Source organism: Anser cygnoides, chromosome 7 (assembly GCF_040182565.1).
Source record: "Anser cygnoides isolate HZ-2024a breed goose chromosome 7, Taihu_goose_T2T_genome, whole genome shotgun sequence".
Taxonomy (NCBI): Eukaryota; Metazoa; Chordata; class Aves; order Anseriformes; family Anatidae; genus Anser; species Anser cygnoides.
The window spans coordinates 20,095,830-20,236,648 of NC_089879.1; the positions used below are offsets into that span (position 1 = coordinate 20,095,830).

The window sequence follows — 140,819 nt, forward strand, 5'->3', positions numbered from 1 at the left end:
GGAAGGAAGCACGCGCGGTCCAGGAGGTGAAAATGCAGCCTGGTGTGCACACGGGGCCATACTTCAGCGTGTATACGTAAATACGGACTCCCAAGGATCGGTCACAAAGCACGACATCTTAGATTTGGGAGAGAGGCTTAAAATCTCGATTTTATACACATAAACGCCACTCGTGTTCTGAATCTGGTCCTTTTGTTACTGCATATTTAAAGTTATCTTTGCATAAAAACAAACCCTTGCTTGGAATTCTTAACCAACCAACCAAACAAAAAAAAAACCAACACCTACCTGTAAAACTTTTATTTCTTTTTAAACTATATGCAAAAACACAGCACTTTTCAGAATAAGTAGTATTTCATAACGGAGAGCAGCGTGACGACAGCTGTTACATGCCCATTTGGCTCCGTAACAAACACATCTGCTTGTTTCACATTTTTTCAGCCCGCCTAAAATAGCTTTTTACAAAACCCTGGTCTTTAGCCCTCAAACAGAAAAAATGCCGATCCCTTTTCAAAATGCCTGTGACCTTCAGTCACTTTATAAGCTGACTAAGCCAAATTGTCGTTTTGACTGAACAATTGTAAATACTTCTCCCTTCATATACAGAGAGCTTTGACATTCTGGCTGTAGCATTTACATGGATATCTGAAATACATGGCTTACAAGCCACCAACACAATTCTGGTGACACCTGCCATGTGATTTTTAACACTCAGAAATGAGGAAACTTGCACAGTCATAATATTGCACTTCATCATTGTCTTTTTGAGGTGCCAAGTTAAAAGGTGATGATCCAAATATCAAGTATTTAACTGCCATTTTATCACCTAAAATGGGCTTAACCTGACCCTGAATCCCAAAGCAACTACGCTTAGATGCATTGTTCTCGGGTGACCACCAGGAACTGCATCATTCCAAAAACCAAAATAATTAATTTAAAAATCCTGATGCGTTACAGCTGCGAGAGGTTAGGATGTTTTCCCACCCTGAGCAGGTGCTGGAGCGTCAGGCTGCCCTGCGCTCACCCGCCCAGTGTTCCCCTTCGGCCAAAATTCTTCCAAGGTGACTGGAGTTTAGGTATCTCTTTTCACAGGGCAAAGATGGCGGGGGCAGGTTTCAACAAACTTCAGCAATTTTAACCTTATGTATGAGAGCCACGCTGGTTAAATAAGCATCTTCTATAGTCAAGAGAGACAGAGAGGCGGTTCCCAGGGTGACTCACACCAGCAATCTGAGATACCTGTGTTAGGAAAGGGTGAATCATCCTCTAGTGGTGCATCTCTAACTTCTGTATCCAGATACCCAGATCAGTTGCTGGATGCCTGTCTTTTACATGAGTTTGGCACAATGAGTTCCACTCCTGGATTTTAGCTGTGGAGAGACCTCAGCTCTCCAGCAGCGATCCCCCAAAACATGGGCTCTGTGCTCAGCGTGAGCAACGTCATCTGAGGCATCCCTTGAAAGCGGTGGCTTTTGTCTGTGACTCACCTTCCTTGTTTGGGAGCTGAGGAAGTCCAAAATGCCCCAAGAATTATGGGAAACTTGGAAATTTTAGATGTGCTTGGCAGATAAGGGTACATTTTTTCACACAGGAGATGATAAACTTCTGGAAAATGTTGCCAGTTGCCTGCCAATAGGCAGACAGCACCAGCACGTTCGCAAGGAGTTTAGAGAGACTCACGGGCACCAAGGTCCGTAACCAGATGCTAAGGGCAGAGATGTGCCCTCTGACACACACATGGGTTGTGGACACGGGGCTGATGGTGCAGACCTCAGGCAGGAGCCAGGTTTGCGCACACTCCCTGCACAGTCTCTCTCGTTGCCACCAATGACATGGGGTGAGGTGGACCATCGCTGTGACACGGTACAGGGATTTTTGGAAAGCTTCGCACCACTGCCAGGTGCTGTAACCTCTCCTCTCATCGCAGCCTCAGTCACAGCATGGGGATACAGAGAGCTGGAATCCCCGCCTCAGGATCCCACCTGGCTCCGAAGACAGCACTCCTATCCTTCCTTGTCGTTCCTTCCAGCTCTTCCAGTTCAGTTCCCCCAGGCTTTGTCCTTAATACTCTAAACTTCTGAGAAGTCCAGCCATCAAATTACCAACATGGCACACAATAAACATTGGATTTTTGGCAATGGAGCTCATAATTCAAACTCATAAATGGATGAGTATGTTCTTTGGACTAATGACCATGTAACATGCTAGGATTGATGTTGTGGAAGATATTGCAGACACATGGGAGTTTTCAGGAAATATCAAGGCTCTTTAAAAGCACTGCTAATGATGCACTAGCTTTGTTTTAATATCCATATGGGATTTATTTTCTGTGTTTGTGAGAATTTTCTTTGTCCCTAATCTCTCCAATTCCCATTCAGCTGAGTCATGTGCAGGCAAAGCATAAGGGAATGTGTGAAAAGTGCATAAAATTGGACATTTCTGTTTTGCAGAAATTACATATACCAGTAAGAGCTTTCGTTTGGATGCAGGATGAACCTGACAGTGGAAAATCAAAGGAAAATCTCCTCGGTCTTTTCAGATTGATTTACAGACGAAGAGCTGGGATTTCCCAGATGTTGTCTGGTTGGTTGTTTTTGAGGGAGTTCTGTCTTTTAGTTTTGAGTGTTTCCCCTCCTTTATTTTAGATTTTGAATCCTTCCATTATAATATATACAATCAGTTCTCTTGCACAGAAATACAGCTGGAAAGTCTTTTCCAAGCAGAAGCTAGAAACATTTCATTTTGAAAATACCCAAACCGCAGCATTTCAATATGGACAGAACAATTTTCTCCCTTTTTCTTTCTTCTTCAAGATGATATTTCTGGTTTCTGGCAGCATTTCAGCTCTGATGGGACCACATTATCCGCTGGCAAGAGGTCCCCTCGGTGGAATTTAGCTGGTCAGGAGGATGACGCAGGTTCACACCCCTTGGGCTGGGCCAGCCTGGAGTCTGAGTCACTAACTAATGCATTTACTTGCTTCCCACTCTGCCATTGGCTTCCTCCATGACACTGGGTATGTCTCCTCATCCTCCAGGAACTGGCACAGATGCTGCTTTCCTGCTCCTTAGATTTTCTGCTGTGGTCTCTGGAGAAGAGACTTCACATCTAGCACAGGGGAGCCAGAGTTTGGTTAGGGATGTTTATGGCTGTGGTATGAAACTTGTCTTATCCGCTGCATTTGGAGTTCAGCTGCTTCTGTTTCTGTGATGCTGACAAGGCAGGTCTCCAGGGACTTTGGCTATCCCTCAGCCTCTGAGGAAAACTGGACCCAAACAATATCCCATCCTTTGCTGCTTTAAACTAAACCCTTACCAGAACCCAGTTCCTGTGCAATGAGAGGGCACTGCAGTAAGCACTGAAACAAAAGCACCCCCTCCCAGGAGGTTTTCTGTCAAGAGACTGAAATCATTTGACTGCACATCTAAATATTTAATGCTTTTGAATGGTAGGTGGGTCAAGGTACAGCTCTCCTAATATTTGTTCTGTGCCTGCATCCTCATCTGGATGTCCAGAGCTAACGGGACAGCACAGCACAGCAGCAAACGCCTCTGCCATGGGAACTGGAGGCCTTTCATTCCTCAGCAGCACATTTACTGCCAGCCCCTTCCTCTACCTGAGCAGGTACAGCACATACTGCAAGCATCGCTACACGCCTCGCAGGTCGTTGTCAGTAACCACCTCAGCTGAATTTACCTGCCCTGCTGAGTTAGGTTCATTCAGCCCCAGTATTGTGTTGTGCTGTAACAGGTTGCTCCGTGGCTGGAGAAACCCTCCTGCCTCCTGACTGCCATGCTGCCTGGCAGCACATCACTGAGCTGTGCCACAGGCGAATGCTAAGCTCAGCAAATGCTGAGGACAGTCTCTTTGCCCTTTAGTTGCACAATAACGATACATCTCCATTCTGCATGGCCAGCACATACAGACGTTTCTAACCCAAATGTTTGCCTGGGCGTAGCACATGGTGTCAGTGCCAATGGCCTCTGACCTCTGGTCTCCAAGAGGCAGGGCAGATATAGCTTTTCTGGCCTTTTGGCACGAGCTTGAGCACAAAGGGCAGTAACACCCACATACTTATAAATGTTCTTGCTGTCCATTGCCATGCTCACATGTATAGGACTGCTCAGGGCATATCAAATAGTAAATATTTACAAGGTCAGGCTGGGATCAGGCACTGTATCTTTCATGCAAACCCCACTTCAGAGCACATTAGCCTGGTATATGTCCTCAGATCCCCTCTGTAAAAGGGCTGCTGTGGAGAAAGTGCTACTTCCCTCAACACGAAGAGCTGGTTCGTGGTCAGGAAGGACCCCAGTGCAGCAGTAAAGGAGAGCAGTGCTCATTTAGACAGTGTGTTAGTTTAAATACAATCCCTTCACCCCTTTAGTTTAAAGATAATTCCCCCATCCCCAGTGAAAAGTCCTGAGATGCTCCAGGCCAGCTGGTGTTGTTAAGGCACCTCTCAGCAGAAGCTCAGATTTACAACTACTGCAAATCTGCCTCCTTTCTCCTGCATTTGGAAATAGCTTTTCCATGGCTGAGAGGACAGGGCTAGGCACCTCTTTGTGTTGAGGGAGACGGGGATGCTGGTGCAAAACTGTTCTTACTGCAAGATAGTGATTACAAGAGTACCGTCTATGAGGAACTGGCAGCAGAGGACAAGAAATAACCAAGTTGCTGGAGAGCTTTTGATTGAGCCATCAGGGTAACGTGGGTGGGAGCTTGACAGATAGCAAATGGCACAATAGACACAGCCAGCGATGGCAATCAGTGACATAGGCAAACAATAAAAAAGAGTACCTGGCATTGCAAACCGTAACATAGCACATGCAAAGCAAGATCTGTCAATAAGGGCTGCACATGGCTCCCATTTCCCAAATGGAAGCTCTGCAATAACTGGTAAGGAACCTGACTTTGTGAAACAACCAGCACCACTTATCTTAGCACTTAAATCGACAGCTAGTGGCTCTGCTTTACTGACATGTCAGCTTAGCCTTTTCACACTTTCCTCCTGGTTTATGCATTTTATCATATGAACTGCAAACCACCACCTGTTTTTAATTTCTAGTTGTGTGGAACTTCTGAACACTTTTGATATCTGCCACAAAATACCAGCAATGTAAAGATGTGCAATGTGTGTTAGCCTGCACATTGCTGACCTCCCCTCCACCATCACAGGTAACAGCTACCTACACAGCTAGCTGCCAAGCACATCAGCACAACCCTCTCATTTTTCTCCACAAGAAAAAAAAAGTGTCTAAAGTCATTCCTTCCCCACCACAACATGCCTGAGAGAGGCACAAATTGTTTCTCCATATCAGTTCCTTCTAAAAACCCAACTCCCTCCATTTTCTTGGTTACACCAGCCAGGTCCCCCTGTGGTTCCTGCACAGCTGACCATGACACAGGTCAGAGCACCAAGCTGCTGAGTGATCGGGCAGGCTGGTTTCTCCTCTCCTTGCTGGCTGCTCGAGTCGCACTGAGAGCCAGCCTGCAGTAGGGAAAGGCATGGCCCATGCGATGGTGCTCAGGAGCCTCTTCGGTAGCTCACAGATTTCTTTATTCCAGCGTCCGATAGCCCAACACTTATTCCCAGCCACTTTGGCTGCTCAGGCCAGGAACCTCTTGGAGGTTCAGGCTCCATGGAGGGGAAAAAGTAGGGCTTGAATAAGGAAGAGTTGCAGAGCACTCACCCCTTTCCTCCACTGTGGAGACACCCAAGATGATAATTCCTCTCTCCTGGTTCACTGGCTGGCATTATATTCAGTCTTGCCAACTACGCACAAACTACAGCCCAGGTTTCTTTGGAGACCCTCGCTGTGCAGCCAGGAAAGGTGTTTCCTCCTTCAGCAGCAGACTCCTCTGGGCGAAAGCAAGAGGAGCGAACTGAGACCATCGGCGAAGCTGCCAGACTGAGCCAGTGCCTCTCACAGAGCAGCCAGACTAATTGAGACCTGCTGAAGGAGTAGACGATTTCATTAACCACACATATAGGAAAGCCCCAAGCGAACCTATTCACAAGGAACCAGTGCAGCATGCCATATGGCTAAGATCCCAGAAAGCTCTCCTGGTTTGAAGGCCTGAGCCATCCCGCTCTGCCAGGTTCCCACATAGGGCAGGTGTGTAATTTGCTGGCTGCTTTGTGCCACGTAGTCACTGTGCTCCTCTTAACCCTTCCAGAGCCTGCAAGGAGCTCCCTTCTCCAACCTGCAGCCAGGCTGGACACCCATACGTTACAGCACAGAACACAGCTGGTGGAGAAGGTCATTGCTCCATATATGAGACAGCCAGACCACCTGTAAAAGCCTCTGCGTATCCACATTCGGCTCCAGAGCATCAGAAGGAGTGCCCTGAAATGCTGACATGAGACAAAAATCCATGGATACTATTAAAAGTCAGAAACTAGCATTAGTCTACCTGAACGTGTGTTTAGACCTCTTTAAAGTGTGTAACCAAACCATTTTTTGTCAGAAGGGGAAACAGGAAGGTTAGTAGGATTGGTCACAAGCCCAAGTAAAGGCTTTAAAATAGGAAGGGACATTACATTACATCCCCATGGATGGAGAGATCCAGGGCAAAAAAGTTGTTGCAAAGGGCAGCAAAGGTGGTGGGCAGAACCCAAACAGTCCTCAAAACACCAAGGAGAGCTGTGGCATGGAGGCTTTTCTGAGTCAGGAGGTATGGCATAGAGGCTCTGAGGCCAGCTGGAGATAAACATGGACTTCACCCACAGAAAGACGGAGACGGTAGCATTGGCATGCCCAAGTACTGATCCATCTACCTACCATCCACTTTATTCCCAATGAACTCAAGCTCACCTCATGCCACAATATCATGGACTCTGTCAAAGACATACTTTGGCAACAAGTCTGTGCTGCAGGGGCCGAGTGCTATGCATATTGGTATCTGTCAGAGGCAATGATGCTCCTGATTTCAGCTCAAAGGCATGGGACTTTTACAGGGACAGACAGCACAGATTTCACTTCAAGTGGGCTGCATGTTCCCCTAGTCCTATCTCCTGGCCAGGTAAGTTTGCCTTCCACCATGCCAGTAAAGCAATGACCTCTGGTGTCATAAAAGCCCTTTTTGTGCAATTTTGTGTGTAAGTTCTATATGTTTCTATAAATTTGAATGGAGAAATAGTGACAAAGAAACATCACAGGCCAAAGAGAAGAAAGAATTGTGCTAAGAAGATACTATGTGGAAGGATCCCAAGGACTGATTAATTCCGGAGGCTAGTAATCCTGATGAATTCGCAAGAACTGATAAATTTAGACCACCAGAGCCTGATACTGCACACAGCTGCCAGCAGACATTATCATCTACAACAGGTTGTATAACTTCGTTCACACACCCTTGAGGGCGTTGGCTGCTATACGCAGGTGAAGACTACATAGTTATGTGTGCGCCTGATGAAACAAAGTGCCCTCCGAAGGAATTTCTAAACACCTACCTAGAAACCACTGGTGCATCAGGATGACCTTCTGCTTCCAAGTGTGCTTGTTGGGGTTGGCCTCCCAACAGTTGCTCCAGCTGGGTAACAGTGAGCATGAATGAATATGTAAGTGAACATGTTATTAGTAATAGCAGGTAACTCTTCACATAACAGCTTGATTCTATTAATAACAACAGCTAATAAAAGATATTTTAAGAAATAAAAGTTGTGATCTATGTCTTCTGCTAACAAGGAAAAAGGAATTTATAACACTTGTTTGGAAGAAACATATTAAAGACAGCGTGGCACTCAGATGTTGGTGCTGGGTCCTGCAGACACCACTAGGACTGATGGTGTTAGCATAGGACAGCTTCTTTGACTAAACAAGCCACTGGCCATGAAATGATCTGTTGAAATCCACACAAAATCCTTGCTACTGCTTGCCAGAGGGAACTGGTGGGTGTGGGGAATATATTCCTCCCCCTGAAACGTGCTGTAAAAAATGCAGTCAAAGCCAGCCCTGCAGAAGGATTTGACAGGAACCACGTGCATATTTGTAAGGGCAAAGAGAGAAGGTCCCACGTGAGAGCAAGCCAGCTGCCATCTGCTCCATCACCTACGTGTCTTCTCTGCATGCTTCATTGTGGCAGGGGACCCCAGACTGTCAGACACAACCTCACCATTAGACTTTCTACAGAAGCAGCCTGTCACTTCAGCCTTCAATTCTTCTACAGAATGTGCTTATTTCAGGTGTCTCCACAGGTGATGTCTCGGGGCTGCCACTGATGTCCAGGGAAACTATGCAGATTCAGCACTTCTAATGCGGAAAAACAACAAGTGTTGCAAGGCACAACAACATTTTACCTTGTAAGCCTCCCCCTGAATCTGCCTCCAGGTAATCTGTGTTCCCATCTCTCCAGGGCTGTCATGTCTGTGCCTCCACTTAAGGAGCAGATTTCTCCAGATTAGACATAAAGAACGTGAGCTTGTTTGAATCATTATTGCAACAAAATGAGCTTGAGTAACACCAAAAGCATCCTCTGACTAACCACAGCCAGCAGCAGATGCTTAGAGGCCTAAGGAAGAACAGTCATATTACATCCAGACCCTTCTTTTTAATAACTACCAGTAGCCTCATCGTCTGTGATGATCACTCCTCCCATTTAAGTTCTGAAAGGCTTGAACTAGGTTACACAGTCTCGCACATAAAAGCGGCTCCAGCCCTACAGAGAGCCTGTAGCCCAAGAGGCAAAACCCCAAATCCCGATGCAGGCACAGAAGTGCCTCGTATGAGGCAGCCCAAGGCATTCATGGCAAAACTGAGAACCCAACACGGTCTTTTGAACCCTGCTCCTGGGTTATAGTCTCAAAACCTTCTGTCCAAACAATGATGGGAGTGATTGAACCAAAGAGACAAAGGCTGTGACAGGTGAAATATGCTTCCAGATTTCCTGGTGGTGTTCCAGCCTCGATCACTGAAGTTTCACATGCACACCTGACCCCTGTGAGCACGGTGCTAACACATGCCTAGCTGAAACAGCACTCAAGCAAAACTTTCTGCTTCAGCAAGCGTGCTTCCTGTCATCTCTGATAGCTCCTTCAACCCCACCAAGCTGATATGAGCAACAGCATGATTTATTAAGGCAAGAAGCAGTGTTTTTCTGCTGTTTCCCCACCACCACCGTCATCCCAGGTTAGGTCCTGGCTGTGAGCGCTTTCTCAGTTTGGGCAGCCAGTTCTGGCAGCCCAAGTGAGCTGCAATCAGCAAACATTTGCAATTATCAGCTGGCTTCAGGCAGACCACGAAGCACTTCACTTTTTTGCCCGGCACCCGATGTGGAGAGCAAAAGAAGATCCCCAGCCTGTGGTACTTCCTGAGCCCCCACAATGCCTGTAGCCGTTGAATTCATTTAATGCCCAAGCAAAAGGAATCAAGCCAGGTGTGATCAGAGATAAATGGAAAAGTGAGCTAGCTCAGCTCTGCTTTAAGGGTATTAGTCATGAATTTTTACTCACTTGAAGTTCTCAAATCTCACTTTCCTTTTTTCCTCCTATCTCTTTTGTCTGTGTGAAACAGGTGATGTCAATTGTGCTGAGACAGTCCTGAACATTTTGCTTAGCTTTGACACTTCGACCTCTACCTCAGACTTCACAGAAAGCTTTACGCTTGGTGACATCCCACATGCTAAGGGGACCCCTTTCCAAATGCTCCCTATCAGTGCCAAAATGTTATCAAGTCCCTGTTTCAAACAGAAGCCTTCCTACTTCAGAAGGTAACACCTGTCTCTGCCTCCCCCCGTGCTCTCCCTCTGCCGTGCCTCTAATGCTGCCAAACCGCTGCCGCCAGCAGCTGGGCACCCAAGCAGATGGCACTTTGTCTGGCAGGGAGGCATTGAAAAAGCCCCAAGTATCACGTGGGAGTTCTCCAAGGCTGCACCACCAGAGTTACTAGAGAGAAGCCATCAAGAGCCTCACGATTAAATGCCAGCAGTTTAGGAGCTAAATTAGTTACAGCGCAGATAGAGTGGATGAGGGAACCTGTACCGAACAATACACCCACTCACATTAAACTCCAGGGACATCCACTCCCTCGCCCCAGAGAAGTGTCTCTGGTCTGGCCCTACATGCAACGAGGTGAACATACCAGCTCCCCCACCAGCAGTGCACAAGTTCCCGCTTCCCCCTTGCCTCCTTCATTCTCATGAAGATCAAAGTTTTTTTTTTTTTTTTTTCTCCCCCCACCTGATGCATGAAATGTGAACTAGTCTAGGGCTCAGGAAGTTCGGATGCTCCTTCGCACTCTGCCAGTGACCTGCAGAGGAACCTTAGCCGTGTCCTCTTACTCCTTCGTCACAGGAGGGATTAGTCCCCACCTCACAGGGCCTTGTGCAACACAACCCCTGCTGCAGCTTAGGCGATGTTGCTGCACATGTTAAAGGAATAACTGGAACTGCCCTCCATCACCAGAGGCTTAGGGGATCAGTTATTTTGAAGCATCACAAGGCCTATTTGGTTATGCACTTTTGCCTAAGAACATTTTGCAGATGGAGATGGGAAGTCAACTCAAGATAAAAATGCTTTAAAAAATATAGATAATTAAGCAATACAAAGGTTTGCTGTTGCTTTATTTGCTTAGTGATGAAACAGCAAGGAAAATATAGTTATTGGAAACCTTTCAGCTAGGATATCTACTCTTCAGATATCAAAGGAGACAGTAGCTGTTCAGAGCTAGTAAGATTCCCTATGGACACTGTTTGAAGATCAAACATCTGCAATTTTACCTCAGACAGCCTGTCAACTACCACAGGGACATGGTCACACTAACAAAAGTGCCAGATTTTCTGTTTGTCTGCAAACAGCAGGGCCAGAGAGTTGCTGAATCTTTGGCTGATCACAGAAACCAAAGAACAGTAAACTTCACGGGCGATAAGACTGATACCAGGCAACAAGGAAACCAGCTGATGGATGCACATCACACGCTCTGACACGGGAGGAGCGCAGGGGTTACCTAAGTGAAATGAACTGGCCTGGCACCGCCAGCACACAAACACTCCTAAGTCTGAAATCACCCAACCAAGATAGCAGCTCAGGGACAGATCTCATCACAGGGTGGCCCTAGCCTCCAGCTCCTCAGATGACACTGCCTAAGCTCTGCCCTCCAGCACAGTGCCTGCAAGGTCACCAGCTGAGAAATGTCCCGGCTTGGGCAACAGGACCTTGCAGCTGAGCTGCTCTGGTGTAGGAAGAGCCTACAGATCCACCATTAGAGTGCAGAGACCTAAGAAACAAAGCTCCCCCAGACCCTTGGGAGGGGGGCACAGAAGCACTTCAGACAGAGGCTATGTCCACAGAACCAATTCACAAGCTTCGAGACCCTGATGGTATCCCAGCAATAAGCAGAGACATGACATGTAGGAGATCAGATTACCACATCATCAGGACAGAAGACTTCTGAAGCCCTCATTGCATATATGGCCGTAGAAACCAAGTCGCTCCTTTCCCTGAGGACAGGCTATTCCAGACTTTCAGAAATACTTACAAGCTGTAGACCCTCAGGATTGCTTCTGGTTCCTAATCCCATACCCTAAGACCTTTTCCTCTCTCACCAGAGCATACCTAATCCCAGAAAAAAGCTAGAAGCTAGGGAGAATTGCAAAAGTTAATCCCCTCCTCAGCAAAATTATATTTTCTTCCCTGAGAGCAGACCGTGCTTTGTTATGCTCCCCTTCCCCTAGATGGTACCAGTCATAATAGGTAGTTTCCAAATACATCCACTTCCCCTTTTATCTAGCAGCTGTTTTACAAGACTTAAACAGCTGCCTAACCCACAGACACAACTTCTGAGATTCAGTCCCTAGTTGTACTCTAAGAGTTTTGCTGCAGCCTATCATCCCCCAGCACATCACATCAGCAACAGCCTACACATTCTCATTCTCATTCTCAATCTTCTTCCTCCAGCCTTTTGAAGGCTCCTGTCCCAGCAGGCTCCTTTTATAGCAGAGCCCCACTGTTCAGCTGCCCTTCATCCTCCAGCACCTCAATCCCCACACCTGGAAGAGGGAAGGAGGCACAGCTGAGGTTCTGCCTGCCTCTCCATTAGGGGTCAGTTCACCTTTCCTCAGCAGAGAAGTTACAAGCTGGTGCTGATTTCAGTATGAGCTATCCAAAGAGCATAGATGAGCCCTAACAATGCTTGAAAAAAACTTATTAATGTATTTGGGTGAACATAAGAGAATGAACCATAATTTTAGCCCTGAATAGAAGACATCCAGCCCTAGTTTTACATACGTTGAAGGTGATTTTAGAAATCCTGCCAAAAATACTGTGAAGGGATCAGTTTTCATAGAGCAGGGACACCATTATTATTATTATTATTATTATTTTTTCCTGGAAATCAGGATTAGAGAGGTTTTTTGATTTTTTTCCTTAGGAGTTCTGCTCTTAGAAACTCACTTGTGGTCACTAGTACCTTGGAAATTTTGGCTTTTTTCCACTCAAGATAACCCAGCAGAGGCAAAGGGAGAACAGCTCCAAGCTTCACTTCACTTCAAACAGCTCACTATTTAGCTGTTATTACAAATGGCATGCCTGAGGCCACCTTTTCCCCATTATTACAGGGCTTATCACGTTTTGAATGTGTGCTTTGGCTCAGCTCAGATGAAGCCTCAGCAACGTCTGGTGGTGGTCCAGACCAGAAGTAGCACACGGAGGACACACTGGGGCTGATGTCACGAGAGGACATGGCAGTGGGGACAGTTCCTCTTCTGTTGGGACATCGAGGAAGGTCCTTTCTTGTGACATGTAGGGTGCGTACTCCTTCAGTGCATGGGGAAGACAGCAGGCATGGTAGGACTCCTCAGCGCTCTGCCCTTCTATATCATCAATGCAACTGCTCAGGGTCAGTACGGCCAGAAATGATTGCAAACTGCTCTTCTTTGGCCAGACACTTGATAGAGTGCCACAATATATATTTATTAAGGGAGTGGAGAAATCCTAACTGGATAAAAATAGCAAAGCCTGGATTAGAAACTAACTGGCAGATGAGGAACAGAGCTTCACTGTTGCTTCAGGATGCCTGCTGTCGCCAGAGAGATTCCGTGCAGTGTCGATGTGGGTTTGCTGAACTGGGGCAGAGAGACACAGAAGACACAAAAGTGGCCTGAAGAAGCACAGTGAGAAACACCAGGTCTTCTGGATGACTGGCTGATGTCTTCATCAAGAAAAGGAATACACAAATGAAACTGTCTTTCTCTGGTAGAGACTGTACGCTCCAGGCAGCCCAGCAAAGCTGGACAACATCCCATTGGAGTTGAGGTGCACAGTGGGGTTCACTCTTTTGCTGTGCTAGGAGAGAAGTTTGCTCTCTTAATAACAGGGGAAGCAGTATTAGTGCTCCTGTTGTGGTTTAACCCGGCTGGCAGCTAAACACCACACAGCCGTTCGCTCACCCTCCCCCCTCCCTCTCTGGGATGGGGGAGAGAAACGGGAAAGTGAAGCCGGTGAGTTGAGATAAAGACAGTTTATTAAGACAGGAATATAATAATAACAATAATAATAATAGTGATAATGATAATAGTATTAATAATAATAATGTGTAAGAAAACAAGTGATGCACAATGGAATTGCTCACCACCCGCTGACCGATGCCCAGCCCATCCCCGAGCAGCCGGCCCCCCACCCCGGCCAGCCACCCCTATATATTGTTTAGCATGACGCCAGATGGTATGGAATACCCCTTTGGCCAGTTTGGGTCAGCTGTCCTGGGTCTGTCCCCTCCCAGCTCCTGCTGCACCCCCAGCCTGCTCGCTGGCAGGACAGAGCGAGAAGCCGAAAAGTCCTTGGCCTGGTGTAAGCACTGCTCTGCAACAATTAAAACATCAGCATGTTATCAGCGCTCTTCTCATCCTAATCCAAAACATAGCACCCTACCAGCTACTAGGAGGAAAATTAACTCTGTCCTAACTGGAACCAGGACAGCTCCTCACATTACTCATGGAAAAATGACAAACGTCCCTGTTTAAAAAGTCCTTTGCCAGGATTCTTTTAGTCAAAAGGGAGTTTCTCTTATGAACTGACACCTCCTACTTCCAGTGATGTTTCTAATGAACAATGAAAAACAGGGAAGGGACTGGAGTTCCCTATCTGCACAATTTTTTTTTTTTTTTTATCAGATGGATCAACCAGTATCCCTTGTAGCCACGTGTAATGGAGGTACTGGTCACCCTCCAGTGCCGGTGTGTCCCCCTCTCTAAGGAGGTGCTCTCTGCAGAGAACCACCACAACTGCTACAAAATCATCCTTTGGGTTCCAAGCCCGGGAGCTGACTCCTTCTTCCCACACGGAAGAAACCTTGTGGCAGGCAGCGGAGATGGCACACACATCACGCCTGAGGTGCGGTGCTGCCACTTGGAGGGCAGTCACCCCTGCCTACAGCCCAGGTGTCACACCTCCAGTCACACCAAACTCAGAAAGGGGTTTTACACACACAGACATGCACACGTGCACACACGCACAGTTTCCTCCATCATTTCTTATCACACATGATCTAGAGGCAATAATGCCAAGGGAGTGTTCAGGTAAATTAATTTATATGATGACTTTGATGCTTATTATTAAAATAATGAGTGAAAGCTGCAATCAAGATCAAGGTCCCTATTTTGCCAGGTGCTCTACAAACCCAAACTGGAAGATACTCACTGTCTCCAAAAGCTTACAGTTTAAGTAGACACTTAGGCTGTGGAGGAAGACTGGGGCATGTGAAAGGGGAATAATTTATCCACGCTCAAAGTCTGAGCTGGAATTAGGAGACCCTGTTTCCTGAGCAGGATGTGCTCTCTCCCGTGAGCATCACCACCTAACAATCACTGATACAGTCTGTAAATAGGCATAAAAAAAAGCCTCCCAGAAACCAGCCACACTTAATTCCTGAAGACATTTTGTTCTTTCTCTTCTTACAGAACCCAGGCGGGTAGGGCTGTTCCGGCAGCTGCATGCAAGGCTTCGGACGTAGCAAGAGCAGACAGACTCTAGCTGTAAGAATGACTCCTGTCATGTGCAATCATCTATCAGCACGCCCTGTGGTGCTAAAAAAAGCCCTTCACAGAGCGCACAGTGTGCATTGTCGGCTGAAAGAAGAGCTGAGACAGCATCGCCATCCCCGTGTAGGAGAGGGAACTGCAGGGACCGCACGCCCCAAGTTCGTGCCTTCACTGCCACCAAGGGTTATGTATTTATTACTCTTCACTCACCCTGGTGACGTGAGGTCTGAATCATTTTGCCATATTTCTGAAAGCTGAGCAGAGGAAGGGTGGGATTCTTCTTCCAAATGTGTACTGCTATGAAGGCTGGCAGCAGAAACTCTGGGAGTTAGCATGACTTTTGTGGTGGTAACAGGTAACAACAAAGTTACCTGAAGTACCTAATTCCAGAAAATTTCACCTGGTGATGGATTAATATCAACATTAGTCTTCTTATGTGGTAGCAGTTGCTTTTTTTTTTTTTTTTGGCCTGCTCTCTATTGGTGTGACATGGATGGTGTAATGAATGCTCTGTGTCCTCTAAACACAGGGCTCATTCCTACTTTGCATGTATTACTGTAAAACTGGTGCAACATCACTGTTGATATGCACTCTGAGACCAGATGCAGGTCACCAAATAAACTCTGGTGCTTGGGAAGAGCTCACTTCATACAGGATCCTCTTTTGCACCTGGTAGGGTGCCATCTCAGTTCACTGAGCTCCCAGCCCCAAGCAGCCCCTGGCCAGAAGTCTCCCATTTCACAGGATGACCTTGCACCCACCTCAGTAGGGTACCCCCTGTCTCAGCACTGACATGCTGTAGGGAGCAACCTCCCTCCCCTTCCTCTCCCAGGTAGCAGGCTCCGCTCTGCTCTGTTTTCAGCTCAGATGTATCATACGATACATCACCTCATTGCCCGACTCTGGGCAAGTCGTTACCTGTGCCATGCTGCACTTGCCAGCCTCTACTCAACAGCTGATGTTTCATAAGTGTACTGGGAGGCTGCAGTGGACCATGTCTTTGGATGCTGCCATGATGGAGGTCAGACATGAATGACTTTGTAAAACAGTGGTACAAGCAAGCTTGAGTGCTATCAGTTGTGACAAATGAACGTAGCATGGCCAGAACAGTTTGCTGACACCCCTCAGCAGCACCTGACCAGAGTGAACCCCCCTTTCCTAAGTGGGCTTCAACATTCACACTCAGCAAAGGGTTATTGTTTCTTGCCACATTTCTCTTTCCTTCAGTCTCTGGATGTCTACTTTTTAGGGCTTCAAGGAAAATCTGTTCAGCTTCAAAAGGCCTTAGCCCATGCTCTTAGCCTCATCCCTTTAGACAGGAGAAGCAATACCTCCTTCAGAAAGCATTATGCTTCAACAACACTCCTCTTTCTGGCAGCCCTCATCAGTGGGGAAAACAGGTTGACAGTATGAAAGCCAAGGGTCTTATTCCCAACAGGCAAAAAAAAGTGCTACTTTGCTATTTATGTAGCAGCCTTTTTCTTGGGACATTTAGAACAGAGGTCAAGGTTGTCCAACAACAGTGTCCACAACATTTTTCTAACAGCCATCAAAAAAAAAAAAGTGCCTCATACTTAAGATTTTGACAGGATCTGGATTCTGTCTTCGTCAGCAATGGTATTTGCAAAAGATTTGTAATACATGGTGCCAGTTTACCCTGAATGTCTTGAAGCTGTTTCTTCATCCCAGCTGTCTGATTCAACCTCCAAACTCCTGATCATCACCTTTTATTGGGGCTGACTGACTATTTTGGCAGAAGAGATGATCCTGGTCAGTACAAATGGACACTGACGCTAGAGCCAGAACCTGAGCCCTGCGTTTTATGAGGAAAGGATTCAGCTTTCCTTACAGCTCACTGAGAGCCACAGCACCCCATAGGCTGGTCTGATGCTCATTGCTGCAGTGCAGCCACTCCCAAGGTGGAAATGAGCAACACAATGAAAGCCAAGGGAAGATTTTGGCCAAGGACAGAGCAAGAAAGATCCAGTATTTTAATGCATGAACATTGAATGCATGAGATCTCTCATGCGAACAGCCAGGACCCCCACTCAGCAAGTTTGGGGCAACTCAGAGAGGTCTGTATGCCTTCTCAGCCTTCCCGCCTCCTATAATCTATCGCGAGCTTTTTGACATTTGATGCTCATCAGAAAGCCTCATCGCCTGCAGCTCGGGACTCTCAGCTTGCCTTTCATTTGCAAGAACAGCATGTTCCCAGCCCTGCCGATTCCAGAGGAAACAAGCCCCAAGAGTACCTTAAAGGCTTGGACACAAATAGCTCTCACTGTGTATTATTCTCAAGCCAGTCTCATGATTTTGCAGGCCTGACTCATCGCGGGTAAATGCCGAGGGTTAGTCATGTTAGTCATCCGTAGGCAAAGAGAAAAGGACCTCGCTGGGCTTGTGCCAGCACAGTATTTACTACTGTTTTAGGGCAAACAGCTGAGCCAGGACTGCGGGCCCCTGACCTAGGGGGTCGTCCTAGGATCTGTCAGGAGGCACGAGTGTGACAATGTGGTTCAAGATCTCCTTTGCAGAGCATCCATCTCCCTCTCGAGGGTCAGTGAGCACTGGCCTTTCCCAAAGTGTCAGTAGAGGACTCAGCAGCAGCCACCGCGCTGCCCAGGGATGAGTGTGCCACGAGACACGTGTGGTGGCCGCAGAGAGCACGTGTCAGGCCGCTGCCAGCCCTCCGCACGTGTCTCTGCTCCTCTGCTGTGACGTCTCTCAGCTTTTCATGGGTTTTACCCGTGCTGGGGACTCCGGGTGCTTTGGCCTGGAGGAGAGGGGAGGTTTTTTATGCCAGGATCCCCTGCAAAGCCTGGACACGGCGCGGAGCGGTGAGGTGGGAGCACCATCTGCCGGCTGCCGAGCGGAGGCCTGCAGCCATCCCGGGCGACGCATGCCTCTGCACACTCATTAGGCCGTATGGCAAATTAGCGAAGGAAAAGATCACAGGATCATGTAAAACCCGCAGATAAAGCTCCTCCTGCCCGTGTTACAAAAGGGACTCCAAGCCAATCAGTCTCGGCACCAGAGACAAGCAAAATTGCTTCAGTGCAGGCTGGCCAGCTGTAAACCAGCCGGGGCTATTTGCAGCTCCTGCCGAGCTTGCTGATGGGTTCAGCTAAAAAAGATCAAAGCATGCCACCGGGCAGATTTCTTAATGAAAGGGCTTGATTTTGCTCAGTTTGAAATGGGGTTTTGTTTCCAAATATTCCTGATAGTAATAATATTGAGGGGAGCACAGGGAGCCTGAAGAGGAAACAAAATGCATGCCTGTGGTGCAACAGGAACCTATTTCAGCAGCTCCCATGTAGAGTTTTCTCGGATTCCTCAGGCCTGCCAAAGACACCCATGAGCCATCATTTACACTGCTCTGCTGGGCCGCCTTCCTGTTTTTCCTGCCTCTTGTCCACTGAGCTTCAGACCTCTCGAATCCAAAGACCTTTCCCCTCCAGCTACTAGCCCTAAGGCCACTACAGCAGGGTATCTTTGACTCTCTGTGACTCAGTCTGTGGTGGCCTACACAAGCCTCTCTGAAGGACAGTGGCTGTGTCCAGGCCAAGCAGCAGCACATGGCCTGGGCTCTTGGTCCCCAGGGGAAAGCATGGGAGCCCAAATTTCCTTCGAGGTGCATGGGGACAGGAGCGAGGTGCGGCTGGCAGGCAGATGGGGCATGGTGCTCGTGCTGGGAGCTGGCATGGTCCCTCTCACGTACAGGGTGATCTTGTCTCCTGCCAGCTGGTGAGGAATGTGCTTTGACTTGCTCAGTCCTGCTCTTCCTTGTTACACCTTCCTGGAGTGCTGCACATAATTCCCCTCCCACCCTGACTGTTCTGCTTCTCCAAGCTCATCCTGCTGGTCCTTCGATGGCACAGCATCCTCTCTTCCCCCCTCAAACACACACACTTTCCTGTGATTCTCAAGAGGTGGGTCATCCACAGGTACCCACCCCTCAGCACTTCCGTCCCTTTTGGTGCCCTGTCAGAGCGTGCTGGCAACAACTGCTCTGCACCTGCACTCACTTTCTGGACTCTCAAAAGAGTTCGGTAACAGCGTGAGCCTGTGCAAGTTACTGCCACAGTGAGTCAAGACCATTCAGAGGAAATATTCTCTACTATTATAATATGGGATAATGGAATCACGGTAGCACAGGCTGAGGATGAACTGGAGCTTTTGAAGGCCTCTAAGCTCCCTTGCTCCTAGGCATACCACCTTCTAAGTGTGATGGCTAAGGAGGACTTCTCCCTAGAAACCTTTGCAGTTCCCCTGAGCCAGGCTGACTTGAGAACCAGACCAGGTAGATGGAGACTGGGGCCAGCCTGGGGCCCAGGAGACTAGATCTGTTCCCAAAGTGCTTCCTGGCCACAGCATCAGCTTTGCATTCTGCACAAAGGCAAAAGCATGCTAGTTGTCTTGCTGAGGCTCTTTGAGAGCTGCAGATGGAAAATGCTTTGTGATGCCAGAAGGAAAAGGTTTTTCTGAAACAAAAATGAGGGGGGAAAAGCTGTTAGCCTAGAAATTGCCCCTTTTCTCTGGGACACTGCTGAGTCTTACGGAAGGCTTCAGATGTGGCTTTGGGTCTCACCTGTGCTATCCTCCCAGTCCCCAGCCTTGTCACTGCAGTAGTGTCCCTTGAACTGTCCCTGCATGAACCGAAGGGAGAATCTGCAAATATGAGGCCAGATTTAATATTGGTAAAGCACAAGCAGACCTCATGGGAGCCTCCACAGTGTGCGTCAGCCATGCAGCAATAGAGAGCATGAAGTTTACAAAGTCAAGCTTACAGTGAAGAGGTCATGCAGCCATTTGCGTGTTCAGGTGTGTCAATACCATCAATAGTGGCACAATCTTAGGTTGATATGGCAAAAAAAATAAATAAAAACAACAGGCTTCTGGGCACACCAGCAACTTTTCTGCCTTTCAAAGCCAAAATGGTAAAACAAAAATAAAAACAAACAAACAAACAAAACCCCACATGTATTAGCTTCTTGCATTGTGTATCCAACCCTTCTAATAAAAGGTATTAAATTTCCCCAGCTTTGTTTCTGGAGTCACTTGACCACAGTAGCAGAATAACACAGGACAAGTTCAGCAGTGGATTGCAAGTAATATGTACACTTTTGGGGGCCCTTTGGGGATGCTTTGACAAGCACCAGATACTGTTGAAGCCAGATTTTAGCTGGTGCAAAAGGCAAAGTTGCAGTCAGGTCAGTCGAAGTCTGCTTACTGCTCTGGGAAAGCAGACCTTCCTGAGACTTCTTGCTTTTTCAGGAGTGAATTCTCTTCACTCCCTAGGCATGATCAATTTATTTATTTTCATCTCATATATTTGATGTATTTTTTAAAATAGTTATTTTTTTTTATTCCTGACCTTTTAAATTTTTTGTTTGTTTTAAATCTGTCCTTCAGGAACTTTGTATTGATGCCAATAAAATTTTGAGATATCTGTGGGCCAGACTTGGAATTTTTATCCCCACTTCTTAACCTCATTTTCAGTTCCATCAGTTGCATTGTTATAAGGGTGAAAGGCAGTAAGAGTGTTAGAGACTGTATTTTTTAATCTTTCTGTGATTACTTTTACAAGCTCTTTAAAGACAGTTAAGATTTCCTCTGTACTCTGGAAATTAAACATCTTATTTTTGTGTTTTGTATTATATATATATTTTTTTTGTTTTTAAACAAAACTGTAAGCAAACCACAGGTGGTAGTAGCTCCTCTATCTCCTGTTGTCCTCAAGCCCTGACTGCCTTTCTGAAAGATGAGCAAATAGTCAAACACACATTACAGAACTCCATGCAAAGGTCAGATGGGATTTGAATTAGACAATGGGTCAGATGGGATGATATACCAGTCTCTCTGGCTATAAAACGTATCTTAATGCTTTGTGGACCCATTTTAGAAAATTTACAGAGCTTTGGTTAGTAACAATAACAAAATTTGGTGAACATTATAAAACAATTTTGCATCCCATTTCTTTAGAGACTACCTCAAAGATTCTATTATACAGCCTTTGAGAACTGTAATTAAGTGCTTAAAAAAATGTTTGGGACTGTTTGTTTTTTTTTCTCAGGCATTGCCTCCAGCCTCTTTGGCTTGAAGAACATGCTTGTTTACGGGAAAGTTACTATTGCATTTGATGGAAAATAGAAATTGACTGGGAAGGCTGCTGGCTCCGAAGCACCCTGGTGCTCTCAGTGTTTGTGTGAGCTTGGGGGAAAGCCTGCCTGCCTCTTGTGAAATCCAGATATTAAAAACATAAATTCCCCATTTTTATTTTGTATCTGCCTACAATTATTTTTTCCTCCTTTCTGCAATCCCCTTACTTAATTTGTCATGGAGTAAATAAAAATAGCTCACCCCAGCAGAGCTGGTGTACGTCCTTCCTTTCCAGTTGGTCAAGATGTGTCTGAAGTTTTGCCCAGTTTCAAAATGCTGTTGCTGCTGGACCCATGGAATGAGAAAACCCTGGTTCAAGTGTACAGAAATGAGCCTTTGGACACTTGCAAGAAGCAGCTGAAAATTCTTCTTCCTGCTATTGCAAACACTTGTCAAACACGGAGCACATTTTGAAAGCTCCTGGTGACTGTGGTATTTCCTTCTCCTCCGGCTTGCCCTGAAGGAGCAGACCCATTCAGGGTCATGATTTAGGTCACCAAAACCATTAAATTGTGCTCAACATGGAAAAAATAATTGGGCTTATTCCCCTTACCTTTCAGTTTCTGGAGCTTTAGCCTCCACCATGTGCATTTTCAAGCTCTTAGCATACATAACATCTTATTTTTTAAAATATTTGTGGCTCCAGGAGTTGGGCTTTAATTTTTGAAAATACCACCAGCCTGGCTGTACTAGGATGCACCTGGGAGGCACAGCTGGCCCTGGGATAAGCTGAGGGTGGCTGCATTTTCATTTCACCTGGGTGCTTGCAAACAGCCAGCCCCCTCCACAAGAGCACTGAGGGCAAAGGTAGTGTTTTGCCTGTGCATGGTGCCCTGTGCCCAGCTGGAGTTGCCAGAGGCCATCTGAGAGCAAGTCTCTGCTGGCTGTGTGGATGGAGCCACCAGCCAGGGGTATTCCTCCATTGTGCCCTCCATGTGCCCGGCCACATCCTTGCCCTGGCCTGGCCTGGTCCTTGGGTGAAATGAGTTTGATGGGTCTCGGCACATGGTTTGGCTGATCACATCCACAGCACAAAAATCAGCTGTGCAGTGTGGAGAAGATGCAGCTCACACCGGGGAGAAAGCATATAGCTCAATGCCTGAAAGAGATCTGGGGTGGCTGCATGGCAGCTTTGCTAGTTTTATCACAGACACAGAGAAGGGAAGGCAGTGAGATGTGGGGCTGGCTGGTGGTGTCCTGGGTAGAAGATGACCTTCCCTACGGACCCCATAGGGCATGGAGATTTGACCATGAGCTGGTGCAGAGGATGCTCCTAGGGCTCCAGGACAGGCTGGCGAGGCCAGTCCCGTTGGCTTGGGGCTGGTTGGAGTGGCTGTGGTGTGACACCGACATGTCCCCTGTGGCCAGGAGGGATGGGCTGGGTGCCCTTGACTTGGGATAACACCTCACTGAGCAACCACTGACTTTCCCAAACCCAAGGTACTCTTGCATGGACTTCACAGAACACCCTTAAAGCAAAAATTAAGGGTGAGAGGGAAGGTTTAGCCAGAGACCTTTCTTCCAGGGCAGAGATGGCATATTGCAAACAGGAGGTGGGAAGAAAGGGCAGGTCTCCATGATGAGGGAGGAGCAGGTGGAGTCCTAAACTGGCCCTGATCCCCTTAAGTTTCTGGGGGAGACCGAGGCAGAGACAATACTTAGATAAATGTCCCCAGCCTTCTCCCTGACACCTCCAAAGATGGGGCCCAGGCAGGCCATCCCCAAGCCCCCACGCCAGAGCACCCAGCTGCTGGTGGTGCCTCTGCAGCAGGAGGAGGTGAGGGCACGGCGAGCAGCCCTTCCTGCTGCCTTAGCGGGGGATGGAGAGGCAGGGCAGCGGCTGTGGAGATTGAGTCTAGTGATTGCTTTAAGGGATTTGCTGTCTCTTTCTTTCTCCCTCTCTCTCTCTCTTTTTCTTTCTCCCTCTCTCCTTTTCCCCCCCTTTTCCCTCCCTCTTATCCCTTTCGTGGTGCATTTGTCTTCGAGGAACCTGGGGTGTTCTTTTCATCAGTTCAATCTCTCTCTGGCACTTGAGTCCTGATTGGCTGAAGGACTTAGGGAAAAAAAAATCTTTAATTAAGTAGATAATCTCTTCTTAGGAAGTTCTGCGGCTCCATTTCACCAACCCCCTTTAGCTCTTACTTTAGGATTGGTTACCCTTCACAGAAGTTGGGATTCAGGGGGCATGCGCCTCTTCATCACACCAGGAGCGCCGGGTGGAAAATAACTTCATCCCTTCCCTAATTTTTGTTGCATTTCTTTTTTCTTTTTTTTTTCCTTTTTCTTTTTGTTTTCCCTGGTGGTGGTACCCATTTTTTTTATTTTTATTTTTTAGGATGTCCTTTCTCCCTCTTTATTTGGATTTTATGTTTCACATGGACCCTTATCTGGGCATCTTCCTCCTCACTCCCTTCTTCCAACCCTGCTGTGCCTGGTGAGTATTGAGAGCACCTCAGCCTGTATCGCAGGCAGGTGCTCTTCCCAGAGACCCTAAGGATATTCCTCTTCACCTTCCTAATGTCCCCTCTTTTCCATGTAGCTCTGTTCTGTTCTTTAGTGGGACCAGATATTTAACTAAGTCCCCAGACAACCATTGGCAGAGACATTCGATCTAAGCAGAGAATTCCCCTTCTTCCCCCCTCACCTCCCAGCAGTAACTCTATGGGACAGATCCTGAGCTGGAGTAAATTGGAGCAGATGTCCCAAGAGCAGATGTGGAAGATCTAGCCCCTCACTTCCAATTGGGAAGATATCCCATTGGGACAGTCAGGGATTTCTGGTTTTCCAAAGGCTCACTGTTTGCTTGCCTCTGCTCTTAACCAAATCAAATGGGGCTTCTCTTATTCTCCCCGGAGAAGACAGTCCCTGATTAAGAGCTCAGAGACAGCAGAGATAAGCTCGACGCACAGGAGCATCACTCTGTGATGCCTGCACAGGGTCAGGATTACATGTCTGAAAATTGTGTATTAGGGTTTCCTGGGGAGAAGCTTTCGGTGTAGAAATTGCTACGGTTTGGTTCCCAACGAACTGGGACCCATGAGAAGTATCCCCCGGGTACAAACCTGTGGGCATCTCCTGGCGACCTATTGCCCATCCTCAGAGTTGTTTTATTTTATTTCCAGAAATGTTTTATAAGGGTGAACAGAAAGAGATTACATTTGCATCACTTCTAGTATCATCCCTTGTGGAGTATATCTATCCCATGCTCAAGCGGAGATGGGCTCAAATGACCTAGCTCTGTAGGTATTTGTTTCATAAGTGATTTCCACTGAGTACCCAAATTTTATTCTCCCTTTCTGTGATGCCCCTGGGAATCTGCTCAGTGGATCACAGACTTATCTCTAACAGCAAGGAAAGTCTTTTCCCATTCAATTACTAAAATCCCCTGCCTCCCCCATAGCAGATCTCTGGAGTTGTTACTGTGGATGGAAAAATCAAAATTACAGAAAGGGAAACTCAAGACTAAATGGGAACTCATTCTTGCTAGGGTGGGGGTGAAATCTGTGTTCTCTCAGAGGTTTCCTCCTCCCTTGTACACCTCTAAATATGATACAGTGGCAAACTCAGGACAAATTTTACTTCCTGAGCAAGGGGAATATGCATGTTATGCAGAAAGGTTAGGCAAGGCAAAAACTCATACTGATTTTATTTTGTTCTTTTCCTTCTCCCTTTATATGTCTCTTACTTTCCCCAGTATAGAGTAGGTTTAAAATACATTAAAAGGAAAAATAAATCAACATCTGTTAGAAAAAGTTCAAAGGGCGGAATTTTCAGTGCATGAAGTGGAGTGAAATACAGAAATCCCAGACATTTTCAATGGAAGTGGGATGTCTAAATGTCCTGCTTGACTTTCAGAAGGTTTTATCTAAAAGAAAAGTTTATAGCTCAAGATAGCTCTTCTTCTCTGAGCATCTTGCTCATAGGTCATAGTTTCCTGAGAGAAAGGAAAATTGTAAACTTTATTTGAAATGATCGTATTACAGATCCTGTCCTTTAACTCTCACAGAGTTTAAAAAAAAAAAAAAAAAAGGTTAATGGGGATCGTAATAATCCTGCTTGCAATTTCTGCTGTTTATCTGATCTAAGTGCTTAAAATGCAACAAGATCTTTTTTTTTTTTTTTTTCCTTCTGTGATTTGATCACTATAATTGGGAGCGGGGCAGGGGGAGGTATTAGATCAACAATAAATGCTTTTTGTATATGTGGCCACTTCCCTTCTCTGATATTGAATTAGATTCTGCCATATAAGCTAGGTGGAATGGTCAGTGTGTTTCTAGACCAGCAAAGTGTCAGGGTTGTATTTAGGAACTAAAAACTTAATAAATATAAGAAAATCGAGAGAAATGAAATAACAAATGTAAACCCTCAAATGTTAATGAGTTACCTCCTAGTTTCTTATCCTGTAGGAATAACGCAACAACCTCTAATGCCGCAACTTGCTTCCAAATGCTTTTTACACTTCAGATATGGGGTTGCCTCTAGTTTCTGGTGTTGCTGGTTTTCTAATAGCTTGACGATGAAATTCAGGTCGAAAGTGAAATTGTATCCATTTTCTGTGTTTAAAACAATGACAGTAAAGATCTAAATACAGCTATATCATTTTCTAAAGAGAGAAATCTGAATCATCAGCAGAGTAGCGTGAGTGGGTGATCAGGTATCAAACAAGTTCTTTAATGGGAGATTTGATAAGGCTCTCAGGGCATATTAAACTGAGGAGCAGGGTGCGTGTTATTGGGTAACATTGTAACTGAGTAGAAATTATCAGAGGCTTATTAGTATTTGATACGTGTAAAATATAATGGGACAGATACTTGGCGGCATCATTTCCTATTGAACCCAACAGAATGTGACATACAACCTCTGCTATAGGTTAGCTTTGAGATAATTTTCTAGTATCAGATGCAATGAAACACCACTTGCCCTAGGTCTGCTTTATCCTGCGATGAACAGAGTTAGCGTAACACCCTGTCCAGTGCCCTGCGTGGGCTGGGAAGGTGGTTGCAGCACTCGGAGGGTCCCTACTCCCTGCCTGCTGAGGTCTGTCTCTGCTCTGCTCCCATCCGTGTAATGCTATCCTGGAGTTTGAAGGCAGAGGGAAAGAGTATTAGATAGCTTGAAAATATAAAAAATAATAAAAAAATCATGCTACACAGACAAAAACGAAGAGAGATTCATTTCCATAGTGATTGCTACTTGCCTTTCAGAGATGACTCCGGTGGCACTGCCGACATTCCACTACTTCTGTGGTACAAGTGGCTTAATTGCTTTCTGTCCTTGCTAGAGACTATATCCAGAAAAAAGATGAAATTTTCTTAGCTAGACCATATGGTCAAGGACAAAGTGAACAGTTTGTCTCCATTATTACCTTTCGTTCCCTCTCAGCATAAGTAAGAAAACTTCCAGCCATACGATGGCCCAATTTGCAGCAGATAGCACCCCGATATTCAAACTGTCCCATCTCCCCTTCTCCTGAATGCACTTGGAGCTGCAAGAGTTAAATGTGGGGGGTAAGCGTACTGATCTAAAAGAACCCTTCACTCATCTAAGTGCTACAAACCCACCCAGCAGCGTGCCTGCCCGTTGATCGGAGAGTGCAGGGAAAATGCTTTCTGTCTCTCCGACTTAATAAAAACGTTCAGAATATCCTGCTGGGAAATTGCTACTGTACCATTTGCTCAGCTGCAGATGGTGAATTGGCATATCCTGAACTTGGCCTTTTTGTGAACCTTGAGGTTTATCCTGGGAAGAACAGACCCACTGCTTCAATGCAGTTATGTCAACTGACGCCTGCTAGCAGACGCCTGCTAGCAGACTGGTTTTCCGTAAACCCTGAACCCGTGGATTACTGTCCTCCTCCTAAAGCCACCCTCACAACTTTTCGGATGTTCCTAGTCCAAGATAAGGCCCGCAAAGGTTTGAAACAAATGCTTCTTGAGCACTGGGAATTTGCTTTTTCCTACCAAAGAAGTGGGAAGCAGTGCAGATGGGATGTATCTCGTTTCACAAAGGCCAGATAGGAGAGGAATTGTAATTCCCTAGATCTTGCCTACACGAGGGCATTTTAGCAGAATTTTCTCACAGCTGCTACCAGGGGCTCAGATTCATACCAACACCGTCATAAGCAAGCTAGTGTGGTCCCCATGGCAAAGCTCTTAAGGAAAAGGCAAAGGACAGGAGGGAAAACAGATGGAAAATAACTTGTTCATGCTGCTACCCAGTTGCGCGAGGATGGGGACCCACAGAGCTTACACAGTCTGAAAAGCCCCAGGTTCATGCCCCTGTGTGATTCAGGTCACCCGATGCTCTAATCACCCGGCTACAGATGCCGTCTCTCCAAGTCCCAGGAAATATTTAATTAGCTGTACAATGCAGAAGCGGCTCCCAGAGGAAAATTCCTCTGCAAAATAGCCATCAGCTTCATGCCGAAGCACCCACCGGGCCTGAAGAACAGCTGGGGCTGAATCCCGGGCCTGAAACAAAGGGAAAGGGCCTGCTGCTCTCACACTGTGCCGTGGCCACGGCCCCCTCCCACCTTGACCCAGGGGAGCCTTTCCCATATCTTCATCCATATGGATACATTTCCACAAAAAAAAAAAAAAGGAAAAAAAAGGTAGACTTGCCAAATGAAACTTTGCAAACTAGCTCTTCGAACTCCTTCTAAACTGTGAGTAATAGCAATGATCGGGTTTCTTGTGGTTTTGACTGAGCTAAAGCAGCTAGCCCTCCTTAGCCCTCCTTTTTGTGGTGTACCTCTGAGAGATCACCGTCAGGGCAGCTCTAGCTGAGGGGACTGCCGCATGGCCGCACTTCTTCCCCCAGCTTGGGGTGTTAGTGTCTGCTTTTGCCTGCACTTCTGGGACACCCAAGCCAGCCCTGGGGTTCCCAGCGCTGAGGCTCTGTGAGAGCCCAGTTTCTCTCAGCGTATGCTCCAGCTTTTGCACCATTACTCAACGCAAGGTCTCAATCAGCTCACATCACCTCCCCGGCCTCAGTGTCCTCCGCTGGGGTACAGCACTCATCCATCTTAGAGCCACAGTGTGCCTGCAGGGCAGGCTCTCCACGGAGTCACCAGAAACAGTCATGAGGGTTATTTTGCAAACCTGGAGTTTTGGAACGAGTTGATTGTAGGATAAGCCTCCCTCCTCTTGCTTCATTTCTGGCTAGGGATTGTTGGGGTTGGCTGTTGGTCCTTTCTGCCAGGCATAGCTAAGCTGCGTCCTCCAGATCCCTCGTGGTGGTCACAGCACCACACATGGTCTTGATACTGACAGACCACTTGCATTGAAACAGCCTTTCTTGCTGGAGAAAGAGACTTGGAAGGTTTCAGTGACCCTGATTTCCAGCACGATCCTGCAAATCGTTGTACTGGTACAGGGGAAGGAGCTCAAGGCTGCAGGGAATGGGGGAGGCCGGTGGGGATTTTTTCCAGTGGAGAAATACCCAGCTGAATGCTAGCCTGTGAGCAAGCCTGCGGCCAGGCAGTAACCAGGCTGAGGGGTTCGTGATCCTACAGTGACCTGCTGAAATCCTTCATTCAGCTCAGCAGCCCCCAGCTGCCACCCACCAACAGCAGCAGCTCAGGACACTCTCAGTCCCTGCTGAGGACAGTGGCACATCAGCTGGTGGCCAGGTCACGGCCTACCACTGCCCAAGTGAAGGGGGAAGCTGCTCTCAGCTCAGGCTCTGCAGTCACCTGTGCATTGCCCTGGCAGGCAGCAGATCTCACTGGGCACGGTGTGGCCTTTTGGGCAGGGCAGTCTCGGGTGGGAGCAATGAGAAGAGACTGCTGTTTTGCTTTTCCCTCCCCTCCCACCTGGAGGCAGGAGGAACCGGTTAAAAATGTTGTGCCATGACAAACAAAAGCCACATGCCAAAAGAGCGTGAAATTGGCGACAAAAAATTTGTGATTCAAAAATAAATATTAGAGTTCCTTTCCTTTATTTTGCAATATCCTTAGGAAGAAAGCCCACATTTTTTTTCCCCTCTGTAAAAGGAGCAGAATTTGTTGATCTATGGAACAAAGCAGGGGGATCATTGGGCTCACAGAACTAAAGATTTTAGGAGCCCAAAATTTAAGATTACTGAAGTAGACCTAGTGCATTTTCAGTAGAAAAATGAATTTCTATGAATAGTGGCAGTTTTCCATGAACAGTAGCAGAAATAAAATTTTCACAGGAATACTTACAAGTAGGCAGCTCTGGAAACTGTTCATCTCAATTTTTTCACATTTCACTTGGAAAACGTCAAAGTTTAATTTGGGCTAAGCAAGAGAAGAGCATGGGCTGCCAAAGCTGGCATCGTAGGAATGCAGGAGGCCATGGGGCATGGCCCATCTCCTGGGGCTGGGCGCACGCTATCCCGAGTTAAGCTGAGCAGCATTTGGTTATGGCAAAAAGCAAGGGTAGGGGAGCAAGGAAGCACTAAAAAGATGGGGGAATTGGTATGAAAGGCAGCTGTGAGGAGGAGAGCGAAAAGAAGGAGTGGTGATAGAGGGCAAGGGGACTGCAGCAGTGGGGAGGGAAGGAGGGGTGCAGACAGCAGGGCTGGGGAGTTGCTCTGGAGAGGAGGACAGAGGAGAGTGCAGTCACGGGGACCTGGGAAAGATGGGTCCTTGGGGCTGGGCAGGCAGAGAGGGTCCAACCTGGAGGGGGGAGCAGGCAGGGGGAAGAAGGAGGCACCGAAAGACCAGAGGTGCCTGCAGCCAGGAGCCAGGCAGGCTGCCGGGCTGAGAGGAGAGCCCTGGGATGCCAGGCATTCCCCAGGCCCCTCCGCCATCACCCCCTCCCTGCTGACACTGTCTCTGTCTTCCAGGTCAGTGAATAATTTCCTGATGACGGGCCCCAAGGTAAGAGAAATCCCTTTGATCTCTGTCCCTGATTCCACTAAACCCAGGAAAGGGGGTGGGGGGTGGCTCCTCCTTCCTACTCCTCTCCATCCAGCCTCAGCCAGAGCTCCCCTCACCCCAGGACTCCAGCAACAAGGCAGGGGAGGGCCAGGGATACCCTCCTAAGAGCTGCAGCTCCATGGGCTGTCAGCAAAGGAGCCTGGGCTCCTAAGCTGCTTGGGGTCAGAATTTGGAGATGGGTCTGCTGACACCAGGTGAGGATCTCACCTGCCATCTGTTGCTTCCTGCTGATCCAGTCAGCATCAGGACCCATGGTTATTCAGCTGGAAGGACACTTTCTGTGGCCCTACAAAACACGCTTCCTCAAGAAGCACAGCTGGAATTGCCAGGAACTTGTTTGGTGTTTTTGACTCCCCTCCTCCTTAGACCCCTCTTTTAGAGGCTTATTTTTCCCTAACCAGGACCAGCTGTAAAATTCACGCCCAGATTTTTGTTCCTCCTGATAAATTCATCTTTAGAAACCATCTCCTTTCACACTGGAGAGATAAGGGTTTCCCCATTGCCAGGGCTGGCCAGCACATTGCTCCTAATGTGGCTACTAGCCAACAGCTCCATTTGGCCTTCTCCCTGCAAGAGGCTTAGCCTCTAACCCAGCACAGCAGAAAATGCATTTCCTGCGGCTGCTGGCAACTGCTAGACCCCAGGGGAGCCAAACCCAGGACAGCCCTTCAGCTCTGTACATCTTGTCTCAATAAGATGGCACACAAGTCCCTTGCAGTTGAATGCCAGCCTCCTGAGGAGACTGGTGCTCTGCACCATGCTTCTCCATCCACTGAGACCCCAAAGCAGCAGGACCCTCAATATGCAGTGCCAGGGTGATGCCATCCCCCTCCTGACCTGCTGCTCTGCCCCTAGGCCTATCTCATCTACTCCAGCAGCGTGGCGGCCGGGGCGCAGAGCGGCATCGAGGAGTGCAAGTTCCAGTTCGCCTGGGACCGCTGGAACTGCCCTGAGAGGGCACTGCAGCTCTCCAGCCACGGCGGGCTGCGCAGCGGTAAGGAAAGCATTGGACACCACTACCGGGACCCCCTTGCCACAGGTTAGAGCCCAGCAGCCCCTCCTCTCTTCCCATGTGCCTCCTTTCCTGCCCTGTTCCCACACGGGCTGTCCCTCTCCTGGAAAAGCCCAGGAGGGATCTTCCAGGAGGCCCCTTCACACATCAGACGTGCTGGGACTTAGCTTCAAGGCAAGGCGGCCCTGCAACTCCAGTGCTGCCTCTGGACCTACTGAGACCCAGCTGGTGCAGGAGTGCCCCACCAAGCCCCGTGTGGGCTGCTGGACACACCATACCCAAGATGGGCCTCTTGCCTTCAGGGCTGGGAACCAGCATGGGGCAGTGAACAGAGGGATGGGGGTGAAGTGAGCAGACAGAGCTCTGCGGCGGCTGTGTTCTGGCCAAGGAGCAGGAGAGGGAGGAAAATCTCCCCACAGCTTCCAGGAGACTGAGATGCCAGAGACACCTTGGGCAGAAATCCAGTGTTGGCTGGGACTGGGAGAGGGTCCCAGAACCATTTCTGTCTAGGTTATCTGCTCAGATACAGACCCTGCTGATATTAAATGAAAGCCAAAGGCCCAGTGACATTAACTGATAAACACCACACAGATCTTTGTGGGTAGGCATGGGCACCGCACTGAGCCCCTGTCAGTCTGGGCTGGTGTCTAGCAGAAGAAAAGGATTGAGGGGGCTGTGGGGAAGGAGCCCTTCCAGCCCTGGAGAAGGCCCCTTCCTCCCTGGGTTGTATCAGTGAGATGTAGGGGACATTTGGGTGTCTGTGCTGTATACTCACTGGTGAGCTCCCACAACAGCCAAGCGATAAACTCATCCACGCCCTTGGAATAGCACAAGTCAGTTTGGATCAAGCCTGGAAGCTTCCATCTTCATGTGGTTCAAGCCAAGATGAAGCTAATCTAACATACGGGGTCTCCTCTCTGCCCTGCAAAGCCCCACTCATTGCAAACCTCATCCAACCCAGTCTCCTTCATGGCAAGAGTCATTTCTAACACTGGTCTTGCCACGAAATCTTTAGCACATTTGCTCTTCTTGTCTTCCCACTTGACAGCAAACCGAGAAACCGCCTTTGTCCATGCCATCAGCTCTGCAGGCGTCATGTACACACTGACCCGGAACTGCAGCCTGGGGGATTTTGACAACTGCGGCTGTGATGACTCCCGCAATGGGCAGCTCGGTAAGGAGAGACAAGCTGGGGTCCCTCTGTCGCGCCCCAGACTGCAGGCGGAAGCTCTCCTCTCCTCCACAATTTCACCAGAACTACTGTTGGGGAATGCAGGATGGCATTTATAGACCTCAGGAGCTTTCATCAGCATGGCAGATATATGAGAGCACAGTCAGGAGAAACACTGGCAGTGCCCAGCCTTCATCCCATCCCCGTCCCCACTGTCCCTAGCCTCTAGCTGCTGTGTGACCCTTGGTGTGGAAACCCAGGGCTTCACTGCTCTGGCTCTCTCCTCAGCTGTCACAGAAAACAGTGAAATTTGGGCATTTTGTTTTGAAAGGAAAAAAGTGAGATTTTTAAATTATCAAGATCTTTTAAAAGCCTTTTCTTGTTTAACTGTACTGGGCAGTTGGTGCGTGTCAGTTTGTGACAAACTCCACTGGAGTGCCCAGTATTGAGTAATTTGCTTTATTGGCTAATACTTTTTAAAACAGTCACCATTTCATAGGTGTCTGAGGCCTGGGATGGCCCATCTCTAGCAGAGCAAGACTTTTGGGCAACGACACAGCAAATTGTATCTTCTCTGGAAAACTGAGCTAGTCATGCTACACTTCCTTTCCCCAAAACATGTCTGTTTTTCATGAAAATTTTCCATTGCGAACTTAAAAACTTGGCAGGCAAAAGAAATTTTTGGGTTTGTCCAAAACATTACGGTTCAATTCCACATGCTGCCACGCTGACTCTGGGTTGCTGTTTCTGTGCTGGTTCAGTGTTTCCATTCTCCCTTCGGCCCCAGCTCTTGATTTGGACTTCATCATCTGCTGCAATCATCCACCTCCCGTGAGACACCACCGCCTTTCCCTGCGAGAGGGCACCCAGGCAAGGGCCGGGCCTTTCAGGGACAAGTGGCACAAGGCCATTAAACCACAACACCCACGATGTACCACTGAGGCACACAAGGGTCAGAATATTCCAGATTTCAAACCTTCCCAGAGAATTTGGTATTTTTCTCTAGGAGGAAAAGAATAAACCGCACGATGTGTTTCCAGGCAGCTGAGCTAAATTACCAAGCCCACGCTAGGTTAGCAAAAGTACCCGCCGCATCTTGCTGTATGGTTTCAGATTGGACTGATTAAAGTCATGTTTAGAGGGAAGGTGATTAAAGACCCAAAGCCTCATCTATGTAAGACTGCTAATATATGACAATTAACAGCTTCTGAATCCTGTTCTATAGAAAGCCTGGAAATCCTTGGGTTTGTTACATGTGTCTTCACTTCTTGTGTGAGCCACATACTGCCCAGGCCTCAGTAGAAATGGCAGAAACCCAAGGGGAGGGTAACTGGGAATACCACTGGGCAAATGGCTGGCTTTGTCCCCCAGCCTCCATTCCCCACCTTATCACTTCTGGAGACCACCCTTTCTCATCCCTGGGGCCACAGCACAGTGAGGGGCTGGTTCCCTGGCAGTGCACAGCTCATCTCCTTTCCTAGGTGGGCAAGGCTGGCTGTGGGGAGGCTGCAGCGATAACGTGGGCTTCGGGGAAGCCATCTCCAAGCAGTTTGTGGATGCCCTGGAGACTGGACAAGATGCCAGAGCTGCTATGAACCTGCACAACAATGAGGCAGGTAGAAAGGTGAGCCCTCTCCCTCCCTTCAGACCTGGAAGCACATACCTGATGTGCTCTGGCCATTCACTGTGGTGTCTCACTGCTTGCTGTGGCTAAAAGCATGTGCCCAGAAGAAATAATTAACTTGCTGAGGAGAGGGGAAGGCAGGGTAGCAGTACTGACATGATGAGTGTTTGTTCTAACATAGCAAACCTTCTGTGATTACCCTGCTAACTCCTTCTTGCTGTCCTTTCTCCCTCTTCAATTAGTAAAGTCCCTTGGAGAAGCAAATCTGAACTTTCAACCAACCATCCCTGGGCAGGGCTATTGTATAAGGAGGGGCCGTGGCAGACCCCTCCACAAGCTTGGAGCCAGACCTGTCCATGAGCTGCAGCACAGAAATGACCCCCGTGAGCCCTCTGGGCATTTTCCTGCATCCCCTCTCTCTCCTCATCTTGCAGGCTGTCAAAGGAACCATGAAGCGGACTTGCAAATGCCACGGCGTGTCAGGGAGCTGCACCACCCAGACCTGCTGGCTGCAGCTGCCCGAGTTTCGGGAGGTGGGCACTTACCTCAAGGAGAGGTACCACAAGGCCCTGAAGGTGGACTTGCTGCAGGGGGCAGGGAACAGCGCTGCCAGCCGGGGTGCCATCGCCGAGACCTTCAGCTCCATCTCCAAGAAGGAGCTGGTCCACTTGGAAGACTCTCCTGACTACTGCCTGGAGAATAAGACGCTGGGGCTGCTGGGCACGGAGGGGAGGGAGTGCCTGAAGAGAGGCAAGGCGCTCAGCAAGTGGGAGAAGCGGAGCTGCCGGCGGCTGTGTGGGGACTGCGGGCTGGCGGTGGAGGAGAGGCGGGCCGAGATGGTGTCCAGCTGTAACTGCAAGTTCCACTGGTGCTGTGCCGTGCGGTGCGAGCAGTGCCGCAAAAGGGTCACCAAGTACTTCTGTGTCCGCAAGGAGAAGCGGGAGCGGAGCGGGGGTGGTGGGGCCAGCCGCAAGCTCAAGAGAAAGCTCTAACTGTCCCCTGCTCCTCCACGGTCCTCTCTGTCCCTCTCCTTCCCTGCCCACCTCCCCAGCAACCCCTGGCACCATTTCCTTTTGGGTTAGCTTTGTCTCATTCCCAAGCAAGGCCTCTTCACCCAGCGTCACCTCACTGGGGCTTGGACAAGGCAGAAGAGCTCCCCTGGGCCTTGGCCATACAGGGCATTTCCTGTTAGTGCAGTGGCTGATGACCTCTGGGACACTCATGTTGACAAAACCAGGTGAGATTTGGTCCCTTCAGCCCAGGGTTACTCTATCCAGTGACTCTTTTTATTGCTGAAAACGCAGCTGGTCTCTGTGGCTCCTGCTCCTTTCAGCTTTTCTGTTCCCCCAGGCAAGTGCTGCTCATGCTGCTCTGGGCTTTTAAGCAAGCCAGATCAACACTCAGGAAAACATGAGGAAGCTAAGATGGCACCACTAGATGTGGGCCACTCAGAGTGGTATACCCTAAAACAGAAGAGGCTTCTAGTACTGTTAAAAAAAAAATAAAATAAAAGAGGCCCTAAAAGAAAATTGTTACTGCCTTTTATTAAGCCCTGCACTGAGGAAAGAGAAAAGGTGTACAACTCCTTCCTGTAGTGAGCCAGCCTCCAGGAAGCCCACAGTATCGCCTCCCATCCTTTCACAGCTTTGCTAAACTCTCCAATGCTTCACTTTGCAATTGAGACAGCAGCAGCAAGATTCAAGCTGCTGCTTGACCTGCCCATTAAACATTTGTCCTAAGAAGGGGTCACGTCACTTGCTTTTTTACACGCTTGCTCTGCATCTTCAATGCCTTCAGGTCTGGCCTCCCTTTTCACCCCAGCGCTTGACTGGTTGGTGCCATAATGATGCCCTCACACTTCTCCAGTCCCTCTTCCATCCCAATCTCCCCCAGAGAGGAGCTGCCAGCTGAGCCCCTTCCTCAGTTCTTGGTGTACTTGCTGAGCACTCTTACCCTGTCAGCTAACTAACTAAATACTTCCTCATAGTCTGAGAAAATGTCAGTTTCTATTTAATGGTGTTGTAAATAGGAAAGTGAAGCACTTTGAAGTTTAATTTATTGCACAGTTACTGTGATGTATACATAACATTTTTTCCTCCACGGCATATTGTATATACTCTATAGGCTAAGCAAGCAGCAGGAAGATTTGCTTGATTCATCTCTGTTCCCTTGCCATGGCTGAGGTAGGCAGGGAAGAGGCTATCAGAAGCAGGATCTGAGGAGATTCTGCACCATCAAAATGATCTCCCTCAGGCTATGAATTTATACTCGACTTTGCTGTTTGAAGTGTCCTTTAGACAGATGAGAAGCCAGCAGAGCTAAGTTACTGGCCATCAGATCTGTCTTGTAGTCAATATTTGTAAACCAATAGCCAATGCAATAAATCAGTAGCTAAGTGCTTGCAAAATGCTGTTGTGTTGGGTGTTTTGTTTGTCCAATTGCATGTGCAGATGTATGTAGTTATAGTTCTGGAGACTACAACACAGCCACTTACTCATCTGTTTATCACAAGGAGAGCTGACCAGTTCCCTCCACCTCCACCCCTACCATGACAGGAAAGGGTTTGCTCTCTTGGATGCAGCCTCAGGCAAGCTCAAACTGTGGTGCAGCTGTGAGAAGAAAAGGAGGTGAGAGGGGAGCAGATAGGGGCCCAAGTGCCCATTTCAGAGGTGACACACTAAAGACACTCAGCAGTCTGTATGAGTGTCTCAGTTATAAAATATCCCCTTCATCTCAGGGCTACTTTGATGGGGGTGGGAATTCAGACCTAGGGCAAGCTGAGGTCCCACCAGAGCAAGAGTATTCATGTCAAGCAAGAATCTGGCAGTTCAAAAACTGAAAAAAAAATATCTTGGCCTATTCTCAGGGAAAGCTGAAACACTTCTACTCCAGACACAAGCCACCAGCTGTATGCACAAAGTTCCTATTAACACAAGGACCTTGCCCCCGGTCTCCCTTGCACCTCTGGCAGCAGTTCCTCCACCACCTCGCCCTGCTCCCTGGGGTGGGGACGCATCCTTAGGCAGGAAAGCAAAGAGCTGCAGAGAGCCTGTCACCTAGCAGAGGAAAGCTCCAGCACAGGCTAGCTAGAGGACAACCGCAAGGCAGAGAGGACAGCTTCTACCCCTGTCCCTCTGTGCTCCCCCACTCCACAGCCAGCTTCAAAAGCAAGAAAAGGGGAAGCTGTGGAAGCTGTTTCCTTCCCTCCCCTGCCTGTGCTATTGCCCCACGCAAGTGCCCTGTGAAGACTGTGGCGCAGGCCAGGATGCGCCCACCGGGCAGGGTGATGCCTGTTGGCGAAGGGGAACAGCGTCCCCATCCTTCCCCAGGCCTGCTGGAGCGAGGGGGCACACAGGGAGCATTAGGAGCAGGGGCCCCACCGCCGCATGCTTCTTTCTCTGGGACAAAATGGCGACACCGCAGCTGCAAAATGTGCTGACCTCAGCAGCGGGTCGGGGCCCGGAGGGGTCCCCTTCCCCAGCAAAAGCAGCCCTAGGCAGTAAAGGCACTGCTGCCATTGTGTGGCAGGATTGGATGCTTCCATGTATTCATTTCGCTTTAATGAAGGCGCATTCCTCAGAGGAGAAATATTTACATTCAGCTTCCCAGGTGGTCACCTTCGCCCAGATGACACACAAACAGGCAGCCCCCCGCTCCCTTTTCCAATCCAAACCTCTTTAGAGGGCTCAAGGAGGAGGGGAGCAAGGGGAGGGGGGCTGCTGGGGGAGCAGAAAAGAGAAGGGAACAAAATGCTAATAAATCAGCCAGCCAGCCCTTTTCCCCTCCCCTCTGTGGAGTCAATGGAAAGTGTCATTTCACATGCTAATCCCCCTCCGCTCTCTTCACAACACCTTTTCCGAAAAGTGTTTGGGAAAAGTCCTTGTGGCCCGTTTACAGCTCCCTGCCGCTTCGGATTCCTTCTTGTCTAAGGCCGCGGCCCCCGTGTGGGTCTCTCCCTCCAGCAGGGCTCCTTACAAAAAAAATCTCAACAAAGACTTTGGAGTTCATCAGCCTCCCACTGAAATTCACAGCTGCTGAACAAACTAATCCCCTCTCTTGGCCTTTCTTCCTTTCAATGGGTTCTTGGCTTCAAAGACACTTTGGGAAAGGACTTTGTGGGGACTCACACTGCTCCCTCAATAGAAGTTAGTGCAAGCATTATCTTCAGAGCAAGTGGCTTTACAAACAAATACTGCCTAACAATCTCTGCCCCTCCAGCTCCCCCAAACACACACAAGCCTAGCCTACAGACATGATGTTATCTGCAACGGGATTAGAGCTCTGTTCTCCATGCCCAGGGATCCCTTCCTCCTGCCCCCCAATTCTTTGTCAAACCGAAGGCCTTCTCACCCAACAGAAACAGCAGCGCAGGGATGCTGCAGCAGCATGTGCCCACATGGCAGGAGGCACGGCCGACGGGCTGCTGTCTGTAAACCAGAAGCTGTTAGCAGCCAGACAGCGCTGTACCTGGAGCAGTGCTTTCCAACTGCACCTCCGAGGCAGCAAACAGCACTAGGGCCACAGAGACTGAGGCTTGGCCTCCAGCCTCTCCGAGCCCCTCGAGTAGGTCCCCTCACTACCACCTGCTTGGTTTCCATACCTAGAGTTTTAGGGACAGTGCTCACTGGAATAAACCTGAAATGGAACTGAGCAATGGGGGGACAACGGGGACAAGCAGGAAGGACTAAAAGCAAAAGCAGGGTAAGTAGGCAGTCTCTGCATGAACCCAGGGATAGCAGGTGCAGTGCGTGCTGGAGGAAACTGAAGGCAAATGCATCTGAGAAATAGATGGAAAAAATCCTCATTTCTCAGTGGGACAAGTGGCCTGAGTTAAAGCAAATGGGCTGGACTGCGCAGGGTACCACAACTAGATCCAGAAAAGCAGAATCCAAGGGTCACAACACAAATGCAGCCCTTGAAAATCAGCTTACATCTCCCCCGATGAAGCAGAGCTAGGAGGCCACAGTGGTTGCTAACTGCTCGCACAGCACTGCAAGGCTCCCCTACACCTGGCATTTGCCCCTGCAAGCAGAATTTAAAAAGGCTGTTTTTCCCTGAATGTGTGTATTGTGTCCCTAATAGCCCAGAACCCTCATAAACCATGGTCCCTTCCCAACAGTGGCCAAATCTTCCCCCAACCAAACAGTGTTTCTCAACCTTTATTTCCTCCCAAGTCATCCCAATCCCAAGACAGGTAATACAGTCTTTCGTACTTCAGTTTCATGTCTTCTGACTGGCTGGCCTGTACAAACGTAATAGCTAGCCAGCTAGGCAACAATTTTTTATTTTGTTTTTGATTCTTCCCTCTTTATCTCAGTACCATTCCACCTCAGCCTTCATACCTTCTTAAAAACTTAGGTGAAATCAGCTAACAGATTCAGAAGTTATTAACTGGTGGCAAGAACTGCCAATTCAACGGTATAAATTTGATTTCCACAAAGAAGGTCAGATCCTCCTGCTAGTTCAAGTGGCATGGCTTCAGTGGCATAACGTTGGCTTCTAAGAGAAAAGGATCTCATCAAGGGCTCTCTTTACTTACTTCCTTCCAACTTCTGATGCCAAGTGTAAAATCCCCAACACCACTGTGATTCCCCAGGGGAACCCCAGCATCCCAGGGACCTTCTTGTATGTGATGCGGAAGGATAGTAATAACTGAGGAAGGTGTCTTAAAGAACAGTTCTCTGATCCTGCAGCCCGGTGGAGCAGGTAAGACCTGAAGTCTCAAACCAGGATGTTTACTGCCCACACCCGCAGAGCCCATGATCTGGTTTGCCCCACATCATTTTTTGAGCTGAGAACTCAGTGGGAGGCCCTGAAGACTGAGAGAAGTCCCCCTGTAACCAGACGTGACAGGCAACTGCCTTTAGGCCCAAGCCTATGAAAAAAGCTGGAAGCATCACAAAACACAGCTTTTATTTCACTGTTCCGTAATCTTTCAGTGCATCAAAGTGCAGCAATAGAAACAGAACACAGCAGCAACAAGGAGGCACTTTGACCTGGAAAGGAGAGGATGAGACATACCCTCTCCCTCCCTTCTCTGATTCCCCTCCCTCCTAAGTCCCATGGTAGAGCAGGCTGATCGGTGTAAGTCACTGAACCACAGACCCACGATGGCATTACCACTCAAGCAGCAAGCAGAGGAAAGCAGGGGCTGGCTGCAGCCAAACATTGGGAAGAAGCCTCGCTCCCAGCTAGGGTCCAAGGATTGCACTGCCCAGCTAGCATGAAAGAGGGTGAGAGAGGAAGACAAGGGAGGAGGAACAGAGGGAAAGACACAAATGTGCCCTAAAATCCCATCTACCTTCCCCGATTTCTTCTGCAGGACAGATATGCTTCATTCATTTATTTTACCCCAGAGGAAATGCCACAGTGATGAGAAGCTTCAGTACAGCCACGTCCTTGGGACCTGACAATGCCTCCTCCTGCAGCACATTTCTACCAGCATGATGCCAAGGGGCCTTTGAGAACCACCTTCACACATACCCATCGCCATAGGCAGAATGAACACACCACACTTGGAGCAACGAGCTGTCTCCTCCTGCTTGCGTTTGGGTCAGTCTGGGTAGCTCCAGGGGATACTTAAAGGGACCTGTACAACCCCTGCTGCTTCTAAAGCCCTTAGACTGTCCAGAAATCCCAATGCAGGAAGCCTTTAGATAACACCAGCTGGCAACAAGCCAACCGTGCCAGCATAAAGGAAGTGAAAAAGGCCAGCCAGCCAGTGCAGCTTTTAGCCCGGACACACAATGCTGCTGGCTCAGGGGAGGAGCACACAGAGCAGCCCAACTTGTCAGCATTCCTGAATGGGAGAGTCCCAGGAGCTGGAAGGGTGAAACCAGCCCTGGGTCTGAAACAGAGGCTCAAGCCTACAGCTTAAGGGGGGAAAAGGGATACTGGATAGCGTGGGGACAGTTGGGTTTCCTGTTTACCCTCTAGAAGAGAGGGCTGGGTGAAGAAGAAAGAGAGAACCAAAGTTAGCCCAGAGCAGGCCTGTAGTAAGCCGTAGTTGTAGCAGGTATGGGAACAGAGGGGCAAGAGGTAAGTCAAAGATTAGAATGAAGTTAAAGGAGGAACCAGAGGAGAGATCCTGACTGCAGCCCAATGGGGCAGGGACACCACAGCTTAGGTCCCAAGGGAGCCCAGCTGTCACTGAGGCAGCAGGGAATAGAGCCCGAGGTGCCAGCCCTGTTTGTCTCTTACTGAAAAGCAGCGCCAACCTGGGAAGGAGGAAGTTTCCCGTTTGTGCTGGGGGAACAGGGAAGAGGAGACTACACAGAGCAGTTCTGGGGGGAATCTCTGTGTAACCTGGAAAACCTGAAATTGAGAGCCCTGGGTTGGAAAGTAGCTTTGGGGGAATAGCAGGGAGAGAACAGCCTCCAGGAGACCCACAGCCCAGTGGGCTGTCTGGAGAGCAGATGGGGCCAGGCATGCTGGCTCAGCACAGTTCCAGGCGCTGGCACAGACTTATTTCTCCAGAGTCAGAAGGAGAGTCCACAGCCTGCAGCACATCGACAGGTGAGGGAGTCCACCAGCTCTCATTGTGCACTGCACCAGCTGCTCCGCACCTTATACATTCAGCTTGCCAGCAATGGTCATGAGGACTTTCAGGATGGGCATGAAACTGGACACCTCACTGAAACTGCTGCTGCTCACCACCTGGGTGTGAACCAGGAGACCCTGTTGGTAGTTCCTAGCTTCAATGCAGTGGGCAATCTCATGGAGACCCATGAGGATGGTTGGAGAGAGCTGTGGGAAGGGAGTAGAAATGAGTCAGAATGCCCAGCACTGTTACACAGGCCCCCACCTCCCTCCATACCCTTCCCTCCTGCTCTCCACCTAATCCTCGCGAAACACAGCACCTACACAGCCAAGCACCGGCAGGAGAAATAGCCTGCTCCCTCCTTCAGTTTCCCAGCCCATAACAAACATTAAACCAATACCCAGGCTGGGTTATAGTGAATGCAGATCCTAAGTAATGACATTTCAGCATTAACTGAATATTTGATATATTTGTGGAGGTCAAAGGTCCATCTAGCACAGAATCCTGTCTCTGTTCAGGCATAATATGGACACTCAGGGAAAGAATATGTTACAAGGATTCTTCCCTTGACTGATAACCCTCCAGCAATTGGCATCAGCTGTTTCAGTTTTCCAAACTGGAGGTTACACTAGATTCACACTTAATAACCACCGCCAAAACATTCCTTTACAACTGCCCATTCCCATCTGGAACCTGTCTATTTATCAGTATACTTCCTGGGGGAAAAGCACCCTGCAAATACCTCCCCAGCTTTTCCTTACATTATCTCTGGGCCAAGGTTAAGGAAAAACATGTATAAGGCAGGCTGGATTAAAGGAACATTGTAAGGTTTGGCAACCCCTAGCTTTCTTAAGAGGATATGTGCTGGAAATACTGAGGCGGACACCAAGGCCCACAGCCCAGTACAGAGGTGGGATCAGGAAACGGACTCGATCACAGGGAATGGTGGCACCTACTTACCGCCTGCTCGCGGAGCTTCTCGTACAAAGTTTCCAGCCGCTGCAATGCATCCTCCAGCTTTCTTCGAGTTTTCTAAAGTGAAATAGGCAATGCTAGCTCTGCCAGGGATTAAAACCCACTGCTTCCAGTATCAGTTTGCTCTTACTCAGCCCTCCCCTCTATTCTTCCCACAGCACCTTGCATTTCAACGGCATCACAACCTCTGCCAGACAGATTACAGCCAGAGACTGTGATACAACCAGCCACGACCTCACTGTGCACATATTTACGCACATGTTCTCTTCCCAAGACAGGAATTTTTTCCCATTTCTCATCTCCCAGCCTAGACATTTCTCCCTTTTAACAGTGTTTGCAGACTACAGGACAGAGCAACTATCAGAAAGGAGGGATTATACTTTCTACTCCAGGCAGCCACCAACAAAAGGATCTGAGTACTGACAAGAGTACTGAAGATCTGGTGGGACTGACCACACTGGGGTCCCACCGTGGATAATCCACTCACAGGTACATTATCATTATACTGTGGATAGAAATACCTGTCTCTGGGCAATGCTGGGACAGGCCTGGCACGCTTAGGAGCTCAGGTGCATTGTATTGCTGTACCAATCCAGCCACACAACTTCCATGTCAACTTAGAGCTAGAGAATATTAAGCCCAAACCACAGGTCTTTCCATCCCTGCAGGGAACCTTTAGGTTATCTCCCAGAAATTGCCACACACACTGCACTCCCAGGATGCACACAGCAAACATGCTGAAACTACTGTTACACACAAGCTGTCTGACTCCAGGGTAGTTTGACAGTCAGGGCTCAGTGCTTTTCCCAACACCTACTAAGTAAAGTCACCTGGAAGGCTTCACAGTAGCCCCAAGGTCTGGGAAGACCTTACAGCCTAACATAACATGATGTGTCAAACACCGTTTTGCTTCTGAACACAGCCTGGCCTGATACATTCATGCTATGCAGCACACGTGCCAACAGCCTTCCAGGAGCTGGGATGGAGAAATTTCAGTGACTCAGACACAAAGATCGTCTGGCTTTCTCTCTCAGCCAGGATATCTCAGCCTTTCCCTTTAAGCTCTGAGGATGGCTGGCAATACCAGCTCTGCAGAAACCATCTGCAGATCAAGCCAGTGAAAAAGGAAGCTGAATTAGCTGGGTCATTCCTTCTGCTTTCCTCAGAGAAAAGAGCCAGGAGGACAGAACCATTGTTCCAAAGAGGCAATGAGAAGTACTGGATAAACACTAGAGAATACATCTCAGATCCCATGAGATGGACAATCCTATGGCCTAAATGAAGGAGGCAGAGATTAACTGGCTAAATGGAAAAGACTCTCCCTCTCTTACTGTGACCAAAGAAGAAAGTACATAGCAGTCAAACATCAGTGAGGACAAAAAAGCCAAAGGACAGAAAAGGGAGGACTTACTGGATCAGTGGCAATAGCAGAGCAGCGTTGCACCAGCCCTTCAAAGGTGGTCTTCAGCCCCTGGTGCTCAGGAGGCAACTCCTTCCTCTCAACTCTCTCTGCAGGTAGCTGGTGATACTGCCAGAGACAGAAGCAGCTGAATGAATACAACAGGAGCATGAAAGGCTGGAGCAGACAGATTCCCCTTCTGCAACTATGAACAGAAAGAATTTCACCCCTTGGCAAATCCAGAAAATACCTGGAAGCACTGAGTTATATTATCATCTTCAGACTGCAGTGCAACTTCAGGCCCCTGTGGATTCCCAACTCTCAGCAGGCTGACAGCCTGTCTGGCCTCCCTCCCTCCCAGCCATACCCAGGTGTCATTTTCCACCCTGGCAGCAATTCTAACTATTCCTCTAACACTCAGGCAGAGATACGTTACAAGGACAAAGGAGCAAGCATAAGCCCTGCAGCTGCCAAGCAATAAGAATCTCAAAAGCCAAGTTGCTTTTCTACTTGACAAGGAGCTGGTGGCTGGGGAACACCACGCTTTCCCTGGATACCTGCAGGCTGCCTTCCTTCGGTGCTCCTGGAGGTGACTGGCCAGATTCCTGCAACCTGGAGAGCGAAGGATGGATCCCTTGCGGCTCACTGGGAAGGCTCATTACTGGAGCTGTGATGGGGGCTGGAGGAGTAAATTTCTCAGGCAACTGTCAGCAAAAAAAAGAAAGATTAAAGAAAAAAAATCACACACAAAAAAACAAATCCAAGGAAGAAGGGTTGATTACACTCTCAACAGTCAAATTCAACATCCTTTCTAACTTGCAGAGAGCCCAGTTCTCAAGATGTGTAACACATCCCTGTTCTTTCAAGCCCCCGGACTCAAGAGCATGGGGCCCTTCCTCTTGCATCCTAGATGAACAGCCAAAGCAACAGCAAGAAAACCCCTCTGGAATTGTTCAATCAAAGAGATCCGTTGCCCCTGAAAGCACTGGTCCTCAGAAAGCCGCCTTGGCTCTGCGACGGCACGAGTCCTGAATGTAGAGATTAGCAGCAGTAAAGTGTCCAACAGAGCAAGTGTTGAAGAAAATCCCACGACATGGGGGGAGAATCCTCTTGCAAACACTTCATCGTGCCCCTGCTAAGCCAGAGAGTCAGGATAGATTCACTCTGACAGGGCTAGATCAAAAGGAGATGGCTTTAACAAGAGGCTAATCCTGTTGTAGTGAGCACAGCCTGAAGCAGGTTCCCAGCTATGCTGCCAGAAAAAGGGCGAGAAGTCTCTTCCAAGCTAAAGAAGAGGAGTGGGGGGCGGGAATGGTGCCAAAGAAGCTTCTCATTGCACCTGCCAGCAGGCAGCAGTAATAGAAATGGGGTACTGAGAGCATTTGTTGCAAAATAGCTCAGCTTACAGGTCCTCCGGTGCATTCACTACAAGGTGGAGAGCAGCATGGCAAACGTGGCACACAGCTCAAAGCTAAACCTGTCCCAATTTCTTTCAGAAGGTCCCATCTCAGCACCTAAGGAAATTCACTGTGGGTCTCACCATGCTGAGGGGAAATGCTGCCCCCAACAGTCAGGTGTTAATTTAGCACGATCTTTCAAGCTGCATCAAAAAAGGTGTGTGGGCAAGGGGATAAGATTAAATCTGCATTTCTAGCAACAGGTGACTGTAGTCAGCCTGGGAAGTACTGAGAGAAGATGCAGCACCACAGACAACATAACCATGCTACAAAACAGCCACCCTGGATAATGGTATGTGATTTTGGATGGCAAAGAGTCAAGGTGATTTAGACTGCAATCCGAGTATTGCGTATCGTGCAGGACTGGGCAGATCAACATGGAATGAGAGGTGCTAAGTGTGACAAGGAGCAGTTACAGGAATGCATCTTTTGCATGCAGCTCCCTGGCTAAAAGACAACCAACACATATTCTAGTCAAAAGCTTACCTTTTTCTTCTGAAGGCCTCCTCTTACAGATGGATCAGTCCAAGATTCCTGAGCTGTCAAGAGAGAGAACAACACACAGATGTCACACTTGGAGAAGATGGCCACAGCTGCAATTCATGGTTTGGAACTCCCATCAGCAAAGGGCCCATGTCTCTAACTCCCCCATCACTGCACCTTCAAACCATTTCAGCTGAGGAATTTGAGGCTCAGCTCACAGACCCAAGAACTGCTCTTGATTTCCTTTTGCTTTCTTAATGACATTCTGAGCATCTGAATATGTGCACAGGCTTCATGAGGTGACATCTGATCAGATTGTCCTGGTACACCTTTACACCCACACAGAAAGCCTTTTCTTCAACTACCTGAAGACTTCCACATTCTGCATAGGCTGCAGAAGTCAGCCTCAGAGTCAGGGCTGGACATTGGTCAGGACCTGCGTGTGGAATCAGGGATTTCCTGGGGTTCCCCAAACCGAGAATCTAGTGCTGTGGTTATGTAGCAAAGGCTACTCTATAGGTGAAAGGGTTTCTCATGAACACTTACAGGAGTGCCTCACTGTGGAAGTCCACAGCGGTGCAGGTTACTGTGATAGGGGAAGACTTTAGAGGTAGGTTGAAATTTTCCCTTTCCAAAAGGATACCCAGAAACAAAGCTTACCAAAATTTGCTGGCTTCCCACCTAGAAAGGAACAGACTTGGCCAGCAAATTTCTTGGGAGCAGAAGGGTGTCTCAGCAGAGAGTCAGTGGTACCTAGCCCTGAACCCCACACTAGGTGATTAGAAATCCATCAGACCACACGACATCAGAAGACCTTCAACCACGCTTCGTTTTGCTACAGCCAAATTCCAACTACCTTGTCTATGGCTGTCTTGTAAGGGTACCTGGATCTCTAGACAAAACCCCAGTGCTTCTTTTGTCACACCAGTATTAATAACCTCAGGCCCACAAGATGGGAAGAACCTGTGAGAAAGTGGCATAATTCTATGGGGCAATATCAAAATTGCTGGAGCTCAGTGCCACGCTTAATGAGCCACTGATCCTCAACTGAGCTTTAAAAATCACAGGGGAAAGATGCAAAAGGTGCTTCATTACTTTAATTACCTTTATTATTAAAACTCTGGCAGCCTCTTTTTGCCCTCCCTTTTCCCATGATTTCAAGACTCACTCTCTGATGAGTTTGGATCAGTAGTTTAATTAAGTTGGCACTTATTTCTAGCTTGGGGATTCTGTGCCCTAGAACTCTGCTGGCCCCCACCGAGCTTGTGGCCTAGCAGTCCCTGGCACTATTCCAGCCCAGTGGCACTTTGAATCCTCACAGGAAACAGCTATTTAAATTATAGTCTTTAAGCCAGGCACTTAATCATCAGACACGAGACAACAGGAACTTGCTGCATTTTGGTGGGATAAAACCCTGGCTATCTTGCCTCTACTACTTGTGAAAGACAATTTCTCAGCAACCCTGAAAAGAACACTCCATAGCAGCAGTCTCCAGCAATGCCTGTCCTAGAAAAAATACAACTGTCACAAGATGAAGTCAGGGATTATCCTAGCCAGACAGGAGATCAGCCAACACGTTACTGTCCTTCACCCTGCCCTTGATGCTCACCGAGAGCATGGGATTTCTACAAGCAAAGATCTCTCTTCACTGAGCTAGTGAGAATTTCTCCACGAGCTCACGTTCAGGAGTTTCCAAAGGAAGTAAGTCTGGCTAGATTGAGTGATCCTACAGTCCCTTTCCAGGCTAAAACCAGTACCCATCAAAACCAGGGCAATAGCAGGCAGGAAAGCACTCTCAGGGAAGCCTATCTGCACTGCTGATCCAGGCACGCCATATACTCCCCAAGAAAACTAACTGAGGCTAAACGTTGCCAGGAGAAGCAAACTTCCCAGCAGTGCATTCCCACAGGGCATCTTCAGCCTGAGGAAGTGTTTGATATCCTTGCCTTGGAATATGCTTTAACAAGCATTGAGGCCTTTTGTTTCCCTGCTGAATGGACAACTCCCTTTCTGGAGTCCTACTCTACACAGTGCGGCTTGCTAGGTGGTAGAAGTGGGTACCCAGTATTCAGATTTCCTAAACAAAGCTGAGCCTCCCTGGATACTACTTTGTGCCTGGCAGATGGTCTTTGGCACAAGCAGCCACTGTGCAGAGCCACCCCACTAAGACATCAAGCCTTACCCACTGACAGCACAGACTGGCAGATGCCTATTTTCTGCCATCAGTGAACCCCAAGGAGATACATCAGTACGAAGCACCAGTCTGAAAAGCTCTACAGTCCAACTTCTCCCCAGAAGATGGAGATTGACACTCAAACCTTGTCCTGTAACAAAAGCCAAGAGGACTTTCTATTTCCCCTTGGAACAGAGCCCCCAGATTCTGCTTGGGAAACTGTTCCATCACTGCCCATGTGGGAGCCTCACCTCTTCCAGCCTACCTGGGGAGAGCACAAGCACAAGTAAAGCCATGCACAAGGCTGGGAGTGTAACAGGGAAAAAACATGAGATGCGTTACAGCCACTGGCTTGTTCCTTGTCTAGAGAAGCAAGAAAGGAGCAGGGGCTGCTCCCCTATCCTGCTGGCCCAGCAGCTGTGCAAAGGGACACAGAGACTGAGAATACTCTAATCCTTCCAGGACTGGAGGCAAGTAGAGAAGGAAGAAGTCTCTGTCTTCTGTACCCAAACTCATCGGTAATAGCACAGTGTTTTCATTTCACTTGCAATATCCTCAACTGTCACTAGTCCTCAGGACAAGTATATCCACTATCATAGTTGCACAGCTCTCCAGACATGCAAGGAAACAACAAACAGCAACGAGCAGGCATGCATGCATGCATACTAAACATGCACACACACCCCACATTTCACTGGAAGCAGCAACATTGCCTCCCCCACAGCTCTGGAGGCTTCTCTGTGTACTACCTGCATGATCCATGCGGGGATCTAGCCAAGGGAAGAAACCTGAAAATCAAGGCAGGGTGGGAGTCATCATCACCAACAGCTTTTACTCAGCAAGTAATATTCCTGGACTACTATCCCTGATAGCTTTTCGGAAGGAACTTGCACAGCCTTAGTACACTGTAGAGAGGAAACCAGAAGAGATTCCCTGGCAAACATTTTATGGCAACAGGAAACAATGAGGAGAATCAGAGCACAGCACACAGGAATTTTATCTTGAAGCTAGGCAAGGGGCATCCTATGGACAAAGAACCACCGCCTTGCTACCTCAGCATTTCAAATGTACTTTTCATTTAAGTTACATAAGCAAGGATAAGATCAACAAGCCTTCCACCAATAATTCCCCAGGAACTACCACCCTTTCAGTCAGACCAGATGCCTCTGGAGTGAATGATGACTCAAGGCTGCACTGGGAACCTGAAGAGACAGCATCTTGTAACCACAACCTGGGGGACAGAGAAGCCGAACAGCCTGACTGAAACTGTCATCACTGCTGTATTCCACCACCACAGCAAGCCTCAGCACAATGAGCCTGTAAGGGTAGCCTCAGAGAATCCCACATCTAGCCTTTAAGGCAACAGACCAGAGCTCAGAAGGCCCGTGTCCATTATGTACTGCAAACTGCCTCCAGGAGTGTCCAGGACACGCAAGTCACCCGAGCAGTACTTACCTGTGGGAGGAGGAGGAAGGCTGGCTGCTGGCAGGGGCTTAGTAGATGGAGCTCCAGGACCACCCTGAGGGTAACCCATGTTCATGGGGCAGCTGAACGGTGCTGAAGAGAAACCTAGAGGAGACTGGCTTGCCACAGGGAAAGGAGAAGCTGCAGGAAGCTGAGACGATGGGACCGAGGCTGGAGTGAAGAGGGCAGGTCCAGGTGGTAGAACACCAGGAGATGTCATGGGCATGGACTGTCCTGACAGAGGAGGCTGGCTGGGGAAGGAAACAGGACCACCAGGTCTGGCTGCCGCTGGGCTGTATGGCTGAGACTGTGACAGAGCTACAAATAAGAAAAAGTGCATCAGCATCACTCGTTCCGTGTTCAATCTACTCCTGGTGCTCTCCTTCATCCTAGTAAGTCTTCCCTTCTCCAAGCCATGCCCCAGTGTATCCATGCCAAGCGTATCCCCCATAACCCAGGCTACATCAGTAAAACCTTGCCAAAAAGTTAGCAGTGGCTCCTGGATCCCTATATATGCTTAACAACAGTGGCAGTGCAGCAACAGTTACTAGAACTAGGTATGCCAGAAGTGCTGAGAAGCTTCTCTGACAGCTGACTTGTTCTTTTTAAGTACAACAGACCCGTGAGAAAGAGGTAAAGCAGCCATCTCTGCTGAAGGTTTTGATCTATGAAAGTCTACAGAACACCTGGAGAACAGACACAACTATCAGACAATGCTTACCTGGCCCTGAAGCTGTCGCTGGAACCATGCCCAAGTTGTACTGTGGGTATGGGGGCCCTCTGGAATAGACTCCTGTTTGCAGACCAGTGCTGGCCTGGGGGGCGGCAGCATGATGAGGTGTCACGGACAACGCTGACACTGGCTGAGGCGCGAAGAGGGAAGGCACTGAAGGCTGAGGAGGTGCCGAAGGGGTAAGTGACTGATAGCTGGGCTGCAGTTACAGAACAAAGGACTTTGAAATGGCTAAAGGAGTCATATAGGACACATACATAGAACAGATGTACTTTCTATCCCTGTCACTTCTCAGGCAAGAGATGCTGCTGCTTCTGTTAGTGCTCTGGATGGACTGGATCAAAGGCCTGACTGCTACCTGGAGCACAAAGGACCTCCCTCAAACCATCACTGTGTTTGGCAGGAGAAGGCAAAGAGCACAAGTCTGGGTGCTTCCTTCTCTGCTGGCACAAGACTTGATGACCCTCTCTTCCTTTCCCACCACATAGCTTACTCTAGAAGCTGGGAAACACACTCTTCAGAGTATTCCCAGGCTTTCACAAGGATTTGCCCTCAGGAACCAACTTCCACATAGTCACTTCCTGGAAGCAAAACCAGAGGAAATAATGAAGAAATAATGAAGTAAAGGAAACTGGACGCAAAACTTCTTGAAAACAGTTTTCTTGAGCAAGGAACTGAGACGAAGCCATACTGCACTAATTCTACTGACATCTGAGGGTGAGGTGGCACAGGAGAGTGAATGACAGCCCTCTTTTCCCTCAGTATGTAAGATCTCAGACTCCATTAGAAGTTGCAGTGGATCACTGCACTTGTAGCAGTCTCCCTCAGTGACTAGATGTGGGTCAGGACTTTGCGAAAAGAAGCCATACAACCCACTTGTGCATTATCAAAGAGCTTGTGTTTGCTTCAGGGAAGAATATCACTGATGAGATCCTCAACGCCTGCAGTCTGCACCATCTCATATTACTTCACATGCCTTCGCCAACCCAGCAGCCTTCCTCCCTCTCCCCAAGCCATGAGCACTTGAATTTAAGGCCTACCTTCTCTGGATGTTTGGGACCTGTTTTGCGGGCCGCTCCTTCAGGGGTGGAACCCCTCTTGGCTGCTGGAGATGTTTGTTTAATGACACCTACATTGACACGAGTGTAGGGGAAAGGGGGTGGCTGCTGATCACCCACGTTCCCTCCTTGAGCGTGGAAGAGACGGTCTCGGAGCTGTTCGATCAGGAGCTAAAACAAACTATGCGTTAGGAAAAGTGCCTTTAGAGCCTCAAATGGAAGCTACTGGGGTGGTATTCAAAGCAGACCCTGATCCAAAGCACCGAGCATCAGCCTGCAAAGCTAGCCATTTCTACAGTAACCACCAGGAAAAAAAAACAACACAAGTGACAAATTCTGGGACTTATTCCCTCACAGATGAGGTCTCCCTGATCCTTCTCACAATCTTTAGGGTGTTCTCTCCCCAGCCCCCACTCTCATTTGACCACTGGACAGATTTGCTTCAAACTACAAGCTGGCCTCCCCATTCCCTTTTACCACCTAGAATCAGAAATAGACACAGCTTCCCCGGAAAGCTACTTCCCAACAGTGCTCTCCAGGAACCTTATTACATTTTTTTTTTTAGTTTCCTTCCTTTTCCCCAAATCAAAGGCACTACAAAGAAACAAACAAATGATGTCAAATGCCATGGTCTTAGACAAAAAAAACGAACCTCTACTCTCAAGTTACCATAATGAAGGTAAAACCCTAAGTCCTGATGCAAGCCAAAACCCAAAGCTCTCTTGTGGAAAGTATCATTTTTCCCCTTAGAGTAACCTTTCACACAACAACCTGTTTCTCACTTACCTCTTTAGAGCTGTTGGGTAGGTAATCCATTGCGGCTGCCAAGCATCCTTGTGATGCCAGGAGACTGGCATACTGGGTGATTCGCTCTGCCAAGACAGGGCCTGGTGCTGGTCCTGCTGTGCCTCGGAGCATCTCAATGGACCTGCTCAGCACCATCACCTTCTCCACGAGATCCTGAACAGGCAGGGGGAGGGGGAGAAATGGACCATTCAGAATCTGGTTTGCTTTACTGGCCCATTTCACACTGAAACAATGCCAGATGGCTCTTCCCTTTCAGCTGAAATCGGGTCCAACATGAACAGAAATTACTCCGTTTGGCACCAGACATTACCACTGATGACCATTTCTTCAGGTGCACTTTATGGAGAAAAACAGTATCCAGAACACAAATCCTGACATAGCTACTTCTACACTAAGGGAAAAAAGAAAATCAGAAACCACAAGGAAGTTCCAATCAGCTGTGATCTTTTTACTGAGAAATTATTCCTGTAACTCTAGGAGTTACAAGATATCAGCTTGGTAGAGAAAGGATTAAAACCATACCAGAAGAAATTCACTAGAAAAAACTACTACTGCTGACAAACAGACCAGAATGTTCTCAGTTATTCAAAGCTCCTCCAACTCCTAGAAATCAAAGTAATGGTTGTATCTATACAACGATATATGTATTGCTGGCTGATGACTGGGAGGAGCCAGCTACTTCTTTTGGAAGCCAGCTACTCCGCACTTGATGTGATGATGCAAACAGATTAGGGTTACCAGACTGGCCTAGAGAGAAGTCAAACCAACATCATAGCACCTGTACCTGCAGGGCAAGGGGTGACGAAGTCTCATGGTTTTTTACCCAGCATTCCACCAACCTCTCCACATTTCCTGACGAGATATAGCAGAGGCAGGCATCATTGGACAGGGCTGCATCTCCCTCTGACTCTAGGCGGGCACCCAGCATGTCTACAAAGGAAGAAACACAGCCAACATTTAACACTTAGTTTTTGAAGAGCTCATAAACACCAAGGCTCCTCTCTTACTCTGGCTTGGAATGAAAAGATGTTGCCAGCTTTTGATCTGAACCTAATTCTGGGTTAACACAGAAAAATTGGCATCATTAAGGAATACCAAAGTCAATTCGTTTGAAAAGAGAAGTCATTTCTTATACATCTATCAATTCTTGTATGTCTGAGGTATAAAAGGGAAAACCCCTAAAAATAGCAGATTAAATTGGCAAAATCTCCAATGCTCTTTTTCCAGTAAGGTGTGGATATCTCCCAGCAACAGTTGTGTCCAGTATCAGAGACCATAAGTAATCTGGTAGTTATCAATGTTCAGCAAAAGCTAGGAGATAAGCGTGACCTGCAGCTATCTCACTATCGCCACTGCCAGGGCAACTTTCCTGCCCTATACTTTGGTCTGTACTAGATGGCCTGTTTTCTTGCATTTCAAGTTATGTCACCTTACTCATATGAAGTGCTGGCACTTCTCCAACAGAGCTTAGCCATTCCTGTCAGCCAGGTGCTAGTTGCCAGCTAAGTAACATTTCTTCAGGTTCAGTCACTAGATTGCCCCTTAACTTTACCTTATCAGAACAACCCGCTGCTGAGCATGTTTGGCTTTTAACAGGCTTGAGAAAACTACTGAAGCTGTCAGTCATTAACCCATCTCTGAGCTTAAAGGGGAGGGGAACCTGCTGGACAGAAAAACCCCTTCCAGATGGAGTGAAGCCACCTGACCTTCTACTGTCAAGGAAATCCCTGTCTCTGCAGAATAAAATAATAAATATGACGCTCTTAGTAACTCAGCCTGTTGCCTGTTCTGTTTTTTTTTCCAAGTTATGGATTGAGGTGACAGGAAATACCAGCACGTATCATTTTAAACCCTAACTGTCAGCTACAGTGTACATAATTCATTCTTCTAACTTAACAGTCCACACTTAAGACTTCCAGCTAGCTGTAATGAGTAAGAAGTGCTTTCCTTCCTCAAATGTGTCTGCTTCTTAGGGTAAGCAGTCCAGAAACGCCCTCCCCTAAGGAATATCTTATCAAAAGATAGCAACACTGCATACCACAGAGCTGGGTATAGTCCTCATGCTTTGCGTATGTTAACAAGATGGCCAGTGCCTCCTTCCAGCTCTGTAGATCACACGTGCAAACGATATCTTGCCACTTCTGCTGCACAACGGAGGACAGCAGCTGTGAGGAAAAAAGAAGGCCTGTCAGTGACTGAAAACTAAGATATACTGACTGCTCAAACAAGTGTATTCACAGGGACAGCTCACTTCCAGACACACTTCCCAGTATGCAGCAACCACCTCACTGCACATTAAGTTCCACCAATCCCAGCACTCCAGTGTTAACAGAAATTGATACCTGATGCCTCCAAAGAAAGAGAAAAGCCCAACAAAGCACGAAGATGAAAGCATTCACACTAGGCAAGACTAAAGATCTGCATGCCCTGTTTCAGAGCAGCTAGTACTGATGATTGGGAATACAGTGCTGGACTTTGGCAACCCTTGTTATGCCTTTTCCAATCCCATTAGGCTATTAATAAGCCAGGACTCTCCTAGCTGGGCTAGGGGAGCAAAGGGGAAATATGCTCAACAGGTTACAGGCATGGGGAGCTGAGGCAGAAACTGGTAAATGAAAAGAAAGGAACAGAGAACAGACGTTCTAGGTGGGTAACAAGACAATGTCATAAAACTATCGAGAGATCAGAGTAAATGTCTAGCCAAGAGGAGATAAACAGATTCTGCTGACATTCCACTTCTTGCCAAAGCATTTCCATATATATTCAGACAAACATCTGCCATGGTATTACACACCTTCCCCTGCTCAGTGGGTAAACAAAACTGTCACTAACCAGGGAGAGTTTTGTCTTCCGCTTGGCAAAGTAGCGCTTCTGGGTCTCCTTTAGGAGGTTCTCCCCACCAGCTATAGCTAAGACGATGGCGTCAGCAAAGCGCTCTGCCCGCATGCACAGCTCCACCGCACCCTCAAAGTTCCCCAACAAAAGAGCTTGGCTGATGAGTCCATCTGTATCTACAGAGGTGAGAAAGCAGAGTCAACTCACAGGGGCACCATCCAGATGCATTGATCATGCATTTTAAAGAGCAGACAGTAAAAAACAATAAAACATATGGAAGTCCAGCTAAAGGAAGATCTAGAAACACAAATCAGGTTTTGCAGTTAAACAAACAAACAGACCCACCGACTTGACAGTAACTCTTCCATCATCTAGACAATTCTCTTCCACTTTTAACAGGTCTCTTATCTGTGAAAAGTATTTTTTTGCACAATGCTGAGAGATGTTGCATGACAGTAGGGTGCATCATGTGTTTTAAAGGTATCCATCTGCTGGAGTGGACCAAATTCTTCCTGGTCCCTAGAGAATTTTATGGTTTACCCTCCTCCCATTATCTAAAGACAGCAGAAAAAAAGCCTTCATATAGTATACCTTCTGTGACAGGAATCTCCAATGCGCTTATATTCTGTGGGATGAGGTTGTCAAAAAAGGCTGAAGAGGAGGAAACAGCAGCTACATCATCACTGGTATTTATCAAAAGCTGTGCAAAAAGTACAAGAGGTTACTTTATTCATTGAACACAGATTCTGCCCAAAACAGTTTAACGGTTTACAGGGTGGGGTGGGGCTGCTCTTCATTTGGTTGACAATGCTCATATAAATCTGATTTCAATTTGGAAATCCTTCATGCCTCCTGTCAATGCACTACCAACATGCACAGTTTCACCGAGGTAGCAACAAGAGAAATGTGGCTATTGACAAAGCTTAGGAGACTTGATAGTGTAAGACAAGCAATGACAACAGTATTGCTGGCCAGCATTCGTCTACTCAACTGCCAGCAAGCTGTACAATTTTGCATGGAGCAGGGACAAGCCCAACAAGGGATACCTGTAATTAATAGGCAGGACCACAGACATGCTTGGTGCTTGATGGGAATGCATGATACAAGTGTTACTACTAGAATACTTCAACAAGTGTTTAAGGCTTGTGAAGATTACTAATTTGAGAATAGCAGCTTTAGATTCCTTAGAAGAACAAAATTACAGAAGATGCTGAACCAGGCCTCGGAAGGCATGTGAAGCTGGACATCCCGAAATCATGAAAATACATTTCAAAGGATAGAGGTGAAAAGGAAAGAAATGCAAAAGAAATACCACAGCGGAAGCTTCACAGAGGAAATCCAGAACTGTAGCATGAAGTTAAGCTGGGCTGAGGCTAAGTCTATCACTGAAGAAATCAGCACTGGTGAAGCAAGCCTTCTTGCAGGGTTAACGGCCGGGAGTCCGTCTTCATCATTCGCTGATTTGTTTTAAAGCCAGAAGGGACCACTATGATCGCTTAGTCTGACCCTGTGAGGGTCAGACAGGCCTGTGAACTGCCCTCTGCGATTCCTGCATTGAGCCCAACAACTTGTGGTTGGAATTAAACCTTCCTGTTCATTCTGCCCTCCGCTGCTCTCCAAGACTGGCAAGATGTACAGGACATACCTGATCTGACTGTGCAGTGTTTGCCTCATCGGCCTCAGGAAGGGGCTGTTTATCTGGGATCCCATTGCTCAAACATGAGGCGATCTAGAAAAGTAACAGACATTCACTGGGTGAAGCCCCTGTTAACATTAAATGCATGAGTAGCAAAGCCACCAAGTGACTGACAAGTCCCAGACAACTCCCCTGGCTCTTTCACCTGTTTGAAAAGTTCCACCTCTCCCTATTCCTCGCTGGCCACCCAGCAGAGGTCATTTATCCTTTTCAGAGCATTGCCCGTGGTGCTGCAAGAGTCACCCCCTGCAGTTCCAACAGCACTATGCCAGACTGCCTTCATTTGTCATCTTCTTTCTGGCTGAGGAACTCTGAGATGCAGAGAGCTGGATACTAGAAGCAGCTCTCACAACTGTGCTGCTGTTATATGCTCCTTTGAGCACCAGTGACTGGCAGTAAGATAACAGGGCTCAAGATCCCTTTGGTCTGATCCAGTGAAGCTACTGTTATACTCTTACAAGTTCCCACATTCACTTTTTAATGGGGACTTCAGGTGCCCCTCAGCTGAAATTTCATACATTTTGGTTCTTTGTGTGCTGCGAGAGCACTCACTCAGTTCCAGCAGTGACCCTACAACCTTCCTGCAGCAGCTTTAGTCCTGTAAAGGTTTCTCTGTATTGAAAGACTCCCTTACCTTTTTTTGCAGATCCTCTTTACTGTAGCCCAGCAGCTTGAGGAGTTTAGTCCTGGATTCCTGCTCCAGGTTCACCTGAGTCACAAAGGACAAAGAAAAAGGCAAGGAAAATGTGTAAAATCCGAGACGTCTACACACTGCCAATGGCTGGCTACTTCTAGCAGCAAAGTCTATAGCTCAGCTTATAAATAAAGAACTCAACTATGACAAGTACACCCAGTGAATACCATAAGTCTATAGAATTTAAGGTGATAAAAAGGGTGAAATTCAAGTTCTATCATATAGTTACAGTTAGGTGCAACCAAGAGTCAGGGCTTCATATAGTTACAGTTAGTTGCAACCAAGAGTCAGGGCTATGCCTTTGTGCATATTTAGTACACTTGGTCATTAATTCTCTGGATGGTCCAGGATTTGCTAGGCTAATCTCTGTGCAGAGTCAATGGACTGATCTGACTCTTGATGAAACTGGGTGGTTGCCTGAACTGCTAGCTGGCTTCACACAAAAAAATGTAGTTAACTAGTTGTTACAGAAGGTCTCTGGATGGGGATTTCAGACAGTCCCAGAGTTGCCCACAAGCTGTACACAGCCTGCTTCATATACACTACTTGTATGCTTTAATGAGTGATTAATGTCTTGCAAGGAGAACCTGGCTGTTTCATTAAGTCTTCCAGGCAGTTCCTACTATAGAACTGAACAATCTGCACATAGATAAGACACTTGTAAACAGTTGGTAGAAACTGTTCCTGCAGATGCAGGAATGTTCACACAGGACATCACGCATCTTTTGTACAGAATTAAGGTGTTTTGTTTGTAGTTTAAGAAAATTAATAGCAGTGGGTCTTGCCTGTCCTGGAATTGTCTCATAGGACCACGGGCATTCCAAATTATAAGAATTCAGCAGAATGACGGTTTGAGGTATCTCATCCAACGCTGATGAGGACATTGCTGGAAAGACCCTTGCGACAAAGACTCTTGTTACCACCTAAACAGCAACTGCCCCCCCTGTTCAAGAGCCCAGATTCTCCATCCAAATGTTATGCTATGGAAAAGATCACAGTATTTCCACAAAGACAAGCAGGCTGCCTGTGAGTGTCTATAAAAAAAACTACCAAGGATAAGCCCAGCCTCTCTAGAAAGAGAGGCTCTCCTCACCACCAAACTCTTTCATAAGTAAGAAATTGCCAATGAAACCATCATCCTATGTAGTGCTACAGGCAGTCCTCATGCTGCCACAGATCTTTGCCTCATTACTGGGGAATATCATTACCCATCTGGACTTTGCCTTGAGAAATAGTAATGGTAGAACCCCACGGGTAGTAGATATAACTCGGACTTGGGTCGAGACGAGAAAATTCTGTTTAGCATCTTGACAGGAAGCCCAAACCAATCCACTGAAAAGACCATTCCTATGGGAAAATAATGCAACCTACAAAACCTCAACTGCCAAACTTTCTTTTAGACAAGTAATTAACTAGCCAATTCAGTTTGATTTTATATCTTAAAGAACAGGAATATAAAAGACTAGAGAGGAGCATAACCAGCAAATTTCACTGAAGGAATGTGGAAGAAATAACCTCTGTGCTCCACCCACAGTCATTCTACCTTCAAGAAGTTCCATAGGTTCTCATCAAACTGCAACTTGGCTGTCTGGATCTTGCCCTTGCAGTAATCAAGGAGATTTCCTGACTGCAGAGCCATCTGCAGTTCTCTGGATCGGAGCAGGAATTCAGTTTCAGTAGTGACTTGACTGATGAAAACCTGGTGTGGGTAAGTCTGCTGCATTTGCTGCCCAGGAGCTTTGGTAAGACCAAAGGTAATCAGTTTTCCTCCAAACTGAGAAAGAAAAAGAGACAAAGTAAATATTTTTATAAAAAAGGTAAAAACACCTCTCTTAGCTCTTCATTTAGCAAGGCAGACTCAAACTCCAGCTGTGATCACAAGGAACCCAAAGTTTCACTTGCATAGATAGCAGGAACACAGAGGGAGTTCCCATCAGAAGCCCTTCAAGCTGAAGAAGCCGTAGTTCCCACTGATAATGAAGACACTTGTGTATGTGCTGTCAGACACGGCCAATTGCAAATGCCAGAAAGGCGGAGGAAAAAGTACAATTTGGAACTGTTTGTTCTTTTCTGACATGGAGAGGCAGGCTGCAACGATGAAAGCCATCATGCAAATAGCATGTACTAGACGGACAGAAAACAAGTAAAGACAGGCTAAAAGAAAAATCCAGAGTTTTGATCTAAGAGGAGAGAGGGGAAGAAAATTAAATACTTGGATAGAGAGGAGAAAGACAGGAGAATGGAAATGTATGCCACAGCCTATAAGGACAGTATGAGTCTTTCTTAGCTCTGTTAACTCCTTCTTATAACCTCGCATTCTCTGCTACAGGACTCTTTCATGTTGGAAATGTACCTGAATGTTGAGCAAAAAAGCTCCCCTATATGGGAAACCACACAGTGCCTTAAACAGGCACTAAAACAACTAGCAGCAGGAAGATCACAAGTTTTCACAGAGAAAGAAAGGGACTGCATTACTAGAAGACACAGTCTATTGCATTTTCAGCTAAGTATGTTCTATTCACTTACTGCAAATGAAACGCCCACAGGTCTGCGAATCCACTTTGGTGGCTTTTTTAATGGTGGAATCAAAGTGGTCTGAGCTACTTGCTCAGGCACCTGCAAAGGAGGAAGGATCTGTCCTGTGCCAAAGGGATCCAGGTTGTTGAAGGAGGAAGAGATCTAGAATCAGATGGAGAAAGCGATAAGATACAATTCAATTCTGGTCTGTATGGAGCAAGTACAAAAATATACTGCTAATAGTTACGCACCATGCTGATGAAGAAAGAGACTATTACAGCATCTCTTCCTGAAGTATTACCAAGTCCAATGTAAGATAAACGGAATTTCTAAACAGTCCTAGAAATGATTTCTCAAGAAAACTTCACCTTGAGAGACTTTCAAGCAAGTTTCCTTAGCAAGGCAAAAAATCCCTAACAAATACTGCTTGGCTTAGCACTCAACTCATAAAAACAGGAATTACAAAATGACTTGTTTTATGCAAGACAGTGACAAAATATGGTCAAAAGTTGTCAACTTATTTCTTGTATTGCTCATAAAGGAATGCTGACTCCTTTTCTGTTGCTTGAATCTTTCAAATTAGTTAGTTTTAAGGACTGTCTCAAGCTTTTATAGGACTTTAGTGAGGCTGGTGAAATAACCTCTTCAGACTTTATTGCCTAGACAAGAGTATGTCAGAAGTAGCCTCTGATCTGGATTTCTGATGTTTAGGGAGTTGGTGAGCATATATACAATGCTGTTCACAAGCATTCTTTATTTTTAACATCATTGGCATAGATTTGGTGTTAGCCAAGGATAACCCTGTTCAAGCTTGACAGGATCACATGGCATAGCTCCAAAAGACCTCTGACTCACATACCTGAAAGGAAGCAACACAAGGCTGGGCTAGCTAAGGTTGCCAAACAAAGGATCCCATGCAAGACCTACACGTTTTGTCTTTTAAGTCAAAACGTGAAACTAATTCCAAAGAAAAAGTATTTCCTGAGGGAACAGCCTAAACTTATAGATTAATCATCCTAAACCTTAAAACAAACAAGCCAACCACACCACAAAACTAACAAGGTACTAGTACCATCAACCTCCAGGTCTTCAGAGTTTCTGCCCTGATACCATGGAATCCAGAGGAAAAATACCACCTCTTAGTCATGAACTTCCAGCCTCCATAACTATCATAATTTCCTACTTTTGTTCATCTATGAGTTACGCTACCCACACTTCACAATTGGAGAATAGTAGGAAGTGTGATGCATGCACATGGAAAATGCACAGAAAGAAAGTTTGCCATGGGTTAAATAAATCCTTAATCTCCTACTGCTGTTGCTTTGTAAAGTGTTCTTTGCTTCTTGCAAATCCTATGAAACTGAACTCAATCAGCTGTAAATGACTATATAAATAAAATTAATCCAGCTCATAGGTATTCTCTTAAAACCTGTATTGCAATGAATTTGTTGGCTGGGAGAGAGGGTGGGAATTGAAAGACTAGACACCAGATTAAAAATAAAATTTCAGGCTACTGATTTTTAATTCGTTCAGAGTTTGCCCATCAATTCAATGTCTAAATAACGGGTTTCAGTATCAAAACATTAACCTGCTCCATGTTATAGTTAATTGACTTAAGGAGAGTTGCTAACTGTGGCTTATAAGCCACTTTTAGAAATTCTCTTATGAACTAATAAAGAATAATGTTCTGTATTAATTCGTATCAATGTATTTAATTTTAACCTAGTGACAAGCTTGTTGCTCTAACAGTTGTGCTGCTTTATTTTTATTCTAGCAATAATAATCATTATATATATACATATATATAACATCAAAACTATATTTGATCTTTGTTTTCTTTACACACTAATGAATTTTACTAGACACACTGAGATACCTCTTTGTCAGAAGGCAACACAGTCCATTTGTGTCTAGGTGGGTATTAAATCCTCAAAACAGGCAGCTTCTGATTCCCGTACCATACAGCTATATGTCCCAGTGGGTGTGACTGACTGCATTCCCTAAAAATCATACTGTTACAATGGTGTGCTTCTAATGCTCTCAGAAGTCAGGAGAGTAACTGCCAATCCCTCAAGACAAAATACATTCACGGGACTTTACCTTGTCAGCCTGTGTCTTCTGCTGAGCTTCTAAGCTCCCACCCATAACAGAATAAATGTTGATCCATCCATCAAAAGTGGCAGCAGAGAAGACTGAAGGATTCCTAGGACACCACTGGACATCAAAGCACCACTGACTCTGAATAGGTAACTCATAAACCATCTATCACAAAAAGAGAAGACAGAAGCACACAATATAAGAATAGCCCTCTGCTTTCCCCAAATTACTTGCCCACAACAAGCGTGTTAGACTTATTTACATACCACCATTGTATACAAGTCTTATATTTTAGCTTGAAGGATACATTTGCAACAGAGTTGTAATGCACAGAGCCCAAACAACAGAAGGCCCCAGAAAGCTGCTGAACAATAGGGTTCTAATTGTAGAGCAAAACTGACTTGTTACATTGGGATTTTGTTCTGCTTTCTTAGTACTACTGTATCAGAGTGCAACAGCATTGTCGCACCTGCTGCTAACCACGGGAGACACACCAGAAAACAATGCAAGAAAACCAGAAGCCAATAGGCAAGAAGGTGTCACGATCAAGAATGTGTAAACAGAAAGGATAGTCTAGAAGAACACATTTGACAGGGAAAATAAAAGCCTACAGAAAAGAAGTAGAATGAAAAAAGAGGGCTGTAATAGCTGCAGACAAACTATGAAGGATATTGCAGACAACAAGTCAAGCACTCAAAAATCTGAAGTTCAATTCATGGCCAGTCACAGACTTTTTGTCTGATTTGGGGCAACTCACTAACACAACCTTGACTTTGAGCCTCCAGTTTGTAAAACGAATAGATTTGCTTTATGCCTAACAGGCACAATGCTTTCCAGCACACAGAATCACTGCTTCATTCTGTGTGAGAACATGATCCGCTCTCTATTCCTAGGTATAAAATCTTGCGTTTACTTCTAATAAAACGTATGTATTTATTTTTAAGCAGTTTAACAAATAATCGTCCCCAAAAGAAAATCTCCTCCAAACCAAACCAACTATTCCCCCCAAATTACCAGATCAGCATTGTAAATGCCCTTTTGTTACTATTGAAAACTCTCCTAAGTCTTGTATCACTTGAAAATTTTCTAAACATTGGCACTAAGTCAAGAAAACCTCCTAAAAACAATAACTGCATAGATGCCCAACTTGAATTTGAACTCTGCAAATCTACATCAGCATGCATAAAGATAAACCAGCTGCAGTAAATTTGGCTTCTAAATTCTTCCTCTAAAATATAGTGAAAAGGCTTTAGTAAAAATCAGACATCAGGAACATTTCAGAGTCTGATTCTCTTCCAACCACTACACATTTGTACACAGTGAGCTTCAAATCCCCTGAAACCACAACAGCATTTCATGTCTTTTATAAAAATAGTTTAATTTATTTTCTTTTTTGTCTCCAAGGCAAAGGTGGTCAGCTAAGCAAATTGCCCCATAAGATGAATCCAGCCTGGGACTCACCGCTGGACTTTGCTCTGTATGGTAAGAGTACCTTCCCTGTGCTATCATCAAGATCAACACAGTGAAATTTGTTCAAAGTTCAAAATTCAGTTTTATACAGGAACTCGTAATTGAACAAGTAGGTGTGCAGAGAAATTTTTACATTGTCCCATTTAAAATGTTTAAAACCATTGTGATATTTAAGTATTTCAAAGATGGTAACTTTGAGATACGTGACTATGTAAGCAACTATATGTGAAAACACTGTACTACAAATAAAGTTTGCAGGCATTTTATATTGTTCTCCTCTCACTGACTCTCACAAATGATCCTCATTCTCATTCAAGTTTCCCTCCCCCACTACTTTTTTTTCAGTATTCTACGAGGAAGAGGAAGAAGAGATAAAAACATAGAGAACACTACATGGGTGAACACAGAGGGAGTAATTATAATTAGTTGAAACTAAGTTTATAGTTAAAGCTTTCTTCCTTGTACAACTTCTGCACGCAGATATGTCAGAGGAAATCTCTGCTCATCCCTGTTGTTTTTAGTCTCACTTAGTCTCTGACAACATTCTCATTTTCTCCAGACAGAAAGAATGCAGAAGACATACTACAAAAATGATATTGACACTCCACATGGATACAAAAAAGGGACACACATGTAGCATAGCACATAGCTCTGTATGAAGCAGATAACGTGTACTTATAGCTGCTGTTATGTACCTCCCCTGTACTGGGGTTCCAACACAAGATCCGGTTGTCTTTGGCACTGCTCAACAGCAATTCAGGGTCAGCCTGGCACCAAGAGACAGACAGAACTCCCCTAAAACAGATGAGAAAGAAAACAGATTTCATACCCTGCTCTCTCTCTCACCCTATCAACAAGAAGTGCTGGTACACACTCCTTTAAGTTCAGAACACTGGTTTTCATCCCAGCTAAAACCAGAGTCAACTGTGAAACAAAACAGCCTGAAATAAATAAATAATTGTAGTTCTCTAAATTCCAGTCTCCCAGATGTTGGCCTTTTAAAAATGGAGATCCTTGAAAATGCAACATGACAAGCCGGTCCTCACCTAGCGTGCCCTTCCAGCTGGCTCAGAGGCGAGGTAGCAAAACGTAAGTCCCATATTTGGATCACTGGCAAGCGGTCGTCCTCAGAGGAAAGGACTAGCTGGGTTGCAACTTCTGGGTGCCAGGCCATTCCTGAGCAATGCATCTAGGGACAAAAATAGCACAGAATGAAAATTCAGCAATGCAACCTTGCAACGATGCAAATGGCCCAGAGCCACATCATTTTGTAATTAACTGGCTTAGAATACTTGACATAAAGCAAGCATAGCAATGTCTTGCTGTGGAAAGCAAGTATTTCTACCTTCTCTACACAGCCAAAAAACTCTAACCATACAGAAGTTGAAGGACTCATTCAAAGTTGATCTAGGAAGACAGTTAGGATTAAAACACAGGAGGCTTCTCATAAATGAGCTGTGAAGACAGAAATGTAAAACAAGGGTGCCCTGTACTTCAGGAATAGGTAAGGGTATTGTTTTTGCAATTCATTACGAAAAAAAAAAAAGATAGATGCTTTGATGCTGTAGCTCCAAGAAAACCAGTCACAACAGCTCCCACGCTATGAGCACTTGATCTCAAGAGCCTGTGCCACTGCTTTGCATTTATGGTGGTGGCATGTCGTAAGCAAGTCAGAATGATGGTCTTCACTCACTCTGTTGCTGTGGTCACTGACTTTGATGATAGGCTCATTCTTCCTGAGGTCCCAAACCACGGCCTTGCCACTGGGGTGAGCAGAGGACAGGATATGCTGCACTTGCCGATTCCAGGACACCACGCTGATGTCTTCATGAGGCTGCCAAGATAGGAAAGGCCATAGTTCCATTATCCCTGTGTTGAGGAAAACACCGATCACAGGATTCTGACATTAGCTTGACTAATGTCAGGGATTTGAGAATATATAGATTCCTCTCTTCCATCACTGATCAAGCAACTGTAAATATTAGCAGCACGGTCCAGAATCACTAGGGAGCAGGCAAAGTTCTTTCCACAGAGAGTACAGTGGAAAATCAAATTCTGTGGGGGAATGTCACTTGGAAAAGCACCTTTGCATTTTGGGAGCAGCTGCTGGATTCTGTATTGGCCAAGTGTATCATAAATCATGGGTCCAATAAGCGTTCTTAATCCATCACACATGCCACAGCTGGATCACGAGATAAACTGGTCAGGTATTTGATTCAAATCCTCAAAGATCTTACCCATCCACACAATGTGCATTCTACTGCAACTTGCCAGCCTATCTTCCCTCCCCTTACAACTCTTTCCATATCCCAGAATGAAACCCATCATTCAGTTATGTTTCATCTTTCTCCTGACAAAAGTCAAGATCGTTCTCTCTTCAGGGTGTTTAGACCAGGATGACTCCACACACTCACACCTTTTGCTTTGCCTACTGATATATTAAAACTGCATGGGTATTGCCTGGAGGAAAACTCAATTTACCTGTGATTTAGCCCCTGGAGTCATAGGCACGCTGAAGTTATTCAAGTCCCAGATGAAAATTTCAGAATCATTGGCTCCAGAAGCCAAGAGGTTATTCTGCAGGAAAAACAGAAGCTCAGCTGAAACTCCTACTTACTGGGAAAGAGGACAGATTTCTTAAAAATAAATGTAAGTTTAAAAAAAACCCAAAGCTTCCAAAGTGAGATAAGACCTGCATTTCACAGCCAATGCTAAGAAGATACTAACAGGATTATAAACCAAGCATGTTTCTGGCCTCCCATGTCTTCAGCTGTGCCATGGCAGAAACCTGTTTAAAATTTGTCTAGCAAGCTAGATTTGTCGTCAGCTAGTGTTACTCATCATGAAACTCTACCACAGGTCTGAAAGCCAGCCTCTGGCTATTCGAGCCTTTGCCCTGCACCCTGGCATCAAGAACATTCCTTTTGAGAAGGTACAGGCTTCCCGAAAGGGTCCGTGGACAAATTCTAATTTGCCTTTGTTTTACCACAAGAAATTGTGTTCTGTTCACTTCTTGCTTATTTTGTAGTCCCTTCAAGTGTGATCACAAACCCACTGAACTGGACACCAACTGAAGAAATAAACAAAGATGTTCTGATTTCAAACAGTTAATGGTCTAATGTATAACAGCATTACAAGTCATGTTTTATGGTGAAGTAAGATGACTTGATCCAGGTCACAGGGGAATTCAGTGGCAAAGTTGTCAACAGAGCCCAAATCAGAGTTCTAAGTCAGTCTTGTGTCACAGCTACCATGCCTCTTTCAGGTTAAAAGCTGCGTATTCAGTTAATAAATCTCTATACACAAGAGGAATAGCTCATGGGGGTTAATTTGCATTTGTTTATAAGTACCTTTACGTTGCATACCTGAAAAGGGTTAAAGTCAAGAGCTCGAACAGGCCCTGAATGTTTCTCTGTCTGCCCAATTACAGGCTCGCTCTTCGAAGCCAAGATCCGATGTGCACTGTACATTGTCAGTACCCCATTATCGCCTCCGCCAATGATCACTCCAGAGGACTCTGGGGACCCATTTCCAAAGTTACCCCAGATCAGCTTATGGAACCTAAAGAAGAAGAAAATAAAGCTGGCACAGGCCACAATATTTGGTGGAAGACTAGACATTCTGCATTACCAAACACCCAGCATGACTTGTGTAAAGCCAAAAATAGTCAGTCCTCGAAGACAGCGGTAAACTGATTCAAAAGATCACTTTACACCCTGAAAACATTCTTTCCCCTCCCCTCCCTTTTCTTGTACCAGAAAAGCGCTTTTCAGTTCCACTAATCGATATGTTAGTATGAGACTAACATGAGACTAACATGTTTGATACCTGTTTGAGGCAGGAAGTGTTCCTTTCTGCTTCATGTCCAGGGAGGGATCCCGGAAATCAACCTCAAATATTTCCAAGGTAGCATTTGTACTGAAGGATGCATCCAGTTGCTGGGCAGATGTTCCTAGCAGAAGTACAAGGGTAATACTTAGAATTGGGCACTGTTTTCAAGAGCACAAGATATAAATAGAGCAAGGCACTGGTAACCAACCTACCCTTGAGAGTCAACACAACATTGATACTGTGCCCATTCAGAGACAGTATATGGACGAACACCTCAGAATCAGGAACCAACTATTATGACAAAGGCTTTGAAAGAAATTAGAACGTCAAGAAATTCTGGGCACCAGGGTCGCTGCTGTGCAAACACCTTCCCCTCTTGGGATAGATATAATTCCTGTACATTACCCACACAGCCCAATCTTCTGATATTAAGCCTTTACCTAAATTACAAATACAGCTGCACCATGAAGCCCAGAAACAATTATGATCCCAAATACTTCTGTATACTGTTCCCTCAACCTTGAGCCGAGGTCACGATCATAACTTCTAAACCTAGTCTATGCCAAAAGTTCTTCAACCATAGCCAACCAAACATTCCTTGATGACCCACAGAGACCTGGCAGCCAAATAGTGATGGCTTCCTTCCTTCTCCCTAGCTTACAGAATAAAAGCTAAAAATAGACCTAACGTTGCCTAATGGAACACTGCCATGCAAATAGTCACCCAGCTGCCACAGGGATGCTTTGCAACTGGCTATGGCAGGGGAAGTGCCCAAGAGACTATAAAAAAGCAGTACAAATAATGAAACAATGCAGCCTCTGATCTAAAGCAGTTCGAAGCCAAGGCATTTGGTCCAACCAAAACTGTGGCCTTACTAGAGAAACACAAAATAGCCTATCTACCCCAAAAGTGGTAATGTTGTTTTTAAGGCCACAGCTGAACTTTAGTCACTTTTTTGACAGTCACTCCCTCCCCAAAAAAAACAAAAAAAAAACCCCGAACAATATGGCAGCCCTGCACAACCCAGACAAGAGACAGGCCTGATTACTTCTTGTGCTGGGTAGACAACTCAAGCTGACAGTTCCACATGAGCACTAAATTCACCTACTGCCATCTCAGTGAACAGGCTGACTTCATGTTTCAGGAAATAATCTGATTATAAAAGTAGCGAATAATGATTAATACAAAAAAAATGGAAATTAAAGGTTTTGAAAATGTTTAAAATTGAATGTAAATCAAAACAGGCAATATTAGGAAGAAGAAAAATTTATTCTTTGGCTGCCAAGCTACACGACGATCACTGAAAACCATCAAAGTGAAAGTAAGCTGAAATGAATATGATAAGAGTGAACTTTGTGACATTCCAAGTAACCTTATTTTGTTTTATTTTTTACAGCAAGCAGGTATTGGAGGTCATACAAACTTAAATAGAAATTAAATTAAAAAAACACTTGTATTCACCCTTTGAAAAATCACAGCCCTTTAAGTTGTCAAAGCTAGGCATGAAAGTAATCCTCTGGAGGTCACAAAAAAAAAAAAAAACAGAAAACACTGTAATGTTTTCAGCATGTTGCTTGTAAGCTTTCCAGAGGTTATTAAAGTGGGAATTGTTGAAAGTTAAAGCCAATACAACTGTACATAACAGTCTCTCTGTGAGTCGTACTTTAATTTTATTGAATTGTGAAAAACTTTACCTGTTGCTAGATAAATGGGGTGGTTGTTTGCTGGACTCCATGCCTGGACAGCTGTTCGCTCAATCTCCTTTAGCTTCATTTTCTAGGCTCTGGAAGTAATTCCACATAGCAGTTAGCCAACATGAAAGTAATCATACCAGTAACAAAATATCCCCCTTACTATTGTACCAAAAGAACAAATTGTTCTCAGAGAGACGTTACTTACTACTTCCTGAGTTGGTGAATACAGTTTTACAGGGATGAATTTGGGTATTTCAGAAATCATGAAAAAAACAAAAACACAATACAACAATCCAGCTATCTGATCCCTGATTTTCTTTCCTACATAGCTCTTTTTCATATACCCCAGTTACATGCAAATTTCAGTTAAAGGAAAGGGATCTAAATTAAACAACATACTCAAGTCTTCAGTCCAGGCTGGTTTAAATCAGCTGCAGAAATTCAGTTAAATGTATTTGCAAAGCACTAGTTGCCCCCTCTGAACAAGCGATGTCAGTGTATGCATATGAAAAAATTGAGCCGAAGGAATCTCAGGACAGGCTAAATTCCAAGCAGCAAAGTGATGTGGCAACAGAAAACAAAGTGCAATGCTATCATGTGCCAATTCAGTTAATGTACTTTGTTCTCGCTCCTCTGAGCAGCCAAAGGAAAAAATCATTTGCCTTTCTGCTTCACTTTGTAAATGACAGGTGAAGGTGAGAGGATGTGATCCATAAGTTAACCATTGGGTTTCAAGCCCAGCTCTGACAATAACTCTTTTTATCGACTCTGGATAGATCAACTAACACCTGTAAAACGGCAACACAACTTCCCCATGTCACCAAAGAGAGACTAGTTAGGCAATAATTTGGCAGGATAACTGAAAGACAAACATAAACAGTACACAGCCAGGAGGCTGCAACACACTGAATATAAATACAAACAAATTGTTGGTCCATGTAGGATCCCGTTCTACATGAAAAGAAAGCACCCAGCACCACTCAATCCCAGGCTATGTCTGTCCCAGGCCTTTTAGGCATGTCAGTGACATAAATAATGAGTGGAGATATCATTCACAAGCTAGCAGCATCACTCTTGTGAGCAGTTCCTAAACCTTTCGAGCTTAGCTGCAGTACAATTTTTAATTCTAGCTAAGCAAAGCTGCTAACTATGCACTCGGATGATACCGATGATATCATGCTGAATAATATATGACTGGAAGCAGGCAGCACAGCAAAACACTCTGCATCTCACCAGCTTGCTGGGATTAACCTCTCCTGGATATTTGGCGCTGTTTGCATTAGCCAGGCTGGCAGTTAAACCACAGCCTGCGTTCACATGCTCCCTCTGTCCAGATGCAGGCTACAACTGCCAGTGATCGAGAGTTTGGCCTTACTTAGACCAAAACACGGCTGTTTATTCCTAGCCAAGTTCACAGAGGTAGCTTGCTGTGGCCAGCACATTGCCTGGCCAAACCATATTAAAAAACAGTTTTGAAAAAGTCTTCCATCATCTTGCGGCTTGTATGAAGCTACAGTCTCCAGTTACCAGAAGCCCACACACGGGGAAATCCAGTCAGCATTGCTTCTTGGACTTGGACCTCCTGCCTAGTAACTCCACACCCTATTTAGGGTTTCTTCTCTACCACCAATCAGAAGATAAGGGCACACTCTCTCTCCCCCATGTACTGTCAGGACATGCTGTTTAATTAGAATTTGATGTTTTCTAGCATTAGCCTACAGCAGTGTCTCCCAAAGCTCAAAGTACCTGCTGTTCTCACATTAACCTTATCCCAGCTTAGCTGAGGCCCAGATGAAGCTGGACAGAACTCTTGCACAATAAAACAAGTGCAACTATTTCCTCTTGCAGCCCAGGAACAAAGGTGGAAAGCCACATCCTCCTCATCACCATAACAGACCTCTAAAGTTTATTTTCCTATCTTCCAGCACGCTTTACGTAGTACTCATTTGGGCTCCATCACACCCCTTCTGCCAAGTTCCAGCTCCCACTTGTCTGTGTCCCACACTAGCACAGAAACATTGTCCCGGTCTGCTCCCTTTATCAGGGGTGGGGAATGAAAATATCCCCAGAAGGAGTCACAGGGACTTGCTAGCACGGGCCTACTGCACAAAGCGCTGCCTGACTCCACTGATGTGGGGGAGCGGGACAGCCGGTACGTTCCCTACCTTCCCTTCCTGCCTCTTCCTCCTCCACGTGCAATCCATCAGTTGTAGGCTGGCTGTTGCTGGCTGTACATCCGGACCTCACTGCCGCTTGACTTTTGAGAGGACAGCTCCCCTGTTAGCCCATCATTATTAGAGAATGGCCAAGAGACCTCCTCTCTCTGGTAAGGGAGCAATGAAGCCTGCAGCCATCACAAGCTTGGGCAGGTGAATGGTACAAGCTCCCGCCTCTTACCCTCTGTGCTTCTACCAGTCCAGCTCCATTGCAGCTGAGGTTTAGCTTCAGTGCAGCAGCACCTCTTTAAATCTCTGAGTTTGGAAGGAAAACACGCCAGAGTGTTGAGAATAAAGAAGAGTCTTACTCTTCTATACAATGAATATGTCTATATCCAGGATTCGACTCATAACGCTTAAGGGGGGAGAAAAAAAAAAAAAAGAAAAAAAAGCAGCTTTTTAGCAACCTCTTGTGGCTGCCTGAGAGAAATGCACAATATTGGATTCTTCCATAAGATGTTCAGGGAGAGATTGCCACCTGCTGTCATCTCTCCAAAATAGCATCTAAGACTTCCGAGAAAGCTCACGCTTTTCTCAGGAGCTCTAATTAATTAACCATGACAACTCCTCCAAACATCCGATCACGGATCTCACGTATTAGCGAATCGCAGCCCCGGTGGGAGCCCCGGGACGGGAGCAGCGATCCCCCAAAGCCTCCCCCCGAGCCGTGTTTTCCTGCACAGTGCCCTTACAAGGTAACAGCGCGCAGCAAAACCCGGCCGTGCCAGCCCTCCTCGCGCAGCAAGCAGCGACAGGCGAGGGCACACGCTCTGGAACCACCACGCATTACGCTGACGGAGGCGGGACTCCTCACCTACGCTAACTTGAAGCACTTGTGGCTTGGAGTACTTTGCAAAAGGCCTGCCGCGATAACTAATCCCGGTATCACTCTGGTGAGGCCTCCTCTCTCTTCCACCGCCCCAATTCTGCCGACACAGCCCCAACTCTTCCAGTCCCCCCCCCAGCCGGGCACCCAACCTCTGAAGGGTTCCTGCTGCCCCCAGCCTTGCAGCACAGCAGGCAGAGGAAGCCGAGGGCCTGATCTGATCCCCTCAGCTAAGGGTGAAGCGTGGGCAGCAGAACAGGAGAGACTTGTCCAAGGTCACCCAGGAGGAAAGCAGCCACCCTAAGGGCTGAGAAGGGCCTTCCAGCCACGGCACGAGGGTTAAGGTGCAGACTGCCCGACGTTCTCCACACCCCAGCATCGATTAAAACCTTTGCACTGCCCCTTCCTTTCGCAACGGCCCGGCACCCTCCTCCCCCAACCCCCCAGCTCCCCAGCCAGCTCTCCCAAACGCTCGCTACGAGCCCGGTTACGGGAGGCCGAAGGCACAGCGCTAATCCCAGCTGACCACGCGAGGCGGGGCTGGCGCGGGGCAGAGCTCAGCACATTCCTCCCTGACAGCCACCGGGGCGCGGACACCAGCTCCTCACACCCCGGGGCCGCCCCAAGCGCCCGAGCACGGCGCGCGGGGGGACAAACGGCTCCGCACCGAGCGTTACGGTGCCCGACAGGGCTGAGGGGTCCCCCGGCTACCCCACGGCCCCCCCCCGCCGCCCAGAAACCGGGGCGGGGCCGGGGACGCGGGGCCGGGGCAGGGCAGCAGGGCCGGGGGCAGCCGCTCGGCCCCAGGCCGAGCGGGGCGGAGCAGGGGGGGTCAGGGAGGGGCGGCCGCGGCCCTTACCGGCTGCCGGGCCCTCCCCGGCTCCCGGCCGTCCCCGCCGAGCTGAGCCCTCACGCCGGTGGCCGCCGGGAGCCCAACAGGCGCCGCCCCCGCCCCGCCGCCCGCAGGAGCGGCCCCGCCCGCCCCGCCGCGCCTGCGCGGCCCCGGCCCGGCCCCTTTACCGGAGCTTTTTTTCCTTTAAATAATATAGTTTCCTTTAAATACGTGCTTCCCTTACAGCGCCGAACTGAGTCGTGACAGGGTGGTGGTAGCAAAGCACGGCATGGGGCTCACAGGAAGCACTCCAAGCCCTCAGCCTCCTGTGATCACCTGCTCCTGGAGCCAAAGAGCAGGGACTCAGACACAGCAACAGGGGAACTGAATTTTCACCATAAATCAGTGCTGAAGGTATCGTCCCCTTCAGCAACAGAAGGGAAAAGCTTATGGAAAAGGAAGGGTGGCACTAAATAATCTAGGAGCTTGATCAAACGTAACTATGCATAGCTTTCGCAATCAAACTGCAGATAAAGCCGTAGGAGGCTGTGGTCTGCAGCCAGACAGGCGCGCTTTGTGGGTCAGGCTAACCCTAAACCTGGTGGCAGAGCTCAGGTCATGTAGCAGCCAACTGCGGCATCAGTGCTCTTGGACCTGTCACTTCACATGACATGACTGTGCTGTAGTTCAGTTCCAAGCAGCACTTGCAGTAAGCCACTTCATAACAGGCAACACCTCCTACACAAACAGGCTTAGCAAAGGGTGATTTTTGCATGAGGTAAGTAAACCTAGCAGCAGTCCTAGGACTGCTCTCAGAACTTAGCCCCACATAACAGCCTGCCTAGAAAAACGACAGGCATCATTTAATTTTATTGGTCATTGCTTAACCTTCTCAAATTGATAAAAGACAACTAGCACAACAGGTATTATTGATATATTTCACTGCAGTTAGTGGTCAAACGAACAACCATTAACGTATGTCACAGTGAACACTAAAGATGCCACGCCCTGCAGAGCTGATGCAGGAGAAACACTTCCAGCAGCTTTCAGATTTTCCAGCAGCTTTCAGATTTCATAGTGCGTCACCACCGGTGCCTCTTTACTGGGGTCTCCGCCTCTCTCCAGATACAGGTCATTGAAGGGATACTGCTTCGGCCCCTATAAAAACAGAAAAAGAGCAGCAAATATATGACATTCATATAAGCAACTTAAGGGGTAAGGAGAAAACGTCTCATCCAGTTCCCACCAATCTCCCCTGCTTCCTCCCTTACCTCCCCCAAAAAAGGCTTGTCAGTTACAACTTAAATTCTTATTTAAGTGCTTCAGTAGCAACATTCCAGACTTCCCTTGTACCCTAATATTCAGGTTTTGTTTTGTATAAATTCATGTCCTTTAACAGAAACATCAAACATTTGATCAACCAACAGCTCATCTCTGTATGTTCAGACTTATTTATCGAAAGTATTCCAAATGATGCAGATCATGATGTAACTTAAATGTAGGGCAAAAGAAGAGGAAAAAGCATCTCATGCACACGCACACACACAGAGGAGAATGCCCAGTCCAAAGGAAGGATCCTGTAAGAAAATTAAGGAATAGTTCCCCAAGAATGGGAACTGCTCACTGAGATGATCTGTGAGCTGAGCCAAGCCAGCTAACAGAATAACTCAGAATGAACATGGCCTCCCTGCTGCCAGCAGGTTTTCACACGCACACTCACTCAGCTTCAGCAAAAACACCCTTTTGGCCATCAGCAGTGACAAGCAAGAGCTACTGTTCCGCCCTTTACCCAAGGGTGTAACTCACCACAGGCCTGTATGATGGGTAGAACTCTCCGATGCCAAACATGATCAGCATGGTACCCAAAAAAACGAAGAAGTGTTTGCGCATAGTATGCCATGGAATTTGAGTGGGGGATGTATCAAAACGGTTCCGAATATACATGTCAAAGTCCCAGTGCATCTAAAGAACAAAGGAAAAAGACTACACGTTTACCAGCAGTACTCAAGCTGCTCTTACTTAGGAGAGAAGTATTTACAGCACTCTCATTCACAAAACTGCCTGAAGCTGTTTCATGTTTCACAGAGGCAATAAGTCACCTATAGTCACGGCAAGTTGTTGAGTACAGTAAAAGTCAAGACTCCAAATACCATGTTTATACCAGGCAAGCATGCTTAATTATAACATACCAGCAGCTGTTATTTATCTGCATAATCACTCCACCTTAGATTTGCTCCCCAGTGCTGTTGAGAAAGCATGGCAGAAATTGGCACCCTTGTTTATGGAAGATCAGTCACAAACCTCAGCAGAAGTAGCACTTATTTCAAACAAAGAAGCAACTACCTGCCATTTGGAAGCTGGCTCCTCAAAACAGGTAGAGCACCTGCTGCTGCTGCTTCACAACAAGAACAGGGGCAGTAGCAAGCTAATGCCCTTCTTGACTGAAACAGAAGGGCATTCAAACTTCTGCCTCAAAATATACATAGGGAAGTCCTAAGCACGTTCTGCCTAGTCTCCTATCACATTATGGAAAGCAGAGAACTCATTAATTTGCAGCTCAAGTACTGCCTCTAGATCCCCTACTTTTAAATTTTCATACACAGCCATTTTGCTGTCAACCCCCGAGAGGCAGACTGAACAGAATTCAGCTGCCTAAACAGAAGCATCTGCCAACACCTACAATAATGTGCCAGTATATTCCACTAGGCCCCCAGCCGCCAACTCCACATGGAAATTTCAGACCCCCTCAGGTATTGAAAAGGCACTGAAATCTGAGATTAAGCAACTGAATCCTGCCCTGAGCGTTACGGTGCCATCCCTAAAAAGCAATGAGATATTAAGGACAATGTTTGGGGCAGAAGGCCTTGTTTTCAAGCACTTCTTCAAACCTAAATTACAGCTATGAATTATAAGCAAGAGTCAGTTCTTACAAGTAAAGGTCTTATCCCACCTCAAGGGCACAAGTAAGTATACAAGCATTCCTGTACCAAGCAGCACAGAATCACTGCAAGGTCTTCCATGTAACTGCTTCTGCAGTCATTACAACATAGACTTTAAATTTTACTGAGGTACACACGATAGGGTGCTCTTGCATGCTTATACTATGACATATGACATACACGTGCTTACATAATTTCTAATTGTAATAAGAAGCATTCAAGTCAATTACCAGATTCAGTAATCACAGCTAGATTTCAGTCCTTCACAGAAAGACCATGTATTAACTGAAAGTTACTCCTGACAAGCAGCTTGAAGAACTTAGATTTTGCAAGTTAATGTACATGTTTTGTCTGCCCATTTCTCTTAAGGCTGTCTTGCACACTTTCTTCAGAGAAAGCCTCCTTATTTCTATTTTATCCCAAAAGAATCCTGGAGTAACAAAACAGCGATAGCTGCTTCCATTGGACTAGAAGGACCTCTACACAAATGAGGGCTTCTTAGCTAGATGAACCTGAACTAAGTTCTGATACCGAGACAGATCAGGCAAAGAAAATGGAGAAGCCTTTCCCATTGCTACAGAGAAAGTTTAATTTGTAAAGTTATTCTTATAAGTAATGAGATGTTAATGTTCCTCAGCACTTCCACAGCAATTGTTTAGCCTGATGACCACAGCCTAAATTTACTTTTAATTGACTGTCCCTGTGTTATGCAGAGGCAACACACCCCTGCACTCCGGGATGCAATTGGACAAAGAATTACAAAGAAAGCACTAAGTAGACATATGTGTTAGTATTTAGTAACAGCAGCATTAACGGCATGAAAACTGCTACTGGCATTCTCACCGGCTCTCCCCAGTTATGCCTGGTATCTGGCTGGTCCCACTGGTACCAGGGGTCTCTCTCATGAGCAGAGCGTTTAGGGAGCATGGGATAGTCACCATACCTGTGAGAAACAGGCGCACGGAAAACAAACAGCCAAGAGAACTGTATTAAGTTTTGATATATATTGTGTAAGACTTTATAAAATAGATGTATGAAAATGGAAGAACACTTTCTTGTTTCTATGGGCTCTGAACTATGCATATATGCTTTTCTTTAAAGAAGAATTGTGCAACTCACATGCAACTTGCACAATTATCACCGTGATAGAAGTTGTTATTATATCAAATGGCATATGTCAAAGCACGCTTGTCAGGCTATGGTACAGGGAAGAAAACGTAAACTTCACTGAAATACATAACCCTTCTTGTCTGGTATTTGGCATGTCTGAATATTCCCCAGAATTTAAACTTCTCCTGAAATATTTATTCCATAAATGGAATTTATAGAATTTATCCCTCTCATTACAACAGCATACAAAGTCTCTCAGACAGTATTATATTTACACAGGCCTCCCATTCATTGTATTTGCTTCTGTTTTGAGCATTTCTTTCCAAGCTGTAAGCTCACAGCACAGCATCCATCAGTACGCAACAGAGAAGACTCTGAGGCCTCGGCAGCCCCAGGGGCACAAAACCCCCCAAGCTCACCCTAAGCCGTCGTCGGGGTAGGGCTGGTAGTCCTCCACCCTCATGTTGTACTTCTTGGCAGCAGCTGCCCGCTCCTCCGGCGTCCGCGGGTAGGGCCCAGGCAGCAGCTCCGAGGACAGACCCGAGGCTGCGGGACAGCACCGAGGCGGGGTGGGTGCAAGCCAAGGGGGGGCCGCGCTGCCCTCCCAGCCCCACACCACCACCCCGCAGCCCTCAGGGACACCTCCCGCCTCACCACGGCTCCCCCCCCGAGCTCCCGCGTACCCGCCCGGGCTCCCAGCGGCGCTGCCACCCTCAGTGCCCGCAGGCGGGCGGCCGCCCGCTGCCAGAGGACACCGCCGATCCCGGCCGCCGCCATCATCCCTCCTCCCAGCGCGCAGGCGCCGCCGACGGCGGCCGGCGGGGGCCAGAAAGGCTCGGGGCGGAGGTAGCGCGGCGTGGGCTTGCAGATGCGAGCGGCGCCTCGTCGTGCATAACGCCACTGTGAGCGCGGGCAGGCCGTGCAGTTCGCTCCGCTATGTGAACCCGGCGTGGCTGGGCCCGTCCCCCCCGGTTATTCCCACGATGGGCAGCGTCCCTGTGACCACCTCCGCGAGGAGCCTCAGCGGATCGAAACCCATCGCGGCGCAGCCCTCGTTCGGGCCGCCGGTGCTGGGAGCAGCGCTAATCGCGGGCCCACTGACGGGACGAGGGCAGCGGCGCTCCCTCGGCTGCCCCCGCGCGGAGCCGGCCGCCGAGGCGGGGTCGAGCGCAGGCCCCGGGCTCCGTGAGCCGGGCCCGGCCCGGCCCTGCCCGTCTGGGGTCGCTGCCCGCCGCCGCCGCCGCTCCCTCCGCCCGTCTCCATGGTGCCCCTGCCCTCGCTTCCGGCGTTGCTAGGGGCGGGCGATTTCCGCTTCCGGCGGCCGTCCACTTCCGGGTTTCCCGGTGGGAGGCGGCGATGGCGGCGGCCTCCTCCTCGTCGTCGTCGTCGTCGGCGGGGTGCCGGGAGGGCCCGGCGGCGGGGCCCGGCTGGAGCGAGGCCCAGCTCCGCCGCTACTCCTTCGAGACGCGGCCCATCCCGCGGCTCAGCCACAGCGACCCCCGCGCCGAGGAGCTCATCGAGAACGAGGTGCGGCGGGGCCCGTCCCGTCCCGTCCCGTCCCGTCCCGTCCCGTCCCGTCCCGTCCCGTCCCGTCCCCCTCAGCTATAACGAGCGTTTCGCCGCCGCTTCGGCAGCGCTGGCTTGCGAGAGCTGCGGGCAAACGCGCGCTTCGCGTTCTTTTCTCGTTGGGTGGAAGTCACGGAAACGTTAGGTAGAACCGCGGGCTGCCGTCTGCGCTTTTTGAAACGAGAGCGGCCGCAGGTGTGGAGTTTGTATGGCGGTAGCTGCGCTTCTGGTGGCTCCGGAGGACAAACGCGGTCTGGTTTTGGTAAGGTTGGCAGGTTTTGGGGAGGCAAACCTGCGAGAAGGGAGGTTGTGAGTGTACAGCTTGGGAGCAGAGCAGCTGTTGTTATTTTTTACTTCTCGGTGTGTACACACGAGGAGGCAGGTGGCTACCTTTGTGTAAAAAAAGTGGTTCTTTTTTTAACATAGGAGCAATGAAAAGATTTCAGGTTTTGGGTGGCTGTGGGTTATCTGTGATTCTCTAGGAACAGAGATGAGCACTGTCTCTTTTTCCATCTTCAAAAACATCTTTTTGCCAACATTTACCACTTAGTAGCTGAAAGTGACCAGGCAGAATTTACAATGTCTCCTTGCTACGTGGCAGGACCAAGCAGCCCTAAAACAGTTCCCAGACGGTGTTTGTCTAACCTCGCGTGTCAGAGATTAGCCAAGTAGATAGCGGAACCTGTCCCATTGCTGCTAGGAGCCTGCTGCAGGAGCAGGCCACCACTCTTTTAAAACTTCCTATCGTATTTTGCATTTTTCTGTCTGGATAAAGGATCTCATCACACTAAATGCCTTTTCCAATTGCCCACATTCAAAGAGAATTTTTGGGGTTGCAATAACAAATACGATCGTTCGCGAGTTCAAAAGGTCTTTGAATTGATAAACATCCTGTTTTTCTCCAGGAGCCAGTGGTGCTGACAGATACTAATCTGGTTTATCCTGCTCTCAAATGGGACCTGGACTACCTCCAGGAAAACATTGGCAATGGGGACTTCTCAGTGTACAGTGCCAGCACACACAAGTTTTTGTACTATGATGAGAAGAAGATGGCCAACTTTAAGAATTTCAAACCCAAGTCGAGCAGGGAAGAGATGAAGTTTGCTGAGTTCGTGGACAGACTCCAGGAAATACAACAAAAAGGGAGTGCTGAGAGGTAAGCGATATGTGGAAGTTTCTCCATTTCTGCAGGTGTATGTACCAGGTATGTTTCTCTTCAGTGACTGTTGATAAAAACCTCTCAAACTTTTCGTTTGTATAAGCTTTTCCTGCATAGCTACTACAACTGTATTATCCAATTAAAGAAGGCCATGCACTTAAATAATCAAAACTGTTCAAATTGTATATTTACAGAGATTCTTCTCTGTCCGTGGCAGGGTTTAGATAGAGAAGGCTCTACACATCCCTTGGTTTTGGCAGACTATGCTATTGGTAGAGGAGCTTAGTTACAGATGGAAAGGCTTGATGGAAACATGCTGTGTTTCCTGAGCACTTTTTTGCCCTCACACGCTTGTGGTAGATGAGGTAACTCATTGCAGGGGACTGGAAGCGGTGACATTTATCTGGGGATCATTCGTGAGTGTTTTTGGTACTTGATAGTGGCCAGTCTGGTAAGGGCTTCTTCCTCTTGCACCGTGAGGTGTTGTTCTTGATCTAAAATTCTGATTTTTTTCCCCAGTGATTGTTCATGCAGAGTTGTGTTCTGTTCCATTTTGTACCAGAGAATCATTTGGCAAAGCTTGTGGATTTCTGGAAGCTCTTCCTTTCCACAGCTGTTTATGGTGCTGATAGAACAGAATCTCTAGAAGTTCTCACTCTCTGTTTTTAAAGTCTTTCTGAAGAGATGCTGAGATGCATCTTTATGTTCATTACAATGCTTAACATTTGATTGTTGCCTTCCTCTGGGGAAATACAGGCTATATCTGCAGCAAACCCTGAATGACACAGTTGGAAGGAAGATTGTGGTGGATTTCCTTGGCTTCAACTGGAACTGGATTAACAAACAGCAAGGGAAACGTGGCTGGGGTCAACTGACTTCTAACTTGCTTCTTATTGGCATGGAAGGTAAGTGGCTTCCTGTTACTAGAGAAGGGGAGAAAGTTTGTCTTTTAAAGTTAATTTTGCACTAGTTTCTGAATGTTCCTTCCAAGTAAGCAGTTTAAAGCTTTTGGCTGGAAGGGTACTGTTGCCACAATTCAATGCGCGTTGAAAAGAGAAGAAAAACCCCAAAGGAATAGCCTGCTTGCTGAGAATGCCTGGAGGTAATCTCCTGCTCCCGGAAAGGCTCTGTGTGATGCTCTCGGGGCTGGGTTTTTAGTGATAGCTAATCATACTTTGAAACCTGTTTTTTCGTTGGACAATTCAGATACAGTAGATTTTAAATGCCTGGAGTCGGAGTTTACAAATTGAGCAAAGTTAGCCTTCTGGGCCTTTCTTAGGAGTGACCAATTACCCCAACGAGATTTTCTCCACCGGAGGAAACATTGATTCTTCCATGAGGTATTTGTTCTAAATTGAGTTGGTGCACCATGCTAAAAAGGAATTCTCTGTCAATTCAGAACTGAATGGAGGGTGCTGGAGAACTTGAAGATGGATAAACCCTAATACAACTGGATAAAGTAGAGTTCCAAATCCATGTGGAGACTCATTCATAGGCAGGTGCCTGGGGAGATAGAGGTGCTACTGCACTTGACAAGGAGAGCATTCCAGTAGAAAGTAATCTCAACAACTGGGCCAGGAATGCACACAGTTTTGTGGAGTGGGCTGGCCTATAATCAATGTGGCCGTCACATCCGTATGTCCAGTTATAATTACCCTGCAATTCATGGCTGTTCAGTTCTGACTGCAGGTATTTTTTCCCCTCTGTGTTAAGTCATATTCAGCTTGCAGCAGTTTGTCTTTGCCACGTGCTTTTCTAGCTGAGAAGAGAGAACCTCATTTAAAAGTACTGCATCAACACTTCCATGTAGGTCATAATATGATCAACAAAAATCCTATTATCAGCAGGTTCTGCACAAAAAAAAACAACAAGGGATTGTTGTGAACCAGTGTGTACTAGTGATCTATTTAATGAAGTTATGGGGTTAGCTGTTATCTTAATTCTAAAATATATCTTAATTGAAAACACATGTAAAAAAAAAAAAGCCAAATGAGCAATATCTGAATTGGCAAACAGCCTGAAAACAATAGAGGGGTGTGAAATGACTCGCTGTATTTTAAGATTTGATTAAACTTAACATCTAGTGGTGATAGTCAAGCTTCATAATCAGTGCCTTAGGCTGAGCAGGGGCAGTTGTGTTACGAAGCCGCAATGACTGGATTTGTTTACTCCTCTTTTTTTTGCAAAACTACTAGGACGTTTTTCAAAATCAGGCTGTTAGACTCCTCTAGACTAATAATAATTTTATAAAGTCCATTCCACAGTTTATCAGCTAAACATTGTTTTATGAAAAAACTTCCCGTCAACATTTGCCATCTGCTGTTCATGGAGACAAGCTGGAAATCCTAGTCCTGCAGAGCACAAGTTGCTGAATATGGATTTAGAATGGCGATTGTTAAGTGGGGTAGCAACTGCTCAATAAAGGCTGACTGATGCCATGTTCAGTTTGTAACATTTCTGGGGTCATTTTCATTGCTTAGTTTTCTTGATATATGGAAGTATATTTACTGTCTTCACTCTACCAAGGAATATAACTTGCTTCAGTCTCTTATAACTGCATGAGTGCCTTGTTTTGATTATCCTCTGCCCTTTCTGTGTAGGGAATGTGACACCAGCTCATTATGACGAGCAGCAGAACTTCTTTGCTCAGATTAAGGGTTACAAGAGGTGTATCCTTTTCCCTCCTGATCAGTTTGAATGCCTCTACCCTTATCCTGTGCACCATCCATGTGACAGACAGAGCCAGGTGAGAGTAGCAGATTTGTTCTCGGCTTCATTGGGGGGAAAAAAGGGCATTTATGAAGATGCTAGGTGGGAAGAAGCTATGCTAGAATTAAAGCTGCATACCAGTTCTGAACTTTGGAAACACCAGAGTTCAGATCTGTTAACATTGAGAACAGATGGGAGAACTGGAGGAGTTTCTGTTTGTTTCAGTTCCTAACGTGCAAGCATTAGGATTATAAATGTCTCCTACTGATAAAAAAACAAAACAAAAACTGGCATGCAGCTGCTGCTTCCTCTGTTCTGGTTCATTGATCACTTGGTCAAAGATGGATTTGCTTGTAGACAAATTTCAGGACTCCTTTTGAGGTGGTGGCACTTTGAGGATACTGCAGGAGCTTGCTATGGAATTAAGAAAAATGGGGATGTAAAAACCATAAAGGAAAGATGAGGAGGATTTCATACTGAGACCTAATAAGGAGGGCTCTCACTGCAGGAAGTTTTTCCTGAGTTTCTTACTCTTTTCTTGTGTTAGGTGGACTTTGACAATCCCGACTACGAGAAGTTTCCAAACTTCCGGAGCGTGGTTGGCTATGAGACGGTGGTGGGTCCGGGGGATGTACTATACATACCTATGTACTGGTAAGAAGGATGGTGGGAACTGTGCTGTGACCAGCAAACAGGTTTAACAGAGGTTCTTCTCTTTAAACTCTTGGTATGGCTGTAAAGAAAATTTTGCCATTCCAACAAGTATGATGTTTTCCGTGATAACTTGGGCCAATCTGCTTCCTATCTTTAGGATGGGAGTGGTAATTCTGCCTGATGCTACATTGTTGTGTGTGTGTGTGCTCTACTGACATGCAAGAAAAGGGTCTGTATTTAAATAAGGAGAGTTCTCCAGAAGTTCTGTGGCCTTTGTGGTGGATGTGTAGGGTCAGGGTTGTCCAATGCAGTTTGAACACACAATGTTCATTAAATATTTGCCTATAAGCTGTAGCAATAGTTTCTCTTTTTTTTCCCCCCCTGCTGTGTCCGTGCAGGTGGCACCATATTGAGTCTCTCCTGAATGGCGGGATTACCATCACTGTGAACTTCTGGTACAAGGTGAGTGCAAGCACCTTCCTGTGCAGCTTGGGTAGATCTGTTCCAGTGTACTTTTTCAGATAGAGCTGTATTGGCACATGTTGTCATTGCAATAACTTAATTGCTCCAAATCCCGTGCTTGAAAGTTGAAAGCTACTTTCTGTATTTCCTGTGGTATGCAAAGAGCTGGGTGTCTGGGAGAAGGTGGAATAACCTGTCAATTCAATAAGCATGCAATGAGTTGCTTTTGGTATTTCAGGGCGCCCCAACCCCAAAGAGAATTGAATATCCATTAAAGGCTCATCAGAAAGTGGCGATAATGAGGAACATTGAGAAGATGTTGGGAGAAGCCTTAGGAAATCCACAAGAGGTACAAAAGAGAACTAAATAATCGCTGCTGTTGAAATGGTTGTAGGTTAGTGCAAAGCTCAAGATACCTGCTTATTTGGCTCTGCAGGCATTGTCACAGCGTGGGTAGGAGAAAGCAGTGTTCCTCTTTTGCTGTGACTGGTTCTTCATGCTGTATTCAGAATGTCCTTTGGCTAGAAAAAAAGCAAACTCCTTAACTTGAAATTCTGAAAAACTACAGGCAGTGGAATAACTGTTTTCATATATGGGGGAAGGTGTATTTTTGCTTTGGGCGCTGCCAGAGAAGTGTTACTCTCAAACTGTCACAGGTCTCCTATGCAGCAACAATACCCAGTATTTGAGGAAAATTAAAACCATTTTACCTGTTGAATCCAAATCTGTTAAACTGGAAAACAGCTTCTCAGTAAAGTCATGTGCTTCCCCCTTAACACATCCCAGTCATCTCTGCGTTTTCTGCAATTTTAACCAACTGGTATTTCAGAAAAACAGCACGCTAAAGTACTAATACATGCTTTTGAAGATCTCATGTTATTCTGAAAGTGGAAATACTGGATGTGAATAGAAATGCTTTTGTGGTCTATTTCCCTTACCACTGTGCAGGAACTATTCTTTAGTTCAGTAGCATGAGGTCAGGCCTTTCCTCTGCAGTTATCTTACCACCATAGCATGCTGAAGTTCTTCCTCCAAGCGCTGCCTGAAGGAAGCCGAGAAATAGGAGTGGTCTTGGCTGGAAACAAAACCTTGCAAATCTGTTAGTACTAACCTTCATTGCAGGTGACCCCAAAGACCAGAGAGGATTCAGTGGGTAAGAATATTCCTTCTTTCACCTGCAAAAAGCAACCGATGCCTACTGCCTCCTTTTAATAGCATCTACTGAGAAATCATAAGTCTGTGCTGGGAAGTGAAAACATTTCAAACCAGTGCTACGCACGCGATGTTTGGTGGCAACTGAAGTTGAGTGTTGACTGAGAACTCTGGGTGCCCTAGTGTGTTATCTAGAAGATACCTAGAAACCGATTCAGTGTACCTTAGGATCAGTTTGCATACTGACATCCTCTGCCCTGGGCCATTCAGCTTGTAAGCTGTCTTGATGTGGGAGAAGCAGGCTGTGCAATTGCCACTTGTAACTGTTCTGGCTAACAGTGTGTTTTTGCTTTGAACAGGTCGGTCCCTTGTTGAATATGATGATTAAAGGACGGTATGACTAATGCCTGGCTGCCCCGGGTGACTGATGTTGGAGCTGCTTTGTTCACAAGCAATGGAAGATACTGAGCGCTAGTATTGCACGCAGCACTTAACAGACTGATGGGTTTCCTGGCCCATCCCTGTCCCTGCCCCACTACAACAAAGGGGGCTACTGGAACTGTAAAACCATTAGTACCCCATTCATCCTTCACTGTCATCTAACAGAACCTCCCAAGAACGAGTCTGCACTTATTGGAAGCTGGATTCATGCTCACTAACTTGTTTTTTTTCCCCTTCCTCTACCCTGTTTGCCACAACAAGGAGCACGGCTTCTGGCACTCGGGTGTGTTGCTTCAGGATTTTCAGGCATTTGAAGAAGAGCTTGGAGGGGAAATGAGATTGATCTTGTTTCCTCAGCCTCATGAGGTTTGGGCCTCCTGGCTGGGTTTATGTGTTGGTGCCTGCAGCGGATGTAAGATGGAAAGTGATAGGTTTCACAGTTCTCTGTTATTAGAGGACCTAGCCATGCTCAGCTCTGGCACCTTTTTCTATAGTGGAAACGAAAATGTGAGCTGGCCTGTGCGTGATGAGCAACTGGACAAATGATTTGATTTCTTCAACGCAAGACTTTCATGCTTGGGACTTTGCACAGGGCAGAGGGAGAGAAGTGAATTCATCTAGTATGTGAGCACCAGATCCTGTGCTCTCCAAATGTCTGTGTTGTAGGAGTCTAGCTAAATCTCCTTCATTCTGACAGCAGTTTTGGGGAGTGAAGGCTTCTCTCCTACTCTTGTGGAGCTGTAGTGTGGTTAAAAGGGGATGAAGCATTATGAAGGGAGATGCATAAATGCCAGGCCAAATTTCAAGTCTTGAATGATTAAGCCACATCTTTTTAAAAAAAAAAAAAATCTCTAGGGGCACAGAGAGAGACTGTCAAGACAATGTCAGACAGGTACAGAGCCTCCCTTCTCCCCACCAGGGGTGCTGGCTCCTCAGACTAACGTGGGAAGTGCCCTTTTTACTGAAACTGCAAGAACTCGAGTGTGTGTGGCTGCGCACTTGTGCGCATGTTTGTGTGATGTTGTATGACTTCTGTCCATCAGTTTAATCCATGACAGTGTGTGGTTCCCTTCCTTGTACAGTCACTTGAAAGAGGTCAGGGCTTTCTGTTTTAATGTGGTTAAGTTTATCTTGATCCTTCTTGTGTTCTGGGGCTTGATGTGGCAGGCTGGGAAGTGGCAAGACCAGGGCACAGGAACAAGAGGAGCTTATGGTTGAGTCCTTGGCAATCATCCTAAAAAATTATTTTGCTTTCTTCCACCTCTGCCACTAGAAGCCCTAGGCTCATATGGAGGCCGGTTTTTTATTCCCCATGGTCCACTGCACTGCTCTTCCTGGTTTGGGGCAGTGTAATGGACTTGAATATTTGATGCAGTTGTAATGGATCCCAAGAGCTAGAGGTGGGAGAAGCTGTTGTATTTTACTGCAGAGAATAGCAAACATTCTATTGAGACTTCCCATTATTTTCCTTTTTTTTCCTGACATGGTATTCTGATAAGTGTTGAGAAGATGGTGCTCAAGAAGTGCTCTGCCTTTGGCTTCAGGCTCCATCTTTTTCTGGGACAGCTCGTGTACCTCTTGCTGTGAGCTTCTCTCGCGCAAAGGTGAAGGACTTCTTGAACAGGAAGTCCTGGGGGATAGTTTTATGGCTGCTTACAGGTCAGAACAAATTAAGTGTAATTGGCAGCTACAGGGCCCTTGATTAAGAAATATGTCCATGTCACCGAGTAGTCTGACTGCCGTGTTATTTGTTGCAGACTATCCAGAGCTGTGGTTAGATCCAAACGAAGGTCACTCAGCTGGATGCTTATCAACGCTCAGCCTTTGGGCATGTGGGGAAGAAAGGCTGCTGACTGGCCAAAAGCAAGAGCTTCCCAGGAATCCTGGGTATACGTGCGGTCTCTGGCCTTGGTTGAAAGATGCTCAAATGAAATCCCGTCTCTGCTATTTATTCAGCACACAGTAGTCTCCAGTACTACTTGTTAGGCACCATCAACTCTTGAAGCTCAGGGTGGGAGTTCACATCCCATGTGGAGAGAGAATGGTACTTACAGAACTTTAGGATCCTTTTTATCTTTATTTGCCAAAGGTCTAACTTTTTAAGTGTCTGAACAGTTTTTGCTGCACTTGACTTTGTGAAAGCTCATTTACAATGCACTGATGGACTGACTCTCCCCTTCCGTTTTCACCTTGTGCTTTCAATGCCCCTTGCCATGGTATTGGGAAGCTGTGTGTGTTCTCTGCTAGGGGTGTGTGTGTGCAGGGGGTGGGGTGTGACAAACACACGGTACCTTCTGAAGTGTAGTTCTTAAATACAACCAATGTTGAACAACAGAACTGTGTGGCTTCCATTTTGTGAGTGGCTGTATAGGAGAGCAGTATAAGGAGGTGTGTGTATGGAGATACTTTTCAGCCTAACTTCACTTTTTGTTATTCGCTGTTGAAGGCTGCTGGTCTCCAAAGCTGCCTTCAAAACAGCAGTACCAACTGCATTACTGTGTCTTCATGATTTTTTTCCCCATACTACTCCCATCAGCCTGGAAGGAAAGCTGGGAATAAAATGATATCTTTGAACTTTGTAAATGACGAATGTTAGGTAAGGAACAAATTCTTCTCCCTGCTGACTTGAATGCTGTCACTATGCTCTGGTTGCTGATGAAACCAATGGAGCAAACTACATGGTCAGGTCTAATGAGTTCCATCAGTTGTTTCTCCTTTGGAATATCTCGTCCTTTGTTTGAGCCTTTATCTGATTCATGCTTTAGTCAAGGTGATTTTGGTGGGAGGTTTCCTGTTCGTGTAACTCTGCTCCCTGTTAGCAGCCTTGGGTGGTGGAGTCCTCTATACAAACCTAAGACACAGATCATGTTATGCTGGTGATAACTACATCAATTTTAGCATCTAACCGTCAGTGAAACATTGTTGGCAAAATCAGCCCAAATTTCTAATGTGTAGTAAAATGGGGAGAAGTTGAACAGAGGATAGGGATGTTGGGGGTGGTGGTGAGACAGAGACAGCTGTCTGACCCTGGGGTACCATGATTGGCAGTCTCCTCACATCCTCAAGGGATAGTTTGAATGTGGAGGGAGTAGGAAAGACAAGTGGTAAGACTTCTGTGGCCATGGGCACTCACCCTTCCCTGCCGTGCCTGCTGGGATCATCATCTCTTTGACACACAATTGCTTCTGTTATTCTGAGCTTAGTTGCCTGAATGTGTCTGATTTTGTAGTCTTTTTTTGTACGTGTCCCTCTTGAGTAACATACACGGCTAGTACCACAAAGCTCAGAAGTGTCTTGGGTTGTGGAGAGAAAGAGAGGAAACAGGTATGCGAACTGTGGCATTTAATGGGTCCAAGGTGAAGCCTTGTCAGGGTCAGAAATGAGAAGGAATAGGACCAGGTGCAGAAATAGTTGTGATGCTGGGGCAGTGTAACACGGGGGGGAGGGGTGAGACCTTCGGCTTTAAAGCAGCCCTTGAGGGAAATAAAGGCAGGCCTTGGGCAAAGCTACTGCTGCTTTTCTTTAGGGCAGTTCTTAGCAAGGAGCAAGCTGACCTTGAACACAGCCAGCTGCTACTCAGGTCTAAAGCCCTGGAATGGGGACAGCACACTCCAGCCTTGGCACTCCTTTCTGCCACATGTGCACGAGGGGTTTCCTCGCACTGTTTTATGGTCCTCATCTTCTCATCCTGTTTGGGAGACAGCACCTCTGCTGTCAGAGTCTCAGGAAGTTCTGAAGGCACTGACTTCCCTGGGTGATTTTCTGTATTGGTGCTGTGAAGGAGGAGTTCCTGTTCAAGGAAAGGAAAAGAGACGTTACTGTGACAAACACATGCAAAGTAAGTTCTAATTACTGCCTCGCAAAGTCAAATATTTGTTGCAAGCAGAGGACTAATTGTGGGGGGAGGGAGCGGAAGTAGAGGCTCGTGGAGTGTAAGTGGAACAGATGCCCGGACGCCTTGGGGAAACGCAGCTTTCCTCTACAAATCAGAGCTTTAAATTACAAGGCTTTTACCAAAGAGAACAGTTGTGAGAAGTCGTCTGCTCTCATTTGCGTAATGGCTTCTGTCACTGGTGATTAGACACAGGATGAAGGAAAAGAAATTTGACAATTAGGAATGAGCGATCATTAATCAGAATCTTTGTTAGAAGGAGGGAAGGGGGGGAGAATATCCCTCAAACAATGGAGGCAGCCACAAGAGCCACAGTGAAGTCCATGAGATGCATAACTGAGTGCTACCGTTGCTCCACAGAGCCCCCTCCGCCTAGATGTGGAGCAGCAGCAAGGGTCTCAGCTCTGATGAAAGGCTTGTGGAGGAAGGCAGCTGGGTAAAATCTTCCCCATGCTGCTCAGTAAGTGTCACCTGTATGCTTAGTAAGGGAGATGTTGTATCTTGGAGCCCTCTCCTTGCCCTATCAACACCTTGTGCTTCCTTCTCAGTGCCTGCCCGCACACTGCCAGCAGAAGGCACAGAATCAACTTGCTAAACTTTTCAGACTCCTTTCCCCCAACCTTACATGCAGCCTTACAGATTCTGGTGTAGAGCAGAGCTGGAATGGGCATTGACTGGCACATGGAAAGAGAAGGATGAGCAACATGAAAGCAGTTCCAGCTCTTCTGATAATGCCATTGCCCACAAGAGCAAGGAGGAACCTGATGGGCTGCGTGGCAGATAAATAAAAGAAGGTACTTGTGACCTCTCTTTGTCATTTGCTGGCTTAGCTCATCAGACAGCTATGCACAATAAAGTATATGTATTTGGTTTTTGCTTGTTTGTTACCTGTTTTTCCTACAGCTGTCATCCTTGAAGGTGTCCTGTGTGACTGCTACTGCAGGGAGGCACAAACAGAGGTACAGTGAACAGAATAGCACCTACCTCACACTGAGCAGATGCCTACCCCTCAGATGAAGGCTTATAGTCTTGTTCAAGCAAGGTGTGACTGAAGGGATAGATGAGGTGCAGTGCTTACGCTGAACAGATCTGTAGGGATATAGCATCTTCGTAAAACCCCATACTTTCCCTAGAACAGCACTTAGAGCACTACATACTGAGCATGTATTGGGGTCTCTCCTTACTGAACATAAAGCTATGCCTCTCTAGCAGCCACTAAGTATTTTAGTTTTGGTAGGCTAGACTTTACAAGCAGGATGTAATCAGTTTACCTAATGCTCGACTTGATCAGTAAGTCAGTGGCCAGCAAGGCGCAGAGGGATGTTCAACCCAAAAGCTAGTTTGCCTTCAGAATTATAGCCCTGACTGTTCCATCAACTCTGTCACAATAGCTTGCACCTGTTTGAAACTTTCAATCTATTGGGAAATATATGGAGAAAAGGGAAAAATGGGTAAGGTATTTGAGTTCTCCAAACAGAAATAGTTGTGCATTATATATATATATATATATATATATAATGCGATAAGTCTATCATTATCTCCACCTGTAGCTCCACAACCATTTCCTGGTTCCACCAAACACTGTCACACAGAGAAAATCACCTTAAATGTACACAACTTGTAGAACCATGGCAGTAACTTGCGCCTGGGTAGAGAAAACTAAGTGTCTTTATTGGGTGTGATTGCAAGGAAAAATCACCATTCATCAGCTGGAAAAAGCAGTAGCTAGTTGATTGCATACGTATGTGCACACAGTGTTTGCCCAGGCAAACAGCAGGGTGAAGGTTAAGCACAGGAAGGGTATTTAGGAGTGAGTGTCTGGCTGGCTAGCTAAAATCAAAGGACATGAGGATATCATGGTGTTATAGCAGATGTTAGGAGCTTTAGGCATATTGCAGTAGGGGTAGGGTTCATGTGAGCTGAAGTGGGTGTTATTGCAGTGGAAAGCTGCAGTTCTCATCCTCAGTTCTCTAAAAATTGACATGTTGTATATGTATTTCAAAGTCTTGTCATGTTAGATATTTTAGTGTGGTTTATAGGAAGAGGCACTGCATCTGATTAGATCAACAAATACAACTTGGGAGGGAGGATGACAGACCATTTGTGGGGCAAACAAGGTTGCTTGGTGTATCTTATCAAGACTGGAGCTTACTGGATTCATTGATTTCAGTGACAGCTTCTGTCTTTGCAAGGCTGGGTCATTCACTTGAGGCAGAGGTCTCCATCAGGGTGATTATTCTTTCTGTGACTGGAAATCAAAGCAGATATTTCCAAAGGGGAGAGCTGAATCTGTTTCACCCCATTCCTAGCTGACTCCAAGTTCAGACAAATGATAGCACTTGGATTTTCAGCCTCTTCTTTTCATCCTCACATTTTTTGCAGATGGTAAGGTAGCTTGTTGTGATGTGGGACTGCTGTCGGAATACCTCACAAACATGCCGTAAGCCCTGAGAACGCCCAGGCTTTGACATGACAAGGTATTGCCCTTGCTGTAAGAGGTGTCACTGAGCTGGGTGGCCAGAGCCTTCGGTGTGATTTTCATCTCAGAGTTTCAGCTGTGTTTTTTCCTGAACAGTCAGCATTGGCCATCTAATGCCTTGACAAGGAGGACCTTTGGGCTTGACTTTGTAACCCTTTGGAGAGCCAGGAAAGAGGGAATGCTATCCTGTGCTGAGGTAAGCTGTGTTATCAGATCTGCTGCACACCCTAAGCTGCTGAAGCCCCCCTGGCCTCATGTGGGGAGCTGTGTCAGGGCTCTAGCTGAGCTGAAAGCAGCTGGAGGAGTGAGGTCAAATTGTTGATTTGCATTGACAGACAGTCCTGGTGCCTGCAGGGAGGGCACGTGGGGTGGGTAGCAGCATCCAAGGGGCTGGATGCTGTGGGAGGGCTTAGTGCCAGGGGTTCTGGACTGATTGTCTCCAGATTGTTGAACATCCTCTTCAAAGACTCATGTCTTTGGCAGTCTCTCAGAAGTTACTCTTACCCATCTCTTTCACTGGGGTAAAATGCTTCTAGCAGCAAACAACTAGTGGTACTGGTGGGTGGTTAGGTCAAATGCCAGCCACTACTAGCTGTGGGGCTGGAGGGTGTAGGGTCAGTAAGGCCTTCCTTGGCATTTGAAGCAGCAAGCTCCTGTGAACTGTGGATGCTTGCGGAGCTGGGGAGTTGCAGAGCTGTGTCACTTGGTCTGTTGGGTCTGACACTGCTCTGGCAGAGCAGCCTTTAGGGGCTGTATTTGGGGTGGTGCAAGTCTGCAGGGTGAGCAGGGGTGGGAAACTGCAAGTGGAGTTTAGGGCTCTGAAGGACCAATTTTTTTGCCACCAAGCCACTCCAAGCACAGCCCTTGCTTCTACCTCTTCCCTGGCACAGAGGCAATCCTGTGTCTCCTGCTTTTGCTGTTTGTTTATAGCTCTCCCCATCCCATCTGTCTTTCTCTCCTCCTTCCTCCCCTTCCTTCTCCCTCCCTCTCCCTCCTCCCCCTCATTCCCTGTAAGCGATTAATCATTTTGACAGGCTCAGCGATGGCCTTTATTTCCTTGAGGCAGCCAAGAAATGTCTGTGAGCACCTTCCCTGACACCCCTCATGTTCTCTCGCCAATCAGATCAGCCACTTCTCCTGGAGTGACACCTCCAGAAATGTGGGGAGGAGGCCGGGGAGGGAGGAAATTCCAGCAGATCCAGCTGGGAAAGCGGGCAGTGGGGCAGGATCCAGTTGGGGTGCCATGTGGGCTCCCGTTAGCTGTGATGGATATGTCATTTCACTATAGCTTGAATGTGTCATGCTTCCCTCCCTCCCTCTCCCCAGGCTTCCCTTCAAATCTTGGTTTCATTGCAAAGGCAGTTGGGAAGAAATCAGGCTGCTCGGAAAAATATCACCCTCCAACAGAGAGGCTGGAGGGAAAAGCTGTTGGAGAAGAAAGATTAGTAGGCTGGGATTATCAAGGGAAAACAAATGGGAATGATTTTGTAGAGGGCCTTCCCGGGGAACTTGCCTCTGTCTGGTGCAGGAAGTAGCACCTGTATCTCTGCCTTGGTTCACCTGCACCCGTGTGTTGTCATGAGGGGAAGGTCTTGGGCCACCCTACATGCTATTGCAAATGCTCTGCCACCTACCTAGAATGAAGAAGGGGTGGATCAGGCTCCCTAACAGATTTTTTAATATACTATAATCAAGCTTTACAGCATCCTCCATCCCCTCAGCATGGAACCAAGGAATGCCATACTTCTAGAGTTATTTTTTCTCCTCTTAGCATGAAAGTAAATACCCTCCACAGCAGGAAGGAGCAGCCCACAAATGACCACTCTGCCTAGGACTTCTGGGGAAGTCTAAAGACCCTTTGTGCAATGCAAAGCATTGAAATGAGCTTTTACAGAAGCACAGGAGGTAGTGAAGGAGAAAAACTAGTAGTCAGATGAAATGTGATGTAAAGATCTTGCACAAGGGGGTCATGTATCATAAGGCAGGAGACTAGATATAGTGACCTAAGGGATCCTCTCTAGTCTCATGTTCCTGTTAGACAAGTAATAAGGCCTGAGCTGAGCCCAGAAGACTGTGAACAGACTCCTGGTGGATGAAAGGTCCTAGACTAAGACTGTCCCAACTTTTCAAGAAGGGTAACCAACTCTTCAAGAAGAGTAAAGAGCAGGACAGATGGAAGGAGGTGTCTGTGCTTGGAAGCCGCCACCTTTTGCTCAAAACCACCCCTAGCTCAATGTAGCTATGCCTCTGGGAGGAGTAGTCAGGCAAATGATAGCTCCCCAGAGTCAAATGGAAGCTTCACCCTCTTATGAAGCATTGATACCCACTATTCACCATGTGAGCTTGGGTCTTTGTCGTACACGATAGGCATAAGTCAGCAGGGCCCACTAGTATCAGGCTGGATAGGTTTAGAGAAGTTGCTGAGGGAAAACCACAACCTCACTCCAACACCTCCCTGTTATTTGGTTCCTCCTTATAAAAAGCTTGCCCTTGAGGTACAGGCCTAAGAGCTGATACAGCCCAAGTCCAAAAGGAGTGCAGTGAACTCACCTGGAATAAAATGTCTTTGCTCCTTGCAGGCTGACTGCATCAGATCTCTAGAAGGTAAGAAGAGTGGAGCAGAAGAGGAGTTAATAGGCACTTTCCAGCAGACGAAAAGGCAGTGAGCACTCCATGTGACAGACATGCTGCCCCATGTCTTGGGAGTGACCTCTGCCAAAGTCACTGCTGAGTTTCTCCAAACCAGCATTCTTAAGGAAATATTGATTTTGTGCTGGTCATGCTAAGCAGTGTTGTTGAGCAAAAGGCTATAAATGCTTAGCAGAGCAGTGGTGGCCAGGCCAGTTGATCTGGCTTTCTTTCCACTGGCTTGTGCTCGTGTATCCGTAGTGAGGAACGCTGGCTTTGTGATCCCAGGCTAGTTACTACTAATGGCTTCAGTGCCTCTTCTCTAGTGCAGGGTATTTGTGTGCTCCCTTGTGAGCAGTCAGGGGTGGGAGTTGTTTTGTAGTAGGGCTTTATTTTTCCAGCAGAAAATAGCCAGGACTGTTTATATCCATTAATAGGAAGTAATGTTTCTTTACTGAATGTAGCGTAAGAAGGACACATGGTGAACGTCTTAAACAGTTTATCTCAGTTGGAGTTATCTCAGTTGGAGTTTTCAGAGAGAATGCAGGAGATCAGCAGAAATGAAGTCTAACCAATGTAGCTAATGCTGGTTATTCTAGAAAGACTGTTTTAAATCACGAACAGCCCAGATAGTATCTGGGTCTTTCAGGGTTCCTGCCTGTTGCGTGCACTCAAGATTTTGAATCACATTGCACTGCAGTGACAAAACGTGTGTCTTTGCCCTCTCATGCCACCAACAGCAAAATACAATACTGTGTCTCTTGGCAGAGTTTACCAGTAGGGCAGGCTCAGGTGGATGATACTCGGTAGAGAGCTTTTAATCATCACATGCCAGATTCTTGTCAGTTCTCCCAGTGAGTGTCCATACCATGCACCAGAGAGAATGGGATGAGGTAGGGTGAAGGCAGAGCTGTTTGCAGACCTAAAGCAGCATTGCCACATCAGCACGATGCTGAGGGCTGGCTCAGTACCGTAGAGGGCTGAGACAGTTCAATAAATGAGCTTGTATGGGGATATCAGTGCTGCTGTGTAGATGAATCCGTTGCTTGTTCTCTCTTGGAAGGCTGCGGCCTGGCACTGCCATGGCCCTAAGCCAACTGGAGTGAATTGTACCCTGTCCTCAGGCAGGGGCTGACCTTCCTGCCAGGGTGCTGTGTGCTGCAATGGGGTGGCAAAGTGACCTTCCAGCTGCAGATGGGAAGGTGTTGCAGTTGGGAGCCGCGATCCACACTGTGGACAAGCTGGACAGTGCCCAGGTAGCTGGAGGCTGAAGGAGAAATTGCCCCTGCCTTCAGGGGTGCAGTATCCAACTTCAGAACATGTCCGTGCTGCAGGGAGGGGAGAATGATCAAAATCCCTTCGCATGCTGCACTGTTGCCATCTCTATGAATTTCTGCAGGTTCACATGCTAAATATCCTTATAGTGGCCTGGGTCATCCCATGTCTCCTGGAAAATCTGAGATATCCTCAGTTATTGGCAACCATCTCCACGTTGTGCAGCTGTTCCAGACATCTGAGCAGTACCCGATGCTTGATGGGAAAGCTGGAGCATGAGGCTAACTTGGCGTGCTCCTTTTAGGTGGCAGAGGTGCTTGTGCCCTTGGGGTCTTTGCAACTGGATGTTGGGTCAGCTGCACCTAGGAATCTAAAATTTTGAGGTGCCCCGGCCAGTGTGGAGACGTTCATGTTTGGGCTCTGTCTATCTGGGCTGCTCTGAATGTTATGGATGTGTTGCTGCTGTCTTTGCGGAGTGGATGAAAGTGTTTGTGGTAAAATGTAATCAAGTGGAAAATTGCAGTGCATATAAACACATATGGCACTCAATGACTGGGCATTAGGCACAGTGACTGCAGGCAAAAAAAATTATCTGTAAACGTTTCGCAGCAAGTTTCGAAATCTTAAAGAACAATAAGATATTAGCAATTTAATGGGGTGATTCAGCGAGGCAGCGATCCTTGGGTTGGGAGAACGAGGATGCATGCAGCTGCAGTGACGGGAGCGGCTGGGATTACTCAGCCAAGCTCAACAAGCCCTGTCTGTCAGCACAAGACAGCTGCCAAAGGTTTCCTTCACATGGCAAGGTGGCTGTGCTTGGAGAGAAGAGAGCCAGGAGGTGGCCTGTGAACCTTACCAGTGCCACCTTCCAGCCTCCTCCAAGAGCCTGCTGTTTACAGCAGCGTTTGGAAGAGGCTGTGTGCGGTCAATGAGGCAGAACTGATGGGCGAGGTGGATCAGGCCTGGCTCAGGTTGGGAGCTGCAGAGTCACTGCAGGTTAACGGCTGGCTTGGCCTCCCAGAAAGGGAGCACCAGGTCCCGTTCACTTTCTGTGCTTCCAGGCTCCGTCTGTTGTGCTGCCTGGGGTACCACATTCTCAGCCACTGCAGAGCCTGCAGCAGTTCATATCCTTCCTGGGAGCAAGCATTTTTCATCCTGCCAAGGAGCCGTGTCATCTACTGGAACTGAACTTGGGTCTTTCACACACAACACCGTGGGATCCATCCTGGATCTGGTGGCCAGACTTGCTCGGCAGTTAATGAGGGAACAGCTTTGGAAGGAGGGAGGCTGCCAAAAATGGAAATCCCAAGGGTATTAGCAGCCTGGTCCAGCAAGGCCTGGTTGATTCCAGCCCTGTCTGGTGTGAAGCCTTCCTGGACTAACCTAAATGAAATAGAACACTCTGGATAGAATTGGTGAGAATAGTGATGGGAGAAGCTTTTAATGAATTGCTGTTAAATGATGTTTATTTTCATTATATCTTTTTAGCCATTTAAGAAATTCCTGCTTTTAATCTTATCTGTTTAAACATGGTATAGTAGAAAGAAAGATTATATTTATTGCCTTGTGTTGCTTGCTGATTTGGGCACTCATAGTGTTTACTTCTATAAGGATGCTTGCTCTTCTTGCTCTTCTTCTACTATGGAGAAATTGTTGTCCTACTAGCAAATCAAGCTGAGGCATTCCTACCTCTAATGAGTACAGATGCATTTTCCTACAGAATTTCTCTCTTACTTTAACCTTCAAACAAAGGCAACCCTCAAAGGACACCCCCCCTAAAAAAAAATAAATATTCTTCTGTGGTGTCAACTTAAAATTTGAAGTTCTTCTCAAGACTTGTCCCTTTCAAAGGGCTCTGCATTTGCTTGAACTACCTTCCTCCTTACTTCATTCTCTACTTTACTTTCTGTGATCTGTATTTTTTTTTACCTTTTTTTCATCTTTTCTTTTAATATTACTGTGCTACTGCAGCAGTAAATCCAGGTGGTTTGAGTCTCGCTCCCTTACATTAAAAAAGGGGGGTGAATGAGGCTCCTTGCTTGCTCGATCCCACCTGCCCTTTTCTCTGTCCGTTGTCCAACTCCTCTTGTGAGCCTACATAAAAACTCACACTCGGGACCTTCTTCAGACTTTCCACTGTGATCTACATTTGCTCCAAGTGTCACGGATTTTGAATTCTTTAGAGGTGAGTGACTTCACTCACCCTGCCCTTGAGCTGGAGTTGGCTCACTGTTTGGCAGGAAGCCTCCATGTCAAGGGAGCCGAGCTGTGGTTTGGTTTTGAAGGGATTCAAGTGGAAGTAAACGTGTGAGGGCTGGATTTTCTTGGAGGTGTGTTTGTGTGAGGCATGCGTCGGCCTAGATAAAGGTCTGGCGTAACTGGGGTCCTAGCATAATTCTGTGTGAGCTCTCAGTTATGGCATGAGTGGATGGACAGGAAGGGCCTCTGAAGGATGACACGTGTGTTTTCCTTCTGGCTTATCACCGGGTTAGGAATAGAAACATACTCCTCTTGCTTACAGTAGCAGGTGGATTGACCCTAAGGCAAACTGGAAATGGTGGGGCTGATGAAGCACACATGCAGGCTGTTCCTGCAACAGATTATGAAGCCACCTGAGTCCCTGTCCCACTGTCCCCACCCACATGGAGGCTATGATACTGGAGGCAGGTCTGCCTGTCACACCTGAAAGAGCTGTACAGCTCAAGCACAGCCAGGGAGAGATTTTAAGTCAAGAAGCAGCTGTTCAGTCACTCAGTGTAAGCTCGTGGGTAACTAGGGGAATTCTCCTGGTTTCTTTTGTCTAAACCCTCCTTCCCAAAGGGCCTCCTGTCACGGTTTGAAGGCACTGGGACAGAAAATCCACCGCTGTTCTGAAGAATTTGCTCCAGAGGTGAAAGGCCCCCATTGCTTCATGTAAAGCTCATCACGGGATCTCATTTTTGCCTGGTCTGCTTTTACTGTTTCTGCAGGTTCTTCTCTTTCTCTGTCAGTATCAAGAACCTGTTTGGAAATGGGCATGCTCCCCTGCCCCCCAGCAATCAAGCTGATTGAACTCTGGGTTCACTTGGCCTGCAGCTGCCCCTGCTGAAGAAGAACCAGACCTTACTGGTCAGCATGGCCCAGTGTGAGGATGTGCTATCAGGCTGGAGCCGCTGGTGACGACCCACCTTTCCCAAAGTGCCTCTCCGTTTCTGTGACAGTCCCTCTGCTCCTCAGGAGCAGCTGTGATGAGATGTTCCCCGTGGTGTGGCTGGCCAAAGACTTGCTGTCACCTCTGGCAGCTGCTGTACAGCTGTCAGACCCTCAGTCCTTCTGGAGCAGAGCTGCTGATGCTGGAATTGCCGTGTGCACCCATGAGGCTGGACTGTTGTCACTGGTTTATTACATGCTGCCCTTCTTTTAGAAGAGCACCTTGCTGCCACCTCACAGTGGCCTTGCACACTGGGCACAATGAGCCAGGCAGTTTTGAGGCACTGGGGCAAATGCATCCATGAGGTGGATGATGCTGGATGTATTCACAAGTACCTACGCACACTGGGGCAGCAAAAGAGCAGGGGTGGGTGAGAAAATTCACATGGTAATCCCTGGCCTCAGGTTATGGTCCTGTGTGAGGGTTACAATTAAAGGTGGTGGCTGTGGAATTTTATTTTTAATGCATTTTAAAACCAATTTAAAATGCTTAAAGACATCCTGGTAGTTGGGCTAAAATTCAGGGCTTGGGTAAGCAAAGGGGGAGCTGTCCTGTGGGCCCAGGAGAGGAGAGCTCAGACCAAAGAGAGTGAATTTTGAAGTGTCGGGGCTGTGGTGTGTGGTTTGGGGACACCACAGTTGACAAAGGCGGAGGTGCCGAAGTCGAGGAGGAGAGCAATGAAAAAACTCTCCGAAGAGGAACGCAGGGACAGAAGCATCGTCCTTTATAAGAAAGCAACCGAGAAAAGGGGGTGCATGGGGGGTCCCGGCGGGGAGGGGGCTGGCAGGGGCCGGTCCCGTCCCGCAGCCGCCTGTGCTGCTTCTCTCCGGCCACGGCGTGGAGCCCGCGGTCCGTGCCCAGCTCCGCGGGGCGCCCACGGGGGGCAGCGGGCAGGGCTGCCGCGGGGACTGGCGCTCCCGGCGCCCCCGCATCCCGCTCCCTTGGCACAGAGTCTTGATGTGCCAAGGGCGCTGGGCATGAACTCCAACGCGGTTTCAGCCTCAGCTTGAGAGCCCAGGTTGTGTTTGCATCTCCTGGCACACGCGCGTGTGCTGGGGACGTACAATAAAACCTACACCTGCACGCTGGCGTTGCAAGATGGATGCTCTGGGGCTAGGTGCTGTTCTATTGCAAGCATACACTGTACATCATATTTTCAGGGGCCACATATATTGGCCTATACCCACATAATCCTGTTGAAGTAATTGTGTGCTCTGTTCATGCATCAGGCATCCAGCAGCAGCCCATAGACACATCAGGCTCAGCTGTGGTGGCCGTCTGTCCAGAGGAAAGGAGGAAAGGACAGAGGGATGGCCTGTGATGCACCTTGCAAAGCACTTTCTGGCGTAGGCGGCTTGTTCTTGACCCTTTTCCCAGCACCACACTGCAATGCGTGCGCTGGGCCCAAGAGGGCAGCAACACACTGCGGGAGGAGCGGGCTCTGCTGAGGTGGCCACAGGCTGGTGACAAAAGGGACCCCAAGCAGGGCTCTTCCCAGGCAGAGGTGTTGTGCAGAGCTGCTGCCTGGGAGGCCCAGAAGATACTGCGGGAGGGGTCGGGCACACCGGTCACCTCGGGGAGGCCCTGTCCCCAGCCCCTGATGCCCAGGGGACAGAGCTGGCAAACCAGCCTCATCCTGGGGAGTCCTTGCCAGCCCTGCATTGGAGTATTTCTGGGTCTGCCTTCTGCTTGGTCATCAGCCCCCTCACAGAGCAGGTCTGACTGGGAAAACACAGTGGGGGGGGATCTCTTTTTGGCATTTTTCTCTGCATTTGCATGCCAGGCCTCGGCACCTGGTTCTCACAACCCTCATCAAAGCACCACCTATGTTCCTCGTGGCTCAGAGGACTGAATGCACTTTTCAGTGCACTCAAGACAGAAAACACCCTGCCTCCAGCCAGGTGGTGCCAGCTATGGCTGAGCTTGCTCCTCCATGCTCTCTCAGCAGCGGTGAAGCCCCCTGGGAGGCGAGGAGATGTTGAACTCCTTGGTGGAGCACACAGTTCTGGTTCTCTAGGGTCCCTGTGGCTTGAAGAAGCCAGAGATGAAGGTGAGCTCTGACCTGGACTGCAAATGCAAACCACAGTAAAACAACGCAATGTTGCGAAGAGCTCATTCTATCTTCCCTGCTAGCTGTGCACCCACCACCACAACCAGAACATGAGCTTGGGTCCAGTGGGTCCTCCCAGCACCCATGGGGGTGAGCAGTAGAGGGTAGGGATGGCGCTTGCCCTTCCTTCATGGGGGAGATGTGGAGGGAAGGTGCCATGGCACAGGCTATGCTGAGGAGGAGGAGGAAGAAGAGGAAGAGGAGGCCTTTGCCTCCACAAAGCAGGGTACAGTGGCCCGAGTGAGTGACATGGCAACCCTGAAACTGCAGCCAGCCACTGCCATCACAGACCTCTGCTCTCCAGGGCTGTGCTTGCAGCCCCCTCCCTCTCCCTACTTTCCAATCCTCTCGTACCATTTTCTTGGCAAGGGTGCTGGCTTTCAGCCCCTGCACCTCATGTGCCCTATTGATAGCTGGTAATTTATGTAAATCTCCTAATATATGGATTCTGGGATCAGGACGGAGGGTTTGTGTGTGAGATGAGATTAATATGTTTGCAGATTCTCTCTGCAAAGAGAGGGAGAGAGGCAGGCAGGGCTGGGACACTCGCCCTAGGTCTTTATTAGCACCTCTGTGCACCAGCCGTGCCCACAGCCGGTGGAGCAGGGGCTCACCCAGCTTCGCCACCCTGCTTGCCCACAGCCAGCCATGCTGGCCACCCCAGGGAGAGCATGTCCCTGGGAGGCCACAAATGCCTGGCAGTGGTTTCTGTCTCTGCCTGCTTCTCCCAAGCTTCAGCATCTCCAGAAGGTGGCTGGGCTGAGCTGTGATGGAGACTTCTGCCACCGCAGGAGCGTGTTGCCCCGCGGAAGTGCTGGAAAACTGCAACTCGGCTTTATGCTCCCCATGATAGTTCAGGACAGCTGAGGATGCTTGTAGCCATGGGCCTCATGGTGCAGAGGACTCCAAGTCAGACAGCGTGATGTGAGGAGCAGGGGGAAGGTGGTGGGCCCAGCTCCTGCCGCAGTGCCCACCCGCCAGGCTGGCGCGATGCGATGAAGGCCGGCTGGGCTGAAGCTGAGGGCTTGCAGGGAGACACCACGTGCTGCTGCCCTGACCCTCCTGGGGACGGCAGGCCCTGGGGCTGGAGGTGCCCTGTTGCGCTGATTGAGCCCCCCCTGTCTGCATCCAGCCCCGGCCCAGGCCCATCGTGGGGCTGCCGGCCTGACCCGTGCCCACTGTTAGCCCCAGGGCCTGCACTAGGCCAGCTGGGCTCTGTGCTGCAGACGGGAAGGGAGTGGGAGCCCCCTCTGATTCAGATGTTCCCAAGGAGTTCATATTCCACACCTGACATTTAGAAACCAGGAATCCTGCTGATTGATAGGATTTGATACGGTGGAGTATATTTCACACTGTGTCATTTATCCTGGTGCTGCCTCATGCGAAATATCAGCTGTCCGGGAGCTTTTCTGATCGCTCTTTGAAGCACTGGTTCCTGATAAACTCAGGAGAAGGATGCCCTTTCCCCCCACATTAAGGGCCAGGGGTGGCAGCAACTTTTATCCCTGTGACAGGACCAGGCAGCTCAGCCCCACGCACCCCGGGGTCACAGTGGGATCCTGCTGCCCTCCTTTCCCCTGGGGCACCCTTTTCCCCCTTGGGAACCACACAAACACCCTTTCTCCCAGCCCACTTCCCTTCAGCAGCACCCCTTCTTGTGCTCCCTCTCCCTGTCTGTCTCTGGATTTGCTCCCAATGCTCTTTTTAGCCTTTGGAGGAATATTTTTAACTCTCCTGAGGTTGCTGCTGTTGACAATGGAAATCTATTGTGTTTTATGTGCCTGGAAAATGAATTTCCATGTCAGAAGAGGAGAGCAATTATCACAAGCAAGAGAGATCAAATTGGGTCTTTAAAAAGAAAATAAAGTTCAGATCTTATCTGATTAATGAGATTTCTTCCAAACCTTAACAAATCTTAATTACAGTGACTCTGCTGGAAGGGATGAGGTAAAGCTAGGATTGGGGGCTATCTAAACAGAACCGCTCTCTTCCGAGCTAGAGTACATCCCTGCATGAAAGCAGCAGGGACGGCCATTGAGTGTGGAAAGCTGCTCAGCTGGAAACCAGCGAGGCAGGATTCTCCATGGAGCCTGAGCAGCTCCTTCCCCGCAGGCCGGCGGCGCTGGGGGACAGCCCCACCACCTCGACCGCGCCGTCCCGCCACCTGGCAGCCTTGTCGCTTCACATCCATCGTGGCCGCTGTGCATTTCCCTCCCACCCCCTTTTATTTTTTTCCCTTAATAAGAGTGATTGTTCAGTTGTTGGAGATTTTTATTCTCACTTTCCTGATTTTTTTAAGTAAGCTCCCTGTTTAAAATAGGCAGAGGATAAAAGTTGTTTATATGGTTTAAGCTCACAAAACACTTCCAGATGATTTATTGGACTGCTTGCAACACGGGCCAGAGTTTGTCACCCTGCTACCTCTCTGTTGTGTACAATAACTTGTGTGAGTAAAGCTGCACTTCCAGAAGGAACACGTCTCGATCCAGAGATGTTGAGAAAGGGAGACTCTGGCACTTCCCATAATAGCCAGCTTGAATGGTTCATCGCCCCGACTTCCTCGTACAAATAAAACAAAATAAGAATAGTCTCCTACTTCATTTTTAATTGGTACTTGTCTGGCTTCAGCATTTATCCATCGGTTCTTGTTATGGCTTTCTCTGGCAGATTAAGGAGTTTTTTAGTACCAGATATTTCTTCCCTAGGAAGAAAAGTATATGCAGGAAGCAAGTCACCTCTTGATCTTTTTAATAAACTAAGCAAAAGACTCCCTTCAAATCTTCAGTGTAATATGTTTTTCCCTCAGTTTTGGTTAATGTTAAGGGCTCTTCAATCCTGCCACTGGAAAACAAGCTTAGAAGAAAAGAGCAGGAAACAGAAACAAGTCAAAACCCCTGGAAAATCAGACAGCCACACACTCCCTCCCCTTTGTCTGTATGAATACATTGTCTCCCTTCCCATTGTCTTCGTAACAAATTTGGGAAAACATCCCTGGTGTAAAAGATATTTTCCAAATCTTTGTATCATTTCAGATTAATTATTAACAGCTACTAGCAGAGACGGAACCGGCTGTCAGCATTTGAGCGAGGGGTAAAAATGACAACCGATGCATGTATTTAGCCACACGCACATTTGCAGGGTATTGGTGAGAATGAAAGGAAGCGTTGCAGAGTGCCCGAGCATCCTTGCGTGCTCGCCCGCTGCTCTGCTGCGCTGCTCCGGCACAGACGCCCAGCTAGGGTGGAAAGCAAGCGAGTCCTAATGGGAGCTCCTTGTCCAGCTGGCTCTGGAAATGGGGCAGTCTGAGGGGCTGAAACCATCCGAGAGAAGCTCTCACAGGAAGATCGGAAGAGGAGGAAAATAAAACAGGTACCTGCGCTGCACGTGCGTCCTCTAAAAACTTTCTGCGGCTGGACTCCTAGGATTTGTACCTGGTGCTTCCAGTTTAAACTGCTGTTCACAAATTTTGGTTGTGTCCCTGATTTATTCAGCAAGATTTTTACCCTCCCTTCTCAACCCTGTGAAGTTTCAAAATGTGTAAATAATTTAAATTATTTTTGCCTCATTTCCACTGTCTGATATGATTCTCATCTGCCTGTCTTGTTTGCCTGATTTATGAAGGTTTGTTTTTTAGGAATTGCCTCAGTTTTTACTAAGGGAGAATTTTTTTTTTATCGTGATAAATTTTGTTATTTTATTGCCAGCTTTGTCTTCAAGGCCATGACTTGGTGGAGCCCTTCTGCAGTTATTCAACTTTAGGCATGCGCTTAAATCTTCTTGGAAGAAACGGTCTTGGGCTCAGAATTAAAATTTAATATTTTCCTGAATTGAGAGTCGAATCTTTAGAAAATATCCCAACTTGCCCTGTTTCTAATTGTGATTATAATTGCAAACTTTAATTTCTTTTAGGATGCTGGGAGAGGAACACTCACAAATACATTTATAGAGAACTGTGGCTTTCATTCCATTTCTTTACACTTTGCAATGAATGCTGCTTTTTGCATTACAAAAACAACATATCTTTCCTAGTATTTTCAACTTTAACACTTAATAATCAAAGAGCAAGCCCTCAAACCAGCAAGATTATAAAAATAACATAGTTAGGATTCTTGTACTGGCTTTCTGTTTTAAGGGGCTGCATATGTGGCATTTTCAAGCCATTCTCTGCTTTGTCCAAGGTTAGAAAGTTACTTTTTAATTGAAAGCTGCATTCCTGGTCCTAACAAGTGACTTTTTTCTTCCTGAGCCTCTTTCTCCCCAAAGTCTGTGTACTGTTTTAGCAGGAAGGACACTGCATCTGCCTGTGATACTGCTGTCCCAAGCAATGCCACTGGGTTAGGAGCCGGCAACCAGGCACCGGGAGCCACCAAGCAGTGGGAATCTACAAACAGAGCCTGGCTTGGCCATGCTGGCTCTTCAAAATCATGGGCTTGATCCCCATTCACCTCTCACAGTTGCAAAACTGGCTTAAAAATCACCATGTTAAAAAAAAAAAGGAATTAGCAAGTGGCTTCTTTTCTGATGCCATTGTGCTGTGGAACAGCAGGCCAGCTTTCAAGCTTTTTGCCGCATCTACAACAAATAGTTATTTCTTAAGAAAAAGGATTAAAAAAGTCTGCTCAGAGCTTTGCATATAATCCTGTGACTCCAGGACCCAAGGCTTTGAGTAATATCAAAATCGAAATAAATTCTCCCTGTGAGAATCATAAGAATCTGCCAAATTAGTTCACAGGGGTAAACAAACAGCCAAATATTAGTATTCCACACTAAGAGCTAAATCCTATAAGTGGGGCCAGGGTTGCACATGGATTATCCTTTTATAGTTCAGGCGTGGATTTACCGAGGGGATTATAGGCCTTGCCCTCCCAGTCTCCCCTCCGCCCCTGGTGCTGCCCGGACCCAGCATGCAGCACAACCCTCCCACCACCCCACAGCCTCCCCTGGCACACCTGCCCCCTGATCCTCCCCTCCAAGCACCCTGAAAGCCAGGGCAAATTGTCACCCCAGGGTGCAAGATGAAAAAAAAAAGCAGGGCCAGGAGCGATGCAGGGGTCAGCCCCGGATCCTGAATGGGTGCAGCATCTCTGGGGGATGGGGGATTAGTCCCCAGATGTCCCAGCCTTCTTTCTTCCTGCCTCTGCTTTGCATTGCCCAGCCCTGTTCCCTGAACGGGATAAGGACAATTGGAGCTGACACCCTGCTTCAGTTTTCCTTCCGATCCTGCTGCCTTGATGGGGCTGTCACTCCTCATATCTTGCACGCTTCCACTGCCTCCCTCGGAGCGTCAGAGGGCTTTGGTTGTGGCCAGGGTGCTGCGTGATGCCGAGGTGCCGCACAGTTATGGATGTGATGGACTTGTTCTCTCCTTGACTCTCTTTCCCTACCGTATGCACATATAGACATAAATACATACATATGCACCTGCGTGTGGATGCACACACACATTTTATTATCAAAATAAACACAGCTATTTTAAACTGGATTTTTGCTGTTCTTTTCAGGCAAAAACAATTCTGCAGCATCACTGCTTGCACCCTTTTATTTGTGCACTTTATATATTATTGCTATGACATAAAAGCATCCAGTTTTCTGCAAGACACAAAATACAGATAACCTCTGCGATGAAGACTGTGAAACCTAAACAAAACAGACAATGTAGACAGGGCTACCTGAGAAGCACAGAAGAATGAAGATTAGTCTTGTTTCATTTTAATAAATACATTGTTAACATTACCAGACAAGAAACAGACATGTTTTCTTCTTCTCCCCCCTCTATCCTCCTATTTAATAGTTGTTCCCTCTCATTCACACAATAGAGTTATGATGCAATGTGAAAGAAAGCCTGGTTTAGGCTGCTGGCCCCAATTCAACAGCCCTGAGTCCCCGGCTTGCTCTGGAGTGCTCACGTGCTTACCATTTCTCTAGGTTGGTGCCCTAGATCACGCTGTCTATTGACAGCTGCCCTTTTGCTTACAAATGAAACCATCCCTAAATCAATAAGAAAAAACCTTATTCTCCTCACCTGTTTAATGCCACAGCTGCGGGTTGCTGTAAGATTTGTGAACAAGCTGATGTCTACGGAGAAAGCAGTAAGAAAAATAACACCTTTCCTACCAAACTGAGCGGGTGTTTTATGTTTACATACAGATCACCTTCTGGGGGTTTTGTTGTTGAGCTCGAGAAATTTGCTGGGTAGATTGACAAGCGCAGGCTATTGTCTTGTGTACTTTTGCCCAAAGCAGAGCCACATTGCTTTAAAGGGACACTGTCAGCTTGACCGTTTTTCAGAAAGACACATTTTGAATGAATCTGCGTTTGGGTAATGAGCATTTCTCTAATCACTTTAACAACAATTCTTTATTTATTTATTTTTTTTTAACAAAAGGTCATTTTTTGCTTCCTTCCTTCAAACCCATACTTACCTCCTATCCTGGTAGGTTTTGGTTCTTTGGGTGTGTAAAGGCAAAAGAAGTCTGTGATACAGAGGAATCTGTGCACTTGGTCCTGTACAAAGACAGTGGGATGGGGTTAAAGTCAGTGCCCCATCAAATAGACTGCTGGTCCCCCGGAGCGGAAGAATTGTCTGGCTGCAGGGGGCTCACCTAGCACTCAGCTGACATCAATTTAATGGCATTTGCTTGCTACGTGACCCAGGTCCGAGTCACTGGACGGCTCAGTTTCCTAGCTGGAAGATAGAGATGCCTTGTGAAGTTAGGAAGTTCAGGTGCACAAAAGAAAAGCAGCTAGCAGTTGAGATGTTTTGCACATTTCTTGTCTCAGCATACTTTCTTGTTCAGTATTTATTGCCTTCATCTTTCTGGATGCAGCGTGTGGAAGGACCTCTCACCTGGACATTAGAGTCATGGAGCTTTGGAGAAGGGGGCTGGCTGGGTGAGGCTCTAGGGGAAAACGCAGAGATGAAGCCAGGATGTTTCCATTTGATCTCCCTTTCCTGTATCTCTTGGAGGTGGCACAGCCTGGAAAGATGTGAGTGTGGCAACATGGAAGGTTTCAGCTGGAGTAAGGATCTGGGCAAGGTGGACCTTTACTTATAGTCGGGCACCCATCAATTCACATATGCACACACTGTCAAGACAGGTGTGCTTGAAAACCTCTTGCACTTGATTTGTGATGCCCAGCAAACACCTTAATGCCAGAGTACCAGCCATACTACAGAGCCGCTGAATCACCCAAGCAAGTGGCCTCTGCTCTTTCCCTGCTGTTGCCTGCCCTGTTGGTCAGCGTTTTGGGGCAGGTATATTCTCTCCTTTGACCATCTGCTGTGCCTAGTTGCTCCTGAAGCGACCAGCACACATCCACAGCTAGTTCCCTCCCTCGTCCTCTGATGGGAACTGCAGTGGGTCACATTGTTAGCATGCCATGGCCATGACTCAGGTCCTACAGATGACCCACATTTGCTTCTGCCCCCTGTCATGCGTCCCACATGGGACCAGCCACTTTGACGGGAGGTTTTGGCTACTGCCCCAGGAAGTTAAATCGCAGACCCCATTGGTTTGAGGCTGGAATTGGGACCTTCTCCCCGGAGGGTGTCTCAGCCGCGGTGGCTAACTCTGCTGCCTGTTGTTTTTGCCCAAGCAGTTTCATTACCAGCGCATTCTTCTTCTGAAACTGATACATCAGTTTTAATTAGTTAGGTTTTCTTTTTCTATCCAGAGGAGCCTCCTACCTTCAAAGACTGACTTTCAAACATTAACTCTTCTAAATGTTTCCCCCCACATGCGAGCCCCTCCCTGTCCTGCCTTGTAAATTATGTTTAGCTCTTTACTTACAGCAGGCAGGTACTTAGTGTGATAAATTCAGGTTAGTGTCTCCTTAAGTGTATCTCTGTGTGTGTGTATGTGTGTGTGTGTGTAAAGAACGAGCAAAATAAAGTTGTATTGAGCCATAAATTACTGCGCCAGCATCATAAATTGCCAAGGGAAAGCTTCATTTTTGGACTTTTCTTTCAACTAAATGAGATAATTAATGTAAGAGAAAAAGAAATGGGGGGGAGACCTTCCCCCTGCGTGGAGCCCTTTGCCTTGATGTTTCGCTGTGAAACTTGGAGGGTGGGATGGAGATGGTGCTTCTCGAGGGGAGGAAGCAGCGATGGAGCCGGAGGTCTGGGCTGGTGGGGGTCACAGGGACAGGCGGGTGTTTTCCTTTGGCCGGGGCTGTGGGAGGGACCCTAATGCGGGCTGTGACCCTTTTTAATAAAATGCCTAGGAAAGCAAGGGGCTGGGAGGGGGGGCCGAGAGGGAGACGCGGTGGCTGGGGCTGGCAGGAGACTGTCATGAGATGAAAGTGGCCCTTCTTCCATTCCTCTCCTCCCGCCCTGCTGTCAGCACTTTTTAATGTCAAACGGTGCGAGCGGTTGGTGGGGCTAGTTTCTGTCTCCATGTATGTATTTTTTTTCACTTTCCCCAGAACTTCTGCCAGATGAATTCACTGTTTGGGTGCAACTGGAGCACTGTGCGGGTGGGCCTGCAGACACCCTTTTCACCAGGACCTCCAGCTGAACTTTTTTTCGGGTCTTCCTCTGAGGCAAAATCTTGTCAGGGAAGGACTCCTTCCCACCTTGCTATACTTGAATCCTGGACTGCCCTGGGTCTAAAGCTGGCCTTACACAAGCTACCACCAAGACCAGTGCAGGCATCACACTGTGAATACCACCTGTGTGATAACCCAGTCCCTGCGCACGGGTTTGTAATTTAAGGGACCCGGGTGTCTCTGCCACCAAGCCATCTCTGCAGTGGATCTGGGCCACAAGACCCCCCAAAAAAGTAATTTCTGCAGCCTAGCTGATGGGAGGTACCTGACTGAGCCATGGCGAGTGGATTGATTATGATCACAAGCCCAAGCTGTCCCCTGTTGTGCAGATGCAGATCAGGATACATTTCGACACTGCTGAGACTGAAACTGCCCCCTTTTTCTAAATATAAGCTCAGTAAGCCCAGCTTAGTTGTCAGGCGTCTACGTGTCCGTGCTGTGGGTTGGAGCAGTGCTGCCTTGGCCGTGCTGTGCTTGGCCTGGCACAGGGCCGCTGCCTGTTTCCCGGGGGTGATGTGTGGGACATCGGGGCTGTCCCCAAACCGGTGGGCTCGGTGCCTGCCCTCTGCTCAGGGGTGTGCGCCGTGCTGTTTCGCAGCAGAGTGTGTTTGGTGAGGAGCTTTGCCTGTCTTAAGCACCTTTCGAATACATTGGGCACAGCTCATTGAATCCTTTAACAATCCGGCTCTGTCTCCTCGCCCCCCTCTTCCCCACAGCCAATGCCTGTTTTCAAGAAGCAGCAGTGGCTCAGGCTCCCTCCTGCCCTCTCCCCACAGTCCCGTGGGCTCTGTCGCCATCCCTCCTGCAAGGGGACTGTCCCCCCTTGCCACCCCGTTTTGTAGAGCTCTCTATGAAAAGAGAGGATTTTGTTGTTGGCAGATCACTCCCGCTCAGGAGGATTTTCCAGAACTCAGCAATTCCCAGGCCCTACCCCTGCATGGTGAGAGCTGGGTAATGGGCCATTAACCAGAGGAAGGGGAAATCTCCAGTGGCTGCAAGCAACAATAACAACAAAACAACCCTAAAACAACAAAGCATACCCAAGAAAAATGCACCAAACATCAGGACAAGTTGCAAGGAGAGGGAAAAAAAAAAAAAAAAAAGCAAATTTAGAGAGATGTGATTGTAAAACCTTGGTTAAAAACCAAAGCCCTGGTAAAGTAGTTGCATTCCCCAGTGAAGAGGAGAGTGGTTTAGATGTGAGTCACACAGCTCCAGCCCCAACAGTTCCTCCAGTTCCTCTGCCCCTGCCCTCACCAGTCCCAAAATGCTCACTGCTGGGCTGGGGATGCAGCAGGAGAACAGTGAGTGAAAGTGCTGGGACCCCAGCATCTCTGCCCAAGGCAGCAGCTGGATCTGGGACAGGTAAGAGGGAAGGAGCAGATACAGGCTGAGGCAGGTGGGAAGCTGGGGAGATGGTCCTCCTCGGGCCATGCATGGGTATGGTAGGGCTGAGGGTGTGATGAGGGGGGAGCAGGGGTGCTGAGTGTGTGCAGATAGCAGCTATTCAGGGAGGTAATGAGGTGCAGGGGCTGAAAATGAAGCAGTGCAGGAGCAGGCAAGGCACTTGCAGTAGCCGCAATGTCCCTGAGCTAGCTAGTGTCAATGGCTTGTAAATCTTTAATGGCCTACCCATTTAGTTGAGCTGTGCACCCAGTATAATAAAGCTCTTTGGGGCAGGGAATGAGCACCCACTTGGGAGTTAGACCGGTGCTGCTCTGCTGAGGCACTTGTTTTGCTGGCAGGTGCTGGGACAAACTCTTCAGCAGTGCCTCGCACGGGAGAGACCGATGGCTCTGCAGCCTCCCAGCTCTGCTGCCAGACAAACAATGCAAATCATTCTTTCCAGAGCTGCATCCATAGTTTTACTGTTCTCATTGCAAATTCACTTGCTTTGCTCTCCGGCTAAATACTTTGCACCTGCAAACATGCACTTGAATGCCATTTTGGTGGTGCTGCTGGTTGGAAATCAATATTAATTTACTTGTGCGTATAAATACAGAAATGTATTTATAAGTTTCAGATCAGTTGCAAACACATGCAAATTCTGTACATAAATTCTCACTCATTTATGTAATCTGTTCAGTAATATCATTAAGGAGAGCACATCCGCTGCCTGACTGGAGTTATATTTGCAATGCGCTGAGATCAGCTGTGACTGTTTGCTCACTGCACCTCCATGCCCGTGCAGTTCTCAGCAGTGGGTGGGTGACGCTCTGGCTCCAGGCACCTTCTGCCTTTTTCCTGTGATATGCTATTACTGTTTTAAGGGTGAGGAGTTGTTTTTTTTATTATTATTATTATTATGTTTATTATTTTTTTATTTGTTTGGGTTTTGTTTGCTCTATTGAGGACGAGTTGGTTTGGTTCAGGATTTTGGGAAATATTCTGTGGTGTGTCACATAGGGAAGGATTTTCTGGTTCCTCTTGGACTGAAAACCTGTTGCAAAGTCACCTGTGATTGCACATGCGGTGGGTTTGATAGCATAGCCGGTCTCCTGCAGCCTTGTATCCCTCCAGCTGCAGATCATGAGGAGAGTACGAATTATTTACAATTCTACAAAAAAGAAACATGGTCAAGCAAGACATCATTAAAATACACTCTTAACAAAGCGCCGTGTGTGTATTTCTCAGAGATGTCATTTGAGAAGTGCCCACTAAATTACTGCTCAGAGAAGTAACTTTGAATGAAAGGAAAAATCATCTGGTTAAACATATTGTATGTCAGTGCTGAGAAAATCATTAACATATATATGCTGTAGAGAAGAGAATTCACCAGCTAAAGTCTATCAATAAAGATATACCACATTTTTATGATGCTGGAATTAAAGAGACCTGATAGAATAATACCACACTCATTTTATTTAAAAATATGGTCTTGTCAAAGCTGTTTCCCTTTCAGGATAGATGAAACTCAGCCATATCAATATTACTGATTTTAAATCGTCATTTTTTAAGCTGAATGCTTTATTATTTTTAATTATTTAATAATTCCAGCAGATGTGAATTGGTCAGGCCACTGATTTCTTGGTAAGCCATTTTGACTATTGAAAATGCTAGGAAAGCAATCCTGAGAAAAGGCACAGAATTTTATATGCACAACAATATATTCAGTAATATTGCCACTTTCCACACCAAAACATTCCTGAATAAGGCATTTGGTTCAATGAATATGCATTTTGAATATAAATTTTGGGCCTGCCTTAGAAGTTGCAAGATGAAGCACACAGGAATGAAGATCCCTCCCTGTATGTACCTAAGGTAGAATAAACCGAATACTGTGTTGCACTATTTGATAGGTAATACATTGCTATGACAGGTTGCAGTGTTAGGGTGCTTTACCCCAGGGCAGAATTAAGGTCAAATACTGACTTTTAGCTTTCTTTTTTTTTTTTTTCCCTTTTGCATAGAAGTCCTCATTTCATGAACATGAATTTTTGCATTTGATTTCCTATGCTGTTTTAAAAGAGGAAAAATGAAACAAAGACAAACAGGAACAACTAAAACTCAAGAGGAGGTGTGTGCTGGTGGGGGCTGAGTGCAAAAAAGGGAACGGATGGCTACAGCCAGATGAGCATAGGTCCAGATACTCAAGCATGTACATACGTTAAAATATTCTGCACCATTACCTAGCCCAAGGAGCAGTACTGACCTGCCCTCCTTACAGCTGGTGGTCTCTCTGTTTGCCATGGTAGATTTGAGACTGAGCTCATGATAACGTGTCTAAATACGGCATATTGATATTAAAATAACCATCTTGCAGATATGTTTTATTGTGCAATGGGCGCATGAGATCTTTGTTGTGTGCATACTGGCTGGGTTTTCCTAAACCGAGGACTTGAGCTGCCCTCCTAGCTGCCATTTCTCTGCTGGGAACCGAGTGTCTATTTGATGCCGACGTCTCTGCCGACAGGAGCAGCACCACAGGCACGTTTTGCACGCCGTCCTGTTGCTCTGGTCCGAAGGCAGTGAGCAAGCAACCCCCGGCAGGACTGTGGAGAGGCGCGGGGCGACCGCTGCTCGCCCACACGTCCCGTTTAGGCTGCAGAGCTCCAGCCTGTGAAAGGGATGTGTGTCGGTTACACTGCGTACGCACGTGCTTGTTAGTGGATAATCTGATGGTGCACATTCGCTGTGGCTTGTGCAACTGAATGACTGCACACAGGGGGCTGGGTATTAATTACACGCTTGAGAGACGTGTGTCTGTGTGTGTAGCTGCGGTGCCGGGGAAGACCCCGAGCTTGTCGCCTGCTCCCGGTGTTCGCGCAGCTGCGGTGTGGAGCTGCGACCTGCTATTTGCACTCTCGGTGGGGTTTTTTCAGCCCTTGCTGGACAGCCTCTGCACGCAGCCGTGCCCCAGCATGTGTAGGTAGGGTAGGCTTGCTGCCCACCGGGTGGGTTTTATAGACTCTGCGTGCGCCTTCCTGAGCACAGCTCTGAGACCACGGCCAGCCGCTGAACTCCGGTGGTAACAAACAGCCCCATTAATGCAGTGTCACAGATTTCATTAGGGCGTCAGTCCCAACCAACGTGGCCATAAATCAGGGAGATGGTACAAGGGCTTGCAGGCCCTGGTTTCAAGGGCCACATAGCCAGAGACTCATAACGCTCAAGAGGAAATGATCATGAATATTATTTAAAAAATCAGAAATGTATATTAGAAAATCTCTGAGCTTATCAGATGGAGTGAGGTTGGGTAATAGCTGTTATTTATACTGCTTGTGCAGAGTGATAAAGTGGTGCTTTATGACCTGTGGTTTATCACTTAGAATAAGAGTCATGTGACTCCATTAAGGTTCCTTCTGTAGAAATGAAAAAGGGTAAATTAATGTGTTTTTTTTTTTTATTGTTAAATATTTGCACTCTCCTAAACCCAGTTTTTATTTTCTCTACTTAAGAAGTAGTGTATAAGCACAAATAAGTTTAAGTTTTGATTGATGGAGAGGTGGGGTGAAAACTCCCTTTATGTCAAAGGCTCTCTGGAGTGAGCCAGCCTCCCACCCGCTAATGTCTATCAGCAGGGCTGGGTTCAGAGGGGAGGGACAGACAACTCAGCCAGCATGGTTACACCACAAAAGCTGCTCCTCTCGGCCTCTCCAACCCATCACCTGCTCAAGAAACAGGCTGAAATCCTGCTGCCACCTCAGACCTCGATGTTGCTCCAGGAAGGGAGAGGGGGATCCATGGAGAACAGGGATGGATGCAGCCTGGGCGGTCTGTGCAATGAGAAAGAAGAGCTGTAGGCTGAGACGAGATGCTGCCAGGAAAGCACAGGCTCCCTGTGTGAAAAGAAGTTGGTTTACTTGATGATGTCTTGACGTGAGTCCCAGAAGCAGTCCGTGCAGGCATCCATATGGGCCCTACCATGGCAGTATGCTCCATGGAGAGCCATGGACAACCTGCCAGGACAACACAGTCCCTGGGACCTGAATAGGAGAGGAGAACCATAATAGTGTTATTCAAGAGACTATACCATTGCAGAATGACCTGCGAGCTGCAGCTGACAGGAAGGCAGAGGGCACATGGCTGTATGTGACTCGGTTTCCCTGCTCGTAAAGTGGGAGCTATCATTTTCACCTTCTTTGGAAAGTATCTGTCAAGGGCAATTTTAAAAATACCTGTGGGGAAAAAAAAAAAAAGGACGGAGAGTTTGCTAAAATTTTGAATAATATTTTCTAAATTTTTCTCCCTCAAAATCTGGATCTTATTCTGTTTTGAAGAACAAAAGTATTTTTGAATTCTCAGAACTAGGAAAAAAAAAGTTTGAGAAAGCTAAAAAAAAAACACAGGTGGAAATGTGAGGAAGCTGCCAGCATATTCTTGCTACCTCTCTTCCCTTAGATTTTGAAAGAGTGAATTTAAATACTTGGTGCCAGTTTTAAAATCCAGGTCTGTAAGAGTGCTTGCAGAGAAGGGTCGATGGACCAGGTGTCACAGGCACACAGACAAATTTCTTTGTGATTTTGAATTGGTGGCCTTCAGAGAGGACCCTTCAACCCTCCTCTTCCCCCTGCCTACCTTGATGTTCAGGGATTTGAGCCCCACACTGCGTGCTTGCCTTGTCCATCCACACAGCCCATATGCTGGCAGGACACAGTACAGAACCACTCTTCTCTCAGAGCATGGGAGCAGTCTATGCAGGCAGAAGGGGCTTTGTTGGCACACACAAAAACTGTGACTTAATAGGCAGGAGGCTGGGGACTCCAGCTCTTTCTGGACAGTAGATGCCAGCTCCCTGGCTAGACTATACATTCAGGCTCTGTGCCCCACAGCCAGATGTGCCTTGAGAGCTCTTCAGATTGTTTTGTTGTGTGTTTTGTGCTGAGCCCCATGATGGGGAAGGCTCTTCTCTCCAGGTGAGGATTTGAGCATGGGTCGTGGCTTTTAAGTGACCTTCTCTGTAGGCAGCATTCAGCCTGATGTCTCGCTCTCTCAGCATATTGCCAGCATGTTCCTCATAGTCATTTCCCATCATGGCTACGTGCTAATTGTCTCTAGGGGAAGTGAGGAGAAGGCTTATTAATCTGTGCACTCAGGAAAGGTTGTAAATCACCGTGTGTTTCCAGCGATAAAATTGGCTAAATAAATTAAAACAAGCACTAATGACCCAAACAGAGCCCTGATGTAGTGGGAGTGGGCTAGGGCACATAGCTGTGTTTGGGTATAGGGTACACCTCATTCGTATAGTTTCTTTCTTCTGACAGCACCCTTAGACATCTCCAGCCATATTACCTTCACCCCAGCTGGTGTGCCCCCATGCATCACCGGTATTGCACGCTCCTCACCCCTCTGCTGCAGCAATTGCCTGAGCTTTGTAGCTCAGTTTTCTATTCCTTTTGCTTTTCAATCCAGCAAAGCTTGGATTTCCTTCATCCTTGTTCTCTGGGACTTCTCAACAAACTCAGTGAAATTTTCTTTAGTTTTATTTTAATATGCTAAACAGCATTGAAGCCAACAGAGATGTGCATCCATTAACAACAGCACAGCTGTCATTTTAGGTATTAGTGTAAAAAATTTGGTCAGAAAGATTTTGCAAACTAAATAAAAAGATAGGTTTACAGAGTCTGTCTGGTGATGAACAGCCAGGGTGGAAAAGTCTTCCCATAGTCCTGTTTTCCAGCAACCTCTTTCATCTGGGAGGCATGCAAAATCCTTCACTGAATATTCATCAAGTGCCACTGAAATGTCTGATCAAGCTCTCTGGAGAAGATTTTGGTAACCAGGCAGTCCTGTTTTCTATGCAGTAAGTGTCCCCACTAAGTCAGAAGTTACCCAAAAATCCTCTGAGAATATCCTCCAACATTTTCTGGGATGATTAAATACTACTTGGTGACCACGTCTCTCAAGAGAGATCACAAGAAAAGGAGTTTCCTTGGTACGATCTTCAGAGAGGATGCACTGAATCATTGCACTGCAGGCTTACCACTTTTCTGCTTTTTTCCTCAGAAGATCTGGATCTCTGGGCTTTCCCTGGCCCCCAGGGGCTGAAGGAATCCTTCTGCCACGGACAGCCACTGCTGCTGCTATGTGCACAGACATGAGGGCTGTGCAAAGGTGAGGAAGGGGAGGCGCTGCCATGTGGAGTCAGACACGAGCAGAGGCTCCTGCTCCACAGTGTGCTCCCCAGACTTGTGCGTTCTGGGATTGTCTGTTCAGGTCACGCCAAACCCTTCTCTTGTTTCATCCTGGGTAGATTTGGTGCTTCTAGATGTCCGCTGGAGAATCAGGACACAGGATCTAAAGGTGGCAGTGCTGAAACTTCTGTCTCTGCTTCCTCACCTGCCTGGCTGCAACTACAACATAAGAACTGCTAAGAAAAGGGTTTTCAAAGTCATCGAAAAACCACTATTCTCTTTTTTTCATTTGTGTTTTCTGTAAAAAGCATACAGATGGGATGCCAGCAGCCCACCTGAGCTCAGAAGTCTGCAGAGCTTTTGCTCTGCTTGCTGTCACCACTGCAGCAGTGCACAGCAGGCAACAGCTCAGCATCTTGGGCCTTAGCAGAGCTCTTATCTTAAGAAAGAGAATACAGAATGTTGTCTCACTATTTGTTCCTGAAAATAGAAAATTTTTACTAAACAATTGTCTCCTTTGGAAATTATTTTCCATACCCTTTACTCAAAATATTTTCTGTTTTCATTAATTGTATTTGATTTTTAAACTTTCACTTATTCTCATTCTCTCCCCTTTTCTGAATTACGAGCATTTTCAAAATCAATAGGGCTGCAGAAAGGTAAAGAGAAACAGGAGAGGACATTCACCCTCAAAAATTAAAAAAAATTAAAAATGGATTCATCCATTTAGAAAGAGAGGAAACAAAATTAACAAGGAGAGCTTTGAGCTTTCTGGTTTGCCCAGCAAATTGTCAATTCCTTTTGCACCGAGCGCTGGGCCCGATCCTTCTCCGGCAGAGTGCAGCCAAGAATTACAAAGCGAGTCAACAGACGGTGGAACTGAGTTCATCTGAAAAGTAGCCAGAAAAAAAAAAACTCGAGCTATGCTCAAGGTGTCCATTTTTAGAAGGAAATTTGCTTAGGGAGAGGAATACCAGCACATTCAGGGTGAGTGGCTCCTTGCGTGCGTGTGTGTTTTGGATCTCAGCACAGCAAAGGGGTGTCTTGCCACCCCCAGGGGTCGGGAATAGTGCATGCATGGGGAGGACCTATTATATTATTTTTCTTCCACCTTAATGAACTCCTCTCATGTCCACCTCTGATCAGTGGAGTATGACAGAGGGTGATTGAAGGCCAGTCTCCCAGGAAATGAAGTTTGTTCACACAGTCCAAGTATGCTGGCCCTACTGCTGCCTGCCTCTGATTTATAGGACCGAAAATTCCTTCCTCCGGTAACAATAACGCTCTTAAACTCCAGACCCCTCTCCCTCACAGAACCTCCAGACAGGGCAGGCTGAGCCCGAGAGAGACGGGAGGCACCCAGCAAATATATCCATCAACACAACTCGGGTTTCAAAGGCATACGAGACCCCACAGGGTTAGGCTCACAAAGGTGGGAGTGGAGGAGTCTGGCCATCACCCTGCAGCACCTCTTCCTGGGATGGGGCAGGACCAGGAGGGACTATGCCCCAGAGAGGGACAGGAGCCACGGCATCTCCTACGAGCAGGATGAGAGCCCAGGGTGGTGGTCTGAGGGGAATTTGAGCCATCTGGCTGATGGGTGCTGCTGGGGCTGGGAACGAGTCTGCTCGAGGGTCTCCCTGTGTCAGAGATTTCCTCCTGCACTTCTCCAACATGTCCTGGAAAGCATCCTCTCCAGAGTATGATGGGGTCCACACCAGGCCCAGCTATCAGAAAAGTGTTTGGTAACCAGTGTCCATAGGCAAATGTAACAGGCAGGAGTTGTTCCCCAGCTCAAAGACCAAACAGCGCTGTCTGGACATATCCAGGCCACGCACCAGCCAGCCCTAGGCCTCCTCTTTGGTATTGCAGCAGAGTTATTACTTCTCACGTAGTTTTTATTTCAGTCCAGAAAAGACTGAAATAGCAAGAGAAGTGTGCAGCAGCCACCAGAGTGGCACACACGTGTGTTGCACGCCCTGTGATGCGGCCCGTGGCAGTGCCCAGGGGTGTGTGGCATGCTGGTGTGGGGCTGGAGGTTTTGTCCATACCATCTAGGGGGACTGGCTCGTGGCACACGCTGTTCCTCAGGCCAGGGCCAGGTACTGCCTCAGACTGACGTATTTCCAAGGCAGGGAGCCTGTAGTTAATTAAACAGCATGGATGATCTGGGGGCACATTGTTTCCAGGCTTTATTTTATTTAGTAACATAGACACAGCCCGGCAGAGTGGCTCTAGGGGCTCCAAGCTGGCTCCAAACTGTCAAGACACAGAACACACACACACACGTGTATGCACACACGCACGCTTTTTGGAGTCGGGGCCCCAGGTTTGAGCTCCATGTTACTGTCAGAGTTTTGGGTCAAGGGGAGACAAAGAGCTTGAGCCCTTTTGCAACAGGACTCTCGTGTTGCCAAATTTCAAGTCAAACCCTGGCAAGAAACAAGCTCATTCTGTAACCTTTTTTTTTTTTTTTCTTTTTTATCATTTACTTATTAACAGCTCTCTTTGGCTCTCACCTGAAGCTGCTGACCTGTTCCTCTTAGACAGGGCAATTAGCAGGGAGACAATGATCTGCAGAGGGCAAGGAGCAGCCTGTGCTGGGGAGGGGGTGGAGGTGGGGAAGGGCTGCAGGAGGCAAAGGGTCGCCACAGAAAGAGCTATTTATGGCCCTGAGAAGGAGGATTCAGTAAAAGGCCATCGAGCTTGACTTCCTCTTGATCTATCCATTCTGGGAGATACTGGTGTACCTCCCTGCCCCCGTAGACTTCCAGTGTCCCCAGTGGCTAGGTACTGGGCTAGGCTGGTGAAGGTGGCCCTCATGTCAGCTCCATTAAACCTGTGGGGTGTTTTTTTAAGGGAGAAGGAAGGGATCTTCCCAGCCCTGTAGTAAGTAACTGCTTCTGGACAGAGAGACGGGAGAACTGTTCACTCTGCCCGATGGAGAGACTCATTTTCCCCTCACAATGTTTGCTGTGGGACATTACTTAGACAGAAGGCCTGTGGGACAGTAACTCCACGTTCATGCTGGTAACTAGCACAGAGGGCTCTGATCTCTATCTCACAGTCTTCTGTGCTAACCACAGTGCAAGTAATTGCTTGACAAAGAGAGAGAGCAAGTCTGACTTAAACATGAGTGGCTGACCTACAAATCTTTTCCAGCCCTTGATGTTCTGCTACAGACAATGTTTTGGAGAATACCTCTTGTAAATTATGAGTATTTTCCTATTTATTTTCTCCATATCACCTTTCCTTCATTCCAGGAACCTGATGAGACTGATCAGAACCATAGGGGCTCCTGGGCTAAGACCTCAGCAAGAAATGAGCTTTGTGGTGTAACTGAGTGACGATGTGTGAGAAGAACCCTTCCTCTAAAAAACTGCCCGTGGAGAGAAGGGTTAAAGGGTTGATACTAAGTTAGACAACCATGTTAAATGGCATATAAAAAGGAAGTTGGTAATTTCTAATCTTTTTTTTTTTTTTAAATGAAAAATTGACTTTTTAAAATGAAAAGCATTTTTATGGAGCACTCCTGTGAGATGCCTAATGTTTTGGCCCTGATCTAGCTAGATATTTAAACATGCACTTCATTTCTTCAGCTGCTCATGTGCTTAAATATTTTGCTGGATCAAGTCCAGAGCTCTCAGCTTTCTGCGTGGTGTCAAAGGACCAGGTCTGCGTTTGCAGTAGCATTACTGAACTCAGCCTATAATGATTTTAATCATCACACAGAAAGCATTTCCCGTGAATGTAACTATCCAAGAAAAAAACTTTAACAAATTTCCCTGGGATTTCTCTCTTAGATGTGTGTTTTCTGATAGTGCTCTAGCAGAGGAGTTTACTACTCAGTGTATTTGTGACCAAGGTACTTTTAAGTAAAATTTAGTGGGAACTATTGGAAAATAATTTTATTTCCAAAACTCCAGGATTCTCACCCAATACCTTACTTTAAAAGTGACTGAAGACCCAGAGGGAAAGAAATCGAGTGTGTGACCCTTAAATCCAGTCAAAGCTGACCAGGATAGTTTGAATAATTCACAGAATTGATTTAGCAAACAATTTCAAACAATAGATGGAGGGGAATTATCAGCTGATGGCAGACAAACGTTGGGCAGAGAGAGACCAAGTTCTTGAGCAAAGCAGCTGTCTGCAGATGGCCGGGTTCAATAGGAAAGGATGAAAAATGAACCTGACTGTTAACAAAAAGTGACCTGGACTGGATGAGTATCACTGGCCCTATTGAAGGAAGTACAATGAACAAGAAACAAACAGCACTAGATGGGAAAAGGTGAGTTTGATTTCTAATCTTGTCTGTTGTAATTATGGTGTTAAATGTGCAAGTGCAAAGTGAATGGATGAGATGGCATAACTAGAAAGAATTTGTGGAAGAGAGCTGAGCAGAAACAGGCTCTGTCAAAGCCAAAAAGGATGCATGCCAACGTTGTTTCTCTTGGCATAGGTCAAAAAGCAGACTGTGTGACAGGAGAGAAATTGGAGAAGACTGAGATAATGCCCAATTAGATCATGCAGTTCACCTCCCTGGGGCCTGTGACAGACTGGTAAGGAATTTTTCTGCCAGGGAGGGGGAAAAAAAAATTAAAAACTTTCCTTCTGCCCCCCAAAATCAAAACAAAACCCTGCTGAAAATGTAGTTTCCAGCTAAATATGTTCACTCCCTGCTGACTATCTTACAAGAAAAAAATTGAGATACCAACTGTGAAAATGCTCAGTAAGTCAATGCTCCAATTTCCCACCATGACAAAACCTTGAGAAAACCTCAGGGTTTCTTCTGAGGAGAATTCGAGGAACTATCATTCACCTGGGGACAAAAGTCATGATGCTTAGGTTACCTCTAAGTGAGTTCCTGGCTAGCTGGGCAAAATGTAGTGAAAGACTTCCCATGTGTAGACAGTAGGAGGGATGCAGTGAGGCTGTACTGTGAGCTGCTGTCAGGACTAAGAACAAAACCATCGTTCCCCAAGCCCTGTGCTACCTATTGTGCTACAACATCTGCTCAGGCTCTTCTGGCACCAAAATATTCCCTATAGCCTTTTTTTCCTCAGTGCAATCTTCAAAAGCTTTAAATAGTGAAGATTCCTAGTGGATCTCACTGCCAGGAAGTTTCTCCCTTAATTTCATTCTACTTGATTTCTATCTCCTTATCTTTAGAGAGAACTCTCTGCTGGTATCCTACCTAACTCTTCTTTATTGTCTTCCACCTACACATATAAACTTCCCAGGACTGTCTCCCTCCTCACCAATGTTTTTAACCCCCTTGGACTTGGGACTGAAATTCTGCTTTCTGATGTGCTGTTGGGGATGTAAACCAGCTTACCAGACAGTGACGATCAGAATTACAATTTATTTTGGAAAATGCTGGTGGTTAAGTATTTTCTTGGCATTACCATATTTCCTCACTGCTCTGCAGAACAGGGCGAGTTGAAGAGACCTGCTGCAGGGAGGGACTGGCTTGCACATACATGGCTCTTCCTGTGGAAGAGGGGTGGTTCTGTTTTCCACTACACCCTAATGATGGGCTAATAAGCACTGGCAGTAGTAGCAGTGGCTACAGTAGGACTGGTGGATTCAAACCTGAGCTGGTCAGACTTTAGATAGCATGAGCAACTGGAGGGAAAATGACGGGTTTTGTGATTGCATCCTCAGGACAGGAGGAAGCAAAAGAGACGGGAGCAGCATCACCCCAAGGGAGGCAGCATTGCACGTGTGTTGTGAGGTGGTTGCAGCTGACTGATCTCTGGCTCATCCCTCCAGCTAAGTGTTGAGGAGGGCTCGCCGGTGGTGCAAAAAGCCACCCTCTGGGTTGGGGACCTGGGTGACTCCCGCATGTTTGGGACCAGAGTGGTGGATGGCAGAGGGGGCTGCTCCGACATTTCCTCTCCCTGAGAGGAGGGACCCTGTCCTTGCCAGGCTGTGGAAGGCCAGCTCAGTCCTGCGTGACCAACTACAACTGCTGCTTGTGTCCTTTCCCCCCGGGTGCTGCGTTCATTAGATGTGAGGCCTTCATTTTATGGGAACCCTCCCACCCGGCTTCCTCTTGGCTTAATGACAGGCCCATTAAAGGGAAGCCAATAAAGCCGCGGTGCAACAACAGCATGAGGGCTTGCTGCCTGACTGTCTTTCTCACCCAAGAGCCAGGTCCCTTGGGGGGCTCTGCATTTGGGGGCAGGAGAAGGCGGAGACACCCCCAGAACTTGTGGACCAGCTTTCATGCTCTGCTTTGGGGCTCTGTTATATAAACTTTTCCCAGCGTGGGTTTTGTGCTGATTTTTTTTTTTTTTGTTCATCTCTGAGGAGGGAGGAACAAGGTCTCTTAATGAGGGGAGGATTAACAGGCCATAAGACTCAGCCCTGAAAGAGCCGTCGGCCTGTGGGGCCGCCCAGCAGGACGCAGGGTAATTGGATTGGACCCGAAGAGCACCTTGAATCGGTTCTGAGGCGGCTGCGGCGGGCTGCTCCGGAGGGGCTGGGGCCAGGGAGGAGGGGAGCGTGTGGCTCTTTAGAGAAGCCAGAGCCAAGATGGGGGATCAGCCGGCTCATTAAGGGATTAGAGTGTTTGTTCTTCTCAAGACTTTTGTTGCTAAAACACTTTGCGCAGCATTTTCTGGAGCCTGGGGAGCTTAAAGAGCTTGTCAGAGCCCTGCTCTTGTCCCAGTACAAGAGCAGAGACGCTCTTTCCTCCGGCCTTCCTGCCGATGCTGACAGTGGATATTGCCAGCGACAGCTCCACTATCACAGTCCTTCCTGTCTCTGCTCATGGTGTTTCTGCCTCCTGCGGGTTTTGAGGTAAAGGGGGGAGATGAGGAAGAGGATGAAACAAAAGATACACATCTTTGACAGTCAGAGACACTTACTTGGGCTTTTCCCTAGTATTTGTTGCATGAGTAATTAAAGACTTTGCATGTTCTGTGGTGCTCTCTGCAACCTTTTAACTCCATTTGTTCTCAAGCACTTATGGTAGTGAGGTTTGGGCACAAACTGTGCTAATTTATGTATCTGGTCTTCATACAAGTCATAGCTATAAATACTGCACAGACTCATTCACCTACCAGCACCACCTGAAATGTGCTGGCTGATGAGATGCAATGCCAGCAGGGGCTAGACAAGGAAGGGATAGTGCACTAAGACCCTGCCTCAGAGCACAGCTGGCCAGTAAGTTTGGCTCTAATGCAGACAGCAGGGAGAAGATAAACGCTCTAAAGTCCAAATCAAGAAGCACACAGATAGGAGTATGGTTTATTAGGAGACATTAAGGACATGTGGATAAAACTCCATTGTCATCAGTTCATCTGTCCTCATGGCCCACACAGAGACTTTTCACCCAACTGGCCTTAACCCAGGCTGCCCTGAAACAACTTGGTTCTGGGCATGGACAAACCCTGCCTGGATGGGCATCAAATATGGTGTCACTGGCAGAGCGAAGCCCAGGGGAAGTGGTAGAGGGGCTATGCAGTGCTGCGGATTATCCCATGTTAGGGTCTCTTTTTCCCTCCAGTTGCTGTTGGGTTGGTGAGCACCAGTGATCTTTTGCATGGGCACTGCCACTCATGGCACAAAGTTGATGCCACAGGAGCTCTTCCTGTCTGCGGGGTGCCACTGACCCTGTGCCTGGGTCAGTGTGGCCATGGGCTCTGTGCCCACCATGGCAGCATGTTTGTGCAGAACAAGCATGCTGTTGGAAGGGGAGGAGGAGAACAACCTGGGGTACGGCTGGAGGCTTACCCCTGTGTCCTGCTTGTGGCTGTGGCTGATGAGTGCACAGCTCATGCTTGGAGCCCCAGCGAGGTGGTTCCATGCCGATTCACCACCTTCCCACATAGGCTCCCTTCCTCTCAGTGTGGCTGGCTGCAAGCACAGGATGTTAGCTAAGGGGTGAATTTGGCTCTCACCTTTAGAGATGTCTGGGGGATGGGTAAGGGGGTGTTTAATTGGCTCTGTGGAGCAGCAAATGGAAGGGAGTTGAGCAGGATCTCTCAGGCTCCCAGTGTAAGTTGCACTCCCACCTCCTGTCTGCGCTGAGCAGGAGTTTCAGCTAGGAAGTGTGTAAATTGGGGGAGGGGGGGGGGGGCTGGGGGGAGAAGAGGACAGCCAAGCAAGCAGCAGAGGTGTTGGGGGGAGAGGGTTACAGTGAAAATAAATGAGACTCCCCTGAAATTAATTGTTTGAAGGGAGTGCCCCACTCGGCTGTGAATTCTGAAATGATTATTGGATTTGCAGGCAGACGAGGAACAGAACGGGTCGGGTGCACGATTAATATCTTATTGATAGCGGATTAAGAGAGCGAGATCAAATCTTTAACTGAGTGGAGATGCAGTTTATCAATTTGTCACAAAAAATGTAGCAATCAGAAGTGGAGAACATCAGGGGCGGCTTGTGGATCGATCCATGTCAGTGCCTCACAGCATGGCTCCACAACAAGGCCAGCTTCCCCCCAGGTGCCCAGCGAGCCAGAGGAGATGGACTCAGTGCTGGCCATGCCTAAAAGGGGGGACATGGGGACAGCCGGACCACTGGGTGCAGGGTCACCGCTGGGACAGCTCCAGGTGGGAGATGGTGGGTGCCCAGGGATGCTACTGCGTGGTGGTGCTCTGGTGTGGGGTGCAAGAAAATCAGTAGTGCCTGGGGAGCACTGGCGTTCTAAGCAGGTGGCAGTGGGAGACTCAGCCCTTGGTATGCTCAGCCCTTGGTATGGTAGTGGTGGGCTTGCAACCAGACAGGACTTCCCAGACTTCAGGACAAGGTGGGGAACCTGCTAAATAAACTTTTCAAACACCTTCAGGTGCAGCTCAGTGGCACCTAGTGAGGAAAAAACCCATGTGCTGTTGAGCCATACGACACAAAGCCGTGGGCACTGTCTAGCTTACAGGCCAGGGGCTTCCCACTCTTCTTGAAGACCTGATGTGTTGTTAACATCTGGATGTTAGTATTTCTGAATTCTGCTCACAGCATTACTGTCTTCATCCTGCTGGCAAGAGCTTTCCTCTGAGCAGCCTGGCAGCAATGTGTGTTCAGGATTTTGAGAGTCCAGATCAACTCCTCAGCTTCGATCTGTCACTGTTCAGGGCTCATGCATGAAAGATGTTTGCAGTTATTGAAAGTGTCTTGATAGCTGGGCAGAAAGGGAAGAACTCCACCAAAAAATATACAGCTTAGAAAAAAGTTCCTTCTACATCTTGAGGTAATTTATTGACTTGAAAAGGGTGTTGCCAACTCTGAAGAGTGTATTGACTACTTGGGATCTTACCAAAGATTCTGATCTCTTAGTCATGTGATTATCTGAGAATCTGTGCTTTATCAATTAGAAAATAAAAATCACTTCTAGCTCATGTGGCCACGAGCTTTTCAAAGTAAGCCCGAAAGGCTAAATATAAAACAGAGGGCAAAGGAAGAAAAGCTCAAAGTCAGATGGCTGTTTGTATTTGTTTTAATGAAATCAAACTTTTGATTTGCAGCCCTCCCTTATAGATTTTTCTTGTGGATGCTTGGGTTTAGCAAACAGGGAAAATAAACCCAAGGCAAATGTTTAATGAGTACCTCTTTCAGAGCAGGCACTGTAAGCAGCTGTGATGTCTCTGCAGCGGAGCCTGGCACCAGGCTTAAGTCACCAGTTGGACTCCAGCATTTTTTATTTTTTATTGCTAACGTAAAACTTCCTGCTATTCCAACAGATGGGGGATGGCCTGTAGAAGCCAGCAGCCTCCTTGGTGGGCTATGGAGTCAACAGGAGTCTCTGATAGCAATTTCCCTTCTCCTAAGGCCTTTTCAGAGCTGTTTCACTCCCTTGGGCCTTTGCAAAAGATGTTGTGCACCTGGGTGAGGCATGTGATGGTGGAAAGGCTGTTCTTACTGAAAGCAGTCTCTCATGCTGGCACTACTAGCTTTGGAGGCAATTACATTCTTGCTAGGGTTGTTGAGTTTCCCTGTGAAGCCTCCTGGCTATTTGCAGTAGTGTTCAGGGTCCTGAGGCGTACAGGTGAGAAAGAGGCCCCAGCTGGAAGCCATTGGAAGCTGAGTAGAGAAGATGGGGGTGGGGGGGTGGGGGGGTGCGGGGAGGGGGGGGAAGGAAAATCGAAGGGGAGATGGTTAATTGATGGCACTGGCTTGCTGCTTGCTGTTAACTTCTCCATACCATGCTGCTTTTTCCCCATCAGGCTGTCAGAACTTCCTTCCAGGTTTTTGGAGTGCTCTGAGAGACAGCAAGGGGCATTATGCTGCTGGGAGGTCTGCAAGCAACATTACAGAGGGCCTGGGGGCTGAGAAATCCTTAAGCTTGATAACACAGCCAGTTAAATCAAGTGATGTGGTTTTTCTGTATTGCCACAGGGACAAAAGGTCTGGTTTAACTGATATGCACTGGCTGAACAAGACTGGTGTGTGCTTGCTACAGGGACATGAGGTCTCTGGCCTTTCTGTTTGCAAAGCAAAAAACTTCTGGGAGGAAGTCCTGACCCAACAGCCTGCCCTGGTGTTCATGGGTGACCTTCCTTGTCCACGGTTCTCTCCCCTGGCTCTTTCACTGATCCCATCATTATCCCTGAGGTCTCATATAGCTTGCTGGTATCTCTGTGCCTTTGCTCGGCAAGCAAAGGCTGGCAAGTCTCTGAGCTGCCATGCTCTTTGTATGCAAAAGACCATATAGCCCTGGTGTGCTCACTAATTTAATCTGGGGATTCCTGTTTGACCTGGAGCATATGGTCCTCTTTTGCCCCCTTTTTGTAATACCACTTTCTGACCTGTAATAGTATGATCTCTGCTAAGGCTTGAGTCTGATGTTGCTCAAAACGAGCGAAAAGAGGCCAGAGCTACAGAGGACTCTTCCCTTCACCAGCAGTAGCTTCTTAATCCGTGGCTGCCGTGCTGCGTCTCCTGTAGCCCTGAGCTTCCCCATGGCAAATGCTCCATCTGGGCATGTATGGGGCTGTCTCAGCTGTGGATGCCTCACAGTAAAGCTTTGGGAAGTCCCTAGCAAGCAAAGCTAATGTGGCAGGGGAGAAAAAACGTGATTTTGGAGCAAAAAACAGTATGAACAGAGGAGACAATGCTGGGGGTAAAACAAAAGATGACTGGACATGCTGAGCAGTGCAGAGGGAAACCAAAGAGGCAGGAGATAGGGAAAGGGCCCTTCAGATGACATTTCACTGCTCTTTCTCTGCGCTATTGTGAAAATATGTTGAAAGCTGTAAAGAGCCTTTGTTTTGGAACGAGCCCCAAATTAATTGTGATGTTCCGACTGCCCTTCAACAAGCTCAGGGTCTCTTGTTTTTCCCCCTAGCCTTTCATAGCACTGACCCCAGGAGGAGCAGGGCTGGGCAGACCCCCTCTGCCCCACTCCTGCCACCCCTTGGGACCTGTAGGTCCCAGCCTTCCCTCTGCCATGTCCCACCCATGGCTGTGGGTAGGGCCAGGCCACTCACTCATGGCTGTCATATGACCGATGTGGCATTCCCCAGCACCAAGATCAGGGGCTAATTAATGCATTCAGGGCCGCTGATGGAGTGGAAAGGCGCTTGTCTGGTGGCGGGGAGCTGAGGGACAACCTGGTGGGCTTGCCCCTGCTCTCCTCCTCCTCCTCCCCACCACTGCCGTTCAGGCTTCCCCTCAGCAGCCCCATCACGCCGTGGCTTCCCAGCCCTTGTGCCCCGGTGCTGGGGCGAGAGGAGGCTGGGACGAAGGGGAGAGAGAATGGTGGCAGGAGAGGCCCAGGTCAGCCAGGCACTGTGGGCTGGGGCGCTGTGCTGGCGGGCGAGGGGCGCCACGGGGCCTTCTCTTTTCACTGCCTCCTAGTTCTGCTCCACAGACCCTCCCTTTGTCAGCCTGCTGAATGGCAGCCCTGCCTGCCCGCGGCCCCGCTTTTAATTAGGGCTTCCGCTGCCTGCGCCTGCCCCTCCACTGCTGCCTGGCCCCCCTCAGCTTCCCTCCACTGCTTTTAAATTCTTTGACACAATTTAGGGCCTCTCTCGATTGCCCTGGCTCTCGGCCGGGATGGGTGAGAGGCGAGGGGAAGCCAGCCGGAGCACCAGAAACCTGGCACGTCTGGGGCTGTGCTGCAGGGGCAGGCACGGGGCTGTCCCACTGCTGCCAGCCCAGCACAAAGCGAACACATCCTGCCTGGCGCATGGCCGTACCCTGCACTGTGGGGCCAGGGGCCTTGGAGCGTCTGTAGGGATTCATCCCAAGAGGATGCTCACAGCTGAAAACTCCCCAAGCCTCCTCTCAACCCAAGAGGCTCTTGGGCTCTAACTGCCCCCAAGGGGCAGTTAGATCTGGGTTTGGCCCATGAAACACGGATATGATTTTGCGCTTTTATTTTTTCTTCCTAAATCTAAATCACACCTCTATTGATGTTTTGGTGACTTGTGAAAAGCAGCTCCTGGAATTAGATGATTTTGAGAAAATGTTGATGGAAAACTGCTTCACATTTGGGAAGCATATTACAGGAAGCACACGTTACTACAGTTCCTGTCTTTGCTTTGGACTAACACGGTGGTAGTCAATGGCAGTTCAACCAGGAGTTTCACAGCAACCTCCTCCAGACTTCTCTGAACCTCTGGTATACCTGTACCTAAGGCAAATATTTGCATCTTTTTCTAGACAAAACACATTTTGGTGTTGCACACAGATGTCCCACAATCTCAAGTCTTCAAGAACTTGAAGTGAAAGAGACCTGAGTGACTGCATATGACTAATCTTTTATGGAGACATGAGGCGCTATGTTCATGCAGATAAACACACGGAAGGAAAGCAGCGTCAGCCAGGATTTGTAGATCATTCCCTGACTAAATCTTTTTTCCTCTTCCTTGGGTCACCCAACCTAGAAGCCTGCCCTTGGCTTTTGCTTGTTGCTTTTGACACCCAGGCTCTGATTTCCTTCTGGGGTGACCTCTCATTTGGGTGAAATGAAGTGTTGTTTCCCCCAGAAACGACAGCTCATGCCTCAGCCTCAGGCAGCCCTGTTGCTCATCTTCCCCAAACTGTCCCTGTGTGATGGGACGCCAAGACTCATGTCTCTGGGGCATGATGCCTCGCATGGACCCTTCTGTCTGCACCCCACAGAGTGGGCATCCTGCCACAGGTAGACAGAGAGGGAATTGAGTGTCATGAAGTGCTCGTGTCAACTGCCCCACATGCTGCTGGGAGGGTTTCTGGGTGACCATGAGAGGTCTATGGTGGGAGACAGTAACAGGATGGAGAGAAGTTCCTCTCTATATTGCAGTCCTCCCTCTGCTTTCCTCTATCAGCAGCTGCTGGCAGCAGGGAGCCTCAGTTCAGCTGTCCTCCATGAGCGTGTGTCCGCAGCTCCAGCCGCAGGCATTATCCCCAGCCTGAGGCAGCCCGGGGACCACCTCGGTGCCAGCAGCTCTTGGTCACAAAAGCATGGCTGCTTCCCAGGCTGCTAATACCTGTGCGTCCCCAGCGCTGCCATGGCCAGCTACAGAGCGGCCGCAGCGCCAGCTGGGTTTGCGCCATGGCGGTGAGACCCAGAAAGCACGAGCAGAGCGGTTGCAGAGGTGCAGGCCAGGGTGGGTGGCGCAGTTTGGATATTTCTACCTCATCTGATACAATCAGCATTGCTGTGCACATGAGAGGAAAGTTGTTCGATAGGAATGACCCATGATGCTGGGTTAATTCTGTTTACAAAAGAATAAATATTATAGCGGTGTCTTATAAAAGAGAATCAATAGCTTCCCTTTGCTGGGTGATCCCTTCATGTCTTCGAAAATCGATTCCCCCCTATTCCCCTCCTCCTCGCTGCACAGCTATCTGTTTTTCGGGGTGACGGGGGGGTCAGGCGATTATTGAAGTATATGTGAATTTACAATATTAACGACTCACGACGGTGTGTCCGCAGGTTCACGGTGAATTAATTATCTGTTTAAGAAGCCATGAAGAAATCAATCAATGAAAATTTCTCACTCTTTTGAGAGTGAGGGAGCTTGTCAATTTTTTTTTTTTTTTTTAAACATGCACCACATTTAAAGGAGCAGTACAACCTTTTTTTCAGCAGAAGACAGAGAGGAGAGAAGCTGTTTTGGGGCTGAGGAATACCCATCCTGTTGGGTAAAGCCCTGGCAGCAGCAGCAGCAACTGGTGAAGGTGCAGCCATGGGGCACAGGCTCAGCACACCTGAACGCAGCCCCCCTGGGCCTCCTCTGCAGATACAGGGTCAGGCAGCTCTGGACAGCAAATGGCCTGAGACTGCTCATCTTTCCATCTGGTGCTAAACCTGAAGCTAGGGTAGGGATCCTGGTGTTCATACAGACCTCTCAGCAGGTGCTCCACATCCCCAGGGATCCAGGAGTCATCCCAGGCATCCAGGAGGACAAAGGGATATGCTGGGTTGTGGCTATATATGTACCGTTAACTGAATCTGGCTGAGGTCCTTGGGTTGACTTGATAACATTTCTTTGTTTGGATGGGGTTTGGGGACGTTTGAATACTGGATCTGAGCAGTTTCCCTACATTTCAGGCTTTGGCAGACAAAACCATATCAACTTTGATGCCATTCAAAAACTGGCAGGGAAAAATGGATCCCAAAACTGCTCCGAAGGTGAAGGGGTTTGTCTGTAATTCCTTATGCCTGCTCTGACTTTCCTAAAAAACTGCCCTGTCTTCTTTCTCTGATGTGTCTGTGGAGAGTTTTAATGTATTGGCACTTGGGCAATGACTGATATTACAGTTAAAAGGGGAAAAACTGGGGCAGGGGCAGAGGAGAGGAAGCTGAAAGGAGGGGGCATGAGGCACACAGAACCTTTGGCATGAGAACTGAGTTGAGCACTGCCCCTCTTCCTCTAGCTACTGACCCACAGTTTTGGGTGGCAGGGAGATAGAGGGAAATGTGTGAGGGCAGCGCTGGTGGTCAGCTGAAGATCCTGACAAGCAGTCTAGAGGAGGGGCGGGAGCAGGGACAACCTCTGAGGCTGCCTCTACCCTTGCAAGCCCAGGCAGACATGGCCCCGTCCCAACCCCATAATCCTACTGGCCTGTGCCGAGAGGAGTCCCCGCCAGGCACACCCATCGCTGTAACCAACATAGAGAGAAGAGCCCATATTGACACAGGAGCATCTGTGTCAGTAATTGTCACACAGCCTGGCAAATTGCTTCAATGTGCCATCCCCTCCAGCCGTGCAGTTCAGCGGCAGCAGCAGGCCTGGTGTGTGTGTGTGTGTGTGTGCTGTGCTGCTGCCAGAGGAACCCCATACCCAGTGGAAGAGGTCGGGAACCCACAGGAACCTGTTGGGTCCTAGCCCAGGTCCCTGCTTCTTGACAAAGTCTCACCGATGGCCACTGCTCTGGCTGCAGAGCTCTGTTTTACCCAGCTCCATCGTCCTCGGTGCAATATCCCTGATTTAGTTCACAATGAGAGAGAGGGGGAAAATCCCCATCTGCCTTATGCTGTCATTTACACCAGCTGAAGGAGCTTTGAGACAGGATCATGCTGTCCCTCCCTTGATCGCCTTCCCCTGTGCAAGGGGTCATATGGCATGCACTGTGCAGGAGAGAGCAGGAGACTGTGGTAGCATTGTGTGGCATGCTCGTTCTTGGGGCAGCCCACATCTTCTGACAAATACATTTTGAAGGTGTCATGTGGTGACAAGAAAAGTGCAACGGCACCACTTCATCCCACTTCCAGGTGTCAGAAGTAGTAATTTTTACAAGGGGAGGTAAAGTCTGCTACTTGGCTGCTGGGAATTAGGGGATCTTTACCAGTTTACTCCAGATGAGCACCCAGCTTTTCTCCCATCCATACGTGCAGTTGCTTCCTGAGTCTAGGCAAAGGTAGAACAGAAGTGAAAGGTGAGATTTCCAAATGGGATCAGGTTCCCAGTTTGAGGCTTTGTGTAGGAAACTCTTTAAAAGATGCAGCTATTTGTAAATGGTCCTGGTTAAAGTCAGCTTCCCAATACACTGCCACAGGACACATGTCCCTCCACCTAGCAGAGATCCAACCCCTCTTGTGCCCCAGCTTCTTCAGGGGTGAGAGAACCAGTCAAAGGTATGAAAACTAAAAACAAAACCAACAACAAATCACCCGCAAGCTCAAGCACAGCCATTCACTTTAATGCTAATGACTTTGCCAGCAGTCCTTTAATGGCTATGGATTTTGCCGATATATTGAAAAATGTCTGTGTTTGAGATGAAGAGCCCATATTCTGTCTTCCAGAGGAGCAAGTATCATTGGTCAGAGTTGTTCCCAAGGCATGGTATAATGTGCGACTGCAGTGTCTCCTGGGCTTTCCCAGTACAGACTAGCTTGGGGAGGCCGTTCACTAGTGGCATCCCCCAGGGCTCAGTACCGGGGCCAGTCCTCTTTAATATCTTTATCGATGATCTGGATGAGGGGATCGAGTGCACCCTCAGTAAGTTTGCAGATGACACCAAGTTAGGTGCGTGTGTCGATCTGCTCGAGGGTAGGAAGGCTGTGCAGGAGGATCTGGATAGGCTGGACCGATGGGCTGAGGCCAACTGTATGAAGTTCAACAAGGCCAAGTGCCGGGTCCTGCACCTGTGGTGCAACAACCCCAAGCAGCGCTACAGGCTGGGAGAGGAGTGGTTGGAAAGCTGCCTGGCTGAGAAGGACCTGGGAGTATTGGTTGATAGTCGGCTGAATATGAGCCAGCAGTGTGCTCAGGTGGCCAAGAAGGCCAACAGCATCCTGGCCTGTATAAGAAGCAGTGTGGCCAGCAGCACTAGGGAAGTGATTGTCCCCCTGTACTCAGCTCTGGTGAGGCCGCACCTTGAGTACTGTGTTCAGTTTTGGGCCCCTCACTACAAGAAGGACATGGAGGTGCTCGAGAGAGTCCAGAGAAGGGCAACGAAGCTGGTGAGGGGCCTGGAGAACAAGTCTTATGAGGAGCAGCTGAGGGAGCTGGGATTGTTCAGCCTGGAGAAGGGGAGGCTCAGGGGCGACCTTATCGCACCCTACAGGTACCTTAAAGGAGGCCGTAGCGAGGTAGAGGTTGGTCTATTCTCCCATGTGCCTGGTGACAGGACGAGGGGGAATGGGCTAAAGTTGTGCCAGGGGAGGTTTAGGTTGGATATTAGGAAAAACTTCTTTACCTAAAGGGTTGTTAGGCATTGGAATGGGCTGCCCAGGGAAGTGGTTGAGTCACCATCCCTGGAGGTCTTTAAAAGACGTTTAGATGTTGAGCTTAGTGATACGGTTTACTGAAGGACTTGTTAGTGTTAGGTCAGGGGTTGGACTAGGTGATCTTGGAGGTCTCTTCCAACCTAGACAATTCTGTTATTCTGTGATTCTGTAATTAGTGTTCAGATAGGGAAAGTGGGTACAGCATCCCTTGTGGAGCTTACAGAGGGGTAACAAATGGAGTGCTAATGCCACGCTCTCCCCTTTGGGTCAGCATCGGTCCAGTGCTCTGATTTGCTGTAGGTGGGTCTCTAGCCCTAGCAAAATCACCGTGGTGTTTTTTGTGTGCCTGGATGTCTTCACTGTTCACAGCTAAATATTATGTCCAGATGCCAAATAGATGCAAGTGAAAGAATCCACTGATTTCGACTCAGTTGACTGTTGAGACTGATATACTTAATTTCTCTCCAGATCTCCCAAGGAACCCTATAATAGCCTGTTAATGGGATGGTTGTGTCCCACATTAGAGGTGGCTGCATTAGAAAGGTAGGTGAAATGACATCCTAAATACAAGAAATTCCAGGTGCTCACTAGCACCTACACAAACAGATCAACTGTGTAATATTGTTATACCCTTGGAGGATGGCAGGTTCTGACAGAGTTGTGCTTACGAATACCAAATGGATATCACGTGCACAAGGGGTAGCATCCCCGTGAGCAGTAGGCAAGGTTTCAGATGAACCACACTTTGCCCTAGACTGACTAGGAAGGAAAGCTCCAGCTGTACTTTAGCCACATTCCTAGCAGGTCAGAAATGCCACAGAAGCAGTCAATGGAAAAGCCAAGATCCATGGCTAGAGCATCGATTCGGAGGACCTGAATCAAAGGAGGGAAACATTGTGGCTTGAAATAGACCTTCTGTGTTTGATATTACTGGACAATAATATTATGCAAAAGGGATGAAGAAGCTAAGAGGATTAGATGCTAATACACTGCTAGGAAATATAAGCAGCTGCTCTCATGGAATATATTTATGTCCTTCACATTGCAACTACAGCCCGAGTGAGGACCTCCCAGGATACCTGGGGAGTTCATAAACCTGTCCAGTGTGTAGTATCCAATCCACAGCAGATATGCATTTTGAGGCCTAGAGATGGGCTTGTGTTACAAGAAAGAGATGTCCCTACAGGTGCTTCAGAGACCAAGGACTTTCAAAATGGAATGTTTTTAGACTTGAGATCTGATTTCTGCTACTTCCATTCCTCGTAGAGCAAACACAAACTCCCACAAAGTCTAGGTAAGAGCTGGAAGGCTCCAACCAAAGTAACATCCATTGTTTAGTCCATTCTGGTATATGCTCATACTGGGGCACGTCTGTCATGCAAAACAGCCCAACCGTAGACCTGCAAGGAGGGAAAATCACCCTGTGCCAGCTTCCTATGTCTAGGCACATTCCTCTAGGGCTGCATGTGAACAAATAAGCCATGCCTCTTGCATCTAGCCAACGCTGACCCCTCCTGCATATAGCCATGCTTCAGAGCTCGGCTCTGACTGTACCTGCCAGCACGGGCACACCCCGGGAGAGACAGTGCCTGCTGTCAGCTGTTGCTGCTGAGTGCAGGGACTTGGCCAAGGACACAGAGAAAAGGAGTAGAAGAGTAAGGGCTTGAACCTGGATCCCAACCAAGTACACTATCCGCTTGTGACTGAATGTTTGAACAACACAACCATTTATTTTTTTCCCAGGGAAAGCTCTGTCACTGCAGGCTTGCCGTGGCCTTTCCGGCCTGTTGGAAGAGGGTATTCTGCCAGGGAGCCAGCCTGACTCCTTCCCTTCTGTCTGAGGCGAGGGAGGAAAACTCCCCTCGGCCTTCGAGCTGGTGCTCCATAGCAGATGCACTCACAAAGATACCAGGTGCCCTTCTTTCCTGGAGACCTTTCAGACCTGCACACAGAGGAGGAGTTCCCAAAACAGGGCTTCCAGCTGCTCAGCTGGTGGGGACGGATTGGCCTGTGCTGTGAACCAGGTATCAGTGAGGTATGTACTCCCCAGTGGATTGTGTATACTCTGCATGTTTTGGTCTCCAATTGCTCCTACACCAGCTGTTATTCCTACCACCAAGAATAAGCATTTATGTATTTTCTGTTCCTTTTCAATGCTTAAATATGAAGTGCTGGGCTCTTCTCTGGGCTATGCCAGTCAGAGTGAGGATCATCTGCAAGAAAGATCTCCCAGAGTCACATCAGAGTGAGGACGATCAGGATCTATAAGCCCAAGGAGGCTAATTTACAGCTAACAACTTAGCTTGATGTGGTTTAAGGAAACCTGCAAAAGCCCCAAGGTTCATCTCTGATAATTTGCATACAGAGTCCAGTATGTCCGATGTCAAGTGTCACCAGGCAGATGGTAGTACAACAGGACATCTTAAAGGTATCTACCCCTCAGCCCACCACTGGTGCTGTGCTCCCACTGCCTGGTGTCCAGAGCTGGAGAACTGGGGGGTGAAAATCCTACACCGTCACTCCCTGTGGGCCTTTGGGAAACTTGTGTGAGCGTGCGAGGGAGGCACACGTGTCCCCGGGAGTGGCTGTGTGTACACACTTCTCCCTTCACAGCAGCTTAGCTGGAGTGCCCCCCTCCCTCTCCAAAGCATCCCTGACACTCTAGGTGAATATTTGAAAGACAGGATCGGGGCTTTGGTTCGAGAGCCTCTTTGTACAGTGCTAACTGGTTTCAGGGCTGTAATTATCTCTCCAAGAGAAGCTGTAAATTGGATTAAGGCACTGAGTTGCAGCTGAGTGAGCTCCCTCCATTGCCCCACCTGGTGGGCTGCTGAGCGATAACAAAAAATGCCGAGAAATCGGATTTGGATTCTGCTTCACACTCATGGCTTCCTTCTGGAAAAAATGAAATTTTTCCGGCAGAAAGGGCTGGCATGGGTTTGCTGGCAGTATCAGTCCTGGGCTCGTATCATCTGCTGGCACTCTTCCGGAAACGCGATCCCCTCCGTTATCAGAGAGAAATAAATAAATAAACAGCAGGAGATGTTTTGGCAAGGAAAAGAGGAATTGCACCGAGAGGCGTGTGTGTTCGCACACACCCGCATGCACACAAATACACACACACACCCTCACCCCAGCGCCGGGTCTTCGCAGCCCGAGCTGCCTGTCACAAGCAGAGGAGAAAAAGGGAGGTGGCAGCACAGGCACAGGGAGACGGTTGGTTTTGTTGTCTGTTTTTTAGATTTTTGTCCTCTGGGCTCAAAGAAAAGCCCAATTTTTAGCAGCTTATGTTGAAGGCATAGAAGACCAGGGCATGGGATTTTTATTAGTTGTGATGCAAATCCCTGCCCCGCACATGTGAGGCCCCTCCAACATCTCTCCCCATGCCTGTGAATAAGGTGCAGTTCCTTTTCCAAGGGCGATCTCAGCTCAGTGTAAGAGGGTCCAAAACTTATACTGAGAGGCAATACGAGTTCTCTGGCTGACTTCAGCATCTTGACCAGGACAGACCAACATCAGGTACCTGGGAGCTTATCCTCCCCTTTTGGGATAGGAGAAGCTTCACATTTGGGTTCCTTTCTATACACGGAAGTGTGTATTTGCCATTGGAGATGCAGGAGTGCTGCACTGCAGGTGTGTTTAGAGCAGGAGTCCATAGGTAACCCTGCAGGAATGGGCAGCACCAGTTAAGGCCACTGAATGAAACCATCAGGTTACAGTCCCAGCTTGTGGGACCCGTGTTGAACAAGAAGCTGACAGCTTCATTTCAAAGGCTTTCCTAGGGGAAAGTTTGTGATAGAGCATTTCTGTCCATGGAAGAACCAGGTTATCCTGGTTTGGAGGCAGGGCTCCAGGAAGCCTTGGAATTTCAAATCTCAACCTGAAGATACCTTCTTAGGCCAATTTCTGTCATTTCAATCCTTGCAAGCAGCACCTGCAAGGCATTAGATCTGTGTTTCTGCCTTAGAGAAATGCTGCCATCCAAGGGTGTAAAATTCATAGCAGCACTCTAAAACACTGCCTTCTGTCATGTGAAGATCCCAGGACCAGCTTCTCAAGTAGGACCAATAGGTAAATCATCCATAATCTGATTTATTCTAGCTCCTAAAGCTACCAAATAGAGCTTGTGTCCATCTGCGGTCTTCTATGCTCTGCCATCTGCAGGGTCTCCTCTCACTGTTGGACAGCTCTAACCAAAAGGGCAGCATCTTCCCACTTCTTCTGGCCAGGGGGAACACCTGGAAAGACATCCTTCAGCACCTGCAGTGGTGACACTTGTAAGCATTGCATCTCAGGAGTGTGGCAGCTGCCTCTGCCCATCGGCTGCCCCTGCCAGCTGGCAAAGAAGCACGGCTAGCATGGACTGCCAGGGCTGGAGGAGGAGGAAGGCATCCTCCCAAGGGAGGCACACTCAGGAAAACCTAAAGGGGAGTAACAAGATGGGAGAAGTGAGCCCCCCTGCTGGCCCCAGATGTGCATCCTCAGCTAAGTCCCTGTAATTCCTTGTGCCCTGCTGTCTGAGGGCAGGCTTTGTGCCATGTCCTGATGCCCTGGCCCTGAGGCTGAAGGATGCTTTGTGAAATGAGGCCACATTGGACCAGTCCAGAGGAGGCCTTCTCCAATCCTGCTGCTCCCTACAGTTGGTTGTTGCCACGTACTCCTTTCCTCTGGTCCCTGGTCTCACACCACAATACAGTGCCACAGCATGCATCTAGAACAGCCAGTTTGCCTCTCTCCTCTCTCCCGCCCTCCACACACCACCTAGAAACCCATTTTCTCCTCTGCTGAGTTCTTAGAAAGCGAAAGAAATGTCCAAGGGCTAAGCACTCACAACTGAGTTCAATTCTGATGTATTCCCTGACAATAAAAAGGCCAAATCCCTCACCAGGACCCAGATCCCACCAGGATATGAATAGAAGTGCTTTCAAAATGTTCCAGTGATTTCCATGTATCCTACCTGTCCGATTTCCCCAAAAACCTCGTGGGTGGTGAGCAAGGGTCCTGCTGGAAATGCTGCCTTCCTTTGCATGCCAGCAAGGCTGCTCTTTGTGTTTCTGTCAGCTGAACTTCTTAGTTAGCATTCAGTTTGGCAATAATAGTTTTATAAACCAGGTACTGTGTATTACAGATATACCAGTAGGCACACATTTATCTTTGTGTGTTCTGCAAATTGTAATAAGAATTTTGTTATTTTGTTCATCAGATCCAGCTCAGCTTTTCTCACCTTTTGCAAAGCCAAACAAAAAATAAGAGAAATAAGAGATATACAGGTCCTTATCACTGTCAAAACTTCTTCAGTGGTAATGTAGTGGTTTCTTTTGCATTTTAATATTGAAAGACACCACTGGGAGAGCTGCATATTTAACTCCAACCGTCCAAAGAAGGACAATACATTCGTAAGTGATCTTTTTTCTTCAGCAGTCATGGGCTCAACCATTCTTGAACAGAGGAGGGTTTAAGCCGGGAACTTAAGGAGAAACCTCAGTTGCTGAGGACCATTAGCGAGATGCTGAAATCCTTCCCAGGAATGATTGTATTTTGGTGGTGGATTGGGTGGTCCTTTACTGCATTTTGCCATCCTCTACTAGAGTCTCTGAGCTCATGAAGTTTGCATGGCTGTACTGATGATATCTTCTTGATGAGTCTCCCTTGGAGGCTGTTACATGCCCTCTATATAGTTTAGGAGATTATTTTCTTCCTATAACATTGTCTTTGCAAACATTTTCCCTCAGCGTATGTATGTGTGTGTCTTTCATACCTTTTACTGTGTTTTTTATTGTCTTTGCCATTTTAAAAGCAGGAACATGATTTATAGATGAAATTAATGAGCAAATCACCTGATGCTGAACTAATCCTGGGTGTCACAGTACTTTAGACCTGATGCTGGTGCAAACAGATCACAGGCATCCGGGCTGCTCCAGATTCCCTGCCTCCCAAATAATATGGCCTTGGGATCAGTCTAACTAAGGCTCTTGCTCCTGCATGTTTTCTGTTCTGTGGAATAGAGGACTGCATGGACCTGATAACTTATTTTCTGCTCATCAGGCTGCAGTTGAGTCTGTGACTATCATTAAAAGCATCAGCCCAGATCTCTGTGTGTTCTAGCAGCCCTGAAGTCAACGGACTTGCTCTACTGGTGAGTTTGGCCTGAAAGCTTCTGGTCTGTTTGTAGTCAGCTGCCAGATCTGAGAAGCATCTTGGATAGATTTGTATCTATGATAATGGAGGAGAGAGTCAGATGCCTTTCGCATCCAACTTAAGGCGTTAAAGGCTGCAGATTCTTCTGCATCGACACAGTTTCCATTACTTCTGTCATTCCAGCAGGTTATTTCTTGGCTCTCTTTTGACTTTGTTCCTTCACATGTAGGACATAGGACATGGCAGGTGGGGTGCCTCAACTATGCCAGTGTCTTCATGGATGATTTTGGCAGAGCCTCTTTCCTTGAGCCCAGCTGCTATATCCCTGACCTGTGCTGTGTGTTGTTAAAGCAGTTTCCTTGGACAGCTGTAAAGAGCTGAGTGAAAACCTTCCAGGATTTTTGTCAGAGCTGCACAGTCCCTGTCCCAAAAGGATGGATGGGCAGGATTCCCATTTCAACTTTATCTATGCAAGAAGTTTTAACTGTAACAGCAGGATAAACACAGTACATTTCCCTCCAGCACTTACACTGATATAAGTAGGCTTTATACCAACGTAACTTTATTCTCTTGTAGGCATGAAATTAAGCTACACCGGTATTAGGTACACATGTAGCAGTATAACTGCTCACAGTCTGAGGGGGTTATACTGATTTAGCCACAGGGGTTTTTAAGCAGATTAAAGAAGTTGAAAGATGGTGTTTAAACCATCGCTAGCAGTGTACATTGATTCCTAGGCACAATCTTTCTATTATCCACGTCCACATTTCGTGTGCTGAGGTACATACAAACCTATGAGCTTTTGCATCCAAAGAATAATGATTTTTCTCTTTCTTTCCCCATTTTTCTTTTTTTAACCACCAAGTGAAAAGTGTGCATAGTCTGCAGTTAAAATTTCTTCCTTTTTCATTCTTTCTTTTATAACTTGAAGATGCTTTCCTAGCTTCAGAGAAGTACGGGAATAACAGGAGGAAGAAAAAGTCCGTATTGCTCTGCTTTTTCCAGCTCCCTTACATTCTGACTATTTGTAATGTGACTAAAAG

General features: G+C 47.5%; 4 protein-coding genes and 3 long non-coding RNA genes across 16 annotated transcripts; 2 read left to right on the top strand and 5 right to left on the bottom strand.

Moving 5' to 3' along the window:
- Window positions 1-2,563: 2,563 nt before the first annotated feature.
- On the bottom strand, window positions 2,564-10,703 carry LOC106049444 (uncharacterized). 2 transcript variants are annotated; one of them, XR_001214520.3, is made up of 4 exons: window positions 9,452-10,703; window positions 8,116-8,252; window positions 7,454-7,533; window positions 2,564-5,957 (listed from the first exon to the last, which is right to left on the bottom strand). It is a non-coding gene; the product is annotated as an uncharacterized lncRNA (long non-coding RNA). The 2 variants fall into 2 exon arrangements; XR_010833013.1 differs by having other exon boundaries at window positions 7,454-8,252.
- Window positions 10,704-11,363: 660 nt separating this feature from the next.
- LOC106049699 (uncharacterized) lies at window positions 11,364-21,675 on the bottom strand. Its single transcript, XR_001214538.3, has 3 exons — window positions 21,334-21,675; window positions 19,562-19,641; window positions 11,364-19,454 (listed from the first exon to the last, which is right to left on the bottom strand). It is a non-coding gene; the product is annotated as an uncharacterized lncRNA (long non-coding RNA).
- Window positions 21,676-23,397: 1,722 nt separating this feature from the next.
- WNT8B (Wnt family member 8B) lies at window positions 23,398-34,836 on the top strand. The gene is made up of 6 exons (XM_013170924.3): window positions 23,398-23,566; window positions 29,944-29,977; window positions 30,893-31,031; window positions 32,098-32,223; window positions 33,702-33,844; window positions 34,279-34,836. Exons 1-6 carry the CDS (start codon window positions 23,469-23,471, stop codon window positions 34,834-34,836), a joined length of 1,098 nt encoding a protein of 365 aa, XP_013026378.1. The 5' UTR covers window positions 23,398-23,468.
- A 4,904-nt stretch (window positions 34,837-39,740) lies between these two features.
- Window positions 39,741-72,803, bottom strand: SEC31B (SEC31 homolog B, COPII coat complex component). 8 transcript variants are annotated; one of them, XM_067001058.1, is made up of 29 exons: window positions 72,669-72,803; window positions 71,165-71,338; window positions 70,933-71,044; window positions 68,768-68,856; window positions 67,071-67,194; window positions 66,608-66,803; window positions 65,724-65,819; window positions 64,936-65,076; window positions 64,289-64,431; window positions 63,938-64,037; window positions 61,776-61,937; window positions 59,685-59,837; window positions 58,702-58,932; window positions 57,099-57,173; window positions 56,414-56,497; window positions 55,360-55,468; window positions 54,766-54,944; window positions 53,972-54,098; window positions 52,718-52,863; window positions 51,913-52,086; window positions 51,109-51,297; window positions 50,057-50,267; window positions 49,327-49,653; window positions 48,621-48,659; window positions 45,702-45,754; window positions 44,316-44,462; window positions 43,771-43,887; window positions 42,345-42,416; window positions 39,741-41,590 (listed from the first exon to the last, which is right to left on the bottom strand). In XM_067001058.1, exons 4-29 carry the CDS (start codon window positions 68,844-68,846, stop codon window positions 41,411-41,413), a joined length of 3,654 nt encoding a protein of 1,217 aa, XP_066857159.1. In that variant the 5' UTR covers window positions 68,847-68,856; window positions 70,933-71,044; window positions 71,165-71,338; window positions 72,669-72,803; the 3' UTR covers window positions 39,741-41,410. The 8 variants fall into 8 exon arrangements, with proteins under 8 accessions (XP_066857159.1, XP_047925158.2, XP_066857161.1 ...); XM_048069201.2 differs by having other exon boundaries at window positions 71,165-71,238; window positions 72,669-72,687; XM_067001060.1 differs by lacking the exon at window positions 70,933-71,044.
- A 757-nt stretch (window positions 72,804-73,560) lies between these two features.
- Window positions 73,561-77,845, bottom strand: NDUFB8 (NADH:ubiquinone oxidoreductase subunit B8). Its single transcript, XM_048069284.2, has 5 exons — window positions 77,374-77,845; window positions 77,110-77,236; window positions 76,424-76,523; window positions 74,448-74,603; window positions 73,561-73,799 (listed from the first exon to the last, which is right to left on the bottom strand). Exons 1-5 carry the CDS (start codon window positions 77,468-77,470, stop codon window positions 73,707-73,709), a joined length of 573 nt encoding a protein of 190 aa, XP_047925241.1. The 5' UTR covers window positions 77,471-77,845; the 3' UTR covers window positions 73,561-73,706.
- A 154-nt stretch (window positions 77,846-77,999) lies between these two features.
- HIF1AN (hypoxia inducible factor 1 subunit alpha inhibitor) lies at window positions 78,000-87,170 on the top strand. Of its 2 annotated transcripts, none has more exons than XM_048069282.2 (8): window positions 78,000-78,217; window positions 79,162-79,412; window positions 80,172-80,320; window positions 82,016-82,161; window positions 82,672-82,778; window positions 83,177-83,240; window positions 83,479-83,589; window positions 84,752-87,170. In XM_048069282.2, exons 1-8 carry the CDS (start codon window positions 78,047-78,049, stop codon window positions 84,794-84,796), a joined length of 1,044 nt encoding a protein of 347 aa, XP_047925239.1. In that variant the 5' UTR covers window positions 78,000-78,046; the 3' UTR covers window positions 84,797-87,170. The 2 variants fall into 2 exon arrangements, with proteins under 2 accessions (XP_047925239.1, XP_047925240.1); XM_048069283.2 differs by lacking the exon at window positions 78,000-78,217 and adding an exon at window positions 78,327-78,518.
- A 1,322-nt stretch (window positions 87,171-88,492) lies between these two features.
- On the bottom strand, window positions 88,493-90,071 carry LOC106029744 (uncharacterized). The gene is made up of 3 exons (XR_007165344.2): window positions 89,997-90,071; window positions 89,614-89,662; window positions 88,493-88,623 (listed from the first exon to the last, which is right to left on the bottom strand). It is a non-coding gene; the product is annotated as an uncharacterized lncRNA (long non-coding RNA).
- Window positions 90,072-140,819: the final 50,748 nt, after the last annotated feature.

Bases quoted from the DNA above. Each gene is read 5' to 3' on its own strand.
- NDUFB8 (XM_048069284.2), bottom strand. From the start codon at position 77,470: ATGATGGCGGCGGCCGGGATCGGCGGTGTCCTCTGGCAGCGGGCGGCC. The intron at 74,604-76,423 runs GTGAGAATGCCA...TTTGTTCTTTAG, and splicing joins GGCATAACTGGGGAGAGCCG to ATGCACTGGGACTTTGACAT. The intron at 73,800-74,447 runs GTGAGTTACACC...CTGTTTTTATAG, and splicing joins ACCCATCATACAGGCCTGTG to GGGCCGAAGCAGTATCCCTT.
- WNT8B (XM_013170924.3), top strand. From the start codon at position 23,469: ATGTCCTTTCTCCCTCTTTATTTGGATTTTATGTTTCACATGGACCCT. The intron at 29,978-30,892 runs GTAAGAGAAATC...CTCTGCCCCTAG, and splicing joins TCCTGATGACGGGCCCCAAG to GCCTATCTCATCTACTCCAG. The intron at 31,032-32,097 runs GTAAGGAAAGCA...CCCACTTGACAG, and splicing joins CCACGGCGGGCTGCGCAGCG to CAAACCGAGAAACCGCCTTT.
- SEC31B (XM_067001060.1), bottom strand. From the start codon at position 68,846: ATGAAGCTAAAGGAGATTGAGCGAACAGCTGTCCAGGCATGGAGTCCA. The intron at 64,432-64,935 runs GTGAGTGAAGAC...TTTTGTCCCTAG, and splicing joins TCAGTGACCACAGCAACAGA to ATGCATTGCTCAGGAATGGC. The intron at 56,498-57,098 runs GTAAGGGAGTCT...TTACTTTTCTAG, and splicing joins AAGAGGATCTGCAAAAAAAG to ATCGCCTCATGTTTGAGCAA.
- HIF1AN (XM_048069282.2), top strand. From the start codon at position 78,047: ATGGCGGCGGCCTCCTCCTCGTCGTCGTCGTCGTCGGCGGGGTGCCGG. The intron at 79,413-80,171 runs GTAAGCGATATG...GGGGAAATACAG, and splicing joins CAAAAAGGGAGTGCTGAGAG to GCTATATCTGCAGCAAACCC. The intron at 82,779-83,176 runs GTAAGAAGGATG...GTGTCCGTGCAG, and splicing joins CTATACATACCTATGTACTG to GTGGCACCATATTGAGTCTC.